At 40.8% G+C, this 140,058-nt stretch overlaps 5 protein-coding genes across 9 annotated transcripts; 3 read left to right on the forward strand and 2 right to left on the reverse strand.

Annotated features, from left to right (window-relative positions):
- Positions 1-10,585: 10,585 nt before the first annotated feature.
- LOC117439435 (single-minded homolog 1-like) lies at positions 10,586-20,761 on the forward strand. Of its 4 annotated transcripts, none has more exons than XM_034075315.2 (12): positions 10,586-10,802; positions 11,580-11,990; positions 13,273-13,355; positions 13,471-13,560; positions 13,723-13,831; positions 14,251-14,336; positions 14,569-14,768; positions 14,993-15,099; positions 15,271-15,418; positions 17,746-17,902; positions 18,012-18,390; positions 18,824-20,761. In XM_034075315.2, the coding sequence occupies exons 2-12, from the start codon at positions 11,816-11,818 to the stop codon at positions 19,564-19,566; spliced, it is 2,277 nt and encodes a 758-aa protein (XP_033931206.1). In that variant the 5' UTR covers positions 10,586-10,802; positions 11,580-11,815; the 3' UTR covers positions 19,567-20,761. The 4 variants fall into 4 exon arrangements, with proteins under 4 accessions (XP_033931206.1, XP_071058097.1, XP_033931207.1 ...); XM_071201996.1 differs by having other exon boundaries at positions 18,015-18,390; XM_034075316.2 differs by having other exon boundaries at positions 10,586-10,728.
- A 23,251-nt stretch (positions 20,762-44,012) lies between these two features.
- On the reverse strand, positions 44,013-44,575 carry ripply2 (ripply transcriptional repressor 2). Its single transcript, XM_034075432.1, has 3 exons — positions 44,453-44,575; positions 44,271-44,341; positions 44,013-44,184 (listed from the first exon to the last, which is right to left on the reverse strand). Exons 1-3 carry the CDS (start codon positions 44,573-44,575, stop codon positions 44,013-44,015), a joined length of 366 nt encoding a protein of 121 aa, XP_033931323.1.
- A 25,795-nt stretch (positions 44,576-70,370) lies between these two features.
- On the forward strand, positions 70,371-73,867 carry LOC117440202 (melanocortin-2 receptor accessory protein 2A-like). Its single transcript, XM_034076496.2, has 4 exons — positions 70,371-70,633; positions 70,719-70,856; positions 71,357-71,456; positions 72,616-73,867. The coding sequence occupies exons 2-4, from the start codon at positions 70,739-70,741 to the stop codon at positions 73,085-73,087; spliced, it is 690 nt and encodes a 229-aa protein (XP_033932387.1). The 5' UTR covers positions 70,371-70,633; positions 70,719-70,738; the 3' UTR covers positions 73,088-73,867.
- Positions 73,868-78,506: 4,639 nt separating this feature from the next.
- Positions 78,507-107,153, forward strand: LOC117440277 (beta/gamma crystallin domain-containing protein 2-like). Of its 2 annotated transcripts, none has more exons than XM_034076581.2 (22): positions 78,507-78,588; positions 81,504-82,903; positions 83,422-86,854; positions 87,128-87,307; positions 88,301-88,339; positions 89,809-89,927; positions 90,951-91,107; positions 91,351-91,490; positions 92,841-92,967; positions 93,725-93,760; positions 94,353-94,513; positions 94,651-94,774; positions 95,585-95,730; positions 97,015-97,141; positions 97,752-97,781; positions 97,901-98,013; positions 98,519-98,651; positions 101,145-101,284; positions 103,807-103,930; positions 104,573-104,731; positions 106,019-106,181; positions 106,691-107,153. In XM_034076581.2, the coding sequence occupies exons 1-22, from the start codon at positions 78,541-78,543 to the stop codon at positions 106,777-106,779; spliced, it is 7,188 nt and encodes a 2,395-aa protein (XP_033932472.1). In that variant the 5' UTR covers positions 78,507-78,540; the 3' UTR covers positions 106,780-107,153. The 2 variants fall into 2 exon arrangements, with proteins under 2 accessions (XP_033932472.1, XP_033932470.1); XM_034076579.1 differs by lacking the exon at positions 78,507-78,588 and adding an exon at positions 81,146-81,217.
- A 5-nt stretch (positions 107,154-107,158) lies between these two features.
- On the reverse strand, positions 107,159-116,298 carry LOC117440278 (reticulon-4-interacting protein 1 homolog, mitochondrial-like). Its single transcript, XM_034076582.2, has 10 exons — positions 116,282-116,298; positions 115,693-116,016; positions 115,455-115,612; positions 113,788-113,856; positions 113,264-113,388; positions 112,730-112,778; positions 112,470-112,606; positions 111,328-111,511; positions 109,030-109,125; positions 107,159-108,036 (listed from the first exon to the last, which is right to left on the reverse strand). The coding sequence occupies exons 2-10, from the start codon at positions 115,988-115,990 to the stop codon at positions 107,833-107,835; spliced, it is 1,320 nt and encodes a 439-aa protein (XP_033932473.1). The 5' UTR covers positions 115,991-116,016; positions 116,282-116,298; the 3' UTR covers positions 107,159-107,832.
- Between the last annotated feature and the right edge of the window lie 23,760 nt (positions 116,299-140,058).

Here is a 140,058-nt window from a genome sequence, read left to right on the forward strand (position 1 = left end):
TGACTGGTGGAGTAAATCAGCCCAGTGACAAGTCAATGCTGAGCGGGGGACAGGAAAGGTTAGTGAACTCATGAAATGTAAATGCTACGTTACCACAGAAACAAAAAGCGTGGAGAGGGGGTTCGATTCTTAACATTTGCATGAAGAGTAAAAAAATAAAAGCTTTTTCTGTTGTTGGTTGGCTAGTGCCTATAAATAAATAAATGCTGCATAAGCCTCTGAACAATTAATAGAAGATGACGATGAAAAACAAACTTTCCTATAGGGGAAAAGTCTCACGTGGAAGCATTTACAGTAGGTGAATTAAAATGTAAATGGGAGCCATATTTGCTGTAGCATCATGCTTGAATACAGGCTGCATGCTTAGTCTGTCTGGTGAGAGGAACACAACTCAGTGAAAGGTCAGTGTGCATTTAAATGATTCAGGATAAGAAGTATACGCTTGATGTTTAGCAAATATACTTTTCAATTAACTAAGCAGCTGCCACTACTACTGCGACAATCATTGTTTAAGTTGTGAGTACTTTTTAGGCTTTAACCAGGGTTTTTAGCTACTTTCTTTATTCCTTCTTTTTAATTTGCCAAGAATATTTCTAGTGTAGACATGGAGACTTCTTTATTTGTTTACATAAGCCTTAAAGTAATCAAATGTATGAAAACTCAATTAAAAAGCAATGGCAACATCCAATTAAAAGCATATTGAATGTGGCTTTGTGTATGTACAATGAAATTCCTCTAGAATAAATAAGAAATAATACCAGGCAAGAAGTACAAAAAAAAAGTTGAACACATTTGATTAATTATATATGCAAAAGTGATTAGCCTAAATCATACATAAAACTTGGTCTGGTATTTATATATAAAGCCAACATATTGTATTTATAATCTGTAAGAAACTATTATAATAATTAGATAAAATACAAAAGTGTGGTTTTAATTACTGCTGTTAATTGTTTAGAGCAGTTTAAGGATTTATTGTTTTTTTTTTAATTGTCAGTTACATTACTTTTATAAACAAGTGCTTCTAGATACAGTAGTATACAATACTTGTTTTTTAAATTCGAAATATACGGAGTAATTATCATCTGTAACTTTTCTTTTAATAATCTACAATGTCTATCTTTTCAACTAAAACTTTCTGAACTATAAAACATGAACCAAGTGTCCAAATGAATTGCTATAATTTCCCTTGTTGTCACATCACTGCTGTGAGGTCAAAACGTAGACAGTCATTTTGACTAATTGTTGTAATTGTACTCATCAATATGGAAATGTAATAAATGTTTGGGGGACTAAAGTGAATACAAACATCAGGGGCTTCAATATCCTGACAGCTGTTCTTATACCAAGTTATCATCTAAGAAACTTAATGTCAAACAAAAAGGAAATAGGGCTTCAATTTTAAGATTGCTTGATTGTAAGTGTACATTTAAGCAGCTCGAATGCCGTACACAGAAGTTCTCATCAAGATGCCGTCGTCTTACTTCTCCGCTGTCTAAAGTCTTTCTTCAGTTCGAGCTTTGACTCTCTGGCTGCTACTGTCTAGACAGGACACCCAAAACCTGTGCATGTGGGTGTAAAAACTTTGAGCGCCTCATGTGCACTGGCTCCAGTTCAGCACCCAGCACAATGTGCTAGGGGTAGAAAGTAATGACCCATGAACATGCGGTTTGTAAATCAATATAACATTAAAAGGAACTGCTTTTATGTCTCCCACAACTCTACAGCTCATGTTTTATAGGCTTTGTGGTGTTTAGTGCTATGGCTAACCTCTAAGGTGAAGCTGTGAGCCGCATGTATGAAAAAGGGTTGTGTGAAGTTTTCCAAGATTTTATTTCACTTTGTGCAACTGGATATTATCAGCCTGTAATGCCATTTTACAGATAAAGAAAACAGTTTATACTTGCCATCAGTGGAGGACAGGGACTACATTTACTGAAGTGTACATTTGAGGAACAGTACTTGTATTTTATTAGAGTTTTCTTTCTGTTCATGACACTTTATGCTTTTACCCCACTATAATTCAAAGGGAATTATTGTACTTTTAACTTTTCCACATTTATTTTACAACTTGAGTTACTTGTGTTAAGTTTATTTTGAGTATTTTTGTGTTAAAAAAATAAATAATTTGGCATTGTTTACATTTAATACAACATTTTGCGTATAACATTACTTGCCTTTACTTAAGTAACATTTCCAATGCAGGACTTTTACTTGTATCAGAGTATTTTTACATTAGAACTTTTACTAAGATCTGACTTCCACTGCTTGCCATCTACATGTTTTGCCTCCTTTCCACTATAACATGTTCTCCTGAGAAATGTCCTGCTCTGCCTTGATCCTGAGGTCTTGTCCTGATGATCTCTTATCCTCATCCTTTCAGGGATGAGACCACATCTGTCTCCGGTCACTATTTACACGCTCTTTCACCATAAAGTACTCCGAGTCACACATGCATGCCCGGACAAACACACACACGTCCTCCTCCTAGCTCATGCCTAATTCAAACCTGCCTTATGAGTCCCCTGACAGATCCACACAGAGTCCGCTCAACACATGCACACAGACATTCAATCACTGGAAAGCAGCGCAGGCAACATATAAATCCATCTAGTAAAGCGTCTCCCAGACCGTTCCCAATGCGAATGAGATGTCGCATAGCCTTCCGCTGTTATCTTGCCTCGAAAAAGAGGCAAGAATGTGATCTATGCCCCCCTAATTGTTGCAGGGGGAGGTTTTATCAGCACATCGTGGATAGGCCAAAAAGGACATATAAATCCTACGGCTTGTAGTTATAACTCCTCACTTTCTGTCTTGTTTTCCTGAATCTGGCAGGTGCTTTGATAGGCTGGAAGAGCTACATTGTATATACAATCACTTTTGAAAAACAAACTTTACAAATTGTTTGCAAGTGCTGTTTGACATCTGTCTGAATTGCTATCAATAATTCACTCTCTTTTTTATCCTTTCTCACTTTCAATACAGAAAATGTGCTTCAGTATCCAGTCTGACCAGTCTGGGCAGTCTGATGTCCGTGTCTGCTCTCTACAATAGCTGGTTAACCATGTCTGACATCTGTGGCTCCCCACAGTCGGGGTGAATGCCAGGCTGAATAATGCACCAGGGAGGCACACGCCACTCTGCTCTGCCTCTTCTTTGGATCTGTGACGTGCTACACACAATTTATAAAAACACCTATAAAATCACTTTCTGATACACTCTGCATACAACTGGCTGTGGATGCTCACAGCGGCCATAATCTGTATTGTGGCAGATATTTTCCTCACAAGTTGTTGGAGAGAAAAATTAAACATATGAAGAGTGCTAAGGTTGTTGGATGTGAAGGGCCTGTTAAATATTACTATATGTTTGCCATATCAACTTAAAGGGTACAAATATGTCATTTTTGTGTTCAAGTTGTGTTTCCTCCGCCTCAATGTGGCAATTGTTGCAACCTGAGGGGATTTTCTTATGTCTGTTTTGCATTGGTGCAACTTTGGGCACAAGCTCTGGAGGTATGATTGCTCAACACACATTGTATATGAATTCTGACATGTTGACCTTCCCACAGCTTCAGAACTATAATTGTTAATAGGAGCTGATTTAAAAAGAGAAAAGCTAAACATAATTCTACTTTTATTCAAATAAATACATCTTCCCCCCCCCCCCCACCCCACTGCCTGCTCAGAGTAAACAATACACCATTTTGACCTAGAGTCTGTTTGCTGCCATTAATCCTTCAGACAGAATTTACATAAGACAAGGGGTGTGAGTTTCTAACACACACTCTGATGCCATGTTGCTGGGTCTGTCAGTGTGGAAGAATAATCTCCGTCCTACCCTCCACCACGGGCTGCTGACCCTGGGCTGACCCTCGGGCCAGCAGCTAGGGTGTTAATGTTCACCCTCACCAGGGTCGCACCCAGCGTGTTTATTTTACGACACAGGAGAAGGCACCACAGAAGGGAGTGTGGCCCCGGCACATTGACCCCCAAACACATTAGAAAGCTACTGGCCCTTTCGTATGCTGTGTAGTTATACTGGTCTGTGCTGATTCTGTTGTGAGGCTACTGTCCACCAAGTAGCATAATAGCAATCGGAATAATGTCCCCATGAACAAAAGAAACACGGTTCTACAATCCAAGGAGGACAATATGAATTCAATGCCAAAGATTGACTAAAAAATCCCTCCATAATCAGAATCAGAATCAGAAACAGGTTTATTACGAGGTAGGTAACGTACGAGGAATGTCACTTACATAAAAGTAAAACAACAATTTAAATCACTGATAGAGAACTAGACAAATATCAAAAATAATAAAAAATATAGTCAAATATAACAGTATTTACATTGCAATGGAATAAAATATGGAATAGAAATCGACAGTAATAAAAAAAGAAAACCGATATTGTTGAACATTGTGTGCATTAATGTAATGCATAGAGGCTATGATGTGGTAAAGTGTCAGTGGAGGGGCCAATAGCTGTTGTTGTACATTTTCCTACATATTTCCACAAATAATGGAATGATGCCGCTTCAGGATTATGCTCTTGTTAATATTTACATTGTAGACTTATTTCAGTTCACTTCATTTCAATACAAGTCAAATAGGTCTTGTTCTTGATTAGAAATTTGGTTTGCAAGCAGAGTTTAAAAAAGCACAACAAACCACCACATTTCCTACTATACAAACACGCACCAACGACAGTAGAGGCTGCTGAGATATGCACAAGTGCTGTTTTGCATTTGTCGTCATGCTCTAAGAGGAAATCAAAATGATGAGAAATGTCATAGTTGATCCAATTGACATTTGCTCAAAGCTTCCTGTAGCATTCCGTCTACTTTTCTTTCACACACGCATCAACATCATCAGAGTTCCTGTGGTGGCAAGATGTTTGCGTAAATTCACATTTGCATTAGCAGAAATGCAAGAGCGTGCATGAGTGTGTGAGTCAGTGTCTGTGCGTGTGTGTGGCAGTAACGTGCACAAATCACTTGGGAGAGAATCCTACGGCCACATTTCCAATTCCGCTCAATTTCAGCAAGAATCTCAGTAATCCCGCTGAAGAGCCGCAGTTCTCCCACAGTGACATCCCATAATAGCACTAACACCAGAGTGGTGGGCACCCAGTTACGACTCCCAGGCTCCATTCGGTGCACGTTCCCAATCCCCCAACCTGTCTGTATGCAAACAGAGCCCCCTCAGAGGAGAACACTGATCTGGCAGCCTTTCACTGAGCCCTGTGTAGACATATTTAATGCCTCAATAACCACTGCTTAAGACAGAGTGATGAACGCCAGGGGCTTTCATTACCACCAGAAGTTTATCCGTGTGTGTGTGTGTGTGTGTGTGTGTGTGTGTGTGTGTGTGTGTGTGTGTGTGTGTGCGTGCGTGCGTGCGTGTGTGCGTGCGTGCGTGTGTGTGTCAGACTACAGTATTTACCTAAATAAGCGTTCCTGTCATTTACCAATCGGCAATGTCAAGCTGCTGTTGTTAAAAAAGAAAAATACATATGGCCCTATAGCACAGGAAGACATAAGGATTCCTGATTTCTCTCATGAATTAAGGCAGCTATACTATAAGAGATGCCATTATAATGTCCTCCAGCACTTCACATTTATAGTGTGCATAACATTTTACTGCTTGTAGACGACAGATATGTGTGAATGTGTAAAACTCAAGGTGATTGAGGTCAAATGCAAGGTGGTAAAAAGTAAAACAAATAGGAGCAGTTACAAAAGTAAAGGAGAAAATACAATTGGAATCAGGTAAAAAAAAAAACCTATCAGTGTCTGCGACGTGCAGAGGCAGCTGGAGAGCAGAGTAAATACAGTCAGAACTGTGTCACAGCATCAGCGCTGCAGCTTATTGGTTCCTCACATATGTACACATTGAGACAATGCAGGAGCACAGGTATACAGTGCATGCACACAAACAATTATGGATTGATATACACATGAAGTATTGAAAAGACGTGGAAAGGTAATGGGAATCAATGTTTCTTATAGTCGAGAATGGAAAGCTTTATGACTTATATGAATGTAGACATGTTTTAGCATTATGACACAAATCTTCCTCTCTCACCATTAGCTGCACTTATGAGCCGTTTCTGTTTTTCTTCCACTTTGGCAATGATAATAAGAACACCCAAGATAAAAGTCTTTCCCTCCCCAGACACTCATCACCCAAAGAGAGAGAAAGAAAGAGAGAGCTCGTGGAAAGATCAATTTGTCTGCACAGGAAACTGTGTAATGTTAATCACAACTTTAATTTGGGCTGAATTAGCATTTTGATGAACTTGCAGGGCTGACTGGTGTACTCCAAGCACCTTCAAACGCAGCGCACACAGAGGAAATGGCAGTGTGGTTAATTAACGCTTGCACACAGCAGATGGGCTCAGTGAAGGGCCCTGGCAGGAAGAGACACAGAGAGCGAGAATTGATTGGAAAGAGTCACTGTTAATGGGAGAAAAATAACACATTCTAAAATGTCCAACCATCACTCTCTAAATAAAGTGGCTGGTTCAAAACCAACAGCTAAAGAAGGTGGGGAGTACTAAATAATATTTCCGTCTTTTAGGGGAAAACACAACACAAAGAGCGAGTAATAGCTTACAGAAAACACAACTGGCAAATCTTGGTCAAACATGCAGCCTGTTTACATATGCCCGACCGTTTCAATCTCAGAGCACAGAGTGTGACGCGACATGGTGCCTCAGTCTCATTGCTTTTTTACTCATTCTGTGGAATCTTTTACTAACGCATTTAAAATTGACTATTTTTCATCCGTCTTCTGTGCTTTTTCCACAATATGTTCAGAACGTTCAATACAGACGCTTCTCCTCCAGACACTAGCTGTGCGTTCCAATACCCACTAACTTATTATATAGTATGCCAGAGAAAGCTTTAGTATGTCCCAATATCTTGTTGTATATATGAAATGCAATATGTACAGTATGCATCTGGTCACATTTTGCAGCATGCGAGAAACATGCGCATCCGAAATCCTTTGCATAGGGGTTATATGAGAAGGAGGGTCACATATCATGGTGCAATGTTTTACGAAGTACTAGTTCCCAGTCATATGCATATGCAACAGTAAACACTTTGTGAGGGCTGCAGCTGGAGAACATAAAAGAAAAAGTACACCATTTGTAACGCAGGCCTATATCTTTTCAGAGAGAGATTAAGATGGACTTTTATTAATCCCTCGTGGGGAAATTGTTTCTCTGCATTTGAGCCATCCTAGTGTTCGGAGCAGTGTGCTGCCATTTTGAACAGCGCCCGGGGAGCAGTGTGGGGAACGGGGTGCCTTTCACTTGGTCTTGCCGGGACTTGAACTGGTGACCTTCCAGTTGCGCCCACCAAACTATTCCTATTCCCAGGCCGTTGTGTCCTTGGGCAAGACACTTCACCCGAATTTTCTCCTGTGGGTATTGTCCACAGTACATGAGCATTACATGTATGTAATGTGTATTTGTAAAGCGCTTTGAGAGTCATTGATAAAGCGCTATAATAAATACAAGGATTATTATTATTATTTATTATATGATATTACATTTAATCAGGTTATTTGAATCTGTTCTGGCGCATTATCTCTCCATCCTGAAGATATTGCGAGCATTTAAGAGAGGAAATTGAGAGAAAGATGAATCTGAGAAGAGGTTATAAATACAGAGGTGGATCTCCATGGCAGTGTTTGCCTAGCTACAAACTAAATGGCAGCACAATTAAGGCATGGGGCAGTACAGTAACATGGTCATCCTGGTGATCATTTGTGTGTGTATCCTGAGTAAACTATACAACTTTTAATGTGTAGTTAAATTTAGGAAGGCTTAAAAATAATCTGGTGGTGTGAAGTTATAAAAAGTAATCTTACCAGATGTGTGGCTCGCTGCTAATCCCTGCCTGAAGCATGCAGCCCCCGACTACATTAGCTGCTACTAGCATAACACAGCATAATCTGTAACCGAGCTGTAAGCAGTTGAGTAAATGGTGAGTAATGTAGGTGTCAGGTTTTGACATGGAAGAAAAATATGTGAAGTAAAAAAAAATCTCTGGTTCTGTGTTTCGATTTGGAGCTCTTTTTCAAGTTCAAGTTAAACTAGCTTCATGTCTCATTGTAATGTGATGTCCTCATTTTTTTTAATGTTTTTTTGTTGACCATGTGTATCTTGGAAAAGTCAATTATTGAAGAAAGATAATCTTGAACATTTAACCAGTCTGATTATGCTACTAGAGGTAAGTGAGAAAATATGTTCCTTTTAAAAAAGACCTTTAAGTGCCTTGCTCAAGGGAACCATGCTCAATCACTGACCCAGACCATGAAACAGAAACTCATTAAGAGAGCTCATTAGAGGAAATGATGCACCATGTCCCTCATTGAGCACCGCTGACACCTTCATCCTCTCACCTCCTCCAAAGCTTTTCCTCGAATCCTTTCTCTAAATAACCTTCTCTAACCTGCCCTCCTCATCGCTTTTTTTTCATGCTGGGGAGAATTTCAGACCCGGCTTCCCACAGTGAAGCGTGATTTGTAAAAACACAATAAAAATGGAAAGACGGTGAGACTCGGGTGACTAGGGAGGGAGGGGTTGGAAGGACAGCAAAGCGAGCCCCCCTGTGGTGGCAGCCTGCGGTGGGGCATTAACAGGATGTCCGGGCAGGGTAAATCTTCTCCCAGCCGCTCGGAGCTCATACCCTCGGAGAACTTCCCGATCCATGACAGGCTGTCAGTCTCTGCAGAGGGGGCACTGATGAAAGCAAACTGCCTTAAGCCTGATCTGTGACTGTTTTGTTTGCATACGAGGTTTTAGAGCCTCAAATGCGACAAGAGAGCTGATTGTTTTTAAAGAAGTATGGAATTAAAATAATTTGCACAGAGATGGATCTACGAAGTGAGTAAACCACGGTGACCTTTGACCTATGTAAAGCATAGGAAGGAAATGAGATCCAGTGATGAGGGGATTCGTCACAGTGAGAGATGTCGAGGAGCTTGTGTTACCTTCAAAGACTTGACAGAGAGGAATTCCTGCCACAGAAACATCAGATGTGAAGGATGCAGTAATATGTTGTTATCTTTAAAGGGAGGACCTGAGAACCAGTCAGCATCTGGGGCTGTCCTCTAATTGCCAATTTGATGTTTTTATCTGTCAGAAATGAGAAAATAATAGAATCGGTATAGCCTGGTATGGGTTAATTTTGAGTCCAGCAGAAGCCATTTATATAGACACACAGCTATCTGTCCACACACACCCACACACAATGAGGAAACAGAGCAATATCTAATACAAGGAAGCAGGAGAATCTCCAATTATGGCAGGATGCAGCATCAATTTAAGGGCTAATTATGTGCGTAATGAGCTCACCGCCATGCGTCCGCGCCCCCGTCACCGCGCCCGCTGGCCTAACCCCCCCCCACCCCCCACCTCCTCCTCCTCCATCTGAGCACCCGGTACCTAATTAAAAAACTACATGCGCCGCGGCGCTCTCATCTGATTCACACCATGGAAATTAATCCTCAGATAAACGTGTTTGACGGACATCAAACTATAGCATGAGCCCTGGACGCAGTGCACTGTACTCTGTCAAACGGGTGTAAAACGTTTGCATTTGTTGGTTTTTTTTAAGAAGAAACCCCTGCTCCAAAATAGAGTTACTTGCTGGGTTTGATGAGTTAATATTGCGCAAAACAACAACAACCTCAGAATATTAAATGCAATGCATTTAAGAGCCTTTTGATAGCTTCTCATGTTTAAGAATAACCAACTAACCCGTTAAATGCAGCAAAAAACGTTAAACGTTTGTCCACCAGACAACAAGTGAATTATTTAGCGTGTTAAAACATTGTTATGCCGGTCATGTACAGTTAAGTAAAAATAATGGAGAACATATAGGCTAAAGGCATTGGTTTCAGGGGAGGATTCAAGGCCTGTTTATTATGACAACAGCACCAGGAGTAAAACATCTTCAGTTTTTTTCCCGTAGCAGTGATATCCTTTTACCCTGCACCTTTTATCCAGATTTCACCAATTGGGAAATATCTTTTGATAGCGAAAAATTAAAAACACTTTAGTCTGTTTACAAATTATAGCACTCAGAATCATTTCTATTTAGGTAAACACGTGATATTAAATACAAGAAAACGAATTGCCCAATTTGAAATACATTTAATTGAGAAAGTATGCTTTATTTCTCTATCATAAAAAGGATTGTAGGTTTATTCTGGATATTTCCCCTCCAATAATCGCCAGGTAAATGTCTGTGCTGCCTTTAGTGAGCCCATTACCTGCCAAACATTCCCTTGCTGTGCTATTTTATGCGGATTTATCTATTTATTCTGCTTGATCCATGATCTCCACGCTAATGACAAAAACACAACAAGATCACATCTAAACTCAGTTCGGGCACGGACAAGTGCCGCGCATACCTTGCCGTACCAAGGTGACGCCCACGGTAAGGGTCCAATCACGAACTTACTTTCAGCGCTTTCGTCCAATGAGAGTGAGGTGGGCACACGGTGGGCGGGTCCCGAGCAGCTCCAGAGAGGGACATTGGGATAGTTGAGGATAGAGGAGGCTTGTTGAGCACGAATGCCACTCGTTGCGCGTCCTTATAATTTGGAGAGGTGTATGCAGCGCACGGCCCGTTCGCCTTTCCAGGTGGAAATCCAGGAGGAGCTGAGACCAAACTTAACTGGGACGACTGGTGAACCCGGTTCAGGACAGGTGAAATTCCTAGCAGGCTGCCTCTAAGGCCACATCGATCCAGATGTAGGAAAATATAGTGTTACTCAGCGCAGGTAGGAATACTGCAAATATCTCTCTCTCAACAAGTCTGTCAACCTTTATTGGATGTAAAAAAAGTGTTATTTTCTTAAAACAAGTGAACAAAATCGAGGTGAAGAGTAATTATGTCACTGTTATTTTTCCCAAGGCAGCTACACGTTCCAGGAACTGTACAACATTTCCTCGACACTGCTGCAGTATTCAGCTATGATGGATTGTCTTAGCATTGCTGAAGAAACATAAAAATGCTGATTTTACCTTATTGTTTTAAGTATTACTTGAGACAAATTAAAGGCAGGCTTTGTGGTTAAAATAACTTGAGTTGGACACGTTTGCAGTGTGCCCTTCAACCATAACAATTTGTTTTTCCATATTTATTTATACCTTATTCAATCACAATTTAATTTATTATATGCAGGATTGTTTTAGTTTATTGTCTCAATTTTGCAATGATGTTTTTTTGCGGTAATTGTTATTATTACATTGTTGTATTTATGTAATTGCTGCGTTTGGTGGTGATGCGTCTTCTTAAAGCCATGTGATATTATTCTTCAATAATCATCACAAATCAGATTTTGTTTTGATGAATGATTGATGTGTGAATTAATCTGTAACGCTGTTATTCAGAGTCAGCTCAATCTGATGTGCAGACCTGCATCAGGCTCACAATAAAATAACAGACACTTACATCATGGCCAGTGCAAGTGTACACGTGGTGACGTGGGCCTCAGAAGATCAACATGCAATGGAGGATATAGCAATATTCTTTTCTTCCTGTGTGTGTGTTGCAGGTCATGGATGAGATCTCACAGCACCGTGGAGCTTTAACTACAACCAGTTGAACCAGGACTACCGGGGATACCCACACATTATTTTTGGATTCATCAGTTTATATAAAAACTCCGGCTTTCTTTTATCTGACACAATTCTGCAATGAAAAAGACCAAAGCGACGAGGAATCAGTGAAGCTACTGATTTGAATGACCACCGACTCAGATAAGGAAGGATACCGTGAAAAGGCGCCGAAATGAAGGAGAAATCTAAAACGGCCGCAAGGACTAGACGGGAAAAGGAGAACAGTGAATTTTACGAACTGGCTAAAATGTTGCCTTTACCGTCGGCCATCACCTCTCAGCTGGACAAAGCTTCCATCATAAGACTGACGACGAGTTACCTGAAGATGAGAATTGTTTTTCCTCAGGGTGAGCGAAGCGAAATAAAAGAAAATGATAAGAAGAATTATGGTCCATACGGAAATAAAACCATACGCTATTTAATATAAAATCAGCAATGAACGACTAGTATTATAATGTGTTACAATGAAGGCCACACATCATGCAAATATTTTAGTTGAGGCGTACTCTAAATAAAGTAGTGTAAATAAAATACTATAATTATAAAAAATGTCAGAATTTCCATAGTCATAATTAACAATGCAGTAGATATTATTAAAATAAACAAATACAAAATGAATAGGATACATTTACCTATGCACACGCTAACATAGGCCTACCTACTTTAAGCCATAAAGAAATATTAAAGAAACATTATAGTGATCTGCAGGGAGTCTTTACACATGGCCACCATCTTTTATACAGCTCTCTGCAGGCTCCTCTGACTGCGTGACTGAGAACAAGATGTACCAATTATTTAACAAAAAAACTGCATGGCTCCTAATCACCTGAAGCCATGTAAGCAGGAGGCACACACACAATATTACACAGCCTCTCTTGTATAAGAAAAAAACACTAATGATCTCCCATAGGCCTATATCTAATCAGAAGCCACCGTTTCTGCCGCCATTTAACACACATTCATATTTTGGTGTCATAATATATAAAACGAAAGTAGCATGTATACATATCTAATGCAGATTAAAAATAAGACACTAAAAACCTATCGTTTTTTTCGGGGTTTGTTTTAAACTACAGTGGAGACCGTTTTCCATTTCCAATACACAGCAGCACCGAATTTATTGACGATATCTGAGCTCCGTGAGATTTCTCGTAAAACTGAATGAATTTTAATAAGAAACAGTTACTTGCATTATCTACTTAAACTGGAAATAACGGCCATCACTGGGGCATTTATTGGATAAAATAAAATCTAAAGGTTGGTCAGATTTGTGTTTGAATTCAATTCAGGCAGGCATTACATTTAATTTATAATTTGTTTTGATTACAGGCCTACTAATACAACAGTAATAATCCTGAATGCTGACGAATTATAAATTATTATAATGAGACACATCGACTGTGCACCTTGTAAACATCAACAGATTATCGAGGTTCATGTCTGCACAACATGTGAAAGACACATACGTAAATGCTTTTACACTAAATACACCGTTTTACCAGACACGCCTCTGTAGTTGTGATAACCAATAACAACATACTTATTTTTTAATTATCTGAATAAAAACAAATGTTCCATTTCATTATAATGACACATTTAGAATCTAAAAACCGTTATTTGACTCTCCAGGTTTGGGGGAGGCTTGGGGTCACACAAGTCGAACAAGATCTGCGGACAATATTGGACGAGAGCTGGGAGCTCACTTACTGCAGGTATGTGAGGCTATAATTGCCAGCGTAATGTGCTGTTTATAATGGCGAGAGACTGATATGGTCATGCAACAATAATAAAAAGGTAATTGTGGCGTGTTTTTTTTTTTTTTTTCAGACGCTGGACGGATTTATCTTTGTTGTGGCTCCAGATGGGAAAATAATGTACATTTCAGAGACAGCGTCGGTCCATTTAGGACTCTCTCAGGTCCGTTTGTACGATCAGATTTATTTACCTATCATATTTTTCTTTTGCATTTCTATGATTACAGCCTCTACAGCTACTTTAATTTAAAAACGGAGACATCGCGTTGAATAAAAAAAGACCGCCTAGTGTTTACCTGTTAATTACATGAGTTACTCTCAACAGGTAGAGTTGACTGGGAACAGTATTTATGAATATGTCCATCCTGCCGACCACGACGAGATGACAGCCGTGCTGACGCCACATCAGCCATATCACTCACATTTCGTCCAAGGTAAAATACATTTCCTCTAGGCTTCCCAAACGCATGTCGTATATTTGCAATTCAATTACAATTTACGGTGTCTAGAACGAGCATATGGTGATAACAAATGCAACGGATGTGTCTCGTATTACAACAATGTAACACAGATGCAAATGTGCATCGTATGGAAATGCGTTTTAGTATTCCTGCAGGAGGCGTTTTTCAAAAGTAAAATCACTTTATTTCTTTCAATGCATCTATTTATTTTTGTACGTAACACATATAATGCATGTGTTTTTGTATAGCATATTATTCAAATGCGGAGCCTCTTTAGTGGTATAGAGGGACTTCGTTTTTTAAATACACATCGTATCTATTTATTCCTATGAGATTTCCTGAGCTGACCCTTATTTTGTAATTGCCGAGCTAAACATGTTTATTTCCTTTAGAATATGAAGCGGAGAGATCGTTTTTTTTGCGGATGAAATGTGTGCTGGCAAAAAGAAACGCAGGCCTCACCAGTGGTGGATACAAGGTAGGCAATTAAGCTTTGTCACTGGCTTGTGATATTAAAAAATACACAAAATTATGACTTGCATTTAAGTATTACATTAAAAAAATATATGTAAAATGTGACACAAAAAATAAAAATGAATGATTTTTAATTTCCTTTAATATTGTATTTCAAAAATAATCCCATATTTGTGTTGAGCAGCAGTGTTAATCATGCTATATAATAACTACCTTTTTCTCTATCTGCTCCACAGGTGATTCACTGCAGTGGCTACCTGAAGATCCGGCAGTACAGTTTGGACATGTCCCCTTTTGAGGGCTGCTACCAGAACGTGGGCCTGGTGGCTGTGGGTCACTCCCTGCCGCCCAGCGCTGTAACGGAGATCAAACTGCACAGCAACATGTTTATGTTCAGAGCCAGTTTAGACATGAAGCTCATCTTCCTAGACTCCAGGTACTGTACACAAGTCAATGTCCTTTATATGACAGTGTTTCTTTCAAGGTCTCTTTCTAATCCAATGTTCTTGATTTGAGTACAAGCATTTACATTTTTTATTTTAGGAGAGTTGGTTCTCTAGTAAACTCAAATGTTTGCCTGTAATAACACGCGAAGTGAAACAAAACAAGCCGAGATCAATCCCTGCATATTTGAAAAACAACTTGTTAATTTCTCTCCAGGGTGGCAGAGCTGACAGGTTATGAGCCCCAGGACCTGATAGAGAAAACGTTGTACCATCACGTCCACGGCTGTGACATCTTCCACCTCCGCTGTGCACACCACCTATGTGAGTTACAATCCTGCCCTACATTATGCTTTACAACAGGCTGGCTGACCTTCTCTTGTAAAAGTAACTGCTCAGGCAACCTGCTGCAGGCACCATGTGCAGACAATCACTCACACACGTTGTTAAGTACATACATCTCTGTCTTCTGTCTGATTCTTTTATCTCCTTCAGTGCTGGTAAAAGGCCAAGTCACCACTAAGTATTATCGTTTCCTGGCCAAGCACGGCGGCTGGGTGTGGGTCCAGAGTTACGCCACAATCGTCCACAACAGCCGATCCTCAAGACCCCACTGTATCGTCAGCGTTAACTACGTCCTCACGTAAGTCTCATTTAATATTCTAATCTAAAATCAAACTTTCCTTAAAAGAGCAACTGTTAAGAATCTGATTGATTTAAGAAAAACATATATATTTCTTACACTTTCTTGAGACGTGTGAAAAGGTATATCTCGTGATATCTCTCTGAATCTTACATTTGCAATCTCGTAAAATGCAGATATCAAATTGTAACTTTCATCACAATTTAGACTGAAATCCCTAAAATCACAGCTACGTAAACATAGTGACACAAGGTTTAAGGGGCTATGCCGGGCTAAAAGCAGCTGCATATTTAATGGTATTTGCAGAGGGAGGAGCATTGATTATTTAACTAGATTAAGTAAAATCATATCATATGCTCTTGTGATCCACGCTTGAAGCTCACTCTATGATAGGATGGATCTTTGTCTCTTGGAGAAATCCTTGTGTTTATCCCTCTGTAGCCTCTCTGTACAAATCCGCCAAATACTGTGGCTGTAGGGCTCAGCCAGTTGTGTGTTATGAGAGCAAGAAGCACACTAAGGCCCTTTGAGACAACAAGACAAATATCAGGGTTCAACCCCATCAAAAAACCTCTACTGTCACCATCGATCTGCAGTCTAAGGAAAGCAAAATCAATCAAACGGTGAACTAAGAATCAATAGCTATCTCATAGCTGAAGAACATGTTGGATTTTCCTTGTTAAGTGTGGTTGTTCCACATGTGGATTTACCGGGTGTGTGTGTGCGTGTGTGTATATGGGTGTTTGTGTGAGTCTCTGTACGTGTGTGCATGCATATGGCTGCACTCTAAGTATTGATTTCTCCAATGCAGCCAGGAGAAAACAAGTAACTATATTAAAATGACAGTGAATTTCCAAGAGAATAATTAGCTCAAAGAAGGAAGTATCCAAAAGCTCACGTGCAGCATAAAAAGAACTCCTATATTAAAAAAACAAACGGCATTTCAATCACCTTGCCCCGACAGCATTTTAGCAAGAATCCATTAATAAATCATGTTTGGAGGTTGGCTGCTGGCGTGTTTCAGACATGAGGTGCTCTGACATTGACCCTGAGGTGGAATTCGGCTAACACAGCTGAGTTTGCACAAAGGCCCAACATTATTGGCTCAGACATAAGTCATCCAGGGCACAGATAGGATGCAGAACCAGCCACTGCAACTATACCTGCATGAGCAAATAACACTCACACTGTGTACTGGCTATCCAAACACAGCCTTTCCCCCAAGGTGTTGTACATAAAGAATGGGTCATATTTAGAGTCATATTAAAGAGGCTGGCTGTGCAGGGTCAGGGATGGGCCACAGGGTTTAAAATGCCAGGCAGCTGCTATTACATACTGTTGATGTGATAAGTTAAGAATAGGCTCATGTTTGCTGAACACTTGACACGGGAGCCTTTTCACTCCCTCGACAGCAACACTTGGGTTCAGCCACAGTACAGTGGGTTAAAATGTCAGAAATGGTGTACAAGCTGCATGCACATATACAAGTAAAAAAAACTACATTATGCAATGTTTTATATAGTATGCTTCCAGGTCCAGTGCAGAGTGTGTGCCCATTTACTAACACTGTCTTCTACTCTGCTTCTGTCAATGGTTGTATGGTACGAAATAATGATTAACTTTGTTCATAGAGTCTGTTATTTTCTTCAGAAGTGGGAGGGTTGAATTTATCTCGAATGTTGTTTATACTTCTCATAGTCTTCACATCACTCGGGGTATACAATGTGTGTTTGTAAAATAAGTCTGTGTACTTATCTACGTTCAATATTGACCAAGACGTCTGCATCAGACCTATTACTGATTATGTCACTTGGTGCAACACTGCCACAGAAACTGTAAAAGAAAGAAAGGCGGTGCACTTATTATATGGAACACCTCTAGCCTTAAGGTTTGCAATAGGATCAAGGAGAAATGGAGGGAAATGTGAAAAGATAAAAGTATGCCTTCCTCAACAACATTCAAAGTGTCTGTGATCAAGGTACTCAACAATCAACCAGTTTACGATCTTAGTTTAGTATATTAGCATGATGACATTTGCATATTAGTACTAAACACAAAGTAGAGATAAGGAAGGTGCTCAGACTCAAAATAAAAAGTCAGGGTATCACAAAGGTATTAGAATTTATAAAGAGGGGGATCATGATTGTTTTCACTAAATTCGATGCCAATCCATCACATAGTTGTTGAGATATCTCTGACCCAACCAAAGTGGTTGACTGACCCGACATTCCTTGAGCTGGAACCATTGCTAAAAAGTCACAACCTTGATAAATATGGGTTCTGCTTTTTAATTGTATCCCAAACGTATATTTTGTTTGTGTCAAAAGGGATACTGAGTATAAAGGAATGCAGCTGTCTTTGGACCAAATGAGCCCCACCAAGCCAGCCTTCCCATACGCTGACAATCACAGTGAAGACAGGAAGAGCACCAAGTCACGTCTCACCCAGGCAAAGGCCAAAGCCAGAGTGTCACCCTACCCACAGGTAATTAACAGTATGTTTTACATAGAGCTAAATCCAGAAAGGAAACTTGGCTCAGGCTCAATTGAAAAGGGAGAAGGTCTCAAAACCCATTGTTTTTTTTTTCTCTTAGCAGTTTTCAGCTTTCAATCCAGAGCGTTCGGAGTCAGATCCAGACAGCCAGTGGGGCGGGAGCCCGCTGACGGACTCTGCATCTCCACAGCTGCTGGATCCCAGTGAGCCTGCGGAGGCATCTTGCGCCTACCGACTGTACCCAGAGTCCGGCTCCCTGTGCTACGGCCTGGGTCTATCAGAGGACGATATCGCACATGCCCAAACGCATCCTCACTCCTCCACCTGTGACCGAGCGCGATGCCAGAGTGGCCGCTACTTCCTCGGAAACCCTCAGTCGGGAAGAGAGGTGTGGTGGGATGCCACTCGCTCTGTGCTCTCGCTGCCAAAATCGAACAGCGATGGCTACGAAATCACATCCTACCATGGAGCCATCCACGGTGAGGTGTTAGGGTTGAGACCACAACCATCTGTCCCTGAAAATAGCCCTGGCCTTACTTCTCCTAGTAGCTGTTTTCCAAATGTTATTATGGGACATGCTAAGTTGTTTACGCCGTTTCTTGCCAGTGTGCCGATTGCTACCATCTGTTCCGAAATTGCCTGCAATTGAAAGCCAAGTTATTTCACATTTCACATCCTCAAACAACGAAACAACCCCCACCGTGCCTCTGCCAAGACAGTCTAACAGACCATAGTTCTAAAGTAGAACTTCACACAATAAACATGTGGTTTTAGCCACTAGTACTTAAAATATACGAGAACAAGTATAGGAAAGAGATCATGCAAGTAATTTTGACACACTTTGTGTACGCAGAAAGACATCGTAATTACTCATTAACACAATGTAATTCATTAATTTCATTCTTCTTACAGGAAGGGGCCACTGGGATGAAGACAGTGTGGTGAGTTCACCCGATGGAGGCGGGTCCACCAGTGATTCAGGTGAGCGTTACCATGGTGACCACTTCCGGGCAAACCCTCGAGAGCCCAGCAAGATGGAGACCCTAATCCGAGCCACACAGCAAATGATCAAAGAAGAAGAGAGCCGCCTGCAGCAACACAAGGCGCCGCTGGACGTCTCAGGGCTCGCCAAAGCTCACAGTCCGTGCTTCACCTCCTCACTCTCACACCACTCCCAGCTGAACATGCCCAGCGTGGTGTGCCGCGGCCCGGGAGCCCCCAGCATCGACCCCCCTTCTGAACGCCTACATCATCGTGACAGTGTCAAAGTGCTCGGACCGCACGACAATGACGAAAACACAACCAGTCCTGCGTCTATGTCCCGTCTCAGCAGCCCCAGCTCTGATGGGATCCCCAGGTCGAGCATGGGCCTCACCAAAGACTACATGCAGACGGATATGTCCCCCCACCCTCCACAGCCCCAGGGGAGCCCACTGCTCTATCAGGGCCAGGACAGGCAGCCACTGGACAGGCAAGCAGCCTATGCTTTGACTGGATACTCCCTGGAGCACCTGTACGACCCGGAGAACCTGCGGAGTTACTCGGGCCTGGCCTGTGGAGGAGTCCAGTACGATGTGGCGTCCCATGTGAGGATGCAGACCGAGCAGATGCAGGGACACAAGGCCACCTCAGTTATCATTACCAACGGGAGCTGATTATATCTGGGGCAGGGACATCCTGTTCTCTAGGTGAGGATGTTCAGGAAGGTGGTGCTTTAAGCACACGCAAACACAACAGGTGCTTGATACAAATGTCTGGACAATTTAAGAAAAAGAATAAGAGTTACCTGCACTGGGTTGAGGTGCCCTTGGTTGCTCGTTCAGCACAATATGTCAGCCTTTGTATGAAGCACGATATGGACTTGTGTTGATGAAGTGGCCTGATACTTCACAGGGGCAGAGGTTTGCTCCATTACATAAGAATATAGTGTTATTTGATTGGTGACTGAGTTCCCCTTCTTGCTAAGGCTACCCAAGCTTTGAGTCTGGTTAAACATCAAGCCAGCATTTCTGTTCCAAACGTCTCACGCACCATTGGCCATGTGAGTTAATCTGTCCAGGAGACGATTTACAAAGGCAGTACAACAACCGTGTTGTTCCATTGCCCCTTCACCTGAAAACTCCATCGCACAGAACATAATGTTTGACACAAGAAGTGCATCATGGGAAAGGCGAGAGTTTCACTATTGTAAGATGTCAATGTTTCCTGCTATTTATTTGTCAGTGGGCTGTTTCTTGTATTTGACATTCTTTTCTATCAAAGTCAAATCTTTATTGGCCGGATAAAATTAGATCTGCTGTTGGATTACACCAACATTACATTTAAATAATTTGGGTGGGAAAATTGAAATAAATAGATACTTCTGAAATGTAAAAATGTGAAATACACAGCTCAATTGGAAACTGTTTTAATGTTTATGTGAAATGCCCCCAGAGTGCAAAGAGAAAGCGCAAAATTTAAAAACGCATTTTTAATCTCCACTTCCCCTGTTAATGTTGGGATGTCAAGACATGTTTTACATATCAGAGTATAATTCCTCTCCTGTTTTAACCTCACTTAGCTGCTACCACGCTTACAAGCATACAGTTATGAAGAGTATGCGTTTTAATCCTCAAATCCCTCAATTAAATTCCACATTATTGTTCTCAAAGAGATTTTTCTTTTATATTTGTCACTGTGGCCTGAAGGGTTAAAAAAAAAAAGGATACAAACTTATAAAAAATGTGTTGAATGTCTTTAGTTTCTTATTTAATTTATGATGTAAATATCATCTCACAATGAACTTTTGAAAAAGAAGTGACAAGATTATTTATTAATTGGTTTTAAAAAGTCTTAAATCTGAATACAGTTGCAAACAAAAACATTTTTGTCTCCCTTCATTTTTGTTGCACAACTCTTAAATGAATGAACACACACACACACACACACACACACACACACACACTGCTGATGCCTCAGAAAAACTCATTTTGAGATGGACAGATTTAGATTTACATAGACAAATAGAAGTGATTTAGTTTGTTTTATTTTGGCCCATCCCTACACTAGCTATTTATAAAACGCTTATATTAAAAACTATAAAAGGATATAGATATATGATTATAACGCAGATTTTTTAAATGTATTTTTGTTAGTTTCCTTTGTTAATTATATAGTAAAAACAGAAAGACTTGGAAGATACGACTAATGTCATACCCTATGTTTCTTAGTGTCAACAAATCCTATGACAAACAAATGAAAATCTGGGTCACAAATATAAGGCTAAATAATTTCTTTAAACTGCTAGACACTTGTTTTGATCAAACATACTTGACTGGGAGTAAGGTTTGTATTTTGTTTGACTAATTTTAGTTAGGGATTTATACACGTGGTGCTCTAGTGAGTATTTACTGCAGTAGTGTTTTTGGGATGGACTCACACTAACCAACCATGCTCATCGTAATGACAGAACAGGGTCAGTGCAATGATATGCACCATCTGTGTGGGTTTTTTGAGAAATAAATAAGCTATACCAGGCTGTGGATACACAGACAATAGCAGGACCAATGTGTTCCTGTTTTGGGTCTTTCCATGGGATGTGTTGACAATAATTAAAAACGTAGAATTCTAAAAGCCTCGTTTTTTTTTTCCTCACTCCCAAAAACGACTATTAACAAGGGGCATTACATACATCTATTACAAACACCTCATAGTCATTACAACAGCAAACTGCCTGTGTGACTACCGAGCTGTCACGTTTTAAATGCACTTGCAGCCGCACGTTCCTGCCGTTTGAGGCAGTTGAACTTGCACGTTTAGCCGCTCTGACCTCTGCTCAGAGGCAATTTCTGTGCCATGTATTTTAATATATGTAAGTTATTCACATGTAGCTGGAGAGCTGACCTGGCTGGCTGCCTGAGCTGAGAGGGACCAGGTACAGTCGGGCTGGATGCAGAGCTCCCATCAGTCACCGCTGACAGGAACATGTGATGGCCTGCCAGATATCACTGCTGCTGTCAGTCCTGGAGGTAGAACTGCACACCACTCCACAGCGAGCTTTAGGAAGGTTGTGTGTTTGTGTGTGTTTTGCTGTGACGCTTCAAAAACAAGAGTTTTTTTTTCTTTTCTTAAACACTGGGGCTTTTGCCTGAAGTGCCCTGAAGGCTTTCACATGTAGAGTCGGCTACATATTAAGCCAAAGTCTGGGCCCTTTGCCCAGGCTTTTTAAACTTGCATACACCCCTCCACCCAAAATCCTTTGTGTACCTCAATACTTCTGAAAAAACTGTTAATTATAGAGCCTCAAAGAGAAATAGCTTTCTCACAGATTTGGAGAAAAACTGATCAGAAAGTAAAGCAGGAGTATGAGAAGCACTCCGACCCAATACCAACATATATAGATACTTCATTCAAGTGAAAGTCGTGCATTAAAACACTGCTGCATAGTGAGTACTATTACATTTGACACTGAAAGTATATTATCTGAAATCGTACATAAACGTATCATAAGCATTATATGATTATTAATAAAATAATGTTTAAGCATTTAAGAATTTAAATGATGGACGTGGTCAAGGTGGATAACATTTAAAACTAATTGACAAATTACTATTATTTAACTTGATTATATATTTTGTATGCTAAATTGGTACCATTCTCCCTTAAGGTGCCATTTATTTAGGCTTTGTAACATTGATTTATTGTTTTATTAATGATAAATAAATAATTCAAAAATGTTAAACAAATGAGTTAAGCCATTAATTAAAATATTGTCTGTGTTGCCAGGTTGTAAAACAAAGTAGTTACTTTTGCTTTAAGAAAAATAAATTAGATTAAAACATATGACTTGATTAACATAATATTCTCTAAAAGTAGAAATGATTCATTAAATGGAAATGCTGAGTAAAGCAGAAGAACTTCAAATGTGTATAAAAGTATAGTACTTGTGTAATTAATGACTTTCAAATACTAAAAAACAGTTTGCAGAGTTTAAACATTAAAAGGAGGGACATACAGTATCTTAAAATACAATTGAGTAAATTAAAATATGTCCTGAAGAATAGCAGATGTTGGGACTAAAATCAAATCAATCTACGAAAAAACAAAGGATCTCACTGCTAAACAGATGTGTTATGTTAATCATTTCCTTATTTTCATAATGAACCACAGCGCTGCAAAATTAAGACATTTGCAGTTAATTTAACTACTATGCTACTGCAAATAAAAAGCACGAGTGATTCGGCTTTGTTTACACCACAAGGCATTAGCAGTTAGAGGAGATAAAGATGCCGGCTGTGTCATGCGATTGGCTCCATGTGGAAGTAAAGTAGAGAACCGCTGGAGCGAGATAGCAGGGTTTCGCAACTGCAGGGAAGGAGAAATGGATCCTAACTCTGCAAACGACCACAGAATACGAGGGTGCAGGTGGCGAGGCTCAGACTAGTCCCTGAATGTCTACTTGATTGATTTCAGGCCCCAGCATTGAGAAACAATTGCATATTCATACATCAATTAAAGTGTTCCCCCGCTAGTGCCTCCATAATTCAACCTGGCAGTGAGTGAAGAGTCATCCTTATGAAGCAACTTCAGACCAGCGCGGGGGAAAATGTTTCAACATGTTCCTTATGGCCCCTTTCACTGAGAACGGACATCTTATAATTGCTTAATTCTTCTTCTTCTCTTAAATCCTTTTTTCTTTCAGCTTGGCGTCTTTATATCTTGCCTCTAAACACAGCTGCACAGTGTGAAACCGTGCTACTTAACTCATTTCCCATGCAGCAATAAAACTGTGCACTTCTGCCGGTGAGTCACCTGTAAACGAGAGGACCAAGCACAGGACCTGGGAAAATCATTCAACCGGGGCGTTTAGTGACACCTCGACTGCAGACCTCGCTGCACCAGAACACATTTAGATGTTCTGATCGGCTGGACCAGGATATTGGGGTCATCCAGTCGATCTGATTGGCTGAGCCGGGAGACGGAGGTCATGCTGTGAAGTGGAGAGGAAATAAGCTTTTTCTTTGAGTCAGAGCACCTGAGTAGGGAGCACTGCTTTGGAAATGTGCTGCTAATTACTGTCAGGGTCTTTACACTCGGTATTTGTTGATGTTTTGAATTGTTTTTGTTGTTAATAAATCCCATTTAAAAGACCAACAGCAACAATGGCAATCTATCTAACACTACTTTCTGACTTTCCTAGCCTGTCTGGAGCCCATTTGTTCCTATGATAATTTAAGAAAACAGGTACAAATATTTCAATAAATGTTACTACAACAAGTATAAACAGTGAATTTTCAGCTACAGATTTGGAGCGCTAGTGAGCATTTACAGTAGCAGAATGCTGCATTGTAAGTGTGTTTAAAATAAACTACAATGCCCAGGTTATTATAATAAGGAAAATGTAACAGTACAAGAGTTGTGTTGCTCATGTGTGCGTTTTAGACGACAACAAGTCCACGGCACAGGGGAATAAGCTACATCACGCTTAGTCTATACATAGGCAACACTTGTTATAAGGGTTGATTCATCACTAGCAAGTACATAACTTGACTTAGCATTTAAGTAGCATTACAAAAACATTAATTCAAGTGGTAAACACAATGGCAGGGGTTTATAATTATAATTATTTACGTATGTTCTGTCGTCATACTAATTGATAGTTTTAAGTTACAAATTCAAAGTAACCAGGTTTGATATTTTGATTCATTTAATTTACTTCCTAGAAAACTTTTTCCACTAAAATAAAGAAAACAAATGGTGGCTGAAAGTCTGATATTTGTAAAGTATGATCAGTTGTAACTATGCTAATAGACTGGACCACATGGATATCCAAGTATACACAAAAGCTTGAAGTTTAACACCACAAAAACCTTTGGCCAGTAAGTGCCCAAAACGTGAAACTAAAATGTGTTATTTGGATGGAACTTCTTCTAGTAGGATTTATTTTTTTTTGTAATCAAAACTATACCAAGAAGACCGTGATCATTTTCACTAAACCGTAACTAAACCACGTTAATTTAAAAACGCACTAATCGTTCAGCAATAAGGCTATTAAAAAAAGACTACAAGTACAATATCCTGGGGCCCCCTGTCAAACACACACACACACACACACACACACACACACACACACGCACACACCACCAAGGCTCAGACGGTGTGAATCTAATGCCCTCCAATCCTGTGAATCCCTTTGTTCCTGATTTCACGCTTGATTTGCCCACAGCTTGAGTCTGGCTGCTCTCAGAGCTCTTCTCACTGCTTTCACTCCTGCCAAATCCACAGAGCCACGCAGGATCCATGTCTCCTTGCTCTCTCCCTCTCTGGGCTCTAGTCTGCCATTGTTTCCTCAAACATCTCTGCGAAATGCTCTCATGCATCTCATGCCAAGGACTTGTGTTTGTTTGTTTGTTTGTTTGCAGCCCAGTCTATCTCACTGTAAACACCTCCGCAATCTGCCAAGATCAGATCAGAGAGAATTCTGAAACTGACACTTTGCATTTCACACAATCTGTTCATCCATTTTAAACAATTTCATTAGGGGGATGTGTTAGCCACTGGAAATATATCTTTATTAAATGATTTCCTGTAGATTTACAAGAATAATCCCCCCGTGCATTGACAACCGTACTACATGCACGCTACAAATCGTTCACAAATCTTAAGATTGATTCAACACCTCTCACGAGAGGCCTTTCAGCCGATGTGTTTTGAAATCTTCTGCTTCTAAAGTGGCACATCAGCCGGGCTCTTCCACTCCTACGTTCCCTCTAGCACTCGCACCGAGCAGATATTGTGACAGCTGCGTGAGGGGGGCAAGAGGGAGAACGCAGGAGAAGGACAAGGAGAAAGAAGGAGAAAGGCGAGAGCGAGGAGCGAGTCCCTGGAGAGAGGGTGCCGGTGCTCCACAGCTCCAAGTCACCGCCTGCATGCCAATGAGGAGATTCCCCTGCAGCGGCAGCAGGAGGGGCCGTGGCTGACACTGTACCAATATAGTCCTTCATCACTACACACTCCTCACAAAGAGCTCAACACCAGATGGACTTTTCAAGCTAAACAGTGAGAAATAATCAAATCCTACATAAACATAATGGTTATAATTTCCCCTGTAAAACACCAATAATCCAAATGATCGTATTATCATCAGTTGATAGCTGTGCATTGCGTTTCATGGGTTATTCTGCGTCCTGTTGTCATTTGTCACCTGTTTCTACTTCACTTCATTTACTGACTTTCCAAAATGCTTTTTAACAACTGCTTTAGTTTGGCTTCCCCTTGTAGGTGTAAACAATGATGACAGGAAAACAAGAGAGTATACTTCTATGAGAACCTACTATTTAAAGTATTGCACATTTCTCTGCTCGTGAAACGCACATATACATATTGGCTATGCCTTCTATAGTGTGTAATCAAGCTAAATCAGGAAAGCAAAGCAATCTTCTAATCTAGTGAATATTTCGTATCTTTTCATCTATGATTTTTTTTTGTTACCGCAATTGGAAAAATCAATTTCTTTTAAGCCGTGACACACTAACACCTTCTGGTTACTGTGGATTGAGAGGTTTTCTGCATTACACTCAGCATCTCCCTGTGATGTGATGTGTTCCTTAAGCTTAACCACGATGTGCATGAAAAGCAATATTTCAGCAAACGACTGCGTGACTGACAGCACACTTTATGTTTGAAGCAAATTGAGGAGTGATTGGACGCTTTAGCAGCTCTCTCCAACACAAATTACATCTGTGGTCCTGGTGCTAACGGCAGCATTAGCTGTGTGTAACCACCCCCTCCTCTCGTGAAGAATTAATAACTAATTATGTCAGGTCACTCGTCCAGATGGTCCTATCAGATGGGCCCACTGTCTGAACCTCACCTCCAACAAGCACCTCTGACCCTGGCGGCCACGTCACCCCTGGCAACATGGAGTCTGAGGCCCATGCCGCTGTGGGGATGGATTCAGGGGCTACGCGAGGTTTCGGGGTGCACATAAAGAGGCGGCGAGGGGGGTACGGGTTGGGCGTGTCTGATCAGTGTTGGATGGCTGCTTTAAAGCTCCATGAATACAAGGCTCCCTGGCGGGGCCCTGATCTCCACGGTCATGATTCTGTTATTACACGCCATGTTCCTGTGATGGGCAGATGGCTCAGAGCATGGGCACATGCATTCACACGCATTCAACACACGCCAACCCGTCGCATCAATGGACACAACCTGATACTCCCCTTTCTTGTCTCATTAGAAGGCTATAGAAACATAAGAACATAATAGGGTGGAATTAAGTGCCCGTGTGGATGTCAAAGGGGGACATGGCAGAAGATTGGGACGAGGGCTAACAAGCGCATGGTGCGCTCGCTCAGCTTTGTGCGGTGATTAGTGCTTTAGACAGGGCTGACGGGTAAAAGACAAGCCCTCTGGGACGGGGCAGCTTTTTAAACGGACACTTAAACAGCCAGGAAGCTGTCAGCAGGGAGAAACAGGCATCAGAGCTCCTGTCTGTGCATGTCATGTGAAAGAAGATAAGGGTTTAACATATAGATACAGATAACTTATACATGTCTGATGTCACACAGAACATTCCAGTGTCTGTGTTACAGTAGCACAAAACAATTTGGCCTCCATACGATAGAAAGGAATGTATAACATGTATGTTTTGTATGTCAACATTACTTATGAACTATACTGTATATTAATCACTCACACTGACTCTCTCCCCATTTTCAAATCACGTCTCAAACATATCTCTTCACACTTGCATATCCACCCTGATCACTATCCATCACACATACTCTGTTTTATTTATTTTATTTTTTATATGCTGCATTGTCTTGTTTATGTTTCTTATGCTGGTGTTATTTTATGTATTGTGTATCTTGTTTTTTTGTGTGCGCTTGTACAGAAACCTTGAGAGCCTTGAAAGGCGCCAATATAAAATAAATGAATTATTATTTTTATTATTAATCCTATCCTATCATTATTTAAAACGCTAAATACATCCAATTAAATGACAGATTTTTCTTAATTATCGCCAACTGTTTTGATAATTATTTCATTTAAAAGTATCTGTGATTTCTGTGATTTCAGCTTCTTAAATGTAAAACTTTTAGTTGTGGACAAAACAAGACATTTAATAGAAATCGTCTTTGCTTTTGGAAAACACAGTGACAGTTGGTTTTACGATGTTCTGACATTTAACAGACAAAACAAGTAATTGGTCGATAATTGTTTTTAGTAATTAATCAACAATACAAATAAATGTTTTTTGCAGCCTTACACACGAGTTACTAAATAAATAGCCCTGAATCAAAATAATAAATAAACTAGCAAACGGTGAGATTGGAGCAACTCTTATTTTCTGCCTCCTTTTAGTAAACTTAAACCTTAAATCCACTTTCTTTTCGTCCTTGTTTAAAAATGTCTTTTCTTATTATGTCCTGTAATGGCTCCTTTACAATCAGTCACATGAAAGCCTCCTAAACTCTTGAGCAAACAGGAACTTTACCAAAGCCCCCCGTGCGAGTCTCCAGGGCCAGATGAAGTCTCTGCCTCGTATTTGAGCAGGAGACTCGGGACAAAGCAGCTAAGAAGAGACCAAACAAAGACACCTTAAAAAGGATTTGAGGTGTTAAACCACATCTCATTCATTTGACTTTCTCTCGTCTTAAGGGGGAAAATTGGTGGATAAAGAACTGAGATAAAAGCACTACTCCTTACTCCATCAGTGTGTGAAAGCATGTATGTGACACTATTGATATCATCAAGATTTGAGCTTTTAACTTAAACATTTAACATATAATTAAAGGCATTGACGAGATTGGTTGCCACCACTCGCCGAGTTAAGAAAAGGGGCTGACACATGTTGATAAACACAGATAATTACTTGTGAAAAGGTTCATCATTATCATTACATCATTAGTTTCTTCCATTCTGGTGCTAAGTGTGTAACAAGATTAGCCTGCCAGTCACGTTTCTCCTCTCACTCGAGCAGACAATGGACAACTTCACAAGCTGGCTGATTTTCGCTTTTGTCCTGAATGCACACTCACATTTTGAGTATTTTGAGATAACAATTAAATCATGACTTTCTCCGAAATTGGCAATTTTTTTAAAGACTAAGTGTTTCTTTGTGGGCTGAACGAAAAATAAACATGTGGAGGATTGGATTTTCAAAGCTAATGTTTCGGAGATATTTGGTTTTCACAGGATCCCTTTGGGGTTTGAACCCTAAAATGTTTTATAAAAAATCCACTATATGAAAAGAGTGGAAAAAAGGTTGATTTGTGGCACAAAAGAGAAGGGGAAAAAATCACTATTTAGCATTGATGTTTTCAGCCGTCATAGAAAACTGAAAGATTATGAAGATCATTATCAGCTGAATTGTTGTTGTTAAGAAACATCTGTTGGCAAAATTCCTCAACAAACATGGGGATTAAGTAAATCGTTTCTTAATTCAGACAAAACAATCACCCTACAGGCAGCATTCATCACCCACTGCTAATTGGATTTACTTTCACAATGTGACGAAATACACAACAACGAGATTAACAGCCGTGGCAGCAGAGGTTGTGAGCGCCGTATTTTCCCCAGTCGTCATTTTTGCAGCTTCCACATGTGTTGCTGCAGCGAGCCCAGCATCAGAATGGAGCCCTGTCACTACGTTACAATGGGAATCTGATGATGGCCTCTTCTAAGCAAGCTATCACGCACCATCTGGTAGTACTGTTCTTCAGCTGTTTGAAGAATCAAGACAAATCAACCCATCATCTACCCCCACACTACCCCCTGCACTCAGGCACACACACCCAGCGATATGTACACATGTGAAATGCACCTGCACACACACATACACATGAATAATTTCATCCGCCCCACACTTCATTTCGCTTTTCCTCCTGACCGCCAGCAGGAGTGTGATGTCATTACAGCTCTCTAAGGCCTCCTATTAGCCAGTGCTCTGTAATCACTCTGGTGATATATTAGTACAATGCATTGATTACCCCATAATCCAATCACTCGCCTGTTATTGATATTTTATAGAGCGCCCCCCAGACAATAAAGCTGTAGCCACAGACTGTGGGTCAATAGGCACACAGGGAGAGGAGTCTCCTGGCAGCTAATTGGCTTATGAAATAATACAAACATTTTGCTTTCTCTACACCAGCAGAAATCAATGCAGAGCTTAGCTGGTGCATTCAAATCAATTGTCTTGAACCACATGTCACACTTTCTTCGGCGTCAGGACTCCTCCTTCACATGTGTCAAGATTTATCTAATGCTGTGCAGTTTTTTTTTCCCGAAGCACAATTGCTCCGTCCTTGCTTACTCTCATCTGCTTCCTCTCATTCCTGCTCTTCCCTACCATCCATCTTGCCACTCCATCTTTCTCCCACTTGGTTTCCTCTCCTCTTTACCCCTACCCCCTCTCCGTCCAGCCTTCGACTGATGTTGGGTTGCCAGATAAGTTTCTGCTTACAGGGGGACCACATCTGACACCCAGCTGTGCGGGTCATGGGCTGCAAGAGCAGCTGCTGGTCATAAATCACCCGAGCTGGAGGAGTTCTGGCACTCCTTCTGTCAGCCGTGAAACAAAGACATAGAGGTAGCGGGGGGTCAGAGGTAGCCAACCTGGGTAACTACAGGAGACCCAGCAGCACCTCTGAGAAGCTGCTCTGAACAGTCCTCTGTTGGACAGCCGTACTGTAAGACTGGGTGAAGTCACTGAGGGTTGTTGGGTGCCAGAGGATGCAAATGCAGAGTCAAGAAGTATGGTGTAATATAATATGCAAGCAATTATGGTTAAACAGGCGCTGCAGCCTGCGAGATGTGAGGTCAGAGGACAGGCAGCCCCTTGCTGAGTTACTGTAGCTGAGAAATGCTAATAAACTCTGTCAACAGAAAGGAAAGGTCTTTGTTACAGACACATTTGGGTATGTCGTAAAAAAAAAAAAACACGCTTCTTTTGTGTTGAAGCCAAAATTAGTATTGCAGAAAATATTATGTTTGCCATTTTAAGGTACATTCAGTTGGAAAACATTGATCCTTAAAAAAAACGAGAATCCGTCTATATTGTGTAACTGGTGGTCCCAGGGTCAATACAATTGTACACGTGTAATTACTCTATAATTAAGGGCTTTTTTAAGGTAAACACAAGATCCCTTTTTTAAAGCTTTTTCTCCAAGGCTAACAATGTTTAAACAAGTGAAATGGCTTTACTGACAGATGATGTCATTATTGTGTAAGTGTTGTTGTAAAATATTTGGTTACATGACACTTTAATAAAGCTTAAGAGTTATTTTCCCTGTGTTTGAACTTGTATTGCTGTAATCAAATCAGTTTTTCTGAACACATCTAACTGTTCTGTTTGCAACAATGAGTTATTCCTTAATTCCCTAACATTATCATTATCAACATATTCAGCCAAGAATAGACAACTTTACAACTGAGAAGAAATATTGACCTCTCTCAAAGTAATTAATTTATCTCTTTAAGTTGTGTCTTTACGAGGAAAATCCAGCATAGGACAAGGTTTGAAATCATCTTCTCAAATCCAAGAACGCCACGAACAATGACCCTTAAACCGTTGCTGATGATGGACTAAATGTCCCTTAATTCCACGTGTGCACATCTGTGTGTCTTCAGGTGCGACCTCTACACTCATCGAGAACGTGTTGTAATATAAGACCTGCCTTTCATTCCAAGTCACCTCACAGTGTTTACACTTCAGCCCACACAAGGCTACATACTTGTACAGAGATGTTGATCATTCATATTTTATAGGACACCAAATCGTGTGCAAGATAAATAAAAAGAACCAGAATAAGAAGTCTGACGGGGGTTCAACAGCTGGGGAGGGGGGGATTTAGTATTTTTCTTTGATCTCTCTGAAATAATCCTCTTTACATTTCTGCACACAAGATGACCTGCACGAGCAAAGTTGTTCCACTACTGATATGTCCTCGTGAAAAACCAGAGCTCACTGTGTTGTGGCTCTCACCCGAGCACCTTTAGATTCTTCAAATGTTCATTTCTTTGGACAGACACATAATTGCCAGAAAGGAAACAGCAGTATGTGGGATGTCTGTGGAGAAGAAAGGGCACGGAGAACAGAGAGCAGATTATAAAAAGGGTAAAGGAGGGGAAAAGAATGACAAAAGAGAGAAAGGGAGGAGAAGACTTCTTTGCCCTTTGGTGTGAAGCGAGGGCCGATCGATAGCGGTGTAATGAGCCTGGTATTAGCCGGGGTGCAGAGGGACCGGAGCAGGGCAGAGGGAGGGCAGGGGGGGAGGGGGGGGGAGCCAGGATCTGATTCCCAACAGCAAACAACACCATTGCTGCAGACATCAGAACTCACACCTGAGTACACCTATTAAAGCCGGATGACCCTGTGCTCGGCTAATTACGACTCCACCGTCATACAAACTTCTCTCTCACACACATGCTCTCTCACACATGTATCTCGCCGGGTTTGGTGCCCGTCACAGAGCTGTTCCATCTCTGCCAAGCTGCTTCTAAAGCCCAAAGAGGGCTAACAGAAAAAAACCGAGCCTAATCCCGACTAAGAAAAGGGCCGCACTTAACATCACTTCTCCTTTTTGGTACAGATTACCCAACAATGGCTTCTGCCACTCACTTAAATCCACTACAGAGGCAATTTGATTAGAAACATAGAGATGCAGGGATTGTCTTTGATTGGTTGAAAGAGAGAGAGAGAAAGAGAAGGGGGACCAGCGGGGAGAAGAAGGGGAGAACCATCAGGTACACTCAAAGCCAATCTGTTGCCTCGTCAATAGGCTCATTCTGCTGGAGTGGTGGGCTCGCTGTCCCCCAGTCTCAGCCGGAGACCAGCCATCCAGGCAGGCACAAGCCGGGGGGACGCAGAGAGCGCCACGCCTGTGTCCTCTCAATGGAGGGATCAAAGCAGGGATATAAGGATGGGCCCCCACTCTTTGTGCTCTCGTGTCTCCCAAAACAAACGCATCCTCCTGCCCGCTGGAAGCTGCCCAGAGGAACAGATGGCGGAGGGGACTGCCACTGAGTGTCACCACGACACATCTGCACCATTTGGGCTTATTTTAAAAACTGAATATGATAACATGTAGTTATAGACTATATGATGTACTGTGAAGTGAAAACGTTGCCAAGTATACAATGAAATTACAGAAAAAACTATAAAATAATCAACAAGTATTAGTTGGACGACAAAACCCTGATATAACTTATTGCTTTTAAATAGATTCCAGACTTTTCTGTCAACCGCACATGCACTGTCTCGCTTTCATAAATATGAACAAGGACACCAAATGCATTCATCTGCATTTTTTTCTTTTCTCATACTGATATTCTGAACAATCTGTGCTGTTGTATTTGCTGTAAAGTGTCTCTGCTGTAGGCTATTTTTATTATATGTACAGCACTCTGGCTCGACCAAAAATCGTTTATAAATGTGCTATATAAATAAAACTTGATTTGATTTGATTTAATCCACAGCTGAAACCTATCTCTTGTTTTCTCCCTCTTGAGTGACATTTGCTAATAATGAAAGTGCCCAGCTGTTTTAGAAAGCAACTTGGCATTCTTTCAACTCTGTATTTGTGATGGATTTTATTTTCCGTATGAGGCAATGTAACACACAGATGAGGGAAATCAGAAAGTATTGAGGGACACAGACGTTTTTTCTCACTGGCTTTTTAAATATAGATAATTGCCAGATTTATTATTTGAAGGGTCATTCCTTAAAACACATGTAGCTCTCTCCTTGGGGAATATGTTCATTTACAAAGTGTATGTGATGACGTTTTGAGATATTTGTGGTTAAGAATACTAAATCGTTTTCATTGGAACTACTTTCTACCAAACAAATAGTCGCAACAAATATTTGTTATCCAGAGTATAGGGAAAATGTCTATGAAAAAAAAGATTGATGCGGTCCCTCTTTCACACGTTTTCTGTTTTAGTCATTTGGTTGAACTTACCCTTTAACATTTTTCTTTGGTATGCTCTTCCTCGTGTTTTTCTAATCCTCTGAACCCCCTTCGACCGAAAGCTCTAATGCCCTCATGTTTTCGCTGCTAAACTCATTTTAAAACCGAAAACGTTCAAAAGCAATCCCATCTAATTAGATATTTTTGTTTAGAGCAAAACAATCAAAATTGTTCATTTGTATTATTAACATTATTTCCTCGTGCTGTGAAGAGTCACAATCTCATTCCCTGCCAGTGAGTAGAGATTTTCACGAGCCCATCAGAAGCAGGGCCTCCAGTAGATATAACCCGTGCTATGGTAATCACATGCTAATCACAGTTAACACCAGCGCAGGGTCCTATACTCTAGATTAATGCATCCGTCGCATATTCACGTTCCCATTAGCATAAATCAGGCCCACCCTGCCTTTGTAATTAGTGTTTTCATGTGAACGATAATAAGATATGGTGATTAGGTCAGGGTACTAGAATGGAAATGACTTGTCAGCTTAGTCGGCCTCAAACTGTTCAGCACATTGGTTGGACTATCAATATACGCTTCCTCCAGAAACAATTAATGATGTTCAAAGATAATTGAAGTTTGATAGTGGAAAGTAAAAGTAGAGTATTAATCACATTTCTGCAAGACACTTGATGCATTAGCAGGATTCTTATGGCACAGTTTTGCTTTAATAAAAACATGTATGTTAAATCATGCCATCAGTTGTATCCTTCAAACGGCATTATGTATAAGACTGTAGTAAGGCTGCATGCTTTATAACTTTGAGGATACATTCATAACACACTGACATTTAAACTACACTTTAGCATGAAAACTGATTCAGAGATTAAGAAAACTAAAAACTGCTTTATTTGTTAGATAAACAGATACTTTATTAATCTCTACTAGATCACACTGCATCCCATACGTTTTCTCCCCATAAGAGGGACGTTCATCCTTCTTCTCCATCGAATGCATGAAAACTCAAAAAGGACCAGCTCTGGCAAAGCTTTCACCAACAACAACAACAACCTCATTCACCTCTGTTGTTCTGCAATCGACAAGCAATAACAATCTTGCCTGTCTGCAGCCAGAATGACACCTTAGCAGTGTGGGAAAAAACACAGCATGTATGAGCATATGAGTGTGCTTGGTAACATGTGAACACAAGGTCGCAACGCTGAGCCTGCAGATGAATATAACGCAGAGGGAAATACGTGCAGGTGGGGTGCACACCTGTGTGCTTTGAAGAAATGCACCACATTAGCAGGACATGCAGCAGTGATTGGTCTGAGGTGGGGTTCAGACTTTGTGGGTTTTGTCTCCCTCGGGACCCCCCGTCCACCCCTGACATGGAGCATTCCTCGCGGACTGGTGACCCCACATGACGGACGGTATCCTCCATGCCTCTAACCCACTGATGAGACCTGCTGCAGCCCCGAGAGACGCGAAGGCAGAGGTTGTGATCAGGAATGTGAAAAAATATATAAGAAAACAGAACAAAAAAAAGTGCAAGAAACATAACAAACCTTGAAAATAGGTTTTTAGTTAATCATAACAGCCGTATAATGTGGGGGAAATCCTGAAGCTCTTGATTTCATGCCATGGTCTTGCATCATTGTTGTTGAGTGTGTGCATGTGTTTGTTGCAAGAGTTCTTTCTCATTTAACCAGACACCCCTGTTTCCATGGTAATTTACGAGGCCTGACCAGTGGATTTAAACGCCCACCTCCAAAACCGTCTTCTTCACGGGTATCATAACCCCTCTTTGGTAGCACCTCAGAGCTTTTTCCCAAAAAACTGTCTCAAGTGTGAAAACTGATAGTCATGACGAAACTTTTGGTTTTTCAGGTTAGGGTTAAGTTTAGGATGAAGGTGAAAGTGAGGTCATGTTTGTGTTTTGTTTCATGTATCATGAAAAGTATGTTCTCAACCTGCTTTTCATTAAATGTTTCCAAAGAGGACATCTGTTATGGTTTGTCAGTATATTTATCAAATGTAATTAAGTTGTTCTGTGAAAAGTCTGGCAGAATAGCTGAAAAGCCAGAAAGTCAAAAGGTACTACTAAATATAAATTAGCCACTTCTCACAGGCATGGTTTTCTACTAAACATGTGGAGGCCTAGAAATACAGAGCAGTAAACCCTCCTTATCTCCAGTCCCATTTGTAAGAGGACTCTGCATCACATTGTAGCTTTGTCAGGGCAGAGGAAAAGCTGAATGAGAGATTCTCAAACAGGAGCAGTAATTTGCAGAGTGTGTTTCTAAGTTATTCCAGCTCCCCGCAGCTCAGCAGTGGCTGACCCCTCTCCCCGTCTGTCTGCTAAGAGGCCTACAGGGAGGAATCAGCCCAAATTACCTTTATTGATCCAGAGAGACAGGTGAATACCAAGCAGGTCTCTCTTCTCTTCACTCTTCTTATGTCTCATCACTCCATCCCCCTCCCCGCCTGCGAGGAGAGAGAATATAAAAAAGAAACCGCGAGCGTTTATGTGAGAGGAACTATTCTAACCACCGCCACACGTAACTGTATCAGCCGTTGCAATGATTTACTGTTCGCATTCAGGTTGCTGTGATTAAACCTGCCTTCTCGTTGCTCATCTTTCATCAGAGTGAACGGGGATGGCGAGCGGCTGTTTTTCTGCCTCCACTCTAACGTTGTCCTTTCGCCCCAGCATACAAATCACTGTGGCTGTGGAAAAGATACTCCATTAGGTCCAACTCTGAGTTAAATCAATGCGTGACTTATCAAATGAAATAGGGGATTATGAGGTAATCACCTGGCAAACGTTGCTGAAATTGTAATTATCTCCAGTGCACACATCTCGGAGAGAGGAGACCAAACTAACTATTTAAGTGGAGGACGAGATAACAAGGTGTAGAAAAGCACAACAGCTATATCTCTTAGACAGCAGTGTGAGGCAGAATGTTTATGTGCTGAGAGGAACCCGAGCCACTCTGTGGTTTCTCTCGCTCGAAAGAGAAATGAGTAAGAAGGCGTTCGCTGCAATGACAGATTAATGCTTTCTGTCCTTTTGTCGCATTAACACAAGACTGCCGCTTTCTTGGTGCTGCTTAATCACACCGCTGTTTATGTGCAATACATTCTCAGCATGCATGACTGACATGAGCTACGTTACAAGAGTGCTGATCACATTTCCTGCATGCTTTAACAACAATAATAAATTACACTGAGACAAGAAACATTGTTTGCCATTTATACTGTAATAACAACTACTACTACTACTATAAATATTAACATAAATAAATATGTTGTTTTAGGAATAATATAATTTAGCTTTTTGAAATGTTTCTTCAAATTGTTATCTAATATTTATCTTTATTCTATTTGTATTTTAAATTGTGGAGCCAAAAGTAATTTATATTTCATTCAAATCCAGTATTTCTATGGAGATATTTAAAACCTGATAAAGGACCTACTTGTTTAAACACCATTTTAAAGTGTTTTAGATTGCATTTTCTACTACACTTCGATGCGGAGGAAATTCTTGTAAACAACCTTTTGTAACAGTGAGTTATTACCCATTTTGAACAAAAATAAAAATAAATGTATGTCATTTAATGTTTGATATTCTGTGTGTGTATTTTCTTAAAGAGTCACATCGAAAATCTTCTCATCTTTCATATATGTCGAGTTTAAATTGTATACATCCTATAATTGAAAACCACTGGTTGGTGTACAGGAGCAACACCGCCCCCAGGTGGAGGTACTGCAGAGTTACAACACTGAGCCCAACGGCAGGAAATACTCTCACTTATGGATAACTTGCCCCATCTGTTGGTCAGATGCACTCAGTGTACTGTGGAGCTATAAATCAGAAGTTAGTGTTTAATTGTATAACACAGTTAGGGGAATTAAGCTCTCGGGGACCAAAAACTGAAATATTATTTAAACAATAGTTTTTAAAACATTAACATTAAAAAAAATAAAGAGAAATATTTACAAGAAATATCAATATACAAAGTACAGTAAAAGTACCCTGAAATACAAAATACTGCAAAAGTCATGTGCAGTATTTCAGAATTTAAAGAAGGTATCTGTGCAGTTTATTAATTGTTTTGGTTGTCAGGCAATAACAGTTTAAATGGACCCTGACAACATTCTGCAGTTCTTCAGTATTAAGAAGAAGAGAGACACTTTAGTTTTGCCAGTTCTTTTGTAAAAAGTATACAATTAGCAGCAGTACACCAACAAACACCACACAACAGGGTGTAAGAGTCACCAACTAAAGCACTGGCTTACAACGTTACTGCTTTGATGGACACTGATGTCTTTTCAAAAATGCGTCATCCACCAAAGTAGATTTTAAAGTTTAGAGTTGGAGCAGTACTCACTGTTGAATCAGTATCCATTAGTGCATGGAAACTCCATTATTGTTGTCACATTGTTTTTGGAATTCACACACAACATCACCAAACATTTCTACTTGGAAAGCCGCGTATAATTGTTTCTTCTTTTAATGGCGGTTTGCAAACCAACGTGCAGGTGCATTACTGCCACCTTATGGACTGCACTGGAGCTGTAGATTAGCAGGAACATTCATAAATATAACTAACAACATAAAAGACTTTCCATGATGTTTTCAAGCTGATCCCACAGTGTAAAATGTGGGTTAACGCCATTGTTCTTGTTAACAATTCCCCTTTCCTTCATCATATACTTGCTGCGTTTGTAAGTTCATGTTTGACCGTTTCCGATTTATTTTAACACAGTAGGGTGCTTGGGTACTTTTGTCCTTATCTCTTTCTGCCTGCACAAACTTGTACACCCCATAGTACCCCCTCTTGGGTAACAGCTTGACTATCTTTGAAAACACAACCAGCAACAAAAGTATTCTGACCTGGTGCAACAATGAGGCAACAAACAACATGTCCAGAGAGAGAAGGTGTGACTGTGAGAAGCATGCCACCGGCTCCACTGGCTCACACTTCGTCACCTCATCATGGTGTGTGTGATCACACCAGAACCCAGTCAGAGTTCAGAAGGGCAGGACAGCAGTCAGACTATCTAAATTAGTTGTAGTTAGTAAATCACACAAAGTAACTTCTTCAGTGACAGTATGTTTGCATGATCACAAATATTCAATTTTAAGCAACACCCTATAATGATTCATTTTATTACAATTGCCTAACAAATATAACTTTAAAAGGTTAATTATGATCTACAGGGGGGAGTTTTAAGTAAACACACTGGAACATGCATAGTGATTTCCATCTCTTTATATATTTTTGTTTTTAAAAGGACTTATTTATAACTGCAGGCTGGTTTGTTCAGGGGCAAAGAGTGTGCTTGGCAGAAGTGAAACATGTGACCTCAGGGGTCAAACATGGGACTGAACAGAGTTGACCCCTAGGTGTGTAATCCTCACGCCTAACTTCGCACCAGGTCCTGGGAAAAGGCAGCGTGCGTCTCAAAAGTTGAAACTGTGCAAAGTTCACAGAAGTTCTCAAAGTTCAGTAAGTATAAGAAAGCATGCAACAATATACATTTTTAATTCATCATATTTTGCATGTACATTTTATTGTAAACACTTCAGTCATTCAAAAGGACGTTCTATGACTGACACTGCCCAGCTATTGGGGGACCCATTTTTGGGGCTACATTTATTTGTATCAATTTCCCACTGTTACCAATATAACCTGTATTGGGAAAGCTACTTTAAAATTATAATATCTAACTATTGTAAGAGGTTGGGCCACAGCAAAGTTATCCAGGGGGTAGGAATCGAAATGTTTAACTAAAGTTGCAATGAAAAAGTAGCTTGAAATACTTTGTAAAACAAAATGATAAAACACAATCTCATACAAATAAGTCACATGCCACTTAATTGAGTTTATTTTAAAAAAGTGCCAACTTCACTTTATCTGTCTATAAGATCTAACATGTAATCTTAATAACTAAAGCAGTTTCCATACGCTTTGTTAGACAGTATGAACAGCTTGAACACTGGTTTGCTCACACAGAGCGGAGCATGACTCCTGACATTTCCCTGTGTTTGATTTTTATATTTGCGATACATAATGTATTGTCTTCTATTTGCTAACGCAGTAAAGTGTTGGTTACTGCATGTACAGCACTTTGGCTACACCAAAAATCGTTTCCCAAAGAGGGAAGGGATGAATAACAGTAGAGTATAAATAGTATACTATAGAGTAGCAATGGTTAAAAAAAAGTTTGTAGTTTACACAAAGAAATTGCTAAAAGTATTTTCAGTACTATCCAAGCAAATATGAACGTCTTTAACCTACAGTAAAATTGAGTCAGTTTAACACTGCCAATTACACATGGTAATGTATATATATGTAGATAAAGCCACTAAGAAATGTCTGCGTCAGGTGACCTACAGTTTGTGCAGTAAAGTTTAGAAGTTCATCAGACCAGGCTAGGTTAAGTCTGGAGGTGAGCAAACTTCACACCCATGTAAGTGACACTAAAACCACTAGCTCTGACACCCAGGCCTGGGAAAGTCTCGACCGTGCAGGCCAGGGTTGAAGAGGTTATCATCTCCAACTCCTAATGTCAGGTCTGCGTATGAATATTCAATTAAAATGTGAGGCTCAGTCACCTTTAAATGCCCAGGAAAGCAGTCAGTAAAACCTTCTCTGTTGCGTTTACACCTCTAAAGATCCTCTCTACAGCCATGTTACTGGTTGTTGTATCAATGCAGGTGTGAAAAGTCAAATGTGAATGGAAATCAGTGTGTTAATTATAATAAATGTCTTCCTTGTACTTAGTACACAGTCTGTCTGAAGGTCCGTGGTTCAGTGGCAGTGCAGCACGCCTGGAGCAGTCAGGGGTCGCCATGTTTCACGTAGATTAGGTGCGGAGTCTTTGCACCCCGCACAACACCTACAGATGATCCCAAGGGTTCCCACGGAAAGCCGGAGAGGTTGGCACCGGGGTCAGTTAAAGAGTTCATGTCAGTAAGAACATTTAAAATATCTTAAACAATTACTCCCCTGATAACACATAAAGTGAACCCTTTGGATTCTCCACACATAGCGTTGTGTGTTCCTTCCAAACAACTCAGCGTTGGTTTCTTCTGTCCACAGAATATTTTGCCAGTAGTGCTGTGGAACATCCAGGTGCTCTTTTGCAAACTTCAAACGTGCAGCAATGTTTTTTCTGGACAGCAGTGGCTTCCTCCCTAGTGTCCTCCCATGAACTCCATTCTTGTTCAGTGTTTTACGTATCGTAGATTCGTCAACAGAGATGTTAGCATGTGCCAGAGATTTCTTTAAGTCTCTAGCTGACACTCTAGGATTCTTCTTCACCTCATTGAGCATTCTGCACTGTGCTCTTGCAGTCATCTTTACAGGACGGCCACTCCTAGGGAGAGTAGCAACAGTGCTGAACTTTCTCCAATTATAGATAACTTGTCTCACCGTGGACTGATGAACATCAAGGCTTTCAGAGATACTTGTGTAACCCTTTCCAACTTTATGCAAGTCAGCAATTCTTAATGGTAGGTCTTCTGAGAGCTCTTCTGTGAGAGGCATGGCTCACATCTGGCAATGCTTCAATTCAAAACTGGTGTGTATTTTTATAGGGCAGGGCAGCTTTAACCAACACCTCCAATCTCGTCTCATTGATTGGACGCCAGGTTGGCTGACTCCTGACTCCAAGTAGCTCTTGAAGAAGTCTTTAGCCTACTTTTCCCACCCTACACTGTGAATGTTCACATGGTGTGTTCAATAAAAACATGAAAACATATTGTTTGTGTGGTATTAGTTTAAGCAGACTGTGTTTGTCTATTGTTGTGACTTAGATGAAGATCAGAACACATTTTATGACCAACTTATGCAGAAATCCAGGTAATTCCAAAGGGTTCACATATTTGTACTTGCAACTGTATTTCACTGAGCACATACAACATATACAAGGAAAAGTCTTGTAATTGTATGGATGCAAGCAATAGTTTTACGATCCTCAAAACTGTGCATTTATAACTACATCATGTTTGAACAATATTTCATATGCAAAAACTAGAATTTGTATATGAGGTCCTCATGATCACATTCAATATTCAATGTGTTAAAAGTACCCCTTTTATAACAGGTGATGACACACATTATTTTTGTAATTTTAGATCCAACTGTTCAACAGAATGTATCCACCAGCAGACATCACTGTTAAGCTGCAGCCGCTGTAACTCGGACACATAAAATAAGTTTAAAGCTGCATTCATATTTCAGCATGGCATTCAAATATTGTTATGGTTGATTTACTAACCTGGCCCCGCATTCGTCATTTGGTTTGTTGTCATGTAACTGAATGCAAAAGTGTTCTCCCTTTTTCTTCTGTTTTTGTTATCTCATAAAACTACAGGACAGTAACTGGAATGCTTGAAGAAGTCTTGGGCTTCCACATTCGTTTTAATAACATTTGTGCTCTTTACCTAAATAGTCAAAAAAACTATTATAGACACAGACGTAACTTGTGCTTGGCTGAATTTCCAGATAATATAAAAATGTGTTTATATGCATCTAATGATGATTTGGAGGGGGTGGTGTAGCCTACACAATGCACAGAGCCAGTGGCGATCCTAGAGTCGGTGGGGGCCCTATATGCCAACATTCACTGGGTGCCCCTCGAACCAGCATTTCATCACCACGTACAGCCTGTTCGCAAGGGGCGCCCCTGCACAGAGCAGGAGGAACAAGAGCTCAGTAAAAAACCTACACTTTTTCCCCCCAAATCAAATCAAGTTTTATTTATATAGCACATTTATAAACGATTTTTGGTCGAGCCAAAGTGCTGTACCCCAGGTAACCATAATGTGCTAATCCAGCCTGGTTTTGTTTTGACCACATTTTAGTTGAGACATCGACCTCCTGCACATCAACAACACACCCATCCGCACACTCAGATCTTCTGCTTCCCTCAGCCTCACTGCACCCCCCTTCCGTTTAACCACCATGGGGTCTCGAGCCTTCAGCCGCTCTGCACCTCCCTCCCACCTGACATCCGCAACACTGACTCTCTCCCCATTTTCAAATCACGCCTCAAAACATATCTCGAATTCACACTCGCATATCCACCCTGATCATTATCCATCACACATCCTCTGTTTTTATTGATTTGGTTATTTGATTGTTTTATAAACTGCATTGTCTTGTTTATGTCTCTTATGCTGGTGGTATTGTGTATCTTGTTTTGTATGTGTTTGTACGGCGACCTTGAGAGCCTTGAAAGGCGCCTATATAAAATAAATGAATTATTATATTCAGTCAGTGTATTGTTGAACAATTCATAAATTGAAGTTAATTTATTTTCCTTAATTTCTATTGCAAGTGGAGGAAAACTGTCATAAAACGTTTGCTGGCAAACCCAACCCATGTAGTCTGTCCCAATGTATAGATAATATTGATATGTGTTCTGTCTCTGCCAGTGATCATTGTCTAAGTTTGTGGTTTCATTGGGGTCAACCGTTTCCATTTGACTATCTCACCGGCGTCACCGCAGATCGTTATGCTCCCCTGACCCGGGTGACACCTTCCACATGTCACGCAGTTTCCGCACTTCAGGCGACATTGCGCAGGAAATGGCACCTTACACTTATCCATGGGAAAAGAGCTTTTCAGCCACCGATGTTTCACGTAAACGGAATAGAAAAACTTTACTCTGCTTCAACTTTTATTAAAAGAGGTAACTTAGCCCATACGTGTCTGTAAGCTCCAATACATAATTAATTAATTTTGTGAGATGCTTCGAGTATAAAGCAGAAAAGTCCCTGATAGACTTCACGTTATGCAGAGACAAAGTAATCCTGAAGCCTGTTGACTATACTTAAAAATGGTATTTAATTATTTTATAAATAGTATATTAATTTGCTTAAACACTTAATTTACTATTTATTTCTGTAATAACTGATTTGATTTCGAGTGTGTCACTGGCAGACAAAAACCCTGTTTCATATTAATAATAGAGCCTGAGACGACGACATTCGGTTTGCATTTTATTGCAAATCTCAGCAAAGTACAAAAGAGGTAGACATGTCAAAAGAATAACTTAACGATTCACATTCTTGTTTGGTGAAGAAGTAAAAAAGGCATATTTACATATATTTACAGCAATAAGTTATTATTAAATATATTATCACATTATGCAGCAATTTGCGGTTGAAGGCTTGAGAGAGCCATATTTAGTTGAGCTCCTTCTCCATCTCCTCCTCTTCATCATCATCATCATCGCTGTCTTCATCGCTGCTGGAGTCTGCGTAAAGGCAGATGGTCGCTTGGACAGGATAGTTGCGCAGGAGCATTTCTGCATCCTGGTACAGATAATCGAAACATCTTGATTTTGGCCAGTACAACCTTTAAAAAGAGAAAATACTATAAGACAAATGTACAAAAAAACCTGCATAAGAAAAAGATCATTGAATGAACCAAACTGTACTTACTTCACTGGGTGAACGACCTGAGAAGCTTTGGGGTCTTGTGTAGCAGACATTTCTCCTTGAATAGAGTGAGCCTGGAAGTTAAAACAAAAATATCCTTGTTAAGTTATTTATCCATCGAACAGCACATGTTTAAATACATTTACAAATAACTTAAAAAGTCAGATCATGTCGTCTACACTCACCATGTGTGCGGTAGTGTTGTTCTCTGCAGTCCATGGTCTCCACATATGACCGGACTGCTGAGTCCCATTGTTTCCAGGAGAAAAAACTGAAGGTAATCCAACGTTGTTATTGATAGCCTCCATGGTTTCTTGTGGTGGTTAGTCCTGCTTGGAGTCTTGAGAGGAAGTGTGGCTGACGGCAGGAACCTCCTATTTATCAGGGCCCGGCAGCCAGGGCCAAATTGCGCTTTGACGCGTCCCCAAGTGTCTCCATGCGCCATGGTGTTCAGGTGCGAAGTCACACTCAGGCAAACTCCAGCCATATGGCCACTTTGTTTCTTAAGAATGACCTTATAATCAAGATAAGGTAATCTATCCAGCAAAATGTGTTTTTGAAAATAAACAATATAACAAAAATATATCAGCAGTAACAGACGTGCACAACACAGACACGTCAGCATAAAGTGCATGTACATTATGTGCAACACAGCCCCTCATTTTACACCCTCCTTAGTTTTCTTGAGTTAAACAAAAAAGATTGTTTAGGAGATCTATACTATAGAGAGGGGTGAAACAGGTATTTTACGTATTAAGGCATCTTCTCCTGTGTTGAAACCCCAGAGAGTATTTCTAATGGGATCAGTTCGTTTTCTGATACATGATCTGGAAGGGGTTTGCCATACATTTCCATTTTTATGTAAAATAAAAGGCATCTCTCGCAAGAAATTGGCCTATTGTAAACCCTTTTCCAAGATTAACTGTATTTTATTAGGTATTAGGCCAGTATTTACTCAACCTGCTGAGCGTGAGGACAATGGCTATAGTATGTAAATGCTGTTTGTGTTTCAATTAAAAATCCAATTATACTTCAGTTTGGTTAGGGAGATTGCTGTTGATAAAAAAACTTTCCTCAAACTCTTCACCCCTTCGTATCTCCGTATGTGTAGCCATTTGTGTGTGAGGTGTGAATAAACACGTGCCCATACTGTCATGGCGTGCTGAGTTAGATGATGGAAGAAGGCTCGTGCGCAGTTTGAGGGGGTTGACACGCGTCAACCTTTTGTATTTACAACAGCAGGGCGCGAGCTAATAGCCTACTTAAGCCGATGCATGCCTTGAATGAATCACACACTCCCATATGGAAAACCTCTTAATCCTCTGCCATGTCTATAGGAACTCCGCTTTATTCTGTAATGTATGAAGAAGACCTTCTTAAGTCGATTAAATAATGATATCCCTTAATAAAAACTGACGTGTTTTCCTGCCAGTTCACCAGTGGGGGGCAGTGTTGGTCTGCATGCTGGAATTAAATGATACAGAAAACTGTAATAGTTTTCAGATTTTTTGTTTGATGACTAACCAGTGGGAATGGTATTCAGATCAGATTACATATCAAGATTTACTTAAGACCTTCAAAACATACACAATTAAAATACCCTGTAACAGAAAAAAAACCATTCATAATTCCACTTAAACAAGAAAAAAAAAAAACAACATGTCATTATATTTGAAGTACCAAAAGTGGAATTAATCATATTCATTGATCTACTATGTAGTAATAATCAGAATCAGTGAATTAAATAAAGCTATTAAATACAATAAACACAATAAAACTGAAAAAGTGAAAAAATAGTGCAAGTAAAAATAGTAAATAAGTGAAATAATGAAATAGTGCAATAAGAGTCTATATACATGTTACATCTGGTTTCATTCAATCCGTGCCACATTTGCAAGTACCAAACTTAGTATATCAGGTCTGATGAGAGTGTCTGTTAGATATGAACTGTGCGTGACCAGCACTGAGTTAATTTGCCCACTGGCTCCACACTGGACAACTCTTTCCAGGGATCAGGCAGTCAGAGCTGCTCTCCCTCTCTCTTCTCCCTCTCTCCGCTAATTGGACACGCCATGTTTTCTGCTGCTGGCCTCTTTTGTGTTTTCCTGTTATTCACTATTGTGCTACCATAATGGCAAACATATATAGAGAAGCATTAAGTGCTTTACTGTAGCTTTTCAAATGGGCAAACCTTCCCTTTACATTCCAAATGGATTGAGTAAATACAATACTTAACTAGGTCAGCTTATTGAGAGTGTCCTCTTTTCAGCACTGACTGTACCATAAAGAGATCATGAAAACTATCCCTGCAAAGAGCATGGAAAGCACAGCACACTACCTCACAGGCACATTCAAAAATGAAAAAAATATTCAGGAAACTTATCATGGAGTGCGCTACAGGAAACCTTCGTTGTCTCCATTAAAATAAATCAATAACAAAGGATGTAATGGAGATAAAGAGACTCTGGTAGTAGTAGTAGTAGTAGTAGTAGTAGTAGTAGTAGTAGTAGTAGTAGTAGTAGTAGAACCTTTATTTATCCAGGAAAATCAATTAAGAACAAATTCTTATTTACAATGATGACCTGACAGGAGGCAAAAGGCTTCCTGAGGGGATGGGGGTTGGGAGGAAATAAAAAGACACACTCCGGGCACTACAGAACCCAGGAGACAACACAAACACATAGAGCAAAGATGACAGGCATAGCAGTTGAACATATAAAAACTCTAAAACAATATTGCTGTGGTTCAATCAGTCATTAAAATCAGCATCAGACAAAGCAGCTACATGTGTGCACCAGGGTGTCTATAATAGTGACATTGAAGGTGCGGGGGGAGACAAAGGTTTTAATTTTTAATGTTTTTTGAACGGTATTCCAGCTATCTGCCGCTGCAAACTGAAAGGCGGAGCGGCCAAAGGATGTATGGGCTTTAGGGATCTTTAGCAGGATGCTTGTAGCTGACCGGGTGTTGTGCGTTGGGGGTGTGCGGAGTTGCAGTAATTGTGTGAGGTAGAAGGGAGTGAGGCCTAGGAGTGTTTTGTAAACAAACATCAGCCAGTGGATGTTGCGCCTGGTCTCAAGAGAGGGCCAGTTAGCCAGAGAGTACAGGTCACAGTGGTGTGTCCTGTAGGGGGCATTGGTGGCGAAGCAGATGGCGGAGTGATACAGAACGTCTAAATGATCGAGAGCTCCTTTACACGCCGAGCGGTAGATGGTATCACCGTAGTCGAACAGAGGAAGGACAGTCATCTGGACCAGAGAGAGTTTAGCAGATGAAGTGAATGAGGAGCGATTCCTGTATAGAAAGCTGAGTCTAGCTTTGACCTTGGTCTGAATTTTGGAGAGATGTTCTGAGAATGACAGATTACTGTCAATCCAAAATCCAAGGTATTTATAAGATTTAACTATTTCGAGGTCCCGGCCATCGGCAGTCACAATAGTGCCAGTTTGGGAGGCACCACTGCGGCCAAACCACATGATCTTGGTTTTAGTGGTGTTCAGGACCAGGCCAAGGGCAGAGAGATGTGACTGGATTCTCTGAAAACTATCCTGAAGAGTTGTCAGGACAGTATCCGAGGAAGGGCCAGCAGTGTACAGAATCGTGTCATCTATAGGTGGATAGAGGAGTTGCCCACTGATTTCTCCATGTCATTTATATATATTGAGAATAGGATGGGTGCTAGAATAGAGCCTTGTGGTACTCCCTTAGAGATGGTACGTTGCTAGCAGGGTTTTGAGATTGTTATAAAAATGTCATTTTTTAACCCTTAGCTAAAGAAGAAATGAACAGTACAGCTTAGAGATAAAACATTAAATAACAACATATGTCTGGTTCCCATAGCCCTCTCACCCGATATCTTTGTTTTAGTGTTTTAGGGTGAGAGGCTCATTTAAAGCACTCAAATCAGCATAGTTCTCTGTGACACTGTGAATTAAATAACATGTTTCTTTTTCATGTATACCAGCTGTACTTTTAAGGGAATCGTATCTTGATTACAGTGTATGTCCTGGACTCCAGTGAGTGGGTGATTGATTCACTCTGGAATTCTGATAAAAAAATACAAATTATTCAGGAACATTCCCGCTGTTTTCCTGGAAATGAGAACCGTGTCTCAGAGAAAACCTTCCTCTAATCCAGTCATTGATGAGAGGAGAATCTCCTTCTAACACACTAGAGTAAGGATTCCTATTTTGTGGATATATAACAAAGCTTATATTATTTACTGAATTAATAAATAGAACTCTGGAGAAAACAAAATGTAAACAACAGCTTCAGACTTGAAAGAGCTATGAAGTGTTTAAAAAAAAAAGAGGGTGAGATAGAAAATAGTACAAATAGTCACACGGGACTATTTGTACTTTTTCATAAACATTTTTCAATGTGACATCAGGAAGGAGGCGGACACATCTTTATAAAGAGGAGACGATTCAGCTCCAGCACACTGTAGCATCTTCTAATTTTAGATCTTATTTTGTTTGGGAAGCTTTGTTGGTTCACATAGTGATTTTTTGAAAAAGGTACATCGACATCTATCAGCAAAAAGCTATCTGTGTTAAAAAATAAAGAGAACCTGCCTCTCATCTCTAAAACCACTGTATTTGATCGATACTGTGAGTAAACATCCTGGCTCATTTCATTCACTGCACCTCAGCTTCTATTGAGATGTAAATAGCTAACATATACATTCTGGAAAGGACATTTTGTGTATGAATTATCTCTGCAGAATACAAATTACCACCCAGGCACAGGGCTTGGAGCTAGTCAATAACAACTGAGCTGCAAAGAAAATAATGCATCATCCAGCCTTCAGGAGTCCAGTGACAGTTTACTCAAACCTAGTTGGTATTCAAACCCCCATCTCAAGGGGCAGCAACTAAATAATCTTAAACTCTATATAATTTAAAGATTTACCTTAGATATAACAGTACACTTTATATTTACATGGTTTCTTTGAGCTTCGAGGTGTTGTTAAGAGCATAGGCCTCTGCAGAAGGTCAGTGTGACCCAGATACGGGGTTTAATTGAAGTCCCACGTGTTCCCTTGGAAACCATCGGATCCGAGTAAGTAAAAGCTGAACAAATACAAGAAAAACTGAATAAAATACTGATTTAGAAGGCTCATCCATAAGACCTGATGCACTGGGAAATGCAACTTGTGGGAGTCAATAAAGAGGACAAATAAGAACGAGGCAGTCCAGGATTGATATGCAATTCGTCCAGAAGTTTATTTCATCTTTGAGGAAAAATACTGGAACAATTTGAAAGGCCAGAAGGGACAAGAAACAATTACAGAGGGAGTTATGGGATATTGAGCAGTCTAACGTTTCCCTCGGTGTAGAAATGATGATCATCTCGGCAACATCAGAAGTATGCATTGCACTCAAAAAGCACTCTGATAGAGAGCCTGAATAATTATTTGTATTTATTTTCTTCTTATCTTGAATGACTTTATCTTCAATTCACAAATGCAGACTGTTATGACCCCCTCCACTCCACTAGGGGTCTTTGCCTTTGTGTTCTGCTGGCTGGCTGTTGTTTGTGTTTCAGGTGATCAACCTGATGAGCCACACCTGGGCCGTCGACATAAAAGGCCGACACCAACCCATACTGCGCTCTCACTCTTCTGTTGGACACGGCCGCGTCTTTGTTTCTGCACATTTTCACACACCCATACAAGCAATCATTACTGATAACTGACTTCCACGTTTATTAGGTTTCTTTGAAGATCTTTGGTTTTGGTTATAGTAAATAAATACAGTTTTTTTACACTTAAAGGAGACCTATCATGCAAAATGCACTTCTGTAGGTCTTTTATACATGAATATGTGTCCTGGTGTGTCAGGGAACTCACCAAGTGTCAGAAAACACAACCCTCTCTCTTTTCCTCCATACCCAAATCTCTAAAAACGGGGCTGCAACGGACACTTTTTTCTGACGTCAGAAAAGGGGTGCTCCGCCTATATGGGCAACTCACCACCTATCGGGGGAATGAGAGACCGCTCGAAAGCGTTGGAGACGTTGTAGTACATATGCCAGGCCTGTAAGTGGCGCTGTAGTCTGCCACAAAAGCATAATCAGCCCTTGCAAAAACAGGGCTGGAAAAGAGCAAATGGAGCGAAATGAGGCATGGCTAAAATGCATGATCTGTTGGGTATTTTGAAAAAAAAACTTCACAGACATGTTTTATATAGGTATGGCCCTACAATATATGTTTCAAATATAGCATGATAGGTCCACTTTAAATTGTCTGGTCTCCCTTCTTTGTTGCAGCCTATGAGCCAGGCCGTAACACAGACATTCAGCACAGTCTCTGACTTGGTGGCCGGCAGTAGCTTAAAAGAAGAAAGAATTGTATTACACAAATGAAGAATATAGTAAAGAAGAGATATTAAATATAGTGGCCCAAAGCACATACACACACTATGTTTGATGAATGAGAGTGCAGAAACTATACAACCCAAAGAAACGCGACCTTCATGTTGTGTCTTTATGTGAGTAACCCAGTAACCCATCCTATACAATTAACCATTGTTGTTCTCTACCGTCCACCAGGCGCCTTGGGGGACTTCTTGGAGGAATTAGATAATCTCCTCTCACACATCCCTGAAACTGGCCCTCCCGCTGTACTTCTCGGAGACTTCAACCTCCAGACAGGGAAGATAGACAAACTAACATCTCTGTTAACCGCCTTTGCTTTCTCACTGTCTCCATCCCCACCAACTCATAAAGCTGGCAATGTCCTTGATCTCATATTCTCAAGGAACTGCACTACTTCTAACCTCTCTGTAAACCCGCTCCACACATCTGATCACTTCTTCATTTCATTCTCTCTACCCCTTTCCAAACATAACGAACTAATCTCTTCTCATCCTGCACCTGTCCGCCGTAACCTTCGTTCCCTCTCCCCCTCTACCTTTGCCTCATCTGTGCTCTCAGCCCTCCCTTCGTCTGACTCGTTCCAACTCCTGCCTCCAAACTCTGCTGCAGAAACTCTCCTCTCTACTCTCTCATCCTCTCTGGACTCTCTCTGTCCTCTCACATCTCGGCAGGCTCGTCAGTCCCCTCCTGCTCCCTGGCTAAATGACGCACTGCGTGCTAATAGAACCGTCCTTCGGGCAGCAGAGCGGAAACTGTGGAAATCCAAACACCATGATGACCTCCTAACCTATCAGGCTCTCCTCTCCTCTTTCTCTGCTTCGATCTCTCAGGCAAAAAGCACTTTCTTTCAAGATAAGATCCAATCTTCCTATTCCAATCCCAAAAAACTATTTTACATCTTCTCCACCCTCTTGGACCCCCCCAAAGCCCCTTCCCCACCCTCTTGGACCCCCCCAAAGCCCCTTCCCCCTCCTCCCTTCTGTCAAGCGACTTTGTTAACCACTTTGAAAAAAAGGTTGATGATATTCGCTCTTCTTTTTCGGACTCACCTTTACTCACCGCTGGGTCACCAGACCCTCCTTCCACCGGCACACTGACCTCCTTTTCCCCTCTCTCTCCAAGTGAGGTTCTTACCCTCATTACCTCTGCCCGCCCTACCACCTGTCCTCTGGACCCTATCCCTTCAAACCTCCTTCAGACTATCGCTCCTGATATTCTACCATTTCTCACCCATTTCATCAACACCTCTCTAACTTCTGGTCACTTTCCAAATAGTCTTAAGGAGGCAAGAGTAAACCCACTCCTAAAGAAACCCACTCTCAACCCGTCTGATGTTATAAACTACAGGCCTGTCTCTCTCCTCCCGTTCCTCTCTAAAACACTTGAACGCGCTGTCTTTAAACAACTCTCCTGTTATCTCCATCAGAACAACCGTCTGGTTTCAAGGCAGGTCACTCCACAGACACTGCCCTCCTTACTGTCACTGAGGAACTGCACACGGCTAAAGCATCATCCCTCTCCTCTGTCATCATCCTGTTGGACCTGTCTGCTGCATTCGACACGGTGAACCATCAGATCCTCCTTCACACTCTCCAAGAACTTGGAGTTTCAAGCTCTGCACTTTCCCTCCTCACCTCATACCTCAAAGACCGTACCTACAGGGTAACTTGGAGAGGGTCCGAGTCCGACCCTTGTCAATTAACTACAGGGGTCCCTCAGGGCTCTGTTCTTGGTCCCCTCCGCTTCTCCCTGTACACAAACTCGCTCGGATCTGTCATTAGCCCGCATGGTTTTTCATACCACTGCTACGCTGACGACACCCAATGAATACTGTCCTTTCCCCGCTCAGAGACCCAGGTCGTCGCACGCATCTCTGCTTGTCTAGCTGACATCTCTCAGTGGATGTCCGCTCATCACCTCAAGCTCAACCTTGACAAGACTGAACTGCTTTTCCTTCCGGGAAAAGATTGTCCCACTCTTGACCTAACAATCAACATCGGCACATCTGTTGTTTCCCCGACTCAGACTGCAAGGAATCTGGGTGTGATCCTAGATAACAACCTGTCCTTCACTGCAAACATCGCTGCTACAACCCGTTGCTGCAGATACACGCTTTACAACATCAGGAAGATACGTCCCCAGCTGACCCAGAAAGTGACGCAGCTTCTGGTCCAGGCTCTCGTCATCTCACGCCTAGACTACTGCAACTCCCTCCTGGCTGGTCTACCTGCATGTGCCATCAGACCTCTGCAGCTCATCCAGAATGCAGCGGCTCGTCTGGTCTTCAACCTTCCTAAATGTTCCCACACCACTCCGCTCCTCCGCTCCCTTCACTGGCTTCCGGTAACTGCTAGAATTCACTTCAAGACACTGGTACTTGCGTACCATGCTCTGAATGGATCTGGCCCTTCCTACATCCAGGACATGGTTAAACTGTACACCCCAGCGCGTGCACTACGCTCTGCATCAGCCAAACGACTTGCTGCACCCTCGCTGCGAGGGGGACCGAAGTTCCCATCAGCAAAAACACGTGGGTTTGCTATCCTGGCTCCAAAATGGTGGAATGAGCTCCCCATTGACATCAGGACAGCAGAAAGCCTGCACATCTTCCGGCGCAGACTGAAAACTCATCTCTTTCGACTCCACCTCGAGCGATAGAATTACTAACAAAGAACTGCTAACTGAGCACTTATATACTAATAAAGGACTGGCTTATCTATAGCCAGTTGAGTAGCACTTGAAATGCTTGGCTCTATGAAACCTGATGTACTTATATGATTCTGTTTTCTTCAAGGTTGTGTCTTCCTGGTCGAATGTACTTATTGTAAGTCGCTTTGGATAAAAGCGTCAGCTAAATGCAATGTAATATAATGTAATGTGTGGTGAAGAATGGTCTGGCTTCAACATGTAGATGGTACAGTAGATATGGAGCCAAATTGAAACAAACATCCTAAATGCAGCATCTGCAGTGGTGAGTCAGAGGGCAGACCAAGGTGATCTGCATTCATCCGAGGTCTGCACGCTTTTGCAGGTATGCAGGTTTGAGGCTTTTATTTGATTGGGTCGGTGATGCTGAAGCTCCAAATACTAGGTATTCGATCATACGGGATGAAAAATACAATGTGATCCAAATCATCAATGTACAGTTTATTATTGTGTCCAGAGAAACCTATTTAGAAAGAATTTCAAATGATTTTCTCAAGTGCAGCAGCCTATTTTGAAGTAAAAAAAAAAAGAACAGTGCATGCAGAATTGTAATAACATAACCAAGCTCTATCAAACTTAGATGGAGCATAATATTGGGGAATAATACACTCGGCAATTATAGATTACATTTTGCAGTTGACATTTTTAAATTATACTAAACTGGTTAATGGCTCATTAGCATGTTATTATCCAAAGTCTGAAAAAAATCCAATTTCAGCTTCACCACACAACACAAATTAAAAACAGAACTCCTAAGGTAATATAACAAAAGAGAACCATTTGAGACAAACACTACTTAACATACAGTCATCTAAAGGCTTGATCTAAATATTTCAATCAAAACAATGTATTATGGAAATGTGACAGGGCCTGTGAACTAGCAGAGGATTTGCTCCTGAAAATGCAGCTTTTCTCAGCTTCTCATAGCTTTTAAGGGAAGTTCAGCACATTGTTGAGCTTTGTTGCAGCTGGACCTAAGACTTTGCTAAATAAATGATACGGTTTTCTCCGTAGTTGTTTCCTAGCAAGTTTGCCATACAACCAAAAAAGGTTAAAATATTTCAATGTAGTGTTCACAAAGTATATTGTACAGAAACTCAGTTATTGCATTATGACTATAAACTGCTGTTTTCAAGCACTATAAGGTGTGAGTCGTGAGCACGGCTGTCTTTCATGCGACATCTTAAGTCTAACTTAGTTAATAAATATAAATGCAGAAAGCAAGTGCTGAAAAATGATAGACCCTCTCACGCATAATGTAGTCAGCTTGGAGTATTGTGCCAACGGTAACCAACCAATGAGGCATTTTAACGCAACTCTCAGCCAGTATGGTGGCTTATAAAGGTATTGGACTGACATGAACATTTTACTGTAACTGGTCACTAGAATTTGTGTTGAGATCAAGTCTCCTTGCTCCCAGATTTAACTTATAAGTCGCTTTAGATAAAAGCATCAGCTGAATCCAATCCAATCCATTTTATTTATATAGCACATTTAAAAACAACAGAGTTGAACAAAGTGCTGTACATCAACAACTGTATAAAAACATAGCATAAATACATAAAAACAGACAGGACATGAAACAAATGTAATACACGAGACAATGAAACCAGATCAGAAGCCACCGACTGAAAAATTCTCCTATATGACGTAAAAACAATACAAAACACTAGTAAGGTAAAAACAAACAACAAAAAAAACACATTTAACAGCACAAGTGTCACCTGGTCTGTACAGTAAAAGCCAGGGAAAATAAGTGGGTTTTTAAACGAGATTTAAAGACAGGCAGAGTTGGAGCAAGTCTAACCTGGAAGGGTAATTTGTTCCATAACTTTGGAGCTGCAACAGCAAAGGCTCTATCTCCCCGCGGCTTTAGCCTCGATTTTGGGAATACCAGAAAGAATCTGTCAGCCGACCTCAGTGACCGTGTGGGTGTGTATGGTTTTAAAAGATCTGCCAGGTACGGTGGGGCTAAAGCGTTCAGGGCCTTGTATGCGAACAGCCACATTTTAAACTGTATTCTAAAATGGACTGGTAGCCAGTGTAAAGAGGCAAGTACAGGCGTAATATGTTCACGCCTGCCTGTCCTTGTAAGGAGGCGTGTAGCAGCATTCTGGACCAGCTGTAGGCGTGACAGGGAAGCCTTGGTCACTCCAATATAAAGAGCATTGCAGTAATCCAGTTTAGTGGATATAAAACAATGTATTACTTTCTCAAAGTCATTAAAAGAAAGGAAAGGCTTGACCTTTGCTAAAAGTCTTAGCTGAAAGAAGCTGGATTTTACCACAGAGTTAATCTGTTTTTCTAGTTTAAAATCACGATCAATCCGTACACCCAGGTTTGTGACAATGGGTTTCACATATGGGACAAGAGAATCCAGCACAGGTGGGGCATTGGGGCCACCACTGGGTCCAAATATTATGACCTCTGTCTTTTTTTCATTGAATTTTAAAAAGTTCAAGGCCATCCAGGCTCTGATGTCCCGCAGACAGTCAGACAGACGTTGCTGAGGGTTTGGGTCATTTATTTTCAGGGGCATGTAGATTTGCGAGTCATCTGCATAAAAATGAAATGAGACACCATATTTCTTAATGATAGCGCCCAGGGGGAGCAGGTAAAGGGAAAATAAAATCGGCCCAAGAATGGAGCCTTGGGGTACCCCATATGGGAGAGGAGCAGAGGAGGAAGTAAATTCATTAAGATTTACATTAAAACTTCTTTCAGACATATACGACTTAAACCAGTCTAGAGCAGTACCACTGATTCCCACAAAATGTTGCAGGCGAGAAATGAGAATACTGTGATCTACAGTGTCAAAGGCAGCTGTCAGGTCTAAAAGTATAAGAACAGCACTGTTCCCAGAGTCAGTAGCTAAAAACAGGTCATTAAAAACTTTTAAAAGAGCAGATTCAGTGCTGTGGAGGGGTTTATACCCAGACTGGAATACCTCAAGAATGCCATGCACATTTAAGAAGGACTGCAACTGCTTCAGTACCACTTTTTCTAAAATTTTGGACATAAAAGGAAGTTTAGAGATAGGTCGAAAATTGTCAAAAACAGAGGTGTCCAGGTTTGGTTTTTTAATCAAAGGCCGGACCACAGCATGTTTTAGGCACTTTGGTACTTTTCCTGTAGTCAGGCTGCTGTTAATTATATTAAGAACGTTAAGTCCAACAATGTCCCAGATTTCTTTGAAAAATCGCGCAGGGACAACATCGCTGGGAGAACCTGAGGGTTTCAATTGAGCAACAATTTCTATTAGAGCAGGAAGTGACACAAGCTCAAACTGATCCATAGCAGCTGAGCAAGTGTCCATGACAGATGGATCATGGGAAGGAAGTGAGATGTTTGCTCTGATGACGGCGACCTTATCAATAAAGAACTGAAGAAACGCCTCACAGGTTTCAGTGGAGGTTACTAAGTTGATGGATTGTGGGACATTTAGTATACAGTTTATAGTGCTAAAAAGAACACGGGGTTTATGACAGTTATTACGTATAACATCTGAAAGATACTGCGTTTTTTCCGCTGTAACAACTTGCTGATAGCTACGCCAGGAGCCCTTTAAGATATCATAAGACACATGCAGCCTGTCTTTTTTCCATTTGCGTTCAGCCCTTCTGCACTCCTGTCTGGCAGTACGAGTGGACTCATTTAACCATGGTTCAGACTTAACTTTAGGGCGAACAGCTTTTAGTGGAGCAATAGTATCAAGGATGTCTTGACAAGAGGAGTTAAAGAAAGAAAGTAACTCCTCTGTATCACCAGTAATAGGATATGCCATGTCATCCACAACATTTTTGAAGGCAGCAGAAAACTGAACAGCGGTGGAGGGTTTAAGCATGTGACGAAAATGAGCAGACTGTGGACACTGTTTACCAACAACACAAGGAATAGTGACGTCAAATAGAACAGGCATGTGATCGGAGAAGATTGGGTCGCATATCTCAACATTACATATTGATAGACCATAAGACAGGACAAGATCAAGAGTATGCCCGTGTTCGTGCGTGGGGCCAGAAATCGATTGAACAAGATTAAAGGCATCAATAAGATTTAAAAAGTCTCGAGCAAACGGTTTGTTAGGACAGCAAACATGTATGTTTAAATCCCCCAAGATAAGAACCCGGTCATATGTATGCATAATGCCGGTCAGGAAATCGGAAAAATCGTTAATAATGTCCTTGTTGGGACTTCCGGTGACGTCATGGGAGAAGCAGCAACTTAGAAGTGGAGCTCCGCCAGACTATACACAAAAATAGAGACAACTAGTGATATAAGACGTTTTAAAAAATAAGAAAGAGCACTCCTGCATGATGAGCTCGTCAACCAGAAACAAAGCCCCCACCAAACAAGATATCTCAAAGGAAAAAAACGATAAACAACGGAGACCGGCCAGCCCAGCTAGTGCTAGCTTGACAACACATAGCAACATGTGCGAGTCGGACCATGAAGTTACGTTGATGGGTGAGCTGGGGAAACTCCGCAAGGAAAATCAAGAGGGGCATAATCAAACAAAAATGTCTCTGTATCGACTGGAACAGACGGTGGTAGATATAAAAGTTCAAATGGGCGAACATGAAGGGAGGATTGGAAAGTTGGAGGACAGAGTCGGAATGGCCGAGGACGTAGCGGTGCGGCATCAGAGGGCGCTCCGATACCTGATCCACCGTGATATTGCCCTCTCAGCCACCTGCGACGACTTGCAGAATAGACTGAGAAGAAATAATGTGAGAATCTTTCAGGTACCAGAGGGGAGTGAGGGAGGAAACATGGCAGCATTTATTAAAGAACTGTTACACAAGGTGCTTAAAATACCATCACTAACGGATATTAAGATAGAGAGAGCACACCGCTCACCCCCGTTTACGCCACATAGAGACCCGACAGCCCCTCCAAGACACATCATCGTGAGATTTTTGGACGCAGCGGTTAAAGATCTGGTGATACGACAGGCATGGAGTCAGGGACAGGTCTCCTTCCAAGATAAAAGGATATTTTTTGATCAAGATTACTCTCCCGAGTTACACAAGAAGCGGGCAAAGGTGCACGAAGTCATCAAGCAGCTAAAAAAGAAGGACATACTGGCGAGGTGTATATACCCAGCGCAGTTAAAACTCAAGCTGGGCACGGGGGAGAAGACCTACACCACACTGTCCAGCGCTGCAGAGATGCTGAAAGGCCTGGGAGTTGACGTGCGCTGCGGAGAAAGAGAACGCACGGAGGATGAGTTAAAGGACGGATGGAGGAGCAGCGGGAAGAAGAAAAGAGACACGGTACTGTCAGCATCGGATCTCAGGACATTCCTGCAAGAAGAAGCTTAAATCGTCTCCCGATGCCGTTTAAAAAACCAAAGTGACTGAAACCGGTTGGGAGTTGGCTCTGTTCTGCACACAGTAACGGTAACACATTGACAGTGGAAAAAGGTTATAAGTGGTTGTTACTTGTGCAAATACTACAAATTAGTTGTTCTCATAAGATATTCTAATATTTTATTTACCAATTCTAGGCTCTGGCGGAGCCCGTTTTCTTAGTTCGGAATGAGTGAATTACACTCAATTAGACCTTTTTTACATGTTAGTGTATTATTGGTCAGGTTAGCACTCTATGTGCTTTTTCCCACAGAGAGGGCTGGTCACACCTCTCTGTCCCAGCGCCAGTGGGGATCTGTCACAGCTATAGTTCGTTTGCTGTGGCTGATTGGACAGGTGGAAGTTCAGTTTTATGTTTTAAGTGTTTTTTGTATGTTTCTCCTGACATATGTTGCGTTCTACAGTTTGTTTTTGTTTATGCGATTTAGGCAACGTTTTTTCATGTGTCTTCAAGCAGGCAGGGCTATTTACTCTAATGCTAAACAGAGATTATGGCTTACTTAAATATTGTTAGCTATAATGTAAGGGGAATTAACAACCCGATTAAAAGGAAAAAGATTCTGGGACAATTAAAGAAAATGGAATGCTCGGTAGCTCTGATTCAAGAAACTCACTTATCTGAAATAGAACATTTAAAATTAAAGAGAGAATGGGTGGATCAAATCTATAGTGCATCATGTGGGAAGAGTAAAAAACGAGGAGTAGCTATTTTAATTAACAAATCAGTATACTATAACAATGAGAAAGTCCTCCAGGATATTGAGGGTCGTTATGTTATGGTAATTGGAACAATAGCTGGCCTAAAAATAACTATCTTAAATGTGTATGCACCAAATGAAGACTGCGATTTATTTTTTTAAAAGATTGCAGCCCTAGTGGCAGATAATGGAGAGGGAATAATAATCATAGGGGGGGACTTCAATTGCACATTGAACAACAAAATGGATAGATTACCCGTAACAATAAGACCCCTGCCTAAAATGTCCAGAAATGTCTTAAACATGATGAAGGAGCTGTGATTAGTTGATATCTGGCGACACCTACACCCAAGTGACAAAGACTTCACGTTCATGTCCCATGTACATGGAAGTTATTCAAGAATAGATTACTTTTTGGTGTCGAAAAAGGATACACACCGGATAAAAGATAGTGTAATTGAACCAATAACAATCTCAGACCACAGTCCTGTCTCTATGAAAATTAATCTGGGGTTAGATAAATGGTTTAAGTACTGGAGACTTAACGTCTCACTATTGGCAAATAACCGGATAAAACAGGAAATACGTTCTGCAATATCTGAATACTTTGCCTTGAATGATAATGGTGAGGTCTCCCCCTCGGTGCTATGGGATGCTGGTAAGGCCACGATTAGGGGCAAAATTATTTCTATAAGATCTAAATTAAAGAAACAAAGACTGGCGAAACAACAAGAACTGGAAACAGAAATTAAAAGATTAGAGAGGGAACATAAGACATCTAGAAAAGAGGAAGTACTCAAAAAGTTGAAGGAAGTTAGAAGTAAGCTAGATGCAGAATTAACTTACAAAGCAGAGGGAGCCCTCAGGTTCATAAATAGAAAATATTACGAAATGGGAAATAAGGCTAGCAGATTATTGGCATTTCAACTTAGAAAAGCCCAGTCCAGCCGCATTATCGCCAAAATTAAACATCCTGAAACTAACCAGGCAGAAACAGATCCTAGGAAAATATCAGATGCTTTTGCAAAATATTATGCGCAACTGTATAAAAGCGAAGATCAGGAATTTAAGGAAGAAAGAATTAGTGAATTTTTAAAGCCCCTCAATATGAATAAACTGGCAACTGACGAAGCATCTAAATTAGTAGAGCCTATCAGAGAGGAGGAAATTAAGGAAACTATTACTAAACTAAAAAACAACAAATCACCGGGAGTAGATGGGTTTGCAGGTGAATATTATAGACCCTTCATAAATGATCTTTCCCCTATATTATGTAGAGTATATAATTATGTATTAAATACAGGAGACCCCCCAAAATCGTGGTCAGAAGCTATCATCACAGTCCTGCATAAAGAGGGAAAGGACCCCATACAGTGCACTATAGTTATCGCCCCATAAGTCTCCTATGCGTTGATTACAAAATACTAACTTCAATCTTAGCAACCAGAGTACAACATATTTTAAAGAAGTTGATAAAACCGGACCAGACAGGATTTATTTCAGGTCGTCAAGGGACAAATAATGTGAGGAGAGCTTTAAACCTTCAATCAATTGCGGCAAAAGATAAACAACCTTCAATGCTTCTCAGCCTAGATGCTGAGAAAGCATTTGATAGAGTGGACTGGCTATTTCTTAAACAAACATTATTGGAAATGGGTTTTGGAGAAAAATGTACTACATGGATTAGTTTGCTTTATAAGGATCCTAAATAAATAATAAGAGTAAATGGGCATTGTTCGGATTTTTTTAAAGTAGAGAGAGGGGTGAGGCAGGGCGACTCAATATCACCTCTTCTTTTCGCACTCAGTATTGAACCCTTAGCGGAGGCTATACGCCAAAATAAACAGATTCAAGGAATAGCGGACGAGGGAGGGTCAATACATAAAATATCCTTATTTGCAGATGACATTTTACTCTTTATAAAACACCCCCTATCTTCTATTCCAGCTCTTATGCAGTGCTTGTCTAAGTATGGGGCCATTTCGGGATACAAAATTAATCCAATTAAATCAGAAGCAATGATGATAACAGGGAGTTGGCCTACACAATTAAACAAGGATGTTTCTTACCGTTGGTCCAAGCAGGGGTTTAGATATCTAGGGATTATCATTACTCACCACCCAATGCATTTATTTGAGGCTAACTATAATACATTAATAAAGCAAATAAAGAATGACATGATACGGTGGGAAATTCTCCCCCTGTCACTATTCGGAAGGGTAGAAACTGTAAGAATGAACCTACTCCCTCGATTACTCTTCCTATTTCAATCCCTTCCCGTGGGAATTCCAGCCTCCATCTTCAACATGTTAAATAGACTTATATCTAAGTCTCTAAGTAAGACTTAAAACTAGTGCAACTAAGGGTGTGTCGTTATCAATTTTGCCTTTTATTGATATAAAATCTGTCAAGAAAGTTAAGATTGAGAACGAATGGATAGGGCACACCCAGAAGTTGTGGACGGCAGTTAAAAAAATGTTCAGGAGCCCAGAATCAATATCAAGAGCCATGCCAATTATAGGCAATATAGAGTTTCTTCCATCTGTAAGGGATGGAGGTTTTAAAAGATGGGCCGATAAAGGTCTTATCACAATTAACCAAATGTTTGATGGAACAGATGTCAAATCCTTTTCCCAACTTCAAGAACAATATGGGCTCCCGTCAAATGATTTATATAGGTACTTCCAGATAAGACTCTATATTACAACAAGCCACAAGGAAAGAGAAGCAATCCAAAAAAATCCAAACATTATAGAAGCATATTTTATTAGTATTGCAGAAAAATGCTTCCCAAATAAGAAACATGTCTCTCACTTATATAAGAGGCTTATGGCAGACGACTCCCAAAACACCTGGAATGTTAGAGATAAATGGGAATTGGAACTAAACATTATAATCGAAGATGCAGTCTGGGAAAGCTTATGTGTGGGCAGCCATAAAGGAATTAATAGTCAGTTATGGAAAGAGTTTGATTGGAAGCTGAAAATCAGATTTTTTAACACTCCTTTTTTAATTTCTAAATATGTACAAGGACCATCAGTCGCATTATGTTGGAGGAAATGCGGAAAAATAGGGGATCATACACATATCTTTTGGGATTGCCCAGTAATTGAAGGATTTTGGAAATCTGTTAAAGAGGAGATTGGAAACATCCTGGAAATGACTGTTCCTCTGGAGCCCATGTTGTTCTTGCTCGGAGCTATACCTACAGACACTTACGATTCAGACCAGAGGTACATATTACGGATACTGTTATTAATTGCCAAAAAGATTATAACTGTGAACTGGAAAAATGCAAAATCTCCGACAATCATTCAGTGGAAGCACAGACTTAAACAAGTCTACACGATGGAAAGAATGACGGCGAGCCTGCAGATAAAAATGGACTCTTTTACCCAAAGATGGAACTGTGTTAAAATATATCTGGATGTATCAATGGTTGAAGAGGGTTGTTGAAACTGAACTGAACTTGAGATGAATACTAGGGGAACAAATCTGATGTAACTGATCCTGCTGTGCCAAAGATATCAGTCCCTATGTAAAATGCTTTCATTAATATGTATTTGATTTTATTTTATTTATTTTTATATCCCAGTTTGTATTTACTTATATTATTTACTTAATTATTTCAATTTATAATGGATTTGCTTTATTTCAATATTAACTATACTTTGCTTTGTCATGTAATCATCTGCCATTTGAATGAAAATGTCCTATGTCAGGATATGTCTTGTCTTGTTTTGTTAAGAGGAAAATAAACAGTTCAAAAAAAAAATGTCCTTGTTGTACTTTGGGGGACGGTAAATCACTGCACACAGGACCGGATCAGTGCGGCCCAACTCAAATGAGTTCAGCTCAAAACTAGAGAACGAGGCCGGCAACTGTTTACAATAAAAGTTTGACTCATAAACAATCGCTATTCCTCCTCCTCGACCAGTTATCCTCGGGGAATTCAGGTAGCTACAGCCTGACGGTAACAGAAATGAAATATGAAACCCAACGCTATCTCTTTAACTGAAGTTACAACGAGATGAGGAGCTGGCATACAGCTGTTAAGGAAAAGTCATTTTGATGCCGATATACTCAAATATTAGATGCACAGGAAAACAAAAGCGTTAGGGAAGTCTTGCGAATCTTGATTTTCTAATTGCCTATGGCACAGTTGTGTTGGTGGCACACAATGTTTCAAAGTACGTTGACCATCTAGCTGCTAGCTTTGGAGACGTTTCTTTAGATCAAAGCCCGGCAACATTCACTGTGAAAAAAGCACAGCATATCTCTTCAGCATGGCTAGGAAAAACAAAGCACAGCCACAAGAATAAAAGACCAGAGCAAACCCAGTGGGACAGCTTTCAGAAATGGGTTGCCTTCATGACATTTACATGATTGATTTGCAGATGAATATGAACTAACAGCGTTGACAGCAGGCTTTGATGCAGCCTTTCCGCCCAAACCAGCTTTTTAATAAAAAACGATCTAATAAAAACAGTTGGTGCGTTTATGTGACGACTGTGACATCCATCAACTTATAATGTTGTTTTTATGTGAGTGTTTAGACCACAAGGTACAATATTTGCTATGGAGTTCACCTGCCTGTGAGCCTGTGTTATTCCTGTAGTTGTGTGCAGCTTAATTCAAGCAGAGACAAAAAATAGGCATTGATTTAATCTCGAGACAAAAAGTTGGACTCAGAACAAAAAATTAAACGGGTGATTCATTCACGACAAAAAATGTAGATCTGAAGAAATCACCAGTTGTAGTGCTTAAGGAATTTCTAAAAGTCTATTTGTAGCATTAAAAAGACAAGACTAGCATATTTTAATTCATTCTGATGGCATTAGTCTTCACTTGCAACAACCCCAGACAACATTAGCACAGTCTACAGGTTCATTATATTTCATTTAGCTGGTGTTTTCATCCAAAGTGACTTACAGAAAAGTGCAATCGGCAATGACGAATGAATTAACAGCAAGCACAACATTAGTTTTAAATTAAATAATCCAAGTCAGGTAGGTGGCAGGTCAGAGAACCAGGTGGTGGATTAGCATTTAGCTCACTGTCATGCTAGCTAGACACTAGAGTTTGTATTCACTCACAATCAATCCGATTTTGTTAACTTTTTGCACAACAGAATCTTTCTTTAATGCTATCCGTCTCAGTTGACTTACCTTTACCATATTTGAACTGCTAAGCATTATAAGTGCCAAGCTATTTCAGAAATCATTGTTAAACTCTTGAAATGAAAAGAACAGTAGGCTATGCTGTCTGAGATAGCTCTTCCACTCTGAGTGCCTTTAATGGAAAGGATTTGCAGCAACTCTCCAACTCTACATTGAGGTTATTATTCCCACACAGCAAATCATAAAGGGAAACAAGTATAGCATTATTAATTTACTGCATTTGTTTGTGATAAAGTGGCTCAGTTTAAATGATGCTTCAAAGATAATAACTAGTCATTCAGGACTGCTAATTAGGCCGGTCGCTGGAAATAAGATTTATTAAAAAGGAAGAAACGAGTGCACTTAATGACGTGCCGTTTCAGCTTTCTCATAAGCATTGCAAACCTCGAGTAGGCACATTTTAAAATGTTTTTTTAAATAATAAAAAAAAAAACTACTCATGGTTGTTTGGTTTTCAGCCTTTTCAGCAAACCTCCATTAATAAAAATACCAAAGGCCATTTAGAGATGCACTTCCCAAAGAGACTCTGTGATTGGCAAATTATAAATCTGCCCTTGTTTTTTTTTTTATTTGACATGACCTTTTTGACCCAAAGGATCTACGATTTGAAAATGATTGCTTGAAGCAGATTTTGCAATAGCAGATTATTTGATCATTTCATGAATCAAACCAGCTGGTTCGGTTATGGTGCCGTTTAATTTAAAAGAAAAATAATCTTGTTTACTCTGGGAAGGTTACAGAGAAATAAAGAAGGAACCAAACAGACTGACTGAACATCAGAGAAGGAGTTCCCAAATATCTCTGGTAATGAATTTAACATTAACCTCTTTGATCGTAGCTATAGGTCTCGGTGGTTCCTAAACCACAACAACGAATTGTTCCAGGTTAACTCTTTATGTACACAGTTTTACAATTATTTTAAGTGGTGTTTTATCCCACTGTAAAATGCAATATAAAAATGGTATTATAGTCCCTATGGGAATTGAGAGTACAGGTATAAGTGGGAGGGTTGGCTGAAGTGTACATTCACTGATTGGCTTGGATTGACAGTATGCATAGCTGTTGTGGATATGGAAACTTTCTGTCCATTAGGAAACTTTTTAAATCAGAGATTAGGTAGAGCAGCTGGAGAAATCAGAAGGAAAACCTTTTATATATATATATATATATATATATATATAAAAATATGATCATATTTCAGCTAAATGAAATCCAGATTTTACAACCCGCTGAAAAATATGTTCAGAGCTGGACTGACAGAGACATTCTCTTCATTACAAGTCAGTGTAGCAATACTTGACTAATGGAGCTATTCTTTTGAGGTGAATTAGTTCCATAATGTGGCTTTGGTGCACTCAGGAGGTGAAGCAAATTGGTCCCCCAGCCTCTGCAATCAAGATGTCAAAATTACTCAAATTGCTCCCGAATGGCCTGGCAAAGTGTGTGAATGCATGTGAATGTTTATTACACCTGATGAGGTGGCAAATTGTATTGTAGCCTCTGACTGACCATATAATCGACATGATAAATGGTAAAGGCGCTTTAAGGGGTCACAAAGACTGGAAAAGTGATATGTCCATTCACAATTTGTATTTGGTTTCCTTACTCAAGGATGAGAATGTAAAAATTACTATTAAAAAATATCACCATTAGAAACACCCCCTTGTGTGGGCTATTCAATGAAAGCAGCATCCCCTAACTAACACACACACACACACACACACACACACACACACACACACACACACACACACACACACACACAACACACACACACAACACACACACACACACACACACACACACACACACACACACACACACACACACACACACACCACACACACACACACACACACACACACACACACACACACACACACACACACACACACACACACACACCCATCCCGTCACATATTGACGGACGGTCAGGGCCCCTCCCCGTCGCTATATTACGTACAGGGTACCCCTTTCCCGTCATTTTCTACGGGCAGGGCGTCCCATAGACCTTCATTGCGGACACAGCGGACCCCTTGCCCGTCAGGCTTCTACGGGCAGGGCGTCCCATGGACCTTCATAATGCCTATTTTAAGGTTCATTTGGCCATTAAAATGCGTTTTGATCTCATTTTATGCGAGTAATGAGTTTTTATTTCTGATTATTTGTGCAGTACATGTACATGATGTTTAGTTTGCTAGTTATGACGAAGATTACTTCATGAATGTGTACACATTCATGGTTGCTAAGGTGGTTGCTATGGACGCTGCAACAGCTCCCAGACCACGTGATCAACAACAATGGCTGTCCTTCGTGTTATTCTCGGTGAAAATGCCTATTTTAAGGTTCATTTGGCCATTAAAATGCGTTTTGATGTCATTGTATGCGAGTAATGAGTTTTTATTTCTGATGATTTGTGCAGTACATGTACATGATGTTTAGTTTGCTAGTTATGACGAAGATTACCTTACGTCTGTGAGGAAAATACACGGGGCTCAGAGCCTCGTAGTTTTTAAAATCTTTTTTTCCTTCTAATTTATTATTCTTTTCAAAATAACACACTGTTATTTACTCACCAATAACACACAATTATCCTTGCTTTTATTTGTTGGTTTAATTCCATAATCTCGGTATTTTTTGGCGTTCGTCAGGAACTGAATTTAACAATAAAAATAACCGGAAACTGACGTGGGCATTTCGAGCGATTACCCAAGATTCTCAGCTACGCTGATTGGATGTTTTAGCCGCAATGCATGCTGGGGTTTGGTGTTTATATTAGATAAAATTCGGAAAACATTTGAAAAGACTAAAATAATACTTAATTCCGAGTGTTCTTGCTTTTCTCTTTGAACGTCATCACATAACAGCATTGTAATACACGGTTCGGCTGCATTACATATTACAGATATGCCGTAGTTCTTTATTTAGAGCGCCCTGATGAGAAGACCTTTGGAAAAACTGAAGAAATGCCGCCGAAACTGAATACTTGACGTGGATCATAAATATATCAATAATTAAAAAACTTCTCAATTTCTCTTCACACAATACGTCTCCTTGCAGTATCAACACTAATTCGGCTGACTTTTACATTTGATATAATTCATAGATAGGTTATATTTACACCATAACGGTGCACAGCTGATATAATAGGACTTGTAGTTTTTAAAGATATTACTGATTTGAATTGGATTGAATTTTGAATGTAAGAATGTAAATACTGAGTCTGAAATAGTATAGCAATATGCTGTAAAATTATGTGAAAGCATGAATAAAACTACACATCTTCAGATGTTGTACATACAAGTGTCTGTGTGTACCTTGTGTGCCTAGTGGTTAAAGCACGTTATTGAATTATTGTTTTTATGTGTTATATTTGATTAAAAAAATATTAAGAGTACATATACTTTCATAGGGGGAAAGTAGAAGGTCTGTGATAGAAATATAGAATATAAAAAATCAAGAAGATACTATAAGTGATCTCTTCAATAAAACAGTTTAGTGCAGGATGTACAAAGATATTAATAGGAGGAGGTGCAAAACAGAAAAACGAATTAACCTTTATTTAAATATTAAATAACAGATTACGGTCTTCTTTTAAATAAGAAAAAAACGTTGGGGGTATCTATCTACAGATAAATACAAAGTACTTAACGTCTAATATATTGCTTTCCTGCAATGTTAACTATGTTGAAGCACTTATTTTAACTGATATTATACATATGGATTATACTCTTATGTATGTAGATAGAATAAGAAATGTGCAGAATATGACAGTTTAATGGTGGAGGTACACACATATTGATAGATGTCTTGTAATGCACTGTTGAGGGACCTGTGACCCAAGTTTTTCATTCATTTCATAACTACACCGTAAGTTGCGTATGATATGTCAATACACCTTTAAAATCTTGAAATCTTGAAAGGGATGTGCAAAATAGCCATAATATATAGTCTTTAATTAACTATTAGTAGAGAATAACGAGTAATTAATATACTTTATTACTCGTTTCCATTAATGTCAATTGCAGATACATGTTTAGTCTTCTCAAGCACCAACTATCAAATATCTCTCCTGATTGTTGGCACTTGACAATCACCTTACCTGAATGTCACTCAGGTGTAACTAAAGTCTGATTTAAGGGTTGTTTATATTTCACATCATTAATCAGAATCTGCAAAGTAACTCAAATAAGTGTAGTGGAGCAAAAATACCAGGTTACCCTCTGAATTGTAGTGGAGTAGAATTACAAAGTATCAATGAGCGGTCATGTGGGTATATTAATGCTATATATTGATGCTGCGCATTATGGACAGCGATTTTCACCCATTTATTAATTATATGTTTTACATTTGATAACACCAATGTGTTTAATACTGGCAACTTCTAATTGTGGGGAAAACGTTCAGTAGAGACGTCCCATAGAACATTTTGCGAAACACAATAGTGTAGTGTGTAGTTCTGGGGGGGCGTTCGATTCCAGTTTTGGATAGTCTGGCGTGGTTTCGTTCCATTTCAAACAGCTGTTTGACGCTGTAACCTTGGCGCACTGCCACTCCAACATCCAATCCCAGACCTTGAAGAGTAATCACGGGGACTGTAGTCCTAAACGATAGCTGGGGATTCTGGGTAGTGTAGTGTCTTCGGACATCCTAAACTCAAACATTTTGACAATCGCAATGATGCTCGAAATGTCCCTTATAGGCCTACGTCTGTTTCCGGTTATTTTTATTTTGAAATTCAGTTCCTGACGAACGCCAAAAAAGACCGAGATTATGGAATTAAACCAATAAATAAAAGCAAGGATAATTGTGTGTTATTGGTGAGTAAATAACAGTGTGTTATTTTGAAAAGAATAATAAATTGGAAGGAAAAAAAGATTTTAAAAATACGAGGCTCTGAGCCCCGTGTATTTTCCTCACAGACGTAAGGTAATCTTCGTCATAACTAGCAAACTAAACATCATGTACATGTACTGCACAAATAATCAGAAATAAAAACTCATTACTCGCATACAATGACATCAAAACGCATTTTAATGGCCAAATGAACCTTAAAATAGGCATTTTCACCGAGAATAACACGAAGGACAGCCATTGTTGTTGATCACGTGGTCTGGGAGCTGTTGCAGCGTCCATAGCAACCACCTTAGCAACCATGAATGTGTACACATTCATGAAGTAATCTTCGTCATAACTAGCAAACTAAACATCATGTACATGTACTGCACAAATAATCAGAAATAAAAACTCATTACTCGCATAAAATGAGATCAAAACGCATTTTAAAGCCAAATGAACCTTAAAATAGGCATTATGAAGGTCCATGGGACGCCCTGCCCGTAGAAGCCTGACGGGCAAGGGGTCCGCTGTGTCCGCACTATATACTACAGCAATGAAGGTCTATGGGACGCCCTGCCCGTAGAAAATGACGGGAAAGGGGAGGGGCCCTGACCGTCCGTCAATATGTGACGGGATGAACGTGACACACACACACACACACACACACACACACACACACACACACACACACACACACACACACACACACACACACACACACACACACACACACACACACACACACACACACACACACACACACACACACACACACACACACACACACACACACACACACACACACACACACACACACACACACACACACACACACACACACACACACACACACACACACACACACACACACACACACACACAAATTATAAGGAGGAGCATTTTTGCATTGTAATCTCAGGATCACACAAAGTGAGCCACCAGTAGGCTACAAAGGACGCTGGATGATGGTGAGGAGAACCAAAAGGCAGCCGCTTCGCTCACAGGATTTACATTAGGATGAATGGAGTTTTTTTGCGTAACGTTAAGGCGATGGATTTCCCTGTACTGAATCACCCTTTTGGCGCGATGTTAAATTCCGGAAGAGGGACCTAACATAAGGAATTGTTTTCGGAATTCACAGGATTCCGACTTGTTCAACAACACAGAGAGGCTTCACATCCCTGGAGATACTGGTTTGTAAACTATATTACTTTGTAGTTACATTATACATAAATAGCGGCGTTCCTGTACTGATTAGGTTTGTTTTCTGCTGTTAAGGTTCGTTACATCAGTTTGAAATGTCCGACTTCCACAACCGGAGCCAAACCAACGCACGTCGCAGTGACTACGTATGGCAGTATGAATATTATGACGACGAAGAGCCCGTGTCTTTTGAGGGACTCAACGCGCACAGATGTAAGCCTAATATAACTGTATACATCAGTGAGGAAATCTTCCACTGCTTTACTTGCCTTTGACTGTGTGTACGCGTGTTTCCCAGTACGAGCAAGTGTGTTTGTGCATGCAATGTCTGTGCGTTAGAAATCAGGGTTACCCACCTTTAATTGGTAATAATTCATTACCTCCCCCACTTCTTCTTATCTGTATTGCTTCAGCTGGGGAGTGACAGTCATTACCTGCATTTCAATAAACACATAGGTTGGCATCAATATTTTAGGCAGCAGCTGTACTGGCGTTTAATACTCCACTGTTAATAATAAAGCCACTTTAAAAAAACAAGGTTGATGACATGATGTGATCACATTTTAGAAGTGAAAGCTCACTTTTACTGAGCAATAGGGGATTTTGCAGTCAGGAAGAAAGCCCCCTGAAGATTAAAATCACAAAGGCATGAACAGAGAGGATGTTAATCGTTAAATTACTTAAATAAGACTTTCTCTTCTCTGACATTTCAGACTCCATCGTCATCGGCTTCTGGGTTGGACTAGCTGTGTTTGTTATATTCATGTTTTTTGTCCTCACGCTTCTCACAAAGACAGGAGCGCCACATCAAGAGTGAGTAAATAGCAGGTCTCCAGCCCATATTTCCATTCACCTTCCCATCTGGCCCCACAGGGTTAGTTGCAGCACAAAGGAGAGCTCCAGCAAACCACCTCTCACATTTCTCATTCTCAGCTCTCAAGTCTGGGTAAACTCAGTGTGTGTGCAAGGCATAGTCAGACCGGACTGTACTGAGCTACAGGGATGCATTTGACATTCTGACAGTAGACTGAAGCTGGGGTAGGCAGTCAATTATTAAACCTCTGCCGTCATTGGGCAAAATACCATAATGACCACTTAGCATATTGTAATTTAAGTGCCACCCCAGAGTAGTCCATGTTTTTAAAAAGCAAAAACCGGCAGGATTTGATAATAAAACCCTTCTCCTGCACTTCACCCCTTTTTATTCGGAGCTTCTCCCATTCAGAGAGCATATGTTATTAATAGTTTCACCTTCTGCTAGATATGAAGAAATCTAAACTTGGCATCATTCTCTCTATCTCTGAAACACCTCACCAATATTGACTTCTTTCTCAATCCTGTCTTCCTTTTTTAAGTTGCTCTGCAGTGTAGGCAGTTTATTATTGATAATGCTGGCATATCCAACATTTCCGCAGGATATTTCACCCTCTACCATCTGTAAGCCCTGTCAAGCGCAAATCCTTTTGTAAAACAGCCTATAGGAAATCCTTTTTTTCGAAACAACTTCTAATTGTCTACCATATAGTCTCTTTCAGAGGACCACTTGAATAACCCTATATGCTGTGAGGTAATTATGCAACACATTACATTATTGTGCTTTGTGGAAAGCAGCTATTTGACTTATAGGTGAGCTTCATATGGCCAAATGCACATTGCCATCTAAACTAAAGATCAGTACTGGGAATTAGATTGTCAGTAATGTCAGAGTGAGTACAGCACAGCCAAGATGAAATGGGGATTTCTTTGGCTAGCTTTACGTCCTTTCCCATCATTATTCTTTCAGGAAAGGGCACTGCGTTGATTTTTAGAACAGAGACAGATGCATGGATAGTGAACAAGAGGGAATCAAGACAGCAATCTGTGTTGAGCTGCAGGTTTTCTCAGGACTGAAATGACAATAATAAGCCCCTGATGTTTTCAAAGCAATTTCCTGGTTTAATCTCGCCGCCCTGCTGTGATCTGTCTTTAACAGAAACCCCGACTCTGCAGAGAAGCGCCATCGACCAGGCAGTTGTCTGGTAGACATCGTCAGTCCCCAGGACGAAAACGACAAAGCCTTCTCCCGACCCTTGCTAGCGGAGTCACGCACATATTTTCATTTCTACATAAACGAGGAAGATCAGGGGAAGCAGAAACCAGAGGAGGAGAGAGTCGGAAAGCAAAGCGGGGCTCGAGCACAGCGGGGGGGCCGAGGGGTCGGCTCCTCGGGGGTGGACGAGATGGAAGAAGAGGTTGAGGAAGCTGCGGAACACAAACCTATCAAGGGACTAATGGAAGAGAGTAATACAGACAGGGAATGTGCCTTCTTTTCCCATTTCAACATCCCTAACTTTGTGAACCTGGAGCACAGCTCAACTCTTGGAGACGATGATCTTCTGTATGAGCCGTCTGCCATACTGGAGCGCCAGTCTCACTCTCATGATGCTCACTGTGACATCCACTAAGTGTGTTAATACAAAATACATGGCATGGACATATTATTATTGTAATGTGTGTATTCCTTTTACCTGGCCATTTGTGATGTGACAGGTAGAATCACACACACCTCTCACAGCTGCCTTTTAGAGTTTTTATCTTTTTCAGCGAGCATAGATTTCCAACAACAATAGGGTACAAAAGATGGCTCACAAACCCAATGCGAGGCGTACTTCACATTTATGCGATGACATTTCTCAGATGAAATGTTCTTACAAACAGTACCTTTCACTTTGAGTACTAGGCTCCTCTGAATTAGACGCGGCTGTATTGAATCAGGACTACAGATCTTTTTACAGAGAAATGAAAAGACAGTGGCTCACCGAGCAAAGACGTTTGGTAGAATATATTCTGCTATTAATGCTGTCTTGCTTTCATGTTTGCAAAACACAAATGCTTGGTTGTCTACCAACAAGATAAAAAGCATGGAATTTGTATTCTGGGAAGCGCACTTTATTAGAAAAGGTAAAGTGTACTTCAACATTATGAACAGTAGCAAAACAATTGTTATATATCACTATTAGAAGGTAGTTAACCCGTGACCTTTTACATGTGATATAACACTTTTGTACATGATAAATGATTTGTGTTTGTCAAAATAAAGCCTAAATGGTTTTAAATATTCGACTCAACACTGACTCAAAACACTGGTGCTCAAACACCAAGGCCAAGTGCAAAAGGTAGCAATATGCATGAGAGGATAAATCTGATTAATTACCTGCCAAACGAAACAGAGAAAATAAACAACCGGCCGGTAAAGACAAGATACAAAACTCAAAGAAATTGCTAACTTTTGCTAAAAACGTTTTGGTTACAATACAATACTGTGTTTAGTGCTGCCCCCATGTGGCAAAAAAAACGATTAGCCAGGTTTCATTTATACTTTTGAGTATTCTGGTGAACGTCGAGTAAAATATCTGCATAAGTAATGTCTGTAAGATGTGTTGGATATATTTTCAATGTGGGAGATTTGAGAAGAAATTAGACAAAAATACACTTGCAACAAGCAGTGCTCCCCTTTTGGATCTTAATTCATGAAGCAATCTCCTTTGCAGTCAATACAAATCAAACTACTTTGAGTCATTTCCGTCGATGATTATGCAAAAGTACACTGCCCGCCAGCTATTATTCTCACACATCAGTTAATGCCCGAGCTACTAAATTTGGTTAACAGAGGGATATGTTAGGAAAGCCAAAGAGCCCATTTACATTAACACGACAATGACTCCTTCAAATCATGTTTTAGACAAACAGAACATTCATACAGACAGAAGGTGAACGCCTGAGGTTAAATAGAGTAAACTTGAAGACGTGCTCAGGTTTTTCCTCGAGCACTCTGCCTAAAGTCAAAGGTGTTAAGTTTCCTCTGCTGCCGGATGTCTTGCCGTTAAACAAGCTGTGTTAACTTAGAGGAGACGTGTCGAGGCAGCGCTGCAGGGCGGTTACATTTACCTTTCAATCCCACCCATACAATTCCCCAATTTCTGAATGACAGAAGTCAAAACTAACATAATTAAGATATCATAGAAAATGGTTGCTGTGGTGATGTGGAACCAAATAGACTTTAAAGGTAGCAGCAATTCATATTTCGGAATGAGTGGGTGTTCAGTGAAACTGTGAACTGTGCAATTTCAAGACAAACACACTCGTTTATTTCTCTCCATCTGTGTAAGTGGTTTTTAAAATGGTGTGTGAATGTCAGATAATCTCTCCTTTAATGTGGCCTCATAACTTTATCACAACCACTCTACCCTTCAGCACAAAACATGACTTGGCAGCAACTTCAGACTCCACATGCCTCAGTAGTTTAGCGCCAAACAAGCTTTTAGAGGGGTGGAGGGGGGCACTTACTAACCAATGGTGTAGTGAGGATCAACAACCATGGGAGGGGGCAATGGAGTCAATCAATTCCATGCAGCAAGACTGCCATATGCTCTTTTTCTCCAAAGGCCCCAAGGCGGTCCCTGTAGGCATTGTGGTTGACATTTGCAATGACATATTCAACGATGAGAAGCAATGGGGGAGCGACAGAGTGGGATTAATGAAAAAGTTGGCGTTTTGTTAACAGAACATTCTCTGGGAACTGATGGTTGTTACAACACAGTGTCAGTCTAATGGAAATTACATTCTGAGTTGCACGAACAAAGACATGCAACATATTTGCGTTGCAATCAGGCCGTCATGATATAAACCGGGTTAATGTTGTAAAGAGTTGTTAGATAAAACAACATTCCCTGCATCACAGATCAATACTGAAGCACTGAAGGAGGAATGCATTGAAGAAGAATGCTTCTTTAAAAGCCTCTGCACTCGAAACTTGCTGAAATATTTCTAAGCTATGTGAAGTGTATAATTCAGGCAAATGTAATAAATCTCATTCAAAGTCAAGAAAATGTTTTGGGGCTGTGGAGAGGCTCCTTAACTAGTGTTTTATAACCTTTTTGGTATGAGGAACCGGGGAAACACTGTCAGGTTAACTCATGTAACATAATGCTTAATCAATTCCCAAAGATGTTCCAAATATATGCTACGTCTCATTACAATAACATTGGATATTGTTAATCTTTCATACAATTAAACAGTCAACCGTCATTTAGGTTGACTGTGGTCAGCAATAACACTTCCAATACTACTACTACTACCACCAATACCACTACTACTATTAATACTACGAGTGAAGCTAAAACAGATTTACCAGCATATCATTTAAACTGTCATTAGTTTAAGTTTATTTTTGCCATTTACGGTTTTCTTCTATAATTTTTAGCTAATTGGCTTTCATAGACTGTTACTTAAAAAACAAAATGAGTTCTGAGTTGGGTAATGTATTTTGGAAACATTTGTTGTTTCTGTTTAAATACTCTTTACATCCCAAGAGCAATATATGAAATGCCCTGCTAAATCAAAAACAACACAGAACTTTTAACGTCTAATCATTTTATTCGGGCCGGAGTCAGTCAACATTGGAGTGTTTTTTCATTTTGATAATTTAAAATGTTTACTTTACTCTTGTTGACTTGTCCAACTTTACCCACCCTAGCTTTAATGTTTATATATTCTCTTAAAAAACATCCGGAAAACACTGACCTGTGTGGGTTGTCAGAAAATTAGAGTATACTTTCCATCAGAGGAACTTAAAGGCCTGACTTTAACAGATGTCCAACATAAACACCCAAAGTTGGCAGTACAGTTGCTTCAATAAGTAGTGCACACATTCAGTTCACTTTTTTACATTCACAGTTTGTTTTAGATATGTTTGTCTTAAGTCCTTCTAATTTGCATGTTTGAGTTACCAGTGCTGACGCTGCTGCTGAGGGACTTCAGTAGGCCGGACCAAAAGATGCCCCACCCTGAAGCAGATCTAAATACAGGAAGTAACCAATCAGAATGTACCAAGTGCCCACCACATTGTCGGGGGGGAATGGGATTTTAATAGTTTAGAGATTTCATTTATACCTCTAGATTATATTATTTTGTTGATGTGTTTAGTGGTTGAATACTTAAATAAGCATCTTGATGGACCAATTGTCTTGTTTTTATTTTATTTGTAGTTGGGGGTGTTTTGTCTTTGGTTTACTCCCATGTTTCAAAAGTGGTGTAATCAACCAGCTATATATATATATATTCCCCTTTGTGGTCAGTTAATTGTTTGATTAGTCTAGTCTGTGAAGTTGTATTCAGTTTATGTTATTTCAAACTGTGGTTAGTTGGCACAGAACATTCCTGCACATTTTGTCTCAATGCTGTTGAATTGTTTTGTGAATAAAAACGTTTTCTTTTGGGTTATCCATGTATGACTCCTGGCTGCCTGTCATGTTAGTCCCTCACAGATCTCTTAGAATAGTTGTTGAAGAAAATCGCTACTTAAAAAACGACTAAAGACTGCACCCAATAGCCTTCCGATGGCACAACACAGCCTGAAATGTTTTCTTATTCTAACTTCAGAGGGTTGACACTTGGCCCCAGCTGACTGTTGATTCAAAAGTATTGCCAAGCCAAGAGAGTCTGGCTACATCCAGAGAATGGATACCTCTTTCTCTCTCCCTCAACAACACCAAAGCAGCTGTTTACACATGCATCCAGTGGAGCTGCTCTGTGTAACAAAAGGAGACCGCTTGCAGTGAGCAGCTGCCAGGTAAGCATGTCTGTAACTGTATACATTTAACAGAGGGCTGTGCTGAAAACAATTCTCTGCTCATGCTGTAAAACCTATCCCTGGATGAACCCAGAAAGAAAACGATAAAAACCTCTAATTACACTGCAAAACATAACTGGAGCCCAAGGTATAGTAAAAATGTGTGTCTCAGCCCCCAGGAGTTTTGCTTTTTCAGTGTATAAAAAGCTCTAGAGCTAATCGAAGTTAATAATTGGAGTCAGCAGAGGTGAGGAGACATTATGGGGCATTTTCCTCCAGGTTTTGGTCTGCAGCACAAACAAATCCACTTATGTTTTTAATTAGCTTCAAAATTAGCTTCCTCTGAGTGATTTGTTATATGGCATCATTTTCATGTTGGCTCCAAACACTGGCACAGTAGAGCACACAAACACTGGTTGTAGTGGAGAATTTCCCAGAACAATTTCCTTCTGCTTAAAGTAGAAATAATGTCTGGACAGATTCCACTGGGAATACTAGCCTGCAAATGGTCAACATTTACAGTTGTTTTCCCATGCGGTTTTCCATGAGAAAAGAAAAAGGCGATGTGTACATTTTTCATAGGTTGAATAATGAGAAAGGCGGAAAACACAGGTGTGTGAATGTGATGCATTGTGTGTTAATAGCTTGAGTGGGAGTGTGTGTTTTGAATAACCTGTTTGTTTTGGTTTTTAGAATAGACTTGACTAATGGCTCTCAAAGTGTATCTGTCACCAAAGGTTCAGCAGGTTATTCTAAGAGGCCTCCTGCTAAATGAAAACACAGATTGAAATGAAAGAGGATGCATAAAACCCTTAATGATATTTAGAGTGTGATAAGATACTAAACATCTAAGGACAGTAGAGTTTTCAAAAGAGTTTCTATCCTGTGTATGGTAATATCCTACAATCCTATGCATCTTTAACCCCAGCCCATAGTGTCCCTTTGTTTGTTATTGATAGTTGCTCAATACACCGTCATCCCTGCTCGCTGTGTCACGGTGCCTCGGGGTGTGTTACCTTGCCCGGGCAGATTCCACCTCAACCTCAGCCATCAATGCCATGGGGAAAAACTAATACTTCCAAAGCTGCATTCACTATGCATCTATGTGGCGAACTCCAAGAGTAAGCCCTGTTATTTTCTAATTTTGAACCGCACTAAATATTAATAGTGTCGTGCGGTGCAGACTCCCCTGTCCTGTGCAAGGAGGGACAGGTTACCTCACACAGGCGGCGGCATTGAAAGGCTTTATTCTGAATGAGGGTTTTTGCAGAAGGCTGCATTTGACCGATGTATTCCAGAGACAACCCAGAAGGCAGGAGAAACACTGTTATCATGGTAAGATCTCACGCTGTCTCTGGTGACGTGTCTGTAAATATGTGAACTGGGACTCGTGTGCTTTTCGGTCGATAGGGCCTCTGTTTGTGTTGGTGTAATGGAGAGCAGTGTGTGTAGAAACCTAGACCTCCATCGGGATTACATGGGCTGTCAAAAAGCTTTTCATATAAGATTAGCGAGGGGGATAATACTATCCCTACAATTTGATTTCAAGTGTATTTCTGTTTTGGACATAGTTATAGGTGTTAAGAAAACATAAATCTCCCATAACAATGTAGGCTAAAACCGTTAAATGTCAAACATAACAAGCAAGTATGATTATTATTTGTTTGAAAACCCCATAATTACCAGTTTCACTCCCACACCTAAAGGCACTTGGTAATGTATGGCACATAGATAGTGAAAAAAGTAAGACCGAATTTATTTCATTAAAATTAACAGTTGGAATAATCTCTATTTACATGGACACAAATCTTTTAATGGGTTAAATTCCTAGACTATGTTGCATGGAAATACTGAATATAGCTGCCCGCCAAGTGAAACAAGGGCTCACAGAACAAACTATATTCAACAGGCTTTGAAACCCACACACTGACTGCGTCATTACCCCTGGAAAATGTGTTTGGACGACACGGCCTCTTGCTGCCTTCAATTGCTGACAAAAATGTAGGAATTTTGACAACACACATTCGAACTGAAAGAGGTGCTTCAGAAAATAAAGTCAGCAGTGACACACAATACTATGCATCTCACTTTTAAACGGCAGTGTTCAAACATGTTTATTCATGCCATTGGATAAATATCCGACACAATGAGGCTTTTTTCGACCACTTTGGAGAAGTCACAAGCTGGTTACTATGAAATGGTTTCCAATAATCTGTATTTATGGCCGACAGATTTTTTTTGCTACAAAGTCAAATTTTGACGCACTGAGGTTTAGCAAGTGTCTCACATATTTGACAGCCACATGATACGTTGATACTTGAGGAGCGTAGCTGATGTGTTAACATTAGAGTTTACCTGTACACACATATTTGATTTCTATGTAAATAATCAGAATTACTAATCCAATTTATATGACTTTACTGTATTAGATTAATGAAGTGAATGTGTATTAATTGGAAAAGGTACAGCCACTTGTTATGTTTTTAATGTTTTGTTGTAATGGAGTGAGGCTGTGCCACTACTGTAATATGTGTACAGAGACATTGAGACACACAATACTAGTTATGTAATGAGAGTAACACTATATATGAATTGCACACACAGACAAACAACATATGTAATTTGTCTTTGAAACAAAACATATATTTTAAAAGTTGGGAGTTGGCCAAAAATGACCAAAATTACAGGAGTCAACCAAAACTAAACTACGCCACATCCAATTTCAAATACATAACACCGGAGAAAAAAGAATTCATCGTAATTACTCTTGACCTTGTGACCCCTCTAAAGATAAAAAAAAAAAACATTTAGGAAAAAACATTTAATAAGAAAAAAAACACCTTCAGAAATATTGAAAGTAAAATAACAATATATGCCATACAAACTATAGATTCTTAAATTAGTCGAGTTTCAAGATCTATCACTTTAAACTTAATGTGTAGGCCTATGTTGCATGTTACTGATATGGTGTTTATGGCTGTGCTTATTTTAACTATTGCTAAAAAAATTAATTCCATTCTAGTAGTTTGTCACAAAAAATGTAATTTAAATTAAATGAATAGTTTTCACTGGATATGAGTGATATTAGCTATTCTAATCTGAAAGGAACTGCTCATTAAAGCTCTGCAATAGAGTACAAAGTACAACATGTGCATCTCTTATGTAGTGTAGTTGGTTATAAGGTGCATACAATGAAAATGATTGAGTAGAGGAGGCTATCTCTTGTACTTTGATAAACAATTTCAGTATATTTCCCCCTTATGTGTTTTCAAGCTAGATGTAAGCACAGGCTATTGAAGCAGCCCCACTGTAGACGTAGTTAAACGTTTTAAGATTAGTTTTAACTTGGAGGGTAAAATGTTATTAAAATACACAAGTGTATCCAGATTAAGTCATTATAGGATAATAAAAACTCGGTCAGACCACCTGTTGAATAACCAGCTTCATATATTGACACAACATTTTACGACGGGCACTTGAATGCGTCGTTTTACCACTAGTATGCGTGAGCTCCGCTGCAGGGGCAGAACTTTTACAACGCCAATATCTACGCTGCCACAGTTTGCCCTGTTGTGGATGCTTCACTGGATGCAAGGAGGATTTATCACAACATGCTCATCAGTTAGACATGCAGCTTAGCGCAGCGCTGTTCCTCTACAAACTTACAGCGCTTTATATTTTGAAGGGGGACCAAACATTTTCTTCTGTGTCTTATTAAGGGTGAGTTGAACTTGAAACTACTGCCAAAAGGAATTGCTAAAAGTAAAAGAGTTAACGATAGATCTATAACTTTGCTTACGGAGGATATCTTTTTTGTGGTCATGTTCTGCTTTTTAACACTGTAGTTGTTTTTCCTGGTGGAATGATTTTGTTTTTGTTTTATGCTCTTTAGGAGTTTTTGTTCTAAACCATAATCATGTTCACATCCTACATAAAGAATCTGAATGATATGGTATTTTCTACGGTAAGCTTACAGGTTATAAGCTCTGCATGTATTTGCTATGCTGAGAGATGCATGGCCCTACTAAAAAATGTCTGTGGGAAACTTCTACTTATATTTACTTTATATCCCAAGCCTGCCTTCCCTTCCTTTGTTCATAGGCAAGTTTTAACATGTTTGCACTACCACCTGTTAATACTGTCAGCTCCACTAAAGTTTGCGCATATTTATTGGAAATATGCATGTCTATTTACTGTCACTGTATGTGTATTCAGACATTTATGTGAGTTATTCTCTGCCTTTTATTTAGTCTGAGAGCCCTGAGGAGCAGCAGAGCACCGGGGTCTTGGGTCGTATCGGGGGCTGGCTCTCTCCATGGAAGGGAAATGGTCCGAAGAGTCCCACTGGAAATGCCTCCCCAACTAGCGACCAGGCTCCTAAGTCAGAGGGAGAAGAGGAGAGTGAGCGGCCTGTGAGACTCCGGGCAAATAATCAAGAGTGGGAGGAGGAGAAGGAACAGAGCTCCAATCCCAATCCACTCTTTCTCTCCAGAGACATTTCCCCCTATGAAGAACGGAACGCCGCACAGTCTGCCCACAGAGACGGCGTTATTGTAAGCAGCACTGAGACAGCAGAAGGAGGTTCAAAAAAGGAGGAGTTTGTGGAGTACAGGCAGGAGAGAAAAGGGCAGAGGGAGGAGAGAAGCAACCGTTCTTCAGAGAGCGGGAATCCTGAGAAGAATTCCCGTCATCTGACACATCTCTCTTCCTCTTCTTCTAAGCAGGGAGTGGTCCGGGACTCTGATCCAACCCACACCCAGCCACAGGCCCATGTAGGCAGGACGCTCCATGTGTACCTGGAGGATACCGAGGTGACTCACAGCGGCAAAGAGACCTGTGCTGGACAGGAAATTGTCCACACCGAAGTTACAAAAAAGGACATAACAATCCTCCGAAAGGGGCCGTCATCATCAAGTTTTGATTTGAACTCGAGTTCAAAAAGTGAAGAGATCAGAAGGACAAATGTGAGTCCTGCTAAAGGTGCAGATAGTTATTACAGTGCCTTAGTGGGAGTGTCACTGAAATCACCTAAAGACTCGCAGTCAGAAGCTGAATCTGAAGAACAAACAGAGGCCAACAGAATGGGGCGTAAAAACGCAGCCAGAAAGAAATTAAGACAGAACTCTCAGGGGAATGAAGGGAACACCCCCCAGGAAAACATGCCTCCCACTGCCCTCCCTGTCCCAGAGGGAATCCTTACATCAGATAACTCATTGACCACTCCTCAGGGCAAAGGTGCAGAGACTCACATGGGAGAATCATCTGTAAACTCCTCCTCCTCCTCCCAGCCCAACCCCACCACTCAGGCTTCACCTGAAGGCATGGAGAGTGAGACTTCCTGCCCTGACGCCGTCAAGCAGTTGGACAACTTCCAGGACTCAAACTCAGTCATTGCCGCCAGTCTGGCATGTGTGACAAATAGGGGCTCAGACATGGAGGACGACGACAGTCTTTACAGAGTTGAAAGGAAGACAGAGACACCAGAGTCCAAACGCAGGAGTTTAAAGGTCTCTCGAAGTGAGCTGAAGCTTTTTACAAAAAATGTGCCTTTGGAGAAGAGTCCGGCAGGAGGCACCGACGAATTTAAGACAGCGGTAAAGAAAACCAAAGATGGAGAAAAAGATAAGCCCAACACAGAGACTGACGGCAGGTAAGTCTTTACCCTGCATGTGATCTGTGTATAGTATGTGAAACAATGACTCAACACAGTAACATACACTGCAGAGTATATGGAATGGTCTTCAAATTCTATACTAACTTAAAAAATATATATATATATTTGTTAAGAATAATTGTTAGTGCACTAGTATTGTACCCCCAACATTAGCAGCTAACCTGTAAGGTGTTTGCCTTACATGACATTGCTTTCAAAAGAATGTGTGCTATGGGTGGAATACTACAGGTCTCGCCACAGTGAAACAAAGGTGTGCGTCATAAAACAAAGTGCAGCTCTGTTGTTTAACAGTGTAATTGTAAAGCAAAGAAAATGTGGAAAAATAGCTCAGCTTTAACTCAAGAAATCCCCCAGTCATTAGTATAACATTTGTCCATGACAGAAGACAGGGTGTGTTGATATAAATATGAGTTAAAATAAACTTCCTAAGTTTAAAATGTTGCAAAAATAAAACATATGTCTGAATTCAAACCTTAATCTCTTATCCTACACAGACAACACCAGCTGAAGAAAATCGATGAGGAGCCTAATCCAGCCGCTGGCCGCATTGCGGGTAAAATCAACCTCTTTGAGCACCCGGCAGCGAGGGTCAACAAGCAGACCTTCCAGAGCCAGAGGAGTGCTGATGTCTCTCCAGCTAGAAAACCCACAGAGAAGATGAAAGAGGAATTTGTCTCGTCAGAGAAGAGGTCAAAATCTGCTGAACGTTACGCGATGGCCATGTCCGGCACTGCACCGGCCGTCAGGGAGAAGCCAATGACGATCAAGGAGCGGGCGAGGAACTTCACAGAGGCGTCTAAATCCGATGACAGGCCCGCAGTGTCTCAAAAGCCAGCAATGACAGGAATGTCTCAAAGATCCTTGTTGTTTGTTGCAGCTGCGGCATCAACACAACTGGACAATCAGGGTAAACTGGATACTAAGGAGCGAATACAGAAACAAAAGTCAGAGATAACATTAAAACCAGATGGACAGGATACCATTGCTGTAGGGGTAAAGATGTCCATTCCTAAAGAGCAACCAACAGACTCTCGAATAAGCAACACAGCAGACTCGAAAACAGCAGAAAAGGGGATGAAATCCAACAGTCTGGAAACAGATCCAACTAAGGAGACTAGTGATTCTGCAGAACTGACCAATAGCATCAGCCCACAGTCCAAAAGCCCTACCAGAATGGGCTCCAGACCTAAAAGAAAAAAAGGTAGGGGACCAGACAGTCCCATCAGCCCAAATGGTGAAAACAAACCAGATTGCTCAACAAGTAAGGCAGAGCTCACCGGTAATAAACAACATCAGGTGGATGATACTGAGAAGGCCGCCTCTGCCTCTAAGACACAGGAAGTCTCATTAGCATCTGAAAAAGCCCAAGGAAATACATCAAACAAACAATCTCTGTCTGATACCAAAGGAAGAGCTATTAAGAAGGAGATACTGGTGGTAGACGAACAAAAGGAAAGGTTAGCTGTCTCAGTAACAAATGAGAAAATTAATAAACTAGACAACAGACCGGAGGGATTGCCTGAACCATCTGTCAACAAAGATCAACCTGATACTGCTGCTGGTCGCAGTGGAACAAAGACACCTATTGACCAGAGTCCCGTTATTTTACCTCGAAAGCAGGAACAGGCCGGGGGAAACAGGCTCTCATTCACACAGAGGAAAGAAAATGACTCCAAGGACTGCAAAGAAACTTCAGCCTCCTCCCCCTCACCTGTGGTTGAGCAACCTCCTGAGAAGACTCGTTCAATGAAGCAAGGGCCACCTGTCGAACATCCCAAATTAGAAAAAGAATTGCCAACACAATCTGCATCTAAAAGTGAAGTAAAAGTAAAACTTCAGAATAAGAAAGACACAGGACAAAAACAACAACCCTTAAACAAGGACACAGAACTAATAAATCAGACTGTGAGTGAAGATGTGAGGAATTTAGAAAAGGTGGAGGGCGAAAAAAGAAATCAGACGGAGAAGGAAAACAAAGATATGCCCCAGCAGCTACCGCGTCCAGATAACAATACCACAAAGGCCAAGGTTTCAGACAGCAGACAATTTATCTCTGGCACAAAGGAGAGTGCTGCAAGGGATGATGAAATAATAAATGCTGAGATAAAAGATGAGAGAAAAGTCATAATAAAACCAGAAATGATGCAACCAGAACCATTGTCTCAGTCCTCAGAGAAGACCGGTACATTATTAGACCTCCCTGCTCCAAAACAACATGTCATACACACGAAGAGTACACATCCAGAAGAAACTGCTGTTTGTGCTGTCACCCAGACTAACGAGGCTGTGAGTGTGACAAAGAGTGAGAAAGAGCCGTCAAAGAGGAGTCAGGCTTCATGTGTGCCCTCTGAGTTACAACAAGAGTCTCCAAAAGGTCCTGGAACAGAGACAAAGCCACAGCCTCATTCTGTCTCTGTGGAAAAAACTGAAAATCTACCGGATGACTCATGTGCACATGGAGCTAATGATTCTGAGTTCTCCAGCTCCGAGTCTATTACCAAAGCAACAACAGCAGCTGAGAAATGGACTGTAAAAGCCGGGGATGGCACTCCAGCGCTGATAGCTGCACAGACACTGTCAGAGAAAAGAGCATCTGTTAAAGAGCATACTCCAATGTCTCCATCTAAATCTGAGAGGAGCAAGGGAGCAGGGCGGGTTGATGGGGAAAGCAATTCAAATGCCATCTCAGTGCCTGCAGTAGTCAAAGTCTCAGGAGATGTGATAAAACCAGCTCGCCGCCAGCGTGAGGATTCAAAATCCACCGAGAGCACAAGTGATATTACTTCAGTCAAAGGCGCAAAGAAAATAGCACACGGCCCCTCGGATAGAGAGGCTTCCAGCTCCATAGTTAATGTGGCAGGGAACTCGGCTGAGAAAACACTGCACTCACAAAGCAATGACGTTTCGCTTGTTGCTAATGGGGATTTTCCCCAGCAACTCAACACTGTCGGAAAGGAACTGGTCAATAACAAACCGAGTCCACAGGCTAATAAGCCGACCCCAGATACAACCCAGCATTCTTCCATGAAGAAGCTCCATTTGCCACGGGGACTAAACAGAGACGATGCTTCAGCCCCGCAAGACGCCCCCTCGAGCTGGCTGGATGTGGACTTCCCCAAACGGAAGCTCAAAGTCCCCGTGCCCAAACTGAGCTACTCTGGTAGTGAGAGCAATCTGCTGGACACTTCTGGTGACCTAGATGATGATGATTTCATTGAGAAAATCAAGAATCTTTGCTCGCCGTTCTCTCTCCCGCCACGCAAACACAACGTACTACGCACCCCTCAACCGCTATTCGCCATGCCCGCCATCAGGGAGGACCGCCATGAGAAGACGTTTGACCCCGATGAGTTTAAGTTTGGTTTGAGGAAGAAGGATCCGTTTAGTGTAGACACAACCCCAAGCTTCTTATCCAGGCTGCAGAACAAGGACACAAAATCTGGCATGAAGCCAGCCAGGGCAAGCTTGGCAGACAGGAGCATGCTGATGAGTAGCCTGGACACTCGCTCTCGCCTCAGGGACAAAGAGGACAACGATGAGGAGGATGTCAAGGAAGAGAAGGAGGAGCAGGTCAAGGTGAAGTCTCGCTTGGAGGGCAGCTGTGTTCTCAGCAGCCTTTCCTCCTCCATTTTCAGAGGGAAGAGGAATGGTGGTCAAACGCAGGTGGATGGCACCAGCTCTGGGGATGTGTCACCGAGCGAAGCCCCCCAGCTAAGCCCTCCACCTTTATCCCAGCCAAGTTCAACAGCTCCACTCAGAGATACACTGGCCCTGAGCAGCAGAGAGGAAGCCCAGGCTGTGGAGGCTGTGGTCGATGACTCAGGCCCTCCATTTCCCTCGTTTAACGACATCAAGCTGCCGGATTATTTAGAGAAGTACCTCCCCCAAGAACCAGCAAAGCAAGGAATGGAGCAAGTCAAACCCGAGGTTAGTATTTCAGTTATTTTGACCAACGACTAATTATTTGGAACGTTAAAGAAGTAGTCATCATTACAGACTGATTTCAGAGACAACATGCATCTCACAAGTTGTTATAATTACTTTAACAATCAGAGTGTTTATTGTCTAATAAAAGGAACTACTCGTAGTACCAATTGTTCTGTTTTCACATGTCTGGAAAAAAGAAAAACACCTTTTCTTATTTGCAAGGAAGCACAGTAACAACTAATTTTTCTCCAATACTTCTTGGTCTATCATCAGCTTATTGGGAAAATGCCAACCCCAGCCCCTGGAGATGAAGCAGACTGGGCAGTGAAACTTCCCCGTGCTGTGTCTCCATTTTCTCCGGGGATTCCTCCAATCACACCCCCGACACTGCCGACAATCCCTGCTGAGCTGAAAGAGCCTCCAGCTCAGCCCCGGGGAACTCTTAGTAGAAATGTAAGTGCATATGCGACACACAAACTGTTAAACAATGTATAATAGTTTTGTTTTTTAAGGTTTATTAAAGCTGAACATTTCTTAGAAGTTTATACATATGAGTGTAATCTTCTTGGTGCAGTGGGATGTGAGCTAGAAATGATTCATAATCCATTTTTTCCTTAGAACTGCATTTGCATTTTATGGAAAAATCCAGCAGTTTTATTTTAAACCCTATTTGCATTCTTTTATTTTCATTAGTAGGAAGTCTCTCCAGTCCATTCACACTTCTTTTTGTCTTTTTAGTCCATGAAAATGATGTGGGATGCAACTTGTGATAATTTTGTTAATGCTTTTCTTAACTATTTCTAAATAGCTGGAAAGGTAATGTCAATACATTCTAATTATAGGGAAGTGCAAACTATTAGTAAGAATAATTAGAAGTTTAACAATTGAACATGTTTGATCTTAATGACCAAATAACCTAGCCTAAACCTTTCCAAACCTTTCCAAAAACTATGATATTAAATAGCTATAAAATAAAGTGCTTCCATATATTTTTGATGAATCTGCCAATCAATCATTTATATGTTTAGCCAATTAAGTTTCAACAAAGTGATAATTATGGTTTTCAAAAAGTCTAAATGTACTGCCCAGCAGTCCAAAACCCAAAGTTATTCAGTTCAATATCAAAGAAGATAAAGAAAACAATCAAATTATCACTTTTGTAAAGCTAGAGTTAACGCCATTTGTAGCTTCTAAACTCTCAACTTGGCCTTTTTGCGAGCGTGCTGCATTGAGCAACACTTTAATTCCTGCTGGCTTTGCTCCACAGTGTTGTGCTTGAATGCACATTTGAACAGTCTCCATGGACTCACTGTGTCCCTGGAAGTAAACTCAAAGGTCAAAACATTCAACAGGCACAGAAACTTGCTGCACCAACAAATGTAGGTGTTTTCCATGGTCTGCACTGCAGTCTATTTTGCAATGAAAATCCTGTGTTTTTGCTTCCAGATACGAACCGTCAAAGGATTTCACAAGCGCCCTGGAAAGGTACTGTATTCCCAGCTTTGCCCACATACAATAGAAACAAAATGGAGAGAGGCATCTGCACAGACAACTCTTTGTTCTGTGAAAACATCTGCTTTTCATATGGTGTTCTTGGGGGTAAACAAAGTATTAAAAAAAACAGTCAAATGCAAATGCTCAGCTGGATGTGATTACAATCATGGAATTCAGTGCTGCCAAAGCGGTGCAACATTGTGGTTCTGTATTATTGTAGAACTTCATACACTGAACAAAAATATAAACGCAACACTTTTGTTTTCTATCTACACAAAATAACCATTTCTCTCAAATATTGTTCACAAATCTGAAAAACTCTGTGATAGTGAGCACTTCTCCTTTGCCGAGATAATCCATCCCACCTCACAGGTGTGGCATATCAAGATGCTGATTAGACAGCATGATTATTGCACAGGTGTGCCTTAGGCTGGCCACAATAAAAGGCCACTCTGAAACGTGCAGTTTTGCTTTATTGGGGGGGTCCGAAAACCAGTCAGTATCTGGTGTGAGGGGTAGGGGTAGGGTAATGTTGTGAATCGAGTGGCCCACGGTGGTGGTGGGGTTATGGTATGGGCAGGCGTATGTTATGGACGACGAACACAGGCCACTCGATTCACAACATTACCCTAACCCTAACCCTAACCCTACCCCTCACACCAGATACTGACTGGTTTTCGGACTCCCCCAATAAAGCAAAACTGCACGTTTCAGAGTGGCCTTTTATTGTGGCCAGCCTAAGGCACACCTGTGCAATAATCATGCTGTCTAATCAGCATCTTGATATGCCACACCTGTGAGGTGGGATGGATTATCTCGGCAAAGGAGAAGTGCTCACTATCACAGATCTTTTCAGATTTATGAACAACATTTGAGAGAAATGGTTATTTTGTGTATATAGAAAATGTTTTAGATCTTTGAGTTCATCTCATGAAAAATGGGATCAAAAACAAAAGTGTTGCATTTATATTTTTGTTCAGTGTATATAAATTGGTGCTCAACAATTTCAGTTTAATGGCCACACATTGCTTTAATTCAGTCTGCCTCCAGCTTTAGCTGTGCTGGGGATTCTCTGTCATGCCTGGTAAGACACTGCATGATAACATTTTAGATTTGAAAGCTTCTAGAAAAAAAGTACAACAGTGATATTGACTGTAGAGAAGTCTCGAGAGAAACCAGTTTCTGTGCTACATTATTCACAAACTTCAATAGTCTGTTGGCCAATGAAATATGGATGACTTTTATTAGTAAAGCGATGTATTACATTTCCAATACACCCTGTTGCGTTAAGTAGATGTGTGCCTGTTTGGTGTAGATAGAAACATTAAGATGTTTTTACTGCAGCTTAAAAGAGAAGCAAAGCAACTGCTCTCAGGTATTTCTCAGCACTCTGTGAGTCATCATTTGATGTGATGGCATTGCATGTGTTTTTTGACAATATCCTTCATGTGTCCACACAGATGGTGTTGTTTGAGAAAGCTCAGTTCAGTGGCCAGGCCCATGAGATCTTCGGGGATGTAGCAGATGCTACGTCTCTGCGGCTCTCACCTCTCGTCTCTGTGATGGTTGTTAGAGGATGGTGAGTATCTTCATTCAACTGGAACCTTCAGACGATGACAAATAAATGAGCACTGAAGTCTAATTCTAATTTTTGCATATTTATATATTTGAATAGCCTCTGCAGCTAAGAAGTGCATATGTGTTCATTAGTTGATGACCTCATGGGCTCTGTCCAAAGGAAACACAATCCTCCATCTAGCACCTCTAAAGACCACCAATTCAATAATTATCTTGTTCAGCCAATACAAATCCCAGAGTGTAAAATCAACATGTTGTGGTTTAGAAGGATTATGTGCAAGGGTTGCCAGGCAACCAGTGGAGACCTCAGGAAGTTGTTGTGCCGGCCAAAAAAATTGACATTTTTGCACACATCAAAATAACAAGCTACAAGATGTTAATTATTGAGCTTAAGAGGTGCTTGTAGGAAGGTTTCTTATTTATTTTCACTTTTGAACAGAGCCATGCTGTTTCCCTCTGCTTCCAGTCTTTATGATAAGCTGGGCTCATGATTTATTAGACAGATATGAGAGTAGTGTTGATATTATGGGTTTATCCCAATGAATAAAAATGTCTATATATATATATATATATATATATATATATTATCTAACGTTTGAAAAGAAAACTGACACAGTGATAATATGTGTATTAATAGATCAGATTTCTAGCTTAATCTCAACATATTTAATACAATTATTCAAACAAAACAGAAACCCATACAAGCACCATATGTCTATATTACATGCAAACATTAGGAACATGGCAGTCCACTGATAGAGGATCAAGTGCAAAATGCATGTATACAATCATATATCATTTAGTAAGATATGGGTAAAGCAGGTGAAATTTAGTAAAGGAAATTACCACATGTATAAACAAATAAGATGAAAATATAAGAGATGATCCCACATGTATATTCCACAACAGGTTAAAGTATGTATTGCTTTATATGCCATGCACATGTTACCTTGTCCTTGCTATTTCTTCCCCAACAATTCCCTGTGTCTGGCTATATGAGAACACATTCTTGTTTTCACGACAGCTGGGTTCTCTATGAGAAGCCTGACTTCCAGGGACGCTGCATCGCCTTGGAAGAGGGAGGCATTGAATTGACAAACATGTGGGCAGAGCCAGTTCCGGAGACAGAGCCAGAGAACCTTCCTCCAATGCAAATGGGCTCCATTCGACTGGCTGTCCGGGTGAGCGATCAGCCTGAATACGTCTGCTTCATTTGGCCTTCAGTGTTACATTATCATCCCGTCCAATGGCCCTCTTTAAAACACAGCTAGTATGTGATATTGCTTTTTGGATATTCAGTCGATACCTCTGCTAGAACAGAATAAGCGGGCCTAGTTAAGGTTTTATTTGCTCACATAGGAATTATTTAAGGACCAGAATTGGCCACTGCTGACAATCACTGCTTGTTTCCCCTCTCTCTGTAGGATTACAGCCTGCCACACATTGATCTGTTTACTGAACCAGAGGGCCATGGCAGAGTAACACCTTACCATGATGACACAATAGAAACGGGGGCTTTTGGCGTCCCACTGAGCACCGCTTCCATCCAAGTGCACTCTGGAGTGTAAGTGTGACTGTTGTTGCAAAACAATCATTCAAACCTTTGCCATTTAGTGGTATCAAAGTGTATGTGACTTTAAGGATGGGCCAACAAAATCAAATCCTCAGCAAGACACATAGTCTTCTAATTATAATTGATCAGTGGAATGCAGTACATTAAGCCGCTTAAGAACAACACTTCATTGCTTTGTAGCAGCAGAGCATACAAGTGAAGCTAATGAGAAAACCCCGGCGCTCTGCAATGATATTTACTGTATATTGCTAATGACCACCACAACCTCATCTGTGCTCAGTGTAAGGTTGTAAAGTTTGAGGTTGCTTTGAATTATAGCTGAGAGTTAATAATCATTACTAGCTTCTTCAGTCGTTAGCATTGTCTTTAGTTTGACTCTCATAAGTTTGCCTCCCCAGGAATGTCTGTCTTGTTTATGCATGTCAGAAAATAGAGAAAGTGGGTGTGGGGGAGTTGGAAAGCAGAGTGGATAGGTGTGGAGAGAATTTGATTAAGAGAGGAATGTTTTTCCACATCAGAGGTGTCTGCATTCTGGAAATCGTGTGTCCTTCTTATGAGGAATTGTAGGACTGCTTATGTTTTTCACATAGCTATTTTTGTGGTTTTACCTTGGCTCCTTTGTCTCAGTTTTGAGATTGTTGACAAAACTAATTGCTGTCAAATGCCAGGCTCAGCAACAAATAGTAATGCTCCAGCAGAACCCTCCTAAAGTGTTTCCAAATGAATCAAATGTTCAACAGATGTAGTGCACCAAGTTCAGTTGAGTTCAAACTGACTCATTGTCTCCTTTCAGTGCCATGAGGTTGGCTTCATTTCTTGGTATCACTTCCTTAGCACTGAATAAGCTGGGTTTTCTTTTTTTGCTACCAAATGCTCATATGTGGGGGTTGGTAGGAGGCATTGTGTTGCTCAACATAATGGATCAAAAAGCCAGAGGTGGGGGCATCAATCCAACAAAGGCTGCCGATGATAAAAAGTGAAAGAAGATTCTTTGAACTGAAGTATGCCATTCAAGAGATATTTATTAATTCCATAACAAATAGCTTTTGTTCTCTGCGTTTTTTTTTTTCATCTCTGACGTAAATGTGAAATACCTAATTGAAACACTGCCCTGAGTTAATAACACTAAATGTACTGAGAAAAGTAGCCAACATCTCCTGTAACTGCTGAATTCCACGAGAGAAAACCGTTTATAACATTTATGGCTTTTAGAAAAGCAACAAGACAAGCAAAGTCATGAATCACTTTGCTTTTAAAACCCCCAAGAAGCAAATTGTGCACTCTATGGAGAGACCTTTTCACTTAATGCTTAATTCACATGCATGTCGCTCTGTCCTTCAGGTGGCTGCTGTTCAGTGACCCAGGCTTTCAGGGAATGATCGCTGTGCTGGAGCCGGGAGCGTACCCGGTCCCTGAGGCCTGGGGCTTCACATCACCCTTTATTGGATCTCTTAGGCCACTTAAAATGGTTTGTATTTATTTATCTAATATCTTATGTCATATCTTCTTTGTTTTTTTTCACTGCTGCATTGGGTAGAGCTCAAGTACTGTTTTTTCAAGCAATCAGGGTAGGCTTTATAAGCTCTGTCTTATGCCTACAGCCATTATTTCGACCAGAGAATATTATTTGAATTTTGTTTTATTTTCAATTAATTCATGTTCCCCTCTGTAGGGAATGTGACCATGAAAGTCTCACAGCATTTGATCTAGTACCAAAACAATTAGTCAAATACTTTGGTTTATGAGCAAGTACCTTGTGACATTCCTCAGCTGTAGCTTGTGTTTAGTGCTCTTTAACACAGTTTGGCTTCGATTAGGCACATAACTAACATGGTGAACACTTTGATCCTTAGTGATGTTTAGCCTTTATTGTGAACATGTTAGCATGCTAAAGTTAGCTGGGAAAGAGTTAAAGGTTTCCATCAGAACATTGGTGCTTGCTCACACAATGAATATGCTACAATTAGCTTTCATGAACACACTGTTCTTAGTTCAGTAACCATTATGACCCCTAGTGATGTTTGTGAATTGCGTCACTCCGGCATTGAACAAAAGCGTCAATGTTAGAATTAGCTCTAATTATCTTCCCACAGTGACAGACGTAAAGGTCAATATGCACGTTAATTATTCTTCTTTGCTCCCTGTTCAGCAGCCATTTGCATACTGTACAATGTGTATTTAATGAGAGAAGAACATTCGTGCTGATGTTGATGTCTCTGTTTCAGGGTGGTTTCAAAGTAGAGAATCCAAATGAAGTCAAGGTAGGATCATTTGACATATTACGTCTCTTGAGTGTTGTGTGCTTCGTGTAAATAAAATGTGATTTAAGATCTTTGAATTATCAACAAACCAAATGATGTTTGAACTAAAACATGTTTATTTAAAAAGCCAATTTTTCTGTTGAGTTTTTATTTCATGCTTTTTATTGCAGCAGACATTTTTAAACCTTATAATGAAAGGAAAACAGCCTTTTCTTAGACTCATCACTCTTTACAGTGATTCAACAATCATAGCAGAAAATCACATAAGTGCATGCATTGCTAAAGTTCTACTCACAATGTTAAGAAGCCAAATGGCGCTTTATTTAACGTCAGTCTGAACCAGAGCCAGATATTCATAACAAATAAAACTGAAGCTTAAAATCTACATTCAGCAAAAAGCGTTATCTTTGTTGTCTTTGTGGGTTTTGTATCCATGCAACAATCATCTTGGAACAAGTCTACAAAATTAATGCATGTGTAAAATACTGAAAGAACCGAAACACAAAAAAGTAAGTCGTCACAAGGACACAGATGAATGTAAGTGCAGTTGATCAACTCACAAATAATGAGTTTGGCCTTTTCTCTTTCGCAGGCTGTGGTGTTTGAGAAGCCTGGCCTTGAGGGCTCCTGTTTGGAAATTGACAGTGACGTTTTCAGCATTTGTGAAAGTCAAGGAGACATTGCTACAGATGGAGAAAACATTGACTCAACACAACTGAAGTCTATGGGTTCTCTAAAGATCATCGGAGGATTGTGAGTCTTCATACTTCACTCTCTGGGATCAAGTCGCAGTAGTAATCTTGACTTGAAGGGTAGTTTATTTTTATTTTGTTGTTGCCAGCTTGTGAATTTGAGGTTATGTCATAACAGCTGCTCTTCTCTCCTTCCAGCTGGGTGGGCTACAGCGAGCCTGGGTTTGAGGGCCAGCAGTTCATCCTGGAGGAGGGGGAGTACCTGGACTGCAGCGACTGGGGGGACTCAGAGCAGCTCCTGTCACTGAGACCAATACTGGGTGTAAGTACCATACTGAGCTTACTCACTATGAATCTTTGAGTGACTAAAGCTTATTATACACTAGTACGCAACAAAAAATAGCTGTGGTGTAGTGTTTACATGATGGTTCGACCACCCTGGGTGTGAACGCCAGAATACAAAATAAGGAAAGGTTTATTTTTCCCCTGAAGAAAGTGTATTCTTGTCGGAATGGAACATCGAAAACTTTCCATATAAACTGACACTTTTGACAGTGTACAGAAACCACACGGTTAGGAAGAAGGGGGAAAGCTAATACAAACCAAAACTCTGAGGATTACTACATTTAGAGAAGTAATGCACAGAAACAGTAAACACAAGTAAATAAAATGTAGAAAGGCAATAAAGTGTTGTTTTTATGAGCCTGTGGTAAGGGAATAAACTCCATATTATTATTATTTGTGGGTAAACAGATTTTTGTTAAGCTTTACAGAAGTGGTTCTCTAACTGTGGAGCAGACTCTCCAGGCATCTCAGAGAATGGCACACATGTCTAAGGGGGGAAATCCTTAATTAGGTAGAATAATTAATTGAGTTAAATGAATCTGATCCATGTGGGCAAAGCATGACAATAGGGAAAAAATGAACTTATTCTGACACATAATCAAGCAAATACAAAAATAAAGTCAAGAAATGATGATACATTTATCTTGCCCATGGTTCAGATAACTCAACCTTGTTTACTTTGAATTTTTCATTAGCGAAAGGAAACATCTCACACTCTTGATATTATTACTATTTTGATCTTCATGTTTGCACGGACTATGTTGTGATGTTCTTCTTCTCTCTACAGGATTTCATGTCTCCACATCTCAAAATGTTCAGCGACAGAGACTTCGGTAATCTGGGCGTCAACATTGACGTCTCAGTGCCTGTTCTTAACATGGAGGACACAGGCTATGGTGTGCAGACGCAGTCAGTGGATGTCATCAGTGGAGTGTAAGTGACAAATACAATACTTAAACTACGTAAGCAGTAGGTAAATAAAAGGATAGTTCACAGCATAGTTGTTTCCCCTGTTAAAGTTAATCGGTGTCTGTGATAAATGACAGTTTAGTGCATGCTAAGAGATACATTCCTCCATTCCAACTGATAATTACTTAGGCTGCAGTCCAAGTGAGGTTTTGTGCGGTTTGTTACCGTTCTCTAAAGCTCAGGTGCATAGCGGTAAGGCTGCCACACCCACGACAAGTCGAGACAGGCTACCTAATTCAAAAATGGTTTGTCTGCCACACCTCACTATCCGTCAGTGTAAGTCAGCTCTGGAGCATGCTGTCTCACACCCTTGCAGAGGAAATATGTGAAATTCATGCTGGGTGTGGAGAAGGAGTTTCTAGACGACTGAACACTGTTAACAAAAAATGTCATTCATATTCGGATTGTACTTTGTCTCAAAAAAGTAAAAGATCCAAGTAGTGGTGGTGTTCCATGGTTGTTTCCATTTCTGTGTCTTTATTCTATTAGCAGCGGAAATTGTTGTTAAGAGGCCTAAAATCAATAGTTCCTTTTAAGACATGGAAAGAAGGATTATATAAACATTAAATGCAGAAGTAAACAAAAACCAGAAGCCAATCGAAAGGAATCATTACTCATATGAGAATAATGAAATGCAGAACATGCTGAGCGCGGCTTCTCAAGGGAGAGGCTAACCACATTATGAATAATTATAAGAAGAATGGAACATTTAGTTCCTCCTTTAGGAGGCAGGGCTCCTCCATATTGAAGGGTTATTCTCGCTGTGCTGCTAGCCTGTTATTACTGTAGACTGCACGGCCTCGCCCATGCCGTGCTGACGTCCTTCTGAGCCTGTGATTGGCCCAGCGTATTGTTTGAGCATAGCAGAGAAAGACTTGTCTTGACTGTAGTTGAACACACAGATGCAGACACAAGCCCTGAAGCAGAAATACCCAAGGCGTTCACAACAAAAACACTCTCGCTCAGCCAGCCAAGACATACCAGTTTCTCAGAGGGTACAAACAGTACATAAGTGCTGAGATGCTATCATGTCGGAGGCCCTTATCAACTTGGACCTTGACCAAGACTTGTTTACAACCGTGTTGAAAGAACAACACTTTCTTTGACTGTGTCACACTGGGAATTCTTGCAGTTTTCTTTGATATTAACTTTGTACTTATCACACAGTGTATCTCGATACTAACTCTGAAATGTCAGTGAGAAATAAAAGGGTGCTTATGTTCCTCCTCCTTCTGTTTCCTCTCTCAGCTGGGTTCTGTTTGAGGAGCTGGGCTTTTGTGGGGAGAGCTTCGTCGTGGAGAAAGGCCTGTACGGATGCCCGGAGGACTGGGGGGCGCTCAAACCCAGAGTTGCCTCAGCAATGCCTGTCCGGGTGGTAAGAGCAATGACTCAATTCAAAGTTGTAATCTTGTTGTTTTATTAGGCACATGTTCAACCACTGCAGCGGCCTGTGTTTTTTATAGAAGCACAATTAGTTCTTATAATCTGAGCTATTTTAATTTCAGTATTTATGATTCATTACTGTGCAGAAGTGCTTTATTCTCACTTCCCTTGGAATTCCTACTTTGGCCAACCAAATCCAATCATTGCATGTGACCAGTCACAACGCTCAGGCTCGTGGCCAAATCAAAGTTGGAAATGGAGAAAATTACATTTGTGATCATGAGTCACAAGGAGAGCAAAATGAGTTAATCTGTGCACAGAGGGAAAATGTGTCATAAGACTTAAAGTGAAAACATCTTGATGTATCAAAGCGAGTCATCACGAGGCGTTTCAAACGGAATTATTAACAACAGGCATTAAGATTTCATTAAATGTCTTCTTTTCATGGAATAATTCACCCACACAATGTTTTAACCAGTTACTCACCCCGTGTTTCAAATGAACAACAATCTTTTTTATATGCAAATTAACCCATGGTTGATTGCTTTCTACTGTGTTGTTTTGTGTATGTAAATGTAATGAAAGCTTTTGTTTCATTTCAGGATGACTTTGATAATGCAGCCAAGTTTAAGGTATGTGATTTAAAAGGACGATAAAACACATGCTGAGATGGTGGAGAGACACTTTATCTGATGATGTGTGACACTCTCAGACTGTATGACTCGGGCTTTTGTCTCTCTGTGGGTCTCAGGTGCAGCTTTTCTCTGATCCAGGCTTTGAAGGCTCTGTCCTCCCTCTGGAAGACAGCGCAGCCTCCCTGCAGGACGGCGTGTCTGTGTCCTCTTGTAAAGTCCTGGCTGGAAGGTGAGAACTACTGCGCACTATGAATAAAATATCACTCTGCAGTTATTGTGAGTCATGATATAAGTTGGTACTTAAATGACTGCGCCATTCTGCAAAATCAAATTTTAGGAATAAACCCTTTTGCATTTCCCAAAGGTGAATCATACCAACCTAGCTTCATAGCGCTCAGATACCAACATGTCTCTGTGGCTCAGTATCTGCTACAGGCTGTCTCTGCTCCACTTCCAAAAATGTGTCTCTTATGGCTGCAGCCTGCGATGAACTGCACATCTTAAGCTGCAGTGTCAATATCAATTTGATATATTGCTAAATGTGTGAACACAGCTGTTCCCATCTTCAAGCATGACTAATCTAGCATGCATATTGGCATTTTAATGTAATATACATATGGAAGACATGTACATTATGCAAATAGTGTTTAGAACATTACTCTGATTTAGTGCTTCTCTTGTGTGTGTGTGTTAATGTGTTTGTATCCCTGTGTGTTTATGCAAATCATTTCCAGCTGGCTGGCGTTTGAGGGCCAGGACTTCACTGGCAGGATGTATGTGTTGGAGGTGGGGGGCTACCCGAACCTGAGGGCGATGGGCTGCGTCAGTGCGAGCTCCTCCATCCTGTCACTACAGATTGTTGGCTTTGTAAGTTTATTCTCCTCTTGTTATTATTTTAAAATGTTTTAAATATAAATGTTCTAGGGATTATCACTTTGTTGCACTGACTGTCGTAAAGTGAGGCTAACACCATATATTTAAAGCTGCTATAGTCAATATTATTGTATTAAAAGAGCACTGCACCAATATAGCTTTGCAGTTCCAGACTTATGGACAATTTAAAATATATCAAAGTCATTTTCACTACATGCAGGTTTTCTGTATTTCCTCTTTTGCTGATAGCAAACAGCACAGCTATTAGTCTTCATCAGTGTTGGGCAAGTTACTTCCAAAATGTAATATATTACATATTACTTATTACTCTCTTTTGAAAGTAATAAGTTACATTACAAAATTACTGTCTCTGAAATGTAATGAGTTACATTACTTTAGTTACTTTTCTAGTTACTTTCACCAAAAATAACCGCAAAAGAATGGCTAGGTATTTTAAATGCTAAAATGTAGTTTAGTGCAACTCATTATACATCCAATGAAGGGCGATGTGGTTTAGCATAACAACTGTGTAGGCCCTTAAGGCGACTAACAACTTGTATTACACGGGTTAGTTGAATACTCGATTCTGATTGTAAATTCTTAACATGTGACACGTTGTTAATCCAGCAGTACAGACCACTGTCAAGGACTATAATGAAGGTTGCTAAGGAGGATCAAGAAAGAGAAAGGAAAAGAGGTTAAAAGACGGAGCGCTGGACGTCAGATAAATCACCAGAAGAAGGCAGAGAGGAAGTAAACACTAACAGGACACGGAATGGGCTCTGTAGTTTGTTTAGCATATGGCCATACAGGCCCGGTTCCAGAACAAAATGACTCAGGGTGAATCTGAGATTACAGCAGTAGTAGGTTTACATGAGCAATAGTGGCCGGCAACAGCAATGAAAAATAGCATTGATGGTCCCCAATGAACAGATTATGGCATTTGTTATGTTTTGAAACCAAGCAAGTGAGAACATTTCAAGTGAGTGCACTTTTAGTGCAATCCTGAAATATTTCATATAGTCCAAAGTGGACTGTGACAAAGAAAATCACAAAAGCTTCAAAACTGTACTGATAAAACAAATGAGAACATATTGTAAATCAAGGCACATATTATTTGAACCAGCTCATGGTTTGAAATGGCAAACATTGAAAAGCAAAAGTATTATTAAAACCATGTAGCCTATTAAATCATCACTTTGGTCCCATCATATACTCTGGGAAGAGAACATTTACTGTCCTTGAAAACTGGTATCACATCATCATGTGAGGTTGAATTTGTGACCTGGAGATCATTTCAGCTGCAACATTAGCTTGTTGATAAGCTTGGGATATGAGATAGTTTTGTAGCCATTCGTGGTGAAGGCATCTGTGCTATTGTATGCATTATATTTGACCCAACATTTCTACAGGCATGGCATTATATGGCACTATTTTCACATATTCTAGCCCTTGTCTATTTGTATACCACGAGCTGCAAAATGACCACCTAACCCCACTGTACAGGCGGGTACTTGTTTAGATCTACCTGGGCAGGCTCTGGTTTGCCGTGGTATCCTGGCACCTGCGGGCCGCAGAGGGGCGGCGTAGTTTCGGGCAACGAAGAGTGCTGCTCCGGGGTTGAGGGCGGCGAGTCAGGCGGGAGTAAGCTAGTGTCCACAGCGGAGGGTCACGTGATGTCCCCATCTGACCCGTTGCTACGGTCTGCAGTAGATGCAGTGTTGCTGGCGTTTAGTGATGGTTGCTTTAACCATTTTCGTATAAATGATTATCCACAGATGTGTGTCACTGCTGTGGAAGCACTTTGGAAATGATGCACGCGCAGCGGAGCAGGTCACGCACACCTGACACAATTTGTTGTTAGTATTTTTCGCACCGTTCTCTTTTTTGAATAGAGGGTGCATAACATTCAACTGCCCCGAAGATCCCGGCGCGAAGCCTGAAGAGTAAACACCAGGTTTACTAATCTACCCGCACAATTTGTCTGGTGTCGGAATGTCTCGCTATGTTAGTACATTGTTAAAAAACAAAACACCATTTAATTTCGGGTTGAAATGTGTTGTAACTGCGTTACTGAGCATTGTAACGGGTAATATATTACCCACATTTCATTAGTAATGCGTTACATTACTTCGTTACAGCAAAAAGTAATATATTACTGTAACTCCGTTACTTTTGTAACGCGTTACACTCAACACTGGTCTTCATGTTATTGCATATCAAAGGTCCACAATAAAATAATATTGCCTTCACAGGGACAAATTACAAACAGGACTGTTTAAAATCCACTTAGCAGCTTGGTTGCACCTTGAATAATAAAGATAGTTTTAAATGTCTGCCCTTTTGCCCAGATGATAGCACTTGAGTTTGTCTTGTCCGTTTCTATGGTAAACCTAAAAATAACTTTAATGTCCACCTGCATGACACGCAGCGCCCCATCCACCGCCCACCACATTCTTTCATGTATGTCTTCCTCTCGCTTCGCAGGAGTTTTCCCTCCCATCAATCACTCTGTTTGAGCGGAGTGGGCTGTGGGGGAAGAGAGTGGTTCTGACGGAGGCATCAGTCAACCTTCAGCTGGCTGGAGGCTGCAGCCGAGTCCAATCTGTACTGGTGGAGGGAGGCATGTGAGTACCTCATTATACCTGCTGCCTGGTAACGCCATGTAAGAATGTAAAGCAGCCAGTCACCTCTCCTTTCCATGTGAGCTTGACAGGTTCATTCATAGCAGCCTGTGAGTGGGTTTCTACCAGGAGTGAACCCACTGTGCTGTCGAAGCCATTCACACGGCCAGGAACGCATCAAACAGAATAATATCCCTAGTGTTGCACTCACACCTTCTCCACTTCTAAACCCCTGTTGGTTTTTAATCTATATTTAATATCTTTCAAATTCAAAAGTTATCAAGCTTGTGAAAAACACCATGTGGAGTGCCAAAATAAGTTTGATTTTAAAGGTGATACATCTCAAAAGACAAAGGATTTAGAAATAAAAGAAGAAGAAACATCAAGGTCTTCTGTCTGAAAAAGCTTGCTGGTGTTCTCTTGACTGGCAGTGATAACCTTTACATCTGCAAGAACCAATTCCAGTCAATTTACTCTAATCCCGGTCTGTAATCCAGACGGTGAAAAGAGCTCCCTGTTATTCTTTCTAAGACTGTTAGGGTAGCCTGTATGCTCACACATGTTTCATAGATTCACATTAATTGAGTGCATCTTCAGCACATCTTATGTATGGCAGTGCTGTCAGGTGGAGTGATGACGGAAACCTGCTGCTGATGTGAGAGGTTTAGACTGCATGTGTGAACCAATGCTGAGGAAATAAAGAGCTCCCAGTGAGCCAGAGCTGTCTGTGGAGTGGCACATTCCTGCTGCAGCTGAGACGGGCAATCAGCCCAACAACAGGCCATTGAGATCCCAGTTCAAAGAAACGTTTAATGTCCGAGACAGAGAAATTGGATCGCAGTGAAGCTCAGCACATTTAGAGAAATGACCTTTGACACAGTTCTGCAAAGGCGGAGACTCGACAAATAAAGCTACAAGAAGAATATGTTCCTTCACAAGTTAGAAAGCCTGGCTTTATAACACCAGAGATTAAAGCCATAGCAGACTGGGTCAACAATAACAAACTGGTACTCAACATTGCAAAAACAAAAGCAATGGTGTTCGGATCCAGATATATGTTAAGCAGCAATCCTCAATTAAGCCTGACACTGGCTGGTCAGCCAGTGGAACAGGTAAACGAGACTAAGTTGGTTGGTGTTGTTCTTGATTCTGGTTTACAGTGGACAAAGCAAATTGACAGTATCGTAACTAAAATGGGAAGGAGCATAGCTGTGACGAGAACATGTACAAAGTATGTAACACCAACCACTTTGAAACAAGTCATTCAGTCTCTGGTTTTGTCACATCTTGAGTACTGTCCGGTCATATGGTCATCAGCAGCAAAAACACATATACATAAAAACAAGGCTGCCAGACTAGCTCTCCACTGTTCGAAGCACACTCATATTGGAGTTATGCATAGAAACCTATCATGGCTTCCGGTTGAGAAACGTCTGCAATCTCGTGTTATCACTTTTCTAAAAAATTTCCAATTTAGCAAAAGACCACTGTATTTTTATGATCAAATAGTTTACACAAGAGATGAGAATGACCATAAGACTAGACAAGCTACATCAGGCATCACTTTTTAGATGCTTTATTGTTATTAAGGCACATCAATTACAAAGATAAACTTGCATGTACACTTTCCTGTTTTAAAAAAAACAACACAATTATTCTCTCAAAATCATCATCATCAAAATATATGTTTTCTTCTTTTTTCCCACAACAATTCATTTAAAGTGCATACAAATATTTAGTCTTTTTCAACAACAGTAGTCAACATCAGGCCATCTACTGGCAACTAACCCAGGACAAACCTTCTGACTTATCGAGCTATAAAGGAATGGGACTCATTGCCAAACTACCTCGCTGAAATAGAGTGCAGAGCCTCTTTCAAGAGGAGATTGAAGGGCCATCTACTAATGACTAAGTACCCTTGTGAGCTGTGAACCCTAATTGAATTGTATCTCATGCTTTGTACTGGTGGGTGTCTAGTGCACTCATGCTTGGCTGAGATTGATATTGAAAGTGGATGACATTGTTGATCATGTTGTTAATGATGTCAGGACTTGTGTCTTGATTGTTGTTGTATTATTGTTGTATTGTTTTAAGTGTCGGACCCCAGGAAGAGTAGCTTTTGTCAAGAGCAAAAGCTAATGGGGATCCTAAATAAACATAAACACCAGAAGTTGAAAGTAAGAGTAACATTTGTATGTATTTTACCTTTATCTATCTATTATAATGTTACAAGAAGCAACATACAATGAAGGAAGAGAAATACATACAAATAACCTATGAAATGCATTGTTCTACTCGTCGACGCAGTATGTTGAGATGAAGAATTAAAAGATTGTTGAAATACAAGCAAATCAAACGTTTGTTATTTGGCCAGCCTAACTTCTGAGTATAAATAGGAAAAACCATTGTAAACAGTATTGATCTTTAAATGAACTGAGAAAAGCTGAGCAGGAAGTGGTGTTGGTTTCACTGTGGATGTTGAACATATACATCTTTACTCTGTTTTGTTTTTTCTTCATCACCAGGTGGATTTTATATGAGGGAATCAACTATCGTGGTCCTCAGATCTTGCTGAAACCTGGCGAGGTGCCAGACTGGAGAAGGTTCAGCAGCTGGCAGAAAATTGGATCCCTTCGCCCTCTCACACAGGTATATCCTTTCACTCCACACTAGGCACAAAGTGTCTCTGCACTGCAATGCTACCTTTATGAATGTTTTAACCATATGTGCTGCTACCTTACAAAGATTGCACTGTTTAGGTCACTTAATCAAGTGTTCACTGCTTGTATGGTTTAGATTTGGCTTATGTTAATCCATTTTCTTAATGTACTTTACATTCAACTTGTACTTTAATGTTGGACACTAGGCAGCTGATCAAAAGGACACTGAATACCTATTGTATTATTTTGTACGTACTGTCCACTCCAGACCGGCTCTGATCTACTGTGAACAACTGACGTATTGTTGCTTATTGTTTCTTTGTTATAAAAGACCTTTGCAGCATCCGAAACTGTAATTATTAAACCCTAATCAAAATATAATTGTATGGTGGAGAACATCCTTTCTTTCTTTCAAAGATGACTCACATTGAAGTCCGGTTATATCATATTAGTTTGTGTAGAGCTGTATATTAGAAGCTTTGATTTCCTTATGTAACGTTGAAACTTTGTTTAGAAAAAGGGACAGACACATTTTGTTTGGTAACCTACTTCAGAATAATGCACCCTGTTTTTCACGAAGCAGAAGCCCTGATGCCATTGTGTTTTTTGGTTATGTGTTATTTCTGAGTAGAAGCGAGTGCACTTCCGTTTAAGGAACAGACACTCGGGGCTCATGATGTCAGTGACCGGTGATTTGGAGGAGGTCAAACTGCTGAGGATCCAAGAAACAGAAGAGACTGATGGATTCGATCAGATCTGGTTCTACCAGGATGGACACCTCCACTGCAAGGTACGGCACCAACATGACGATTACATAGTTTGACCTGATGCTGCTTTGAACGAATCATCACCAAGCCTTGCATAATACAGTAATTGGGATCAGTTTCTCAGTTTGTTATATATGCTATATAACAATCTGACATTGTGGTCATCCGGTCAATACATTTAAATGATTTAATTCAATTTGATTTTAAAACATGTATACTAATGGTATTGTGCATGCTTTAAACTGGTCATGGATATATATGAAATAATAAATGTATGATGGTTGAAAATAAGGAGTAGCAGGTTGTGCTCTCCCACCAAAGACATGAGTTCAAATGGGATTTTGAAAGGTGTAAAGTTAACATACCAGAGAAAACGATTAATTAATAAGTTCCAGCACTTACTGTAACTCCCTTACTGCCGTGAAACGTTTGCTGCAATTTTGTAAAAAAAACTGCATTCCGTAATTAACGCCCCCAAGTGCGTCATCGATAGAAAGCCAAGGATGTGCATTAAGAGAGCGTGTGGCGTAGTGGGTTGTCCGTAGGTGTTGGGATCAGGGGGTCACAGGTTCAAACCCCACTGCAGTCAGCATGTCGTTGTGTCCCAGGGCAAGACACTTCACCCCAAATTGCTCCTGTGGGGATTGTCCACAGTATTGAGTATGTAAGTCGCTTTGGATAAAAGCGTCTAACATGTAATGTAATGTAATGTGCATTAAGACTGATTAATAGTTCAAACATAGTGTCATGAATAAGCCGCTCATCGTCTTGCCCCCGCAGAGAAAAAGTATGAATTGTCGGTTCTTAGTTCTTATGTGATCAACAACTACAAAAGGTGCTGCAGTCCAGACCGTTTTAATCATGTCAAAATGAATTCCCAAACTTAAGTGGAATCATTTTAATCAAGACTGTGGGTTTTCTCCGGAAGTTTTTCCTTGTACGATGTGAGGGTCTAAGGACAGAGGGTGTGTATTGTCATACTGATATTCTGTACACACTGTGAAGACCACTGAGACAAATGTAACATTTGTGATATTGGGCTATATAAATAAACATTGATTGATTGATTGATTGACGAGGTCCAAAGCAGGTCAAACAAAAGACTGCTAGTACCGCGTACATCGGTATAACCTCAGTTCAACTCAACATTCTATTGAGGTGACACTGTGAACCTCCCCGTCAAACAAAACACAGATCCCTTGATTTGGCATAAAGTCTATATCCATGTGTCACGATTAAATAATAGAGTGCTGGTTGAAAAAGGGTAAACACTGGAGTCAATGTCACTGAACTCCCCTCCTGTGTCTCAGCTGCTGGAGGAGTGCTGCGTGGGTCCCACTGGCAGTGTGACGATGGTAGGAAGCCGAGTGGGTCTCATCCCACATCCTGAAAACCATGTCCACCTCTGGAGCATCACCCCCGAGGGCTTCATCCGCTACACCCCCACCTCTGATCTGGTGCTGGAAGTCAAAGGTGAGTCTTCTAAACCTTTTATAGAAAACCAGTCCTTTTTTAATATTACAAGACACACAGTACGAGTGGTATAGCTGACCTTGGACAGTATGTTTTTATGATGGAATTACTTCACGGTTATGCTGTATTCCTTTCAATGTGTAAGTCAAACGTTCATATACTTTATGTTCACCTTAAGGAACATTATGTAATGATATCCTAATATTCTTTGTCCCCAGTTACTCCTTTACTCACCTTGAACCTTACTTTCTGTTCCGTTTACATAATAACTTTAACTGGGTGTTAATGCATGCAGGGCTTTGTTTGCAACACTGTCAATGAGTGACACCTTGTGGACTAATTCATGTTAGTGTCCACGGGATATTCCAGTGCACTAAGAAGCATAGTTTATAATAAGACCCTAAACACATGTCGTATAATTATCTGAATGTGCCAGGTTTTTACTAATATAGAGTATATGTATGACAAAATGGACCTAAATAAACTTTCAAAAAATGTGTCTGTTTCAGGGGGACAACACTACGACAAAACACAAGTGATTCTAAAAACACTTGATCCAAGTAAACCACAACAAAAGTGGGATGTGGAGGTTATATGAAAACCTATGATCTCCTGGACTGTTATATATTATTACCATCAGAGGCTGTCATGCAGCTACAAGATGCTCAAAGGCGAGGTACGATCAGAGATGTTCCCCCTCTGCAGGAGGACTACACAAGTGTCCCATGAGGTCAACATGGAGAGCTTTGGATAAATCTGTAAGAATGTATTACTACTCAGAGCAGAGTCTGAAATTATATCCTACAACTTTTCTTTTTATTGAATACATCTGTTTGCCAATTTGTATTAACTTAAACAGTGTTACAAATGTTCTATACCTGTATTCAATGTTATGTTATATGTATACTGTATATATAGCACTATTTTCCAACTGCATTCGAAACAAAGAAATAAATGTTCTCTTGCAATGTGCCTTTTTTTCTTTATTTAATCAAAATTACACGGCACCAAACCCCTGGTTTCCAGAATAAAGTATTGTTGTCAATCCATTTCTTTGATACATTGTTCAACACAAAGTGCTTCAGGTTTTAATAACAGCTTTTACCCAAATGTTGAACTGCTAACTTTTGTAAAGCTCAAACAATTATAAGCTGCATTCACATGATGTGAGATGTCACATGAGGTTTGGGAAAGATTCCCATGGTTACGACATGATAGTCGTTAAACAACACAACATTGACAAATGCACAGAAAATCTAATGTCTTATCTTGCTGCCTCACCTCGTACTGGAGTATAAACACAACTGTTGATGGACATCTTATGTGACTCCTTGTTGGATAGATTGCAGTGATCAAAAGCCTGGCTGTACCAGCTGGATGCTGAGCTGAATGTTAAATCCTTCCACAGCTGGTTTTAACAACCTTCACAGGAACGCAGCACATCTTGTGAAATTTCAAGACAATACAGGAAGGTGTACGCTTTTACAAGAGCAGCAGCCTTTGAAACCCTCTAATTACAATCTCTGGTCATGCATATGCTGCTCTCTGCTGCACCCAGAAGCCCCTCTGTCCCCTATGAATAATACAGTCTGCCGCTGTCAAGAGTAGCGGAGTAAAGGTGAGAAGAATGGCAGCGCCCTGCCGGCTGACTCTAGTGCTGCTTGGCCGGTTCTCGCCTTTCTTGTTCAAACTCTGCGGTGTCTGTGTAACTTTCCTGCACAAAGTCTTCGGACGGCTGGTCGTCCTCTTCGGTCACTCTGACCACCGTCTTCCCTCTGGCGTGGCCCTGCTCCAACTTCTGGAAGGCCTGGGGCACCTGGGTAAATGGAAACTGGGCCTCCACAACTGGCAGGATCTGCAGGGAAATATCGTGACAATGAGCCCAACATATTTTAGGGAATAAATCATGAAACAACTCAAGAACATCATCAGCATATCAGCAAAGGGAATCTGCTTTGCCTTAATGGGGTTGAGTGTCGACTGCCTTATTAGAGCGCATGATTAATGTTGGACGTTAAAGTCAATACATCGATTTCTCTGTGGCAACCTTTTCTTTCTAATGTTGCGGTGATGGGATAAACTCTTTGCAATGAGTGCTGTAAACCATGCAAATTGAGAAACTATCTCCATTACTCCTGGACTCAGATCTAAGATTATTTTCCCCCCAAAGCACACCACAGGGAAATTATAGTAAATTGATTTAGACGAGCCAAAATCCACAATCTCCTGATGCTACATGCTATCATCTGTGCTGCTATAGCTGTGAAAGGGTGAGGCAGGGGTTCAGAATGTGATGAGGCTGGACAATCCTGTGCTAGTCCCACAACACCAGCTTGTTATTCTGGTCAGCATCTCTTGCCACTAACAATGAATGGGGAGTGCAGTGGCGTCACGCTGGACACCATCCACACTTCTGCCTGAGAATAGGACACGCAGGAGTGTGCGTGTGTTTTGAGCAGGGGGGGGGCTGTGTGTCTGTAGCTTCCCGCCACAGGTCTGAGTGTGCCGCTCGCTGTAAGCCCCCGGGACAAAAGGACAGAGGTCCCACACGCTTTTGCGAATGGCTGCTCAGCACTGTTCAAAAATCCATTCAGCGTCTCCTGGCGCCTGACTCAATCGCCCAGAAGCCAACCGTTCACAGAGGGAATGCAATGCTCCCTCCTTAGCAAAGCCTTGAATACAGGCATGTGTGGAATCCCTGGTATGTTCATATTTAATTTGCTGTATGATCTCGACCCTTGCATGGATTTATCTCTCGTGTGCAAATGAGCAGATTTCCATCTCTGTCAGTGTTCTGAATAACAAGTATGCTGGCCTGTAGGATGTCAGTAATGAAGCAGTACAGTACCTTCCCAGCATCCACCAGCCTGCTGACATCGTCCAGAGCAGGCCCATCCGGAGCATAAAATCCCCACCGATAGAAGACTCCACCTGAAATGATGTTCTAGGACACAAACAGAGAGGAGGCTCAGATTAGAAGGCACTGTTTAGAAAGGAACACAGAGTGGTTGCCTGGTTAAGAAAATATAAAAATATCATTCATAGGAAGGTCACTAGGAGTCCTACATTGATCTCCCTGTTTTCATAAAGGTCAAATGTTTTTTTACAAAATGAAGATAATACCGTGAATGCATTTCTGTAGATAGGACATTTGTAGAAAGTCAAATCAGGATGTTTTGAGTTGCAGAAAAGTTCACTTGAAAGCCAGAACACACGTAATGTAAAACAAACAAGTAACAGCATGGATTACATGGAAGAAATACTCACAATTACTCATTTTAATTAATGAGATTTATTAAATAAAACATTCTAATTGAGATTTAACATACAATAAGTCCTCAGAAATGATCTCCAATGGTCAATGTCTTTTTTTAATCATGCAATCCACCCACTGAAAACAGCCTTTTTGTTATGGAGTTGAATTATGTAACAAGGAGAAAACACAGAATTCCAATAAAGGTGCACCAGGAAACATCTAAAGCACATCAAGAAAGAAAGAAACTCCCATGCGCTGCAATTGAAATACAACACTTACTAATCGCCCACATTATTATGCGCATGGCTTTGCCACACCTCTATAGCCTCTGGTCAATCTATCTGTGCTTGCTTGAAAAAAACAACACTTCCTGATCATTGGTGATGACAGGAGATTGAACACTAGAGGGCTCAGTTGTGCTGTGGTCTCTGGATGAAAAGGACGTGTTGTCGGGCGGCGAGGGTGTGACTGCTGCGGCCGAGCGAGGCCAAACTGACCAGCTGGCTGCGAGCGTGGACAAAGGGGCCCGAGGCTTGGCAAGAAACACACAAACACTGGTATTTGCTGGGGGGAGATAGCCGGCTACAATCTGCACAAACACCAAATACTGCTGGTTCAGCAGCAGACATGAGCATACACACATCGCATCAAGTCTAACACACACACACACACACACACACACACACACACACACACACACACACACACACACACACACACACACACACACACACACACACACACACACACACACACACACACACACACACACACACACACACACACACACACACACACACACACACACACACACACACACACACACACACACACACACACACACACACACACACACACACACACACACACACACACACACACACACACACACACACACACACAGTCAGCCGTGCTGCCACCAATGCCGGGGACAGCTTAACTCAGTCCCTTGAGCAGCTCTACCCTGTCCTCGCCCTTTCTCCCACCACCCTCATTACACACACACACCGCTCACAGAGCAGAGTGACAGGACCTGCATGTGTTTACATTAGGGATGCCAGTGATTATTCGAATATTCGTTACAGTCTCCATAATCGAATATTATTTTTAAAAATCGATTTTATTTATATATTTTTTTATTATTATTTATGTTTTTATTTTTCTGGCTTAGTTTCAACCAAAATATAGACTAATGCGAATAATAATAATAGTATTAATAATTGTAAATGGCCATTGACCACACCACCAGTTTGTTTTACTGTAAACTTGGAGGAAGCCTGCGTGCAGAGCAGACTGCTGCTGCAGCACGCTACACACCGCCCCCGCCCCCAACCCCCCCTCTCCCTCACACGTGCGACTAAAGATGGAACTACTTCGAACTTACAAGTCCAAAGGAAGTTAAATGCAAGCTCTGCGAACAGACGTTGGTCTATCACAGCTCAACCTCAACAATGCGTCGGTCGAATAATCGATTATTATTCGCCCGGGCAGCCGAATAATCGATTTTGATCATGGTCAGTTTCTGGCCACCCTAGTTTACATGAGGCTCACACCCATGCAGGGACTCCAACTCTTAAAGCTCAAACTCCTTCTACACCTGCACACTACTTTTAGAAAGTATGTGCTGTGAAGCCAAGTCAAGATATAACATGATTTATTGCTCTTTAATGCCAATGCACTTTGATTAACTTAAACAAAACTTCTGCCGGAGGGAACACAAAGATGTCTATCCATGCCACTGAGGATTACGTATTCCATTTCAGTTTGGGAGCACCTGAGGTACACACCCATGTAAAATGATTCATTTGATCAATATACAACAGTACATTAAGGGCAGCAGGATCATCTTTCACATCTGCTCTGTTTTTAAATCTAGTCTGCTCATCTTACCTGTATGGCCTTGCTTTGCAGGGAGGATCCAGCCTGACACATTCCGTTCAGCAGGCCCATAGAATCGGTGTTGGGGAGTAAAGGTGTTACCAGAGTGACGTACTTTGCCCCAGACCAGGGCTTCAGCAGGCCCAACGCCAACTGCTCCGTCTCCCCACCCACGTTGTCCAGAACCACGTCAAACCTGAGGGTGAAAGCACAGACTGTCAACTTACAGGGTGTGAAATGGCTTAAAATAAATTACATTACTTGTTAGACGCTTTTATCCAAAGCGACTTACATACTCAATACTGTGGACAATCCCCACAGGAGCAATTTGGGGTGAAGTGTCTTGCCCAGGGACACAACAACATGCTGACTGCAGTGGGGTTTGAACCTGTGCTCCCCTGATCCAAACACCAACACACTATCCCACTGCGCCACACGCCTCCTCTTTAGGGAATATATACTAAACACATACATGCACACTTGGTAGCATTGCATGGTTTATCACTGGTCAGGTGCTTTTTGCTAGTTCCATAATATAAACGGAAAATGAAAGGCTTGGACAATATAACTGTTATGTCTTCAAGTTTTAGGCAGAGTTTACCAATTTCGATTCAGGGGCAGTGAGAGGGGTTAGCCAGCACCCACTCAAGCCTTGAATCCTTGTTTCCACGGTAACAGGAAAACGAATCAGTGGGCAGTCGTGCTATTCTGACAGGAAGATGTTTACCACATTATGGGGGCGTTTAAAGGGGAAAGCACACATAATTATCACAGTCCTGGATTATTCATTTTCATTAGCACCTTTATTGGACTGGCACCGACTCAAGAGATATTCTATTCGAGTGTGGGTCTGGAGATAGTGGAGAACATTGGTCCTCAATCACAAGTATCCTCCAAAGTGTTTCCTCAATTGATGAATTGTGAGTGGTCCTCATTTACAGGTAAAGACCCATCACAAACAAAAGTCAACGAAGGGTGGTGCAACCTATTAAAAAAACATATGTATAAAATACCACAGAAAAGAAGCACGGGATGCCATTACTCGTAAACAGTGATTGTTAAGACTATTCAATGTCACCACTGTACACATAATGCACTATATGATATGATAGTCTTATTACTTCTAAAACACCCTGTAATGGCATGGCACATACTTCTCCATCATTTCTAGCTGCTCAGACGCGTCTTCTGCTGTGTAGTCCACCACCTCGTCGGCCCCCAGCCCTCTAACAAGGCCCTCTGCGTTCTGAGAGCAGGTAACGGTTACGTGGGCGCCCCAAGCCTTCAATAACTGGCCGCAAACAGAGAAGGAAAAACAGAAATAAACACACAGCAAGTGGCTCAACACTCAAGCAGAGTTTAAAATACTCACAAACACAACTCGGTACCGAGAGGCGAGTACACGTTGCCTTACCTGAATAGAGAATGTTCCAACACCCCCTGATCCTCCAGTTATCAAAACTCTAGGAGGAAAAAGAATACTCAGAGTTATTCAATTACTGCGTGTCTCATTTAAGCTACCACTAGAAGAGGAAGCTTCAGGGGGTAAAAGGGGACCTGCAGGATTGAAAGCAATTACATTCAAGGGGGGTGGAAGTTCCATTAGATTACACACAGGGTTAGATTTTAACAGTCTTTCGGGTTAACGACGGGATTTTTGAAACCCTTTTCATGCCAATTAGCATGAAATAGAAGATCAGTTTCACCACTGAAATGAATGTGATGAAAAAGGTGTCTTATCACAGCATGGGTCTGCATGACTGGACTGGTTTAACAGACATGAGCACATCTAGAAACTCCAAGATGGCCTTTTATATAAGTATTCTTTTAGTATAAAACGTTCTACTCCCTGATACTATGATTTATATACTTCTAGTGTTGTATGTATACATGTCGAAGGGGTAGAGGGGTTGTATAGAAAGTTATCCGGGATCAGGCTGGTGCTTGCCTTTTATTTGAAGAGCTGTCTCTGCATAGACCGCCTGCATTGACAAGCGCAGACAGAGCCGTGTTGGCAACATAAGGGATGGATGCTGCCTCTGCATGACTCACTGATTTTGGCTTATGGGAAACCTGCAAAAACAGCCCACGTCAAAAGTTATAAATATATATACATATTTCATCTTTTAAATATCAAATAAAAAGTGTATTCTAATGATCATATCTGAATTAATTAATTAAGTAAAATGAAAACAGCAAGAAAACATGGAAAGTCCTTCTGTAATCGGTGCCTCACAGTCTTCTGCAACTAAACCAACATAATCCTAATTCATTCTTACACTGCAATATTGCAATACAAAGTGCACTAATTCTAACCTTGTTTTCTTAGTTCAATCTTTTTACAATTCATCCAAGAGCTTTAATTTGACTCTTTCAATGAAAGGAAATCCTACTGGCAGGGACATTGAATTGTATCAGTCAATTGATGATGAAACATTAATAATGTATGACTCTAATGGCTCCGTGGCTCACCTCATACTCTGTTAGAGTCACAAATTCTGCCAGACTGCCTTGTTTCCACGGGGGAACTGCAGCCCACACCTGGAACACAAATATGACATTTACCCTGCTGAACACGACTCGATTTAACAGCCTACGCCTTGACTCTGGGGGATTAATCGGCCATTAAGCTCCTAGTAAGCAGTTCCTGTTCTCCTCATTCGTTTTCCAAATATATTTTTATACTGATGAGACAAGGTCACTAGAATACTTAATGCGGAAATGTTTACTGATGTATTGTTCTATTATTTAATCACATTTGCCTCTACAGAAAGACAATAATGTAGAAATGTTGGAGGCAGCGCAGCAGACATATGGGATGTGGTGACCAAGCAGAAAAAGTGTAATATTACTTCCAAGAAAATGTGCGTGGATAACTCAACTACGGAGTTGCTGGGTATTAAGAGAGGGAGATATATTGATCACTCTCCAAGACTATATGAATGTGTATAGAACTTTTTACTTTGGGTGTGTTAGATCAGTATTTTCCGACCTTTTTGGCTTGTGACCCCTTATAATGAAGCAATGTTGACTTTTGCACATGGGTTATCTGCAAGGGTCTGTTTTAAATGTATAGTTTTTTAGGTCAAGATCATGTCAAAAATAATAAATAAAGATTAGGAGAAAGGTTGTGTGGATAGATCTCGGTTAAGACTTCTATCCTGCGTATTACCTTGCTCCTATCATGAACCACTTCATGTGTTTAAGACCCCAGGTTGGGAACCATGGTTTTAGACAACTGTTGGCAGTGTTGCAAATCAATAATCAGGTTTATTTTACTGCACATTTTTGATCATACATAACTTTTGCATCAATATGTTTTATATTGTACATTGTTGCATCGATTCAGCTGTCTTGTGTCTTATCTGTCAAAGAGAAACCATTATTTATTTTACTTTTAATTATCATACATTTGACCTCTGTGTCCATTAACCTGATGCAATGTTATATTGTGCTGCGTGTACCTGTAAGGTTCTTAACAAATAATCTGAGGGGAATTCTTGTTGTTTGTTTTTAACTTGTGATTTGTCATTTTGTAAGAAACTTTGAGCTGCATGTGTTGAATGAAAAGTGCTAGATAAATAAAGATGTATTATTATTATTATTATATGATTTAGATTTTTTATTTATTTTTTATTTTGAATTCAGGGTTCATACACTTTTTCACCAATGATTTTCAGTGACTTCTCCATGACCTTTACCTAAGTTTCCATGACCAAAACAATTACTCTTTCTCAGCGGTACCACTGAAAATGGTTTATTTGAACATGGAACAGGAAAATAAGGTCTGCATCTGAAACATGTTGTGCCTATCTAAAACAAATCAAATAATAGGCTAAAATATAAAATATAAATTATATTTGATGCAACTTTGGTTACATTTCCATGACTTTTCCAAAACTTTGGGAAAAATATTGTTTTCCATAACTTTTCCAGGGCCTGGAATTATCATTTAGAATTTCCATGACTTTTCCAGGTTTTTAATGACCGTAAGAACCCTGTGAATTACTGCTGCCAGGTTTCTTAACAATAAAGAAAGTTTCTCAATTGATTTTCTAAATGTAAATGCAGTTATGCGGGACCCACTTCTGACACAACGTTTGGGCCTATACACGTCAGGTGAGCGGTGCAGCTCCTACCTCATCTCCTGGAGCAACATGGGTGACCTCGGATCCACAGTCCACCACAACTCCAGACACATCACGACCAAGAATCAGAGGAAACTCACTACCATAGTCGCTGCCCAACACCGACATTGGATGCCTTTTTAATTTAAGCAATGTAGCTCCATAACCACCTGAAAGTGAGCAGGTAAGTTTACACTGTCAAAGTTACTCACTGATGTTTACAATGCCTCTTAATGCTATTAGCACTTACCTCTCATAGCTATATCAAGAGGGTTGAGACTAGCCGCATAGACTTTAATCATGACATCACTAGGGGAGTTGACAGTGGGGACGGGGATGTCCTCGGTGTATGTCAAAACCCCATTAGTACCATACTGATCAATGACCCAGCCTGGCATGCAGCTCTGCAGTCTTGAAGGTGAACTGCTGACATTTCTCCTGCAGCTCAAACTCCAGCCTGCTCTGGCTAATGTTTTGGTCGAGTCTGCTACTCTGTTGTTGAACGAACACAGGAGTCTGGTTGATGCCATAGCTCTGACAGAACCCATGTTTACCGTCCTTCACTTTGTCGTGCCTGCAAAGTCAGTTATTGGTACAAATAAATAATTTGGAAGAACACAAACTAAGCTAACTGTTAGCTGGCAAACAAGATAGAGCTAATCAGCTAGTATTAACATGTCCTTCTCTTCAGCGTGCAAATTATACATAAACACTCGCATAATAAAGTCAAATAAACTAGCGACAACACATATGTACACGTAAGGTGTATTGTCGAGTGCCACTTAAAGCTTAAATAAGAATTACTGTTTAAATAACCAGCAAGCTAACACACCCCTTACCAGCTAGCTAAGATACATAACAAACTCAACTCTGAACTCACACGTTAGCCAATCAGAATGCTGTATCTAAATATTCTAGCCAATCGAGTAAGAGTACTACTCTCATCTGTTATTATAATACTGACAATAAATATAAAATAATAAATGTAAAATAAAATAATAGTAGCAAATAATAATACCGTTTTTTATGTTTAGAATAATCAGGATGCTTATTTATTTGTTTAAAAATATGCCAGATAAATTATTTCTTTATTATTTTATTTGTGATGCAAAAAAACAAGCTTATAAATACACTAACATATTCATTGCATTATTTGCACCGGTTTCATATTTCATGCAATATTCATTACGGTATTGAAGCTTTATTTATGTTTAATGCATAACTCAAATGTGATCAATAAGATGTATTGAAACTAAAAGGACATCGCTTTGCTTTTAAAATGATTCTTCTTGAATGTGAATACTTCCTGTTGCATACATAATTATTTTTGTTTGATTATAAATATACAAAACATAATGGTGGTGGTGTATTGAATCAAACTATATTCTATACTGACTGTATCGTTATACATTATATTTCCTGCATCAACAAACGTAACCCTAATAGACGAGAATGTGTTGAATTGCACTGGCTCCATTAAGGTTCAAACCCAAAGACTATTATGTAGCAATATTTGTTTATTATCATAAAATTGCAAGTGTACACGAAAACAATTATAACCCAATGTGCTTGATAGATCCACTCAACAGTTTAATGACTGCTGAGTGCTCATCAGCTGGAGACAAATAAGGGAAATGCATGCCAGTGTAGCAAAGACTAATGGACGGTGCACATATCAGCGTAGCAAACTAAATGAGAAGAAAACATTATCTGTTTATGCCTTAGCAATTCTCATAGGGGACCATTTGGATTTGTTTGAATGTTTACAAGATGCTTCACAGTTATTACATGGCATTAGCAAATCATGTCTTTCAGATTAATTTACTGTGGTCACAAACAAGATGCCCTCTTGATATCTCTGTTGGTCTTTTCATGCATATAAAGAGAGTTACTTCAGTTTAAGCTGTTTACAATGCAAACTGAGTGGGCTTAAAGCAAACCCTCTTCACTGTTGTTGACCATTATAAATCACTGCGACAAAAGCTACTTGGCCTCCAATCAGAAGTGGTCATGAAAGGTAAGACACAGAAGCAGAAAAACCATCTCAATATATCCTATCCAATTATAAACTGGTAAAATAATTCAATAAAACAAATCACACTTGTCTCTTGCAAATTACAGTCTGCAAACAAAATGGATGTTCCCTTTTTCCAAAAACAAGAAGTAAGAGAGGTGAGAAAAGAACGGGGGCTGTGTGCTCATGATTCAGCTTGAAACCTGGCAACAAACGGCGCTGTCATTATTTTTATGAAAACTCCCAGGGGAAAGAGGGCACACTGGAAATGGAGTGCTTTGTCCATGCTGGCTCATTACAGTGGCTCTGTCTAATGAATTATACCCATGGCTGCTGCTCCAAAAAAACTAAATTCTATGTTACTGAGAGTAAAGAGTGTTCTCTTTCAGGCAGCACCATGAAACAAAAATAACCAAAAAGTCTTGTTGACCGGCTTCTCGAGACAAGTAGCGGTCAGTCTTTGTGAGCAGCGTCTGAATTAAATCATTTTTTTTTAGGAGGGTCATTCTTCCCCAGGCACAGCTTGTTTAGGTCTACCTTCCATCTTGGGATACGTGGCCCAGATCACATGGCTACTCTAAAAACAAACCTTTGAACTAATTAAATTGAGTGATCCTGTAAAAAGCGCCATCAATATACTTTAACCCCACTACTGTTGGTCAGCTATCGCTCCTGCACAAGGATTACATACAATTTGACATGGGAAAGTGATATTTATTTTGAATTTCCATCTCTCTTAGTTATTGCTCACATGCATTACCTTCCATCCCTCTGCTTGTAGGTCCTTGCTAGCGTCAAACAAACCAATTATAAGACAGATCTCCTGATACTCGGCACAGTTTGACTGTGAGGCTGCAGTGAGGTTGGGCATGAATGGCCACTCAGTGCTTGGATAATGATTATACACATCTTGTTTGTTATGAACAGCATCTTCCGAGCCACTGCTCAGAGAGTGAGGAGGACTGTTCACTCCTCACTAAATGGGCTCTGATTATATTTTTAGTATGAACGATTTGTTTCTCTCCTTGGTAACTGCCCCATATTTTTCTTGGATAGGTCAGACGCAAGTGCAGTGGATACTGAGTGGTGAAGGGAAATCTAAAGGACACCAAAAGGCTTCTAGGGCATAGACAACCAACAGGACCAAAACACACACACAGGCTTGTTATTTGTACAGTATACTTTGTTGTATAGGTTTATGACTATATTTCAAAATGTAGACACACAAAAGTAGTTAAAGGTGGGTAGGTACGTTTGAGAAACCGGCTCGAGATACACTTTTTGTTACATTCCATGGAATGCTCTTAACATCCCGATAGCAATGAATATCTTAAGTGCTTTGACAAAAATTCCATAAAAAATAACAACTGTGGAAGCCGTAGTACTGTAAAAAGCACGACCAATCATTTTAGCCGGCCCGGCTAAAATAACTGGATGGCCTACCCATAGTAGATATATATATAAACAACTACAGTCAACAGTTACTCTGATTCGCGTTATGGTAGCTGTTGTAAGGTGAGTGATCTGCACAAAAATACTCTTAACTCGCTGAAATCTTGACTGATTTACAAACGGTTTGGTTTATTATAAACATTATTAGCATGGCTATGATACAGGATGCTTGGACATGTTGAAATTACAGCTTTTCTTTGTGTATGTAGTTGTATTTATTAGCTGTCTAATAACAAGAGGCTGTGAGTGAGACCTAGGCCCTTTCTCATTTCATCAAATCCCCCTCCTCGACTCCTCGATCCTCTGTCCTCCGGTAGTGACCCGGAAATGAATTTTAGCGCGCCATGTTGAAGGACATCTCATTTCTCTAAATGCATGTCGAGGACCGAGCATCGAGCATCGAGGAGCCTCTCTGGAGGAGCTATAACCGAGGATACACTGATGGGTCCTCCATGGTCCTCCACGGCTCCTTCGCGGATGCATTTCCGGGAACAGAGATGTTTCAAAGAGTCGTGACGCACGGCCGGATTTATCTCAGCCAATGACAGCTCTGCATGCATCCCCTGGATATTATTTTAGAAACTGCTTTCATCGCGACGCGATGTTTACAGAGAGAACAGCTGTGAGGTCCTTGCAGAAAGCAGAGCAGTGTGTATAATATATATCACTCAGTATAACAGGCCTACTCTGTTTATTTGCTTTAGTTTAGTAGATATCTACAAACAAAGAGTCGATATTTTTCTAAAACCATTCAGTGCTTCACATAATAAAATACACAACAGCTGTAGCCTGATTATGTGTAGGTGTGTGTGGTACAGTAGGTGTGTAGATGCAGCGGACAGACAGGTCTCAATTGGTTTGGTGTCCTCTGCTTACTTGTAATACTTGTAAATAAAACTTTTGGCCCGTAATTTATTTTCCTCATTGGTCAATTGGTTGAAAATTGAGCAAGCTATGGTTATTTAAATAGTAAACCATAATGTTATGAATGAGCAACACACTCTCACTCCCTAAGCGTCCAATAGCGACGTTTGGTCAGTGTCCGTGGCGTCCAATTGTGACGCTCCTAGGCTCCTTCAGCGTCATAAAGGGACGCAAATAGCTTTCAACTGATTGCAATGTATTCCCATCTGCGTCGGGATTTGACGCTCATGGAAGCACGGCATTCGTTTATGTCGGCTGCCCTTAAAGGTAATGTGAGCGTCCATTCCCAGGAGTAAAGGATGGCAGAAGACACTACACTACCCAGAATCCCCAGCTATCGTTTGGACTACACCATGTGCTCTTGACAAACCCCGTGATAGTCCTCAAGCTCTGTGATTGGAGAGTGTGCTCCGAGGGTTAAGCCGATTCTCGAACAGCACTTGAAATGGGATGGAACCACGGCAGACTGTCCAAAACTGGATTTGAACGGGTCTACCGCGTCCCCCCTCCCCCACCCCGTCCCCAGAACTACACATGCTGGCTATTCTGTTTCGCAACATGTTCTTTATGGCACGTCTCTACTGGGAGTTGTAGTTTTAAAAGACGTTTTCGTATTTCCCATAATAAGAAGTTGCCAGTATTAAACTGTGTACATCCCTGGAGGTTTAGGGGACAGGAAACACTCACATTTAAAACATATAATTAATAAATGGGTGAAAATTGCTTGTGCCCATAATGGGCAGCATTAATATATATACACACATGCCAGCTAAGGTCAGAAGAGCTTTATTTAACAGCTGGTCTTATGTTTGTGAGCCCTGTGATTACATTACATTAATTACATAACATTGCTGGAGGTTGTTAGGAGATATGAATGTTAATTAGGCCGCATTTCCAAATCTCCTCGCGTCCCTACACAAGCCATTATCTTACAGGAAGGGAATCCAGATCATACAAGTAACCGTTAAACAATAATCCACTTTAATGGTAATATACAATGCAATACAATCAATACAGTACAAATTACATACAGTTCTGTGGGATCCCACATTTACCTGATACTCACGTGAGCCAGCCAGCCAGCCAGCCAGCCAGCCAGAGGAGAAAGAGGCCGAACACAGCGGGGTTTCTGTCTATATCCCTCGCTGACCCAAGGAGGAGTTATCTGCGCCTCCCTTCCAGACCAGTGATTGGCTGCCCAAATTATCATCAACACCCCACATCAGGGATGACTGTATGTTAACTCCTGACCTTCCCCCTCTTCCTGTGTCCTCTAAAAACCACCAGCCACCAGCCCAGTTTTCTACACAAATCATTTTCAAGCTTCTTCACAGTTTGCATGAATACATACAAATATATCCTTACAATTCCCTCTTTTGCACTCTTAAAAAAGAGAGTGCAATTTTTACAAGGCACTTGCAAAAAACTGCATCCTTGTCTGCTGAGTCTCCATACTTTTTATTCTCAGTGTCCACAGTGAAGGGCACTCCGTCCAGGCTCTCGTTGCAGATGACGCAGCGGAAGCAACCGGGGCGGTAAGACTTCCCCAGGGCCTGCATGTCCATGATTAGATGTCCACCTGCGTTGCACTTGTCTGCAGACTGCTGGAACCCAGAGTACAGAAAGTCCTCTGCACAGAAAACCCTTCCTGCGTCATAGTAGAACGCCTTCCCTCTCAGCCTTCGACTACAGGCGCTGCAGGTGAAGCAGCTGTCATGGTAGAGGCTGCCCATAGCTTGGCAGGCCTGGCTGGCTCCATACACCGTCTTGTTGCACTTAACCCACACTCCTGTTTCAGCGGAGAGTGGAGTCCCCTGTGCCATCCTGGCTTGCCGTGTCTTTGTCCCCTCTGATCCGCTGACGGCGGCTTCCGAGTCGATGCTGAATAGATGTCCTCCCGATCTTCCTTCTCCGGTCCGATGATGATGCCTCCCGGGACGACTGCTGGATGGATGAAGGATGTCCTCGAGGTCCTTCTCCTCCAATCCGCTGATGACAGCATCCGAGTCGACCTCCATGACGAGAGCCAGATCTGTCCTGATGTCGTCTAGGGTCCTCGCAGGTGTTTTCCCCGCCGCACACTGGCTCCCGTGGTACCAGTTGTCCCCCTTTCCTTGTAGGCGGACGGCACGGGATGTCCTCGGGGTCACTCGGTCGGGGCCGGAGAGCCTGGGGTTGACAGTCAGCCTCCTGCGTCTCGGGTCCCTCTTTCGGCATCCACAACCTGTGTGGAGAAATCTGATACAAATCCCTCAAGCCTACGCTCCGGGCTCTGGGGCCCTCGGCTGTTTAACCCACCAGTGCGTGGCAACTTGGAGCCTGTTGGTGGGGTGTCTTAAAACAACAGACGTGTGTGCACAGGTTTTCTAAATTAATTGTGCTGCTTCAGAATCTTGGACTGTGCCCACTAAATAAGAACCCCAACATCTTTAGGTAAACTAAATAACATATTTCAATAGCTCTGAATTTCTGACAAGCATCTGTATTTATTTTTTAAATGAAATCCCTGAGATCCCATTAAAAATCTAAAAATATGATTTGAACTGCTAATGTTTCTGGTAAAGAAACACACTAATCTTATGGATTCAAAAACAACCACAATCACAATACTAACAAAGTGAATGGCTTCCTGGTGATACTGCTTCTACCTGTCAGTGCTTAGATATTATCCCACTGAAAAAATGAATACAGAATTCCCACCAACTGTCATCAAATGTCTTTCTAAATGTAGATGAAATGTATATCCCCATAATGACCTAAACAATAAAGTCTATGGCTTTTACTTCTTTACCAGACTAGTTACATGATGTTGTCCAAATTACATTGTGTCTCATTACATTACTATGTTTTAGCTTAACTGTAAATATGTTCTTTCTACATTTCAAACCTCAGTTACTTTAATACCTGTTGAAACATTAGTTGACACATTACTCACCGGTCAGCCTTTCCAGTATTTCATTCTGGACTTACATCTCTCTGGTAGCCCCTTGGCCACTGATTCTCTACCTGTGTTACCTGCTATAACTCAATCAATACTATATACATGTCAACATTCACCAAACAGCCTCTTATCCCCAAATATGGAGCAGGTCAATTCTAAAACTGTCAATCAATGGTCAGATTGAACAATGGAGTTGGGCAGCAGGTTCCTTTCAGTCCCTAAATGAAAAATGTACATTGTAAAGTTTACACTCCCCCTTTTTTACACATTCTCTCATGTGTAAACAAAAACCTGTATGGGAAGAAAACCTTCAGGTCATAATGGATTATAAGACAATACCAAACATTTTTCCCAGTAAACACTTGAGAGTGTTTCTCTCCATCATTCAGTCCTAAAAGAAACAGAATTCCAAATGTCATAGTTTGAGTTTCACATTCTTCAAACCGCCACCTCCTGTGGGAGTGAAACATCATGAAGCAGATTAGATACGGTTTCCCCTTTTGTGCAATGTTAGGAAACCTCTCATTTCACACATTATTATCACACAAAAATAATGTGTTAGTCCAAAACATGCTTGATTAGTCATCGTTTTAAATCATGCAGTTGCACTGATCAGGTGCAGACATACACACACTCACACTCACACTGTCAGGTTGTAAAGTCAGGTTTGGTCAGGTTCACCGCAGAGTCAGTCATTGACAGTGCCTTCCCAAGTTACCCTGTCGGTCAGTTGGTCTCAGGTCAGTTGGTCTTTTTGGCCATGTGTCGTGCCCTGCAGAGATGTTCCAGCACAGGCCAGCATCCTCCGTCTATACAAATCTGTATATATGGAGCGCCATCATTTATTAATTCACAATTACAACTATAATGTTCAAGATATCTCCAACCCCTCCTTGCTGTTTCCCACATTCCCTGAAAAGTGTCTAGCCAAAAAAATGTCACTTCCTTATTGTACTATTACTATTACTGCAATTCATTTACACCTAATTAGTATTAAAATGACTAATAGATCTATTTCAGAAACATGTGTACTTCACTATCTTGTGTCAAAACATTACTAGGATCTGTAAAGATCTGCTATTTATTCCATAACTCATTCTATCAATTTATCTTCAATTCTGGTGCACTTAAAGAACAATGTTACCCTCTTTAACCGTGCGTGGAACTCTGGGTGTCTGAACATGAAACCAGTACCTCAAATTGAAATACTATATTTTGTTTAGAACCAGCTTTCCCTTCAACATGACCTATATAAATAAATATGTATCTGATCTTATAGAGCTGTTACTAAAACTCTCCCTTTGAACAAATTAAAACACTACCAAATTCACACACGAATAAAAAATCCAGTGCATACTTCCTTCATGCCCCCCCCCTTTTTTTATCAGTGTGTATTAGACTGATTTTCCACTTCCCTTTAATAGTTCCCCTCTTTTCCGCTATTTTTATTTACCTCTTGACTAATTTATGGTCCATACATCTTCTTATCTTCACTTATTTATCAAGTCAATTCAAGTTCTTTACAATAACTAATCCCCTCTAGGATATGAAATCCATTCATCTTCAAGCAGATACTATGTCCTTATTTATGTTTTGTTCACGATAACAATGGTATAACAACCACATGTCCTCAATTCTGGTCCACTTAAAAACCAATGTTAAACTCTTTAGCAGTGTGTGGAACCCTGGATGTCCGAACATGCAACCATTCCTCCCTCCTTTATCAAGGATTTAAAAACAGAAGTCATTTCATATTTCCTATGGTAATAACTATGCTACAATGGTGAAATCAATTATTTAGATTGGAATACTATATCTGGCTTGGCACCAGCTCTCCCTTTAACATTATCCATACAGATAAAGATTTGTCTTATAGAGTGGTTCCTAAAACTATCCCACTACTTTATTCACACGTGAATAAAAATGTCAAAGAATATTTTGTTAACCTGATGAAAAGATTGAAGAATATGGTTGTATTCTGAACCCTCAGTTTGTTCTCATTTTACTCTAATAGTTTACTGCTATTTTTAATTTAATAAATCTTTCTGTCTTTACGTATTTATGCTTTAAATGTGCGTTTTGTGAATAAGTGTGTTTATGTGCAAACTCACTCATTCCCGTTTTCCTTTTCTCCTCCTCTGGTTTTCTCAAGCCGTGACCCCGGCCTCCTCACTTCTAATCGACCATGCCAACTCCTCTGATTCTGTGTTCTCTTCAGTCCATCAGCTGTAACTTCATCCGCTGTCAGCCATTGGCCCAGTTACATCTGCATGCGCCCTCATGCCAATGTTCTTGCACTGCTTTACATTTCATCTCCTCCTTTACAGTCTCCCTGCTGTTTTTATGGAGGGCGGATTCTGCTCATCTCCCACACTTTGCTCTTGTGCTCAGCTTGGAACTTCATGGTCCCGTCTGAGGGACCGATGAGCGTAGATTTCTGCCCGTCAGCATGCTGTTTGGTTCTGGATGCCACAGGTGGAGATAGTTCTGGCTGCAGTCTTGTTGTTGTTGTTTCAGCTCTGGTTCTCTGTCTGTTCGATGGAGAAGGAGGAGTCTCCCGTTGGGTTAGGTATTTTGTCTGCTTGGAGGGTCGGGATCGTAGCCTTTTCTAACTCAGAGGGGGAGTCCAGGTCTCGGGACGCATTACCTATAAAAAATCTAGCTCACTGAGGTTAAATAAATCCAACCCTTTCCACTCTGACTCTTTGTAATCATACTATCTGTCTTAATTGTTAAATGCCATCTAAACAACCTAATTGATGTCTACAAATGATATTACAAAAACTCACTCTAAAAATTGTTTCATCCATTGCTACATATTTACCCAACATAACTCTTTCAGGAAACCATTTTCTCCTATACATTGAAAAACGTACATGTTTCCAGCATCACATATTCCACACACTACGAAAGAACATCTACATATTTTCTCCAATATTTTAAGCTAGTTTCTATAGCAAGATTATCATGTGTGACATAATAATCAGATGTCTTGTTTGCTAACCAAGAATATTAAACTTTAAAATGTCTTTTGGCCAGTTGAAGTCCTGCTTACTTCATCCTTAAACTCTTCTTTAATTTGAAACCAAAAAAGGTCTTCCTTCTCCACCATGATCCTATCTCTATATCAAAGTCCAGACAAACTGATGATTTATCTTCAGAAACCATGAGGAATGACTCATAAAACACTATTCTCCCTTACTTCAGTTCTAAATCAAATGAGCCAGACAGGAAACCCCCTTTAACCACTTGCTTATCCTATTATTTTTGATCAAAGTTGTGTTACAAGCAGGTTAGATCTGTAATGAATTAAAATCAATATTTAAGGACGTAATATAAGTTAAATATATTGTTAAGGTAATTACTGTTTTATTGTGAAGGCCTCTCTGGCGAACAGCGGCCTTCGGCTTTTATTTTGAAAGGCCGTTCCGGAACAGCGAGTCCGATTCCTAGAAACACGGCAAATTGACAATCGTTCTAATACATTAACTATAGTCGTGAAAAAGACAAGGAGGGGGAAGGCGTGTGGAAGCAAGCAATGAACTGAAAATGCCACCAATCCTGTTTTAACGTGATGGCGAACATTGAAAACCGAAGCGGGCATAAGCACCTCTGCCATAACTGACAAGCGTTCAAAAACCTTTCTGCTTATCCCTTATGCTATTCATAACCTAAAAATACAATTGTGATGAATAGCTTGCTTTTGTATCATTACATTTACCAACATAAAACAAGGTCTGTACTAATCAACAATGACAACCTACAGACAGCTCATTTAGTTAAATATACGCAATATATTGACTTCGCTTTTATTTATCTGACTTAATTAACGTGCTTCCCCCCCTTTCAGCCACTAGATGGCAGCAGCAGAGCACAAATGAGCTTCACTCTTCTGAGCGAATGTGTGATTATCACAGACAATCGGTCACACAGATTATTCAGGTAAATATCACACAGATTTATTCCCCGTACATTTTGTCCGGCTTGATAACGTGCTACATATGTCGTCACGCAGGACTCTCTGCCTACCTTGCGATCAACGTTATGTTTACGTCAGCCTTTCAAATAAATTTTTACAGACAAGGGAAACGGGAGCCGGTCTCGTCACAATGTAGGTGACGTTAGCGCTCTCTCCCAAGGATTTAACAGATAACAGTCCACTGACACTTTCGCTTATTCGGTCTCAGACTGCTATTTTACCCCCAGTTATAAACGGCGGATCGATCTGAAATATCGATCATCCAGGTTTCGCCGTGTAAGACTCACACCTACATCCCACGAATTGCACCGCTCCTACGCCACTTCAGGACTAAAATACCTGAGATCCACGCAAACTGCTCTAATTTCTCGTCACGCAGGACTCTCCATACCTGGCGATCAACGTTCACGTGTTATATATAACTTTCCTAACATGGTAAAAAATATGCATTGTATACTCCATTCAAACTTCAAAAACACTCTGAAACGCCTACAGACAATCCCACAGGGCCCTGCTATTGTCCGAGGCGTCTAAAAGTGCTTGTTCCCGACCCAGTGTGGTCCTCTGAATCCTTCCACAGCTCATGTTTATTCAGCGTCGAGTCACCATTTGTTAGGAGATATGAATGTTAATTAGGCCGCATTTCCAAATCTCCTCGCGTCCCTACACAAGCCATTATCTTACAGGAAGGGAATCCAGATAATACAAGTAACCGTTAAACAATAATCCACTTTAATGGTAATATACAATGCAATACAATCAAGTACAATCAATACAGTACAAATTACATACAGTTCTGTGGGATCCCACATTTACCTGATACTCACGTGAGCCAGCCAGCCAGCCAGCCAGCCAGCCAGCCAGCCAGCCAGCCAGAGGAGAAAGAGGCCGAACACAGCGGGGTTTCTGTCTATATCCCTCGCTGACCCAAGGAGGAGTTATCTGCGCCTCCCTTCCAGACCAGTGATTGGCTGCCCAAATTATCATCAACACCCCACATCAGGGATGACTGTATGTTAACTCCTGACCTTCCCCCTCTTCCTGTGTCCTCTAAAAACCACATGTTAGCAGGCCCAAAACCAGCCCAGTTTTCTACACAAATCATTTTCAAGCTTCTTCACAGTTTGCATGAATACATACAAATATATCCTTACAAGGTATGCACACATATTGATAGATGTCTTGTAATGCACTATTGAGGAACCTGCAACCCAAGTTTTTCATTCAGTGCAGAACTACACCACAGTTGTGTAGGCCTATATGATATGTCAATAAACCTTAGAAAATCTTGAAATCTTGAAAGGGATGTGCAAAATAGTCATTACATACAGTCTTTAATTAACAATTAGTAGAGAATAACGAGTAATGAATATACTTTATAGGGATCGTATTAATATCTAATAATAAAAATATTGAAATTCAATAACATGCTTTAACCACCAGGTGTCCCTTTATATCAGCTATGCACCTTTATGGTGTAAATACAGCCTATCTACCAATTGGATCAAATATAAAAGTGAGCCGAATTAGTGTTGATACTGCAAGGAGACGTATTGTGTGAAAAGAAATGTAAGATGTTGTTTAATGACTGATATATTTATGATCCACGTCACGTTTTCAGTTCCTCATGTTTGTCTTCTCATCAGGGCTCTATAAATACAGAACTACGGCAGATATGTAATATGTAATGCAGCCGAACCGTGTATTACAATGCCGTTATGTGATGACTTTCAAAGAGAAAAGCAAGCACACTCGGAATAAGGTATTATTATTATTTCGGTCTGTTTCCGGTATTTGTTAATGACGGTGTGCTCTGAGATGTGAGACTGGAATTGCACAGGGGGGAAATAACGTAGGCTATCTTTAGATGCGGATTTTGTTAAACTAATATGTTTAGGCTGTGGACCAACACTATACATTGACGGGGAAGGGGGTAGCAATAAAGATAACACAATTTAAACAGTTACACAACATAACAGAAATAATATCGATAGCAGCGTCCCTAGCAACCACCTTGGTAACAATGAAAACGTCGCGATTTCCTGAAGTAATCTTCGTAATAACTAGCAAACTAAAGATCATGTACATCCACTGCACACATAATCTGAAATAACAACTCATATTTCTCGCATCAAATGACATCAAAACGCATTTTAATGGCCAAACTAACTTTAAAATAGGCATTTTCTACCGAGAATAAAACGAATTTCGGCCATGTTTTCTTTTTCTGCAGGGAGAAATTTGAAGATCACGTGACATAGACGCCAGCCATGAAAAACACGGGGTTTGTCAAACAGAGCACATGGTGTAGGCCAAACGATAGCTGGGGATTCTGGGTAGTGTAGTGTCTTCTGCCATCCTTTACTCAGAAAACATATTTGTTTCTCCGAATCGAAGGGGAAAAATACAAAAGCATTGCACACAATTTAAACCAATCAATGTTGTGTAATTAACAAGGATAATCTGGTGTTTTTTAGTCGATGAGTAGTGCAGATATCACTGTAAAATCAATCGACAGTAAGAGGAGTACTTACTTCCGGGTGTACAATTCTCCGTTATCCAATGGGAATGGACGCTCACATTGCCTTTAAGGGCAGCCGGCATAAACGAATGCCGTGCTTCCATGAGCGTCAAATCCCGACGCAGATGGGAATACATTGCAATCAGTTGAAAGCTATTTGCGTCCCTTTATGACGCTGAAGGAGCCTAGGAGCGTCACAATTGGACGCCACGGACACTGACCAAACGTCGCTATTGGACGCTTAGGGAGTGAGAGTGTGTTGGAATGAGAGCACTGCCTGTAGCGAGATGGCGGCAGCGCGGGTGAGTCATCTAGTGTTTATATATCTATGGGTCTGCCTGCCTGTCAGCCTTCCATCTGTGCACAAACTTATCTCGTGCCCTCATTGGTCATGTGCGCGTTCGTGTGTGTTGGAGGAGGGGCTCTGTAAGGAAGTGACAGATTTGTTCCGGCTGTGTATTTTCAAATTCTAGCGCACTCGAGCTGGTTTGTCCAAAATTACCTACCCCACCTTTAAGTCCATGTCACATTTTTTTTTTAGCTTAAGTGCTCACTTACACTATCACTCTCTCACGCACACGAACACTCACAGTCTACAGCAGTGGCACAGGAAACTATATGTGCGGCTGTTCATCTCACAGATAGCATCTTATCTACAGCCTTCCTCCACTCTGCACAGACCGCAGTAGAATATAATGCACTATTCAGTCTCTGTTTATCCTGGGGATCAGGAAGAACTGTGCTGTGAATGCTGGCATCAGAGCTACTGCTGTCAGTTTGAAACACACTGTAGAACATTATTGACTTGAAAATAGTGCGGGAGGATTGCTATACTGTATTAAACACAGCAACTATTAGGCACATAGGTTCCCAAATGTTTTTTGTTACAGCTTATGCCAATAACTGTAGACACAACATCTCTTGAGTGGGGTCTTTCTCAAGTCCATTTGTGCATATATGCATATATGCATTTTTATATCTAAAAAGTCTAAGAATGAATCTCCTTGAGAATCCGGTATTTTACATTTAGATGAGTATTATATGCTTTATGAATACATAGATGGCAAATATTGATATTGACGGAGCCCAGAATAAATGTCCTTACGGGGACAATAAAGTATATCGTATCGTATCGTATAACATTGTAAACTAGTCCACTGTATGTCTTATAACAAAAGAGCCTTAACCTGATCCTGCTTGCAACAGGTTGTATGCTGCATTATAAATTGTGAAAGGCCTGAATTGTTAGGAAAGAAATCTTGTGCTTTCTTCAGTCTGGTTCACGATAAGCTTCCTGTACACTCTCTGCGTCTCACTACTAATTGGGAAGCAGTCTGATAGATTCATTAGAAAAATGTCAGTGTCTGCTGGTGGAGTGTGAATAAGAGGAGGCTGGGATGTGATGAGGTGCAGAGCGGCTGTGAGTTTAGCTGACATGCTAATGAGATATCATCAAGAAAAAAATCTCCTCAGCCCATTTAAGAGGCACAATCTCTATCATAGCAGTTGGGTTTGTAGTTTAATGAGGCACAGTGTTGGATCACAGTTTGTATTCTCCTTGTTTTTAAACCATTTAAATCACCATCATAACATGTTTTCAGTCGCTTTTCATATGGTAAACCTTTATCCTTAATTTATCTTTATTGTTATAACGGCCCCACAAAAACAACAACAATATTTAAAGCATTTTTATTTCTTTGTCTGACATCCCTTTAGCTATTCAAATTCATCAGTCCTGTTTACAATACAGCAGTGGGTGTGATATGTTTCTGGGAACAGATGCTAAGGGCCGATCTGATCTCATTTCTAAACTGAAAAAAGGTTGTCATTGCACAAAAAGAATAGATGGTTTGGACCAAATGGTTTTTTCTGCGTAAGCGACAGAGGGAACATTTGTATTTTAAATATGACGTGTAACTCAATAGTGACATGTAAACCGAGTATGAAAACCTTTGCTTAAAGCGCAACACATTATCTGCATGTCACACTGTGTTCTTGTTGTTGTTGTTGTTGTTGTTGCCGAACGATAGATAATAACACGAAATGCACCTGGACTGTGGTGAAAAATAGATGGTATCAATTACAGTTATCCTCACTTAAAGTGTGCTAGCTATACTAAACTTCAAAGGAATAGTTCGATATCGTGGAAATGTAGTTTCTTGACGCAGGTCAGATGAGAAAATCTATCTTCTATCTATTGATGTCATTAGAGCACATATCTGAATGGCTCTGAGATTAATAAAAAAAGTATTTATCACCTCCGGGCTCAAATAGTTGTGATGATCTACTGAAGTACACAACCCTGGGTAAACACCATAGGGGGAATGCATCATAGTTTGAGATATTGAGGCTTGTAATAAACAGAAGTCGATATTAGTTTAGAGCTAATTGGCACTCCTTGCACTAAACAAGGTTTGTGGAAAGTAACAATCATCACTTTATCCACCAGCAGCAGAGTCGGCAGTTCTTTTGCCAAAGTTTCCAGATGGCCTCTGCTTCGGACGTAGTTGTTAAAGAGTTTTCTTTTGTTTCCTGGACGAGGAATGTCCCTCACTGTTCACTTCAGAAAGTACAGAGGGACCACACTCAGTGAAGATGATAATAACTGATGAAATTGAAGAAAAGGGGTATTTGTGGATTGCAGTACAACATGGAATGTATTGTAAGGTACATTCATCACTAGTATGACCTTTTTATTAAAATGTTGGTGGCTTTGGTTTCTGAGATTCTACCTATATGATAGTAGTTCTTTAAAGAGGCCCTATTATGCTTTTCAGATCTTTTACTTTCATGTAGTGTGTTATTTAGTTTTGTGTGCATGTAAATGGTCTGCAAAGGCTTAACTCCCCAAGTTCCCCGCAGAGGGAGTTTCTCTCCCACACGCCATTGACCAGTGGCGTTTTCTCCTAGAGGCCAAGGGAAGCCAGGCTTCCCCTGTTTTTTCGGATTGTAGTTATAATTTTAATAAATAAATAAAAACACTTAGTTTAGTTTCGGAAATTCTTTGTTGTGTGTTGCTGCCGACCCGTCTCTCCCCCATTCTCATTGAGTATTTTACAAAGAGTGAAACAGCTCCTCTCCAGATGTTATGGTTGCTCGAGGAGGCCAGCCGAAATTGGCTTCCCTTGGTGAAAAAAAATGGAGCGATTGACCAATCAGACAAGGCTCACGTCATGCCCCTGCCAACCTGTGATTAGTCAGGGCTGCTGGTCAGGGCCATGCCAAGGGAAGCCAGAGGCGGCTGGCTTCCCTTGCCTCACAATCCAATCAAATCGCATCAATTTAGTGTTGCAGTGACGCGTCCTAAAACCCGGAAGTAAGCTGCGCTCGGTTTCCCTCGACAAAAAAGCAATGGGATTTCTCCATAGGATTTTGGAAAATAGCTCGAAATAAGGTCAGTGGAAAACAAACCTGTTGGATAAATGCACGTTTTGTTCAGTCGGATAATATCCACATGTCTACCTTACTTTTATAATCATAAATCTAATCGATATAAGATAGATAGCGTCCACTCTCACCGCCGTTAGAAAGTAGCAAGCAACTGAAGCAAGTGCAATTATGGAGGGTGGAGATTTGGAGTATTTAATCAAAAATAATTGTACTAAACTTCCGCTACAGCAGCAATAACAAATACAATCTGATGACAGGCCAATGCCCAAACTGGAGCTGTGTACAGAAATGAAAAAAGGAGCGAATCAAATGTTAGACGTTAAAGGTCTCCTGATTTAGTTTGTGAATGAATGCTTATTAGAGTTTTGTCTGAGTGGGTGCGGACCTGTCGGTTAGATCAGGACCGCGGAGGTGTTACTGCCGGGCCGCGAAATAGCTGTGAGTTTATCATAATATTTGCAGAATTATAAATATATAAAAAAATATTTTATCATAATATTTTTTTCCAAAAGTGTTTAATGTTCGCACCTATAAGTTAACAGTCATATTATTTCCTCCAGTAGCCTAGTTAATCTTTCACCAGATAACCGTTGAAAATGGCTTTTATGATGTTCCGAGGGATTCGGCGGATCAGCAGGTCTGCCTCTTGTACGGTGGCCCTGAAGTGCAAGACACCACAGCATTTCAGAAAACACCACAGCATTTCACATTGGACGGAAAGGGTATTCCTTTAGGAGCCAGAGAAGCACTGCTGTGCTTGGTTGTTTTTGCTGCCAGTTAAGAAATGACGCTTCGTGATTGGTCAACACCCGACAGCGAAATATGTCCCAACACTTCAGCCGTTAGCACACACTCAGAGCTCCTCATATCTGTTCAGGAACTGGACACAAGTTAAACAAGTACAAACCACAGACTGTCTATGTCATGGCGAATACAGTCGCTGCTTTATTTGTATCTGTATGACGTTGTTGTGAGTGTGGACGGAGCAGCAACAGGTTAGTTTAGCCTGATGGGTCCGATTCCATTCAGAAAACAGGCATTTTAAAAGCTGCCGTCTTATCTGCAGACTTGTCAAAGCGTTAATTCATAGTTTTTACTAACCGTTATCAGTATGTAGTTACTTCGGCATCACTTTGAAACGTGTATTACAATTAAATCACGGTCAAATATGTTCATTTTGTTGTAGTTGGTATCTCCCATAGAATTTACATGGAGATACGCCCCGCTCCCTCTCCAGCGCCTCTTGTTTGAATGACAGGATCAAACACAGCTGACAGCCGCGGTGAAACTCGAGCGATTAGAGCGATGTGAATATTGGGTGGTCTACCATAGTATTTACATGGAGATAAGCACCTTAAAAACCATGAATTAATAAAGCATTAATTCTGTGTTTACTCCTGTCATTCAAACAAGACGCGGGCCGTATCTCCATGTAAATCCTATCGGAATCGGATCGATCAGGCTAAAGTTAAACTAACCTGTAGCTGCTCCGTCCACACTCACAACAACGTCATACAGACATAAATAAAGCAGCGACTGTATTCGAAATGACAGACAGTCTGTGTTTTGTATGTTTAACTTTTGTCCAGTTTCTGAACAGATATGAGGAGCTGTGAGCTCTGAGTGTGTGCTAACAGCTAACGGCTGATGTGTTGGGCCAATCACGCAGCGTCATTTCTTGACTGGCAGAAAAAACATCCAATCACAACAGTGCTTCTCTGGCTGGCTCTGTCCAATCACAAACAAGAAGTGTTCTCCCTAAAGGAATACCCTTTCCGTCCAATGTGAAATGCTGTGGTGTCTTCTGAAATGCTGTGGTGTTTTCTGAAATGCTGTGGTGTTTTCTGAAATGCTGTTGTGTTTTCTGAAATGCTGTGGTGTTTTCTGAAATGCTGTTGTGTTTTCTGAAATGCTGTGGCATTTTGTGAAATGCTGTGGTGTCTTGTGAAATGCTGTGGTGTCTTGCACTTCAGGACCACCGTAGAAAACATTATTTGAGATATATTTCAAACTCGGACTTCATTTTAAGGACATGTCGGCCAGGGGTGTAGAGCTATATGTTTATTGTATTAGCTTTTCTTTTTAATGAACAACCTTCTGGATCCGCACCAGTCTGGTTTCAAGGCAGGTCACTCCACAGAAACTGCCCTCATTGCTGTCACTGAGGAACTGCACACTGCTAAAGCAGCCTCCCTCTCCTCTGTCCTCATCCTGTTGGACCTGTCTGCTGCATTCGACACGGTGAACCATCAGATCCTCCTTCGCACTCTCCAAGAACTTGGAGTTTCAGGCTCTGCACTTTCCCTCCTCACCTCATACCTCAAAGACCGCACCTACAGGGTAACTTGGAGAGGGTCCGAGTCCGACCCTTGTCAATTAACTACAGGGGTCCCTCAGGGCTCTGTTCTTGGTCCCCTCCTCTTCTCCCTGTACACAAACTCGCTCGGATCTGTCATTAGCCCGCATGGTTTTTCATACCACTGCTACGCTGACGACACCCAACTAATTTTGTCCTTTCCCCGCTCAGAGACCCAGGTCGTCGCACGCATCTCTGCTTGTTTAGCTGACATCTCTCAGTGGATGTCCGCTCATCATCTCAAGCTCAACCTTGACAAAACTGAAGTGCTTTTCCTTCCGGGAAAAGATTGTCCCTCTCTTGACCTGACTATCAACATCGGCACCTCTGTTGTTTCCCCGACCCAGACTGCAAGGAATCTGGGTGTGATCCTAGATAACAACCTGTCCTTCACTGCAAACATCGCTGCTACAACCCGCTGCTGCAGATACACGCTCTACAACATCAGGAAGATACGTCCCCAGCTGACCCAGAAAGCGACGCAGGTTCTGGTCCAGGCTCTCGTCACCTCACGCCTAGACTACTGCAACTCCCTCCTGGCTGGTCTACCTGCATGTGCCATCCGACCTCTGCAGCTCATCCAGAATGCAGCGGCTCGTCTGGTCTTCAACCTTCCAAAATTCTCCCACACCACGCCGCTCCTCCGCTCCCTTCACTGGCTTCCGGTAACTGCTAGAATCCACTTCAAGACACTGGTACTTGCGTACCATGCTGCGAATGGATCTGGCCCTTCCTACATCCAGGACATGGTTAAACCGTACACCCCAGCACGTGCACTTCGCTCTGCATCAGCCAAACGACTCGCTGCACCCTCGCTGCGAGGGGGACCCAAGTTCCCATCAGCAAAAACACGTGGATTTGCTATCCTGGCTCCAAAATGGTGGAATGAGCTCCCCATTGAAATCAGGACCGCAGAAAGCTTACACACCTTCCGGCGCAGACTGAAAACTCATCTCTTTCGACTCCACTTCGAGCGATAGAATGACTAACAAAGAACTGCTAACAGAGCACTTATATACTAATAAAGGACTGGCTTATCTAAAGCCAGTTGAGTAGCACTTGAAACGATTGGCTCTTTGAAACCTGATGTTCTTATATGATTCTGTTTTCTTCAAGGTTGTGTCTTCCTGGTCGAATGTACTTATTGTAAGTCGCTTTGGATAAAAGCGTCAGCTAAATGCAATGTAATGTAATGTAATGTAATGACTGATTTTAAATGCCATTTTCTTAATGTCTTTCATGTTTTTGTAAAGCACTTTGAATTGACTTGTGTTGAAAAGTGCTATATAAATAAACTTGCCTTGCCTTTGTTTAAGCACCGGATTGGCAAAACAGGAGAGTAAACCAGTCTGCCTTGATCTATGAATTCATGTCCGGGACTCTCACGGTATCTGCTGCCCGCAGCTGTTTTATAGACTCCTTAGGCTTGTTTGAGACACATTGCGGCTCGCCTCGAAAGTAGACGAGAGTAGCCGATCGCAGCCGGGGGAGGTGTCAAAAAGCTCGTCTTAAGTCGGGCAGCTCAGACTCGGAGTCGGCTTGACTGGCTGGGTTTGCAATGGTGGAAATTGATTTAATCTTGCCATTTTAAATGATGTATTCAATAAATAAGGTTAAACCAAATCATTACATTACAATAGATTTTATGTTAATGATTTGGTTTAACTTAAAGATAAACGTTATTGTTATTGCACATATTACAGGTACTGAGACAACGAAATGCAGTTTAGCTTAACCAGGTGCAACAAGCAGTGAAGTGGAAAGTAATGTACACAATCTACAGAATAACATATAGAATGAATTGAATGATGAATAAACAGTGGGGTATGAATACACTAGATATCAGCCTGTGAGCAGTATGAACAGTGTGTATGAATATGCTAAGATATATAAAGTATGAAAACGGTAAGCAGTATAGTATAAAATATATAGATATTAATTTCATGATGATAAACATTGTGGAACAATGATGAAAAATGGGAATGGATGTGGCGATGTAAAACTGACACAAAACAACAACAAACTTTTGCCAGCCAATTGGAGAGTTTCATCAGCAGCACGTGGTAAAAACCACCAATGAGCGCTCAGCTCGAGATACCAGCGAGCCGTTTCCCATCAAGCATTTCGCTTCCGCAGCTCGTGGAGAGCAACTGCGCCAACTCGCCTCGCCTCGCTCTCAAGGCTGCGGGCGTCTTTGTCCCGCGAGATTTCAAAGTCTCATGTGGGCGAGCCTCCAGAGCAAGTCGGACAACATGACTAACCATCATGCAACGCACTAGCAAGACGTTGATCGCAACTGCGAAGGTCTGCGCAGGTCTTGCTTGTCTCAAGCAAGCCTCTTCACTTCATGAAATGGCTGCATCATCAGGAGGCAGCGGGACCATGGATGTATAATAAGAACTGGATACAGCGTGGAAGGCGGGGCCTCATTAATTCCTATGAGAGTTGCTCATTAGCGCATGATGATAAAATGGCCCAACTTTTGAGAGAGTGAAACGTCACAGATTACCCGGCATGCCTGACAAGTACCCGTATGGGCGCTCATAGTGCATGCGCAACTTTAACCAAAATGCTCGTTCACATCAAGCACGTCAATTTGCGTACACGTAACAGCACCGCGCGTTCATGACAGCATGGTAATGGGTTGTTGTTATCATGGATTTGATATTAACGAGGTGGCAGTTAGCAGCTAGCTAGTAATGATGCTAATGTACACATCAATCGTTATGTACTTATATTACGTTGTAACAGGATCTAGTGATATCCAAGCAACAGAGCTTCATTTAGCATGAAATAATTATTGCACTGTGTATATATACACACACACAGTGCAATAAGCTTCTTAGTGCAATAAGAAGCTACAGGGACGTTAATCTAACGTCGGTAATATTAACTTTATTTAATACAACATTTACGGTACAAGATTTAATCATACAGCCCATGTAGTATAATATTTTACAAATGATGAATTACAGCAAACATGTACAATATATCCATTATTACAGGGCTGGCAGTAAGGCGATATGGGTCCGTTGTTATTGTGCATCCATGGGTAAAGAGAAACTCATGTAGTACTGAACACGTAACATGAATGTGCAGGGGGGCGCGGTCCCGTGGGGTAGATGCGCGTTCATAATGCAGAGGGAAATAACTCTCAGAATAACGTTATTAGCACATTTTTACAACTTGAGGAATGAATGTTTTTAATAAGGGCTATACAAGTGTTCACTGGGTAGTTTATTTAGTTTTTTAAAAATTATCCAATGATTTACAGACCACTCTTTCCCCATGTAAGTAAATGGGGAAAAGTGTAAATAAACTACCCAGTATGAACACTTATATAGCCCTTATTAAAAACATTCGTTCCTCAAGTTGTAATAATGTGCTAATAACGTTATTCTGAGAGTTATTTCCCTCTGCATTATGAACGTGCATCTAACCCACGGGACGTTCATGTTACGTGTCCCGTCCATAGACTGTATATACTGACCAAACGTCGCTATTGGACGCTTAGGGAGTGAGAGTGTGTTGGTAAATCATACAAACAAAACCCAACACACTCTCACTCCCCAAGCGTCCAGGAGCGACGTTTGGTCAGTGTCCGTGGTGTCCAGTTGTGACGCTCCTAGGCTCCTTCAGCTTCATAAAGGGACGCACATAGCTTTCAACTGATTGCAATGTATTCCCATCTGCGGCGGGATTTGACGCTCATGGAAGCACATTCGTTTGTGTCGGCTGCCCTTAAAGGCAATGTGAGCGTCCATTCCCATTGGATAACGGAGAATTGTCCACCCGGAAATAAGTATTCCTCTTACTGTCGATTGATTTTACAGTGATATCTGCACTACTCATCGACTAAAAAACACCAGATTGTCCTTGTTAATTACACAACATTGATTGGTTTAAATTGTGTGCAATGCTTTTGTATTTTTCCCCTTCGATTCGGAGAAACAAATGTTTTTTCTGAGTAAAGGATGGCAGAAGACACTACACTACCCAGAATCCCCAGCTATCGTTTGGACTACACCATGTGCTCTGTTTGACAAACCCCGTGATAGTCCTCACGCTCTGTCATTGGAGAGTGTGCTCCGAGGGTTATGCCGATTCTCGAACAGCACTTGAAATGGGATGGAACCACGGCAGACTGTCCAAAACTGGATTTGAACGTCTCCACCGCGTCCCCCCCTCCCCCACCCCGTCCCCAGAACTACACATGCTGGCTATTCTGTTTCGCAACATGTTCTCTATCTATGGCACGTCTCTACTCGTATTTCCCATAATAAGAAGTTGCCAGTATTAAACTGTGTACATCCCTGGAGGTTTAGGGGATAGGAAACACTCACATTTAAAACATATAATTAACAAATGGGTGAAAATTGCTTGTGCCCATAATGGGCAGCATTAATATATATACACACATGCCAGCTAAGGTCAGAAGAGCTTTATTTAACAGCTGGTCTTATGTTTGTGAGTCGTGACCCCTGTTGTTAATTGATAACATTACATTAATTGATAAGCCTGAAACATGCACTTCTCAAGGTTCAGAGGCAAATTTTGCAAATATGGCAGTAGCCATCGTTCAGCTTAAGATAAGATATACTTTATTGATCCCAAGTTGGAACATTTGCGTTACATCAGCATGTGTAACAGTTGTAAATATGCAGTGGTGTTTATTTGTCAATCATTTAGTATAATCACACACATTCTGTGTTTTATATTTAACAATTCTGTGTTCTTTATTTATTGATTGTTCAATACCTGACAAGGCCGGAGATGAAATATCTACATACTGTACATCTTATAAGAGTATAATACATTATGTATAATATCAGTTACAATAAGTGCTTCAACATAGTTAACATTGCTGGAGGTATGCACAAATATTGATAGATGTCTTGTAATGCACTATTGAGGAACCTGCGACCCAAGTTTTTCATTCAATGCAGAACTACACCATAGTTGTGTAGGCCTATATGATATGTCAATAAACCTTAGAAAATCTTGAAATCTTGAAAGGGATGTGCAAAATAGTCATTATA

This window comes from Pseudochaenichthys georgianus, chromosome 24 (assembly GCF_902827115.2).
Source record: "Pseudochaenichthys georgianus chromosome 24, fPseGeo1.2, whole genome shotgun sequence".
NCBI lineage: Eukaryota > Metazoa > Chordata > Actinopteri > Perciformes > Channichthyidae > Pseudochaenichthys > Pseudochaenichthys georgianus.

Coding starts and splice junctions, on each gene's coding strand:
- LOC117439435 (XM_034075315.2), top strand. CDS start 11,816: ATGAAGGAGAAATCTAAAACGGCCGCAAGGACTAGACGGGAAAAGGAG. Junction 13,356..13,470: donor TGGGAGCTCACTTACTGCAG/GTATGTGAGGCT, acceptor TTTTTTTTTCAG/ACGCTGGACGGATTTATCTT. Junction 18,391..18,823: donor CTACCATGGAGCCATCCACG/GTGAGGTGTTAG, acceptor TTCTTCTTACAG/GAAGGGGCCACTGGGATGAA.
- LOC117440278 (XM_034076582.2), bottom strand. CDS start 115,990: ATGGGTTCTGTCAGAGCTATGGCATCAACCAGACTCCTGTGTTCGTTC. Junction 113,857..115,454: donor ATGTTGCTCCAGGAGATGAG/GTAGGAGCTGCA, acceptor TTTGTGTTCCAG/GTGTGGGCTGCAGTTCCCCC. Junction 112,779..113,263: donor GACAGCTCTTCAAATAAAAG/GCAAGCACCAGC, acceptor TTTTCCTCCTAG/AGTTTTGATAACTGGAGGAT.
- LOC117440202 (XM_034076496.2), top strand. CDS start 70,739: ATGTCCGACTTCCACAACCGGAGCCAAACCAACGCACGTCGCAGTGAC. Junction 70,857..71,356: donor GGGACTCAACGCGCACAGAT/GTAAGCCTAATA, acceptor CTGACATTTCAG/ACTCCATCGTCATCGGCTTC. Junction 71,457..72,615: donor ACAGGAGCGCCACATCAAGA/GTGAGTAAATAG, acceptor TGTCTTTAACAG/AAACCCCGACTCTGCAGAGA.
- ripply2 (XM_034075432.1), bottom strand. CDS start 44,575: ATGGAGGCTATCAATAACAACGTTGGATTACCTTCAGTTTTTTCTCCT. Junction 44,342..44,452: donor ACAACACTACCGCACACATG/GTGAGTGTAGAC, acceptor TTTAACTTCCAG/GCTCACTCTATTCAAGGAGA. Junction 44,185..44,270: donor CAGGTCGTTCACCCAGTGAA/GTAAGTACAGTT, acceptor CTCTTTTTAAAG/GTTGTACTGGCCAAAATCAA.
- LOC117440277 (XM_034076581.2), top strand. CDS start 78,541: ATGTATTCCAGAGACAACCCAGAAGGCAGGAGAAACACTGTTATCATG. Junction 91,108..91,350: donor CCATTCGACTGGCTGTCCGG/GTGAGCGATCAG, acceptor CTCTCTCTGTAG/GATTACAGCCTGCCACACAT. Junction 93,761..94,352: donor AGAATCCAAATGAAGTCAAG/GTAGGATCATTT, acceptor TCTCTTTCGCAG/GCTGTGGTGTTTGAGAAGCC.